We start from the raw sequence: 141141 nt of genomic DNA, 5'->3' as shown, positions 1-141141 counted from the left end.
ACATAGGAGCCATAACTCCTAGATGACAAAGGAAAACGCGAAAGTCTTTCAGTATATAACAGTGTACCGCCCTATGTATATGACAAACCCAGAACTCAAGGTCTGGGCCTTTTGAATCTCAGCTCAAGGAAGGAAGAAATCCCAAGTCAAAGAGAATTATCTGCTTTTCTTGATTGTTGACACCATGGATCAGCTCCCCTACTTGAAGGGAGAACCAAGTTCCAACTTCAGTGAACCACCATGGTCCTGTAATCAGAAGATCCTCTCAGAAATGTGGGCTCCCATCTATCCTGAAGATAGACATTGACAGGGGCCCATGTGGAGTTTGGGGAGTTCCTCCTAGGGGATAGATAATAACTTCAAGAGCAGGAGACAACTCGAGAGAAGTCATTCATGCCTCCAAAGCCATCCCCTCAAGAGGAGAAAGGAGCCATGAACTCAGTCCCCAAATGTTCTGAGTGTGGCCTCCCAGGGAAGGAACCTCACTTAGTGTGGGGAAACCTTCAAGCCTCTGCACTAAGTCCTGTGCAGATCAAGGCAAAGGGTAGACAACATGATCTTCCAAACCCCGAACCTCCTCCTGGGGTGATGCCAGTCCTACCAATACCCTCAACAGACACATTCCAGAATCTCCCCAAACAAAACTTGTTCTGCCTCTGGTCCCTGAGATCCCAGAGGTTGAAACCATAGGGCGAGTGGGATGAAGAAGAAAAGAGGGAGGAAAGGGATGGCTGGAAGTCAGTCAGGAAAGGACCTCCCAGCAAGGATGCCAGGCATCAGCCAGCCCCAGCTAGCCCTTGTTGACTTAGCAAGTGACAGTTTCGGGAAGAAGAGGAGGAGGACACGGAAGTCACACCCCTCCAAACTTGATTCCCATTGGCCCTTGGTATCCTTAAAAGGGCCCAGCAGTATCAGCACTGGTATTCCCGGACCCTCTGAGGATTCTGTGGTTATACTCACTTCTCATCCCACAGCATGAGATTCTCGGCTCTCCTCTTCCTGGCAGCTCTGGCTGGAGCCTTGGTCTATGCCAGTGAGTATGGCCCTCCCCCTGCACCCCACCCAAACCCTGACAGTCCCAGGCTTATCTCCACTCTTCATTCCTCTCTTTCTCTCCCAGTGCTGTCCTGGTTCCTCCTGCCTCTGCAAGTAACTCCTCCCCCCAGTTCTCCACATGTAGCCTCTTTACCCCATTGGTCGGGGAGCAGGAATCCCCTGGCCGTGCCTGGTCTCCCGGCTCATCCCCTCACACACCATCCTTTACCCACTATGCTCTAACCACATTGGCCTTCTTGCAGGGCTTCTGGGCCACCGAATATAGCTGGGCAAGTTGTCCCCAGCACAAGGGTGCCAGGCAGGGAGTAGTGGAGGCTAAAATTTAGCCCACACTCCACTTGCTAAGTGGAGTGGCCTGCCAGTGGCCTTGTCTCTCAGGATGCCTCTTCCTGAAAAGAGCCAAAAAGGCACTATTCAGGCCAGGACAGCCCTGCTGCTCCACGAACACTGGGACCTTCCTTCTTGCTCTTCCCTCTGCCTGGAACTCTTTCCCTCTCCCTGTCCCCTTCCCCCAGCCAACCCTGAATGTCACCTGTCCAACGCTTTCTCATCTGTCAAATCTCAGTTTAGATATCAATTCTTCAAAAAAGAACATGGAGGAAAAATTAGACCCCTTATCACACCACGCTGGACTTGCCCTTCCAGCACCATCACACCATGACTTGAGAATTATGTACTGGAATGGATGCTGGGTCAGGGCGGGGTCTTTCCACTTCCTCATCACTGAATCCCTTTCACTTAGCAGAGAGCTAAACATCGTGTTGAAAGAATAAAGAGAATGAGGGCTGGGATCCAATCCCAGAAATCATTCAGGCATGGCCCATGGCCCGGGCACTGTCCCCTTCTGCCACAAAAGAGCCTGAGCCCCTCCAACCACAGCTGGTTCCCCAGCAGGGATCTCAGGACACCCTCACAGGCCAGGGGTAATGTCGGGGAGGGCAGTTCTCAGAGAATGTTACACTCTCCCAGGAGAACCTGCTTCAAACAGCTGTAGGAGGGGTTAAACAGCAGACAGACGGCCCTGGTGGATCTACCAAGGAGGCAGAAGGGCACATTTAACCAATAGGGAAATGGGTCTCCCTGTGTCCACAAACGCCCCTGAGAGCTGAGGCTAAGGAGTGGGAGGTAGGAGGGCTCACAGGGGTCAGGTTCAGTCCTCACTGTCGCCTCTTTCTTCTGCTGCAGAAAGTGCGTCCTCTGATCCCACCCCGGGGGCTGCGGCCAGTGAGTCCTTCCCTCCCTCCTGTCCCTGCCTTCAAGGGGAGAGGCTGACAGCAGGGGATGGGGGTAGAGACTGGGAGAGGAATGAGGGGGCGGGATTGTGTCCTGCTCTTGGTGATAATGGGTGGAGCACGGATTGGGGTGGGACAAGCCTAAGGATGAAATGGAACAACCCAGGCAGGCAAAATCAATAGCAAGAATGGGAAAGTTGTGAATAAAAGGGAGAAAAAGATGAGGTTAAATGATAAGGGAAATTTCCCATGTGGTATTAATACCTTCACCCGCACACTCCCGACTCCTTAGCAAGGTGCCCACTATTCAGCCTCAGACATCATTTCTAACCCTGTTTTCCATGCTTCCCCTTCATGTACCGCCCACATCAGCTAAATTGAACTGGTTTGCATTCCCCACACCTGTCCCATACATTCCTTGCCCTGAGTTCTGGCTGACTGACTTCCTACCCCCAACGAAGCTCCTTTAGAATATCCCTCCTGCCAAAATCCTGCCCTTCAAGACCCAGCTTCTCTCTGACATGCTCTCTGATTCCCCCTAAATATCCTAGCCCAAATCCCTCCCCAACCCTACCCATTAGAAGTGCCCAACCCTGCCCACCTTCCAAGAGGCACTGTCTTAGTCCATCTGGGCTGTACAACAAATTACCATAGACTGGATAGCTTAAACAACAGAAATTTATTTCTCACAGTTCTGGAGGCTGGAGGTCCAAGATCAAGGTGCCAGCATCTTGAGTTCTAGTAAGGACCCTCTTCCTGGTGACAGACTGCTAACTTTTCATTATATCCTCACATGGCAGAAAGAGCCGTGGAGTCTCTTTTATAAGGGCACTAACCCCATTCATGAGCGCTCCACCTTCATGACCTCATCACCTCCTAGGCCCCACACCCTAGGACCATCATATCGAGGGGTTAGGATTTCAATATATGAATTTGGAGGGGGAGAACATTCCGTCCATAACAGGCACTCGTGTGTAGAAATCTTATCACTTCTGGGTCCTGGCACCCAGCACATATTAGGTAACCCAGGGCCCTGCCACTCGTTCCAAAAATAAAAAACACTTTGACTTTGCTAAAATCAACCAATTGGTGCATTTGTAGCTGAACCGGAAGGGACTACCTCTGCTGCAAAACCTGCTTCACACCAAGAGCCAGCCCAGGAGCCACATGGTGCCGCCCCAAGTACAGAAGAGCTAAACCCACTGAGTAAGTCTCTGTCTCTATGCCAGATAACAACCCAGACAAGGCAGGCAGGCCTCCATGACGCTTCCACCCACAGAGACGAGCCCGGGGAGAAACACATATTCATTCACCTGAGCACGAAGGCACAAACGGGGGTGCACACCGCACCCACACACGGAGCTTCTGCCACGGAGGATTTTGCTGCCTGCGTGGTTTCTTTCCTGACCCTCCTATAAGAGGGCCTTCCTATAAGAAAGAAGCTGGGCCCCTCAGCAAAACTTCTTCACTTGAGGAATTTGTATCGGGACAATGTCTGGTGAGGGGTGGGAGGGGGAGGTGGGAGTTTTCTTGAAAGTGATGTGACTTTTCTGCTACTGTGATTGTTCTGCTCCAAAATTAGAATCCCTGACAAACAAAAGTCTCTTGGTCACAGGACATGGCTTAGAAAGAGCAAAGAAAGCAATGCCTAAAAGACTTCAGTTTAGAAGACATCTTTATGAGGGTGAGTGCATCCCAAGGCAAAGCCTTGTGGGAACAGGAATACTCACCATCCATCATCCAGGGGCAGGAGGTGGGCAGGAACACCTGACTCCACCCCACACAGGACACCTGCAACCACCACAGCCCCTCCCCTCCCCTTGAACCTTTCCTCCTTCAAATGTCTCCATTTGTGCCTTTAAATGTCTCCAATTTCTCATCCACACTCAAACCACATGGTTGCCTGATACTAGATTGCCCCTGCGGTCTAAGCCCCAGCCTTCTCCCTGCAGAGCCTGCCCAGGTGGGGAAGGGGCATGTCCCTCAGCCTTTGGTGAATCTATGAATCTAACCTCCCTCCATCCCTCCAACTTCTGTGCAAGGCCCTCCAGGGGCTGGGTGAGGTTGGAAAGCAGAAGACGGAGTTGAGGGGGATGGACAGGGTGGGGCTGGTGCCTGGAGCCCATGAACCTCATTCTCACCTCTGCTTTCTTCTAGGTAGAGCCAAACGGGACGAAAATATAAAAAACTTGGATGCAAAACTCAATGTAGTTGCAGTCTGAGAAGCTGAAAAGAATGGGGTCCCTGGACTCAAAGCCTTAAACATGCTTGCAGCCCAGCATGATTAAACTGAAGCATCCAACTCGCTGTGTGTCTGTGTTCTGTGGGGTGGGTCCTGGAGGAGATGGAGAGTAAAGCCCTACCTAGAAAGCCAAGAGGCCCTGGGTGTCCTGACCCGGGCCCTCGGCCAGTCACAGCCTGCCCTGAGGATACAGCCTCTAACAAGCCCTTTTATTCACACTGAGCCACCACCCCACATGCTGGGCCTCCTTCTACTGCAAATGCCACTCCGGTTCTGGCCTAATCCTTCACATACAGTGCCTAGTGACATTTTAGCGTTTCCAAAAATTAAATCAACCTCCAAAGAACCAGGACTTGTCATCCCGAAAATAGTCAAAGCCTGAGTCATTCTATTAAAGCCATTTTCTGGTGCCCTTAATAAAAATTCATCCCTCCTGCCTTCCATTCACACTTTCTACACTGGACCAAAGGGAATGGCAGTGGTTAATTAGATCAGATCAGTAAAATAATGAGCCACTGCAATGATAGCTGGCACTTGACTAGAATCAGATCGAGGGAGGATGCTGACACAGTGTGTCCCATAGTGACAGCTCATGGGCAGAGCTGACAACGTACTTCTCTAAGGGACATGATATACTCAGAAGAGCAAAATCAAGAACACCTTGTTTGTAACCAGATCTGCCATATGTATACTTTCTGCTCCACAAAAGGAAAACATAATTGAAGACAGCGATCCTTAAAAAGAGAAGAAAACTGGAATCTGGCTGGGGGGAGGGGGAAACCAGGAGCTGTTTAGTGGGTATAGAGTTTCAGTTTTGCAAGATGAACAAGTTCTGGACATTGGTTGCACAACTACCAGTGAAAATACTTCAAACCAGTGAACTGTAGAGCGAAAGTGGTTTCTATGGTAAATTCTATGTTGTGGGTATTTTACCACAGTTAAAAATTAAAATTAAAAGTAGAAAACTTTAATCTATAGGTTGAAAGGAAAAAGTGATTCAAAAAGATCAATGCTGGGGCGCCTGGGTGGCTCAGTTGGTTAAGCGGCTGCCTTCAGCTCAGCTCATAATCTCGGGGTCCTGGGACTGAGCCCTAAATTGGGCTCCCTGCTCAGCTGGGAGCCTGCTTCTCCCTCTCCCTCTGCCCTCACCCCCTGCTCCTGCTCGTTCACTCTCTCTCTCTCTTCTCTCAAATAAATAAATAAAATTAAGTTAAATTAAAAAAGACCAATGCTGAGAACTGGCCTAATAAAATTCCTTATCTTCGAAGATAAAGAAAGGGTCATTGGGCATTCAGGCAAAACTATCAACACATTTACTGAGGGGAAAAAACTATTCAGGTTGCCTCCAGACTACACCACCAAAAGACAGTGAAGAAATCTCTAAAGTCCTCTGGGAGAAGAAAAGTGAGACCCAAATACTTTGTACTAAATCAAACTATTTTACCAGGCTAAAGGCAACAGACAAATATTTCCAGCATGCCAAATTCAGGGAATTTCATTCCTATGAACCCTTTTCAAAAACACTATTAGACATAAACTCTAGCCAGCCAAGAGATAAACAGAGAAAATGAGGTAAAAGGATTAGCTGTGCATTTCAGTGCAAGAAAAAAAGCTAAAGTTGTTGCAGGAATTATGATTACAGGGCAGAAGGTAAGTGTTAAGAACTATGAGTACGTAACCAAAGATCAGCATGGGGATGAGGGGATAGAAAAGCAAACAGGAGTTAATATAAATAAGCTGATGTGAGCAACTTTTGTAGTTGGAGTATCAAAAACTATTTTTAACCCGCTAAAGCAAGTAACAAAAGTATAAAGGAAATTACTAGAGGAAGTAACAAGTCCATAATCCATGAAAATCAGATGGTCAAGAGAAAGGGAGAAAGTAGAAATACACTATTTTAATTATTGCTAGTAGGGGGAATCAACTCTACATAATACAGAATTGAGTACATCATTTGAAGTTATGGTTATAAAGATAATCAATAGGACCATAACCAAACTATGAATCTTTTATGTTATCAGAAGTACTACACATAAAAGAGAAAAAAGAAACACAGATCACATAGCAAAATATGAATGATAAAATATTGTAAGATGGAAGGACAGCATGAAGAAGATAAAACTAGGACCAAACAGGGGCGCCTGGGTGGCTCAGTCGTTAAGCGTCTGCCTTCGGCTCAGGTCATGATCCCAGGATCCTGGGATCGAGCCCCACATCGGGCTCCCTGCTTGGCGGGAAGCCTGCTTCTCCCTCTCCCACTCCCCCTGCTTGTGTTCCCTCTCTCGCTGTGTCTCTCTCTGTCAAATAAATAAATAAAATCTTTAAAAAAAAAAAAAAAAACTAGGACCAAACACACCTATCATATGAATAAATTAAAAAAGCACAAATTCATGCATTAAAAGCGAAAGATTCTCAGATTGGACCACAAAGCAAAACTAAGCTGTAAACAATGAATTAAAAGATAAATCAATAACAAAGTAACTGCTTCATTTTGTCTTCCTCTCAGCCTGCCCCCATTGCTGACTTCCTCCCTGAATAATTCAGTAGGAGCACCAGTAGGCAGAGCCTGGCAGGGCAGGGCAGGGCAGGGGGATTTCTGGGAAGCCGGAGCACGGTGTTGGAAGTGTAGAGAGATGAGGAGGGTGTCCGACGCCCAGGGGCAGCAGGGGCAAGAGGGAAAATAGCGGCCTGGCGTGGGGTATCAGAGCCCAAGCAGCGTGGGGAGGGGGCTCTACCCATTGCAGGGTGAGTGGGCCTGAACTGTCTGGTGCCAGACTGAAATGGGACGTAACAATAAGAACTCATGGTTTTCAGGGGCTCCTGGGTGGCTCAGTCAGCCAAACATCGGACTCTTAGTTTTGGCCCAGGTTATGATCTCCTGGGTCATGAGATGGAGCCCCGCAGCGGGTTCTGTGCTGAGTGGGGAGTCAGCTTGGGATTCTCTCCCTCTACCCCACTCATGTGTGCACGTGTGCACTCTCTCCCTCTCTCTCAAATAAATCTTTTAATAAAAAAGAACTCACAGTTTTCAGTATATATAAATAGATGTAGAAATACATCTAGATGTAAACGTTGCATGTGTTACTTATTTGTACAAATGCACATACATACACACATACACGTGTACGTATGTACGTACATACGTACGTATATTCCCAACTGTGACCATGGAAGGGCCTGGAAGCAGCGACATCTCAAGAACCATGAGCACACCTAGAGCCCATATCCTTGTATCTAAATACCAGTAAGAGAGCAGAGGTCCTTGGAGAAATGGCTGATACCAGGCGGGGCTAGAGCAAAGAACATGATGAGTCTGGAATGCTTTGTTGTGCCAGAAGGAACAAAAAGCGCTCAAAGAATGACGGAGACATGACAAAAGAATACGGGAGCTGACCAGAAGGCCCACTTACCCCCACCACTGCCCGCTTGTCTCAGGCTAACCACGTTCCATGGAGAAGAAAAAGATTATAAAAGATTATAATAATAATTAATAATGATAGTAACACAATTATAATTCATTGACTAAAGAGGAAGTCATGAGTCCATATTGATAGAAATAAATTAATGAATAAATGGGGAAGTGAGAAAAATTTTTCCTAACAGCAGAACAACAGCTAATGAATGTAGAGGGAATGATTGAACTAGAAAAATCACTATTTGGCAGCCACAGGAATCAATAATTCAGCCAGGAAGCATGAATGAGGGCTAAAACTAATTGGTAGAAGTTTGATGAGGAACAGGATATTTACATAGCCTCAAAGTACCTTCCAACAAAATATATATTAATTACGAAGAGGGAAAAGAGTGGGTGGCTCACTTGGTTAAGCATCTGCCTTCTGCTCCCATCCTGATCCCGGGGTTCTGGGAACAAGCCCCACTTGGGGCTCCCTGCTCAGCGAGGAGTCTGCTTCTCCCTCTCCTTCTCCCTCTGCCTCTCCCTACTGCTCATGCTCTTTCTCTCTCTCTCCCTCTCTCTCAAATAAATACATAAAATCTTTAAAAAAAGCGGGGGGAGAGTAATCCACAGTGGATTACTGTGGATTACTGGCAGACATCACGTTAATCAGTGATGATCAAGCAAAGTTAACACCACAAAAATGGAACAAATCAAAATTATGAACCACCTGATAGAATATACTATGAAAAATACAGTATGACTTCCTGATTTTCTTGCCAAAAAAGCAGAACCTCGATCTAATCATGAGGAAGCATCAGATGAACCCAAACTGGGGAACATTCTACACAAGGGGGGCCTCTACTGTGCTGAGGAGGAAAAGCCACAAAAGTCAAGGAAAGACTAAGGAACTGTGACAATGACATTCCATACGTAATCTTGGACTGGATCCTGGTGTCATACGGGACACTGCTGGGACGTCTGGCAACATTTACACGGGGCCTGTGAATCCGACGGCGATAGGGCAGCAACAGTGGAGTGGATATCATGTGTGTGGTTGGAGGGAGGTGGGTAGGGGCCTGAAGAGGAGAGGAAGGAGCATGCCCAGAGCCCCGTGGGGGCGGTGGGGGAGGGGGGTGCTGCTCAGGAGGCATCCCGGTAACTGCCGCTCTCACAGACCCCCAGCCCAGCGCGCCAGGCCTTCTGGGGGGCGCTGCGCAGCCGGGGCTCGTGGGCAACATTCTTGAGGCCCCATCTCCCAGGTGGAAAGGTTTCCCACAGGCTGCCCAGGCAGAGCCAAGTCTGGCTCAGACCTTCCTGCAGAGAAACTGGACCCTGAAGAAGGGAACAACGGCCTCACTCAGGAAGAACGGCTGGAGCCTGACTGAGAAGCAGGACAGACGCTGCTCTCCCTCCCTGTACGCTCCAGGGTGCCCTGGAAGTAAGATCTTTCTGCACTTCGCTGCCCCTTGCTGATTCCCTCCTGAATCCCCTCCTTCTCCGCCTCCATTGTGGACCCCTCCCTCTGGCTCTGTTACCCTCTGAGCAACCCTGGCAATGGCCGTATTCTCCTCTCTGTTCTAGTAACAGACTCCTGCTGCCCCTGGGGATGAGATGCAGGCTGGGAGGTGTTTACAGGCAGAAACATTGATTTCCCAGGATAGTCAATGGATGTGGGAGAAACAGCACAGAATATGTAAAACGGAGCCCCACCGGGAAAGCAAGGGCTGATGGTTGCTGTCCTGTGATGCTTCGTGGGGATGGTGAGCCACGGTGGGAAGAGCACGGAAATCAGAGCCAAACAGATCCGGATTCAAATCCCAGTCATGCCAGGTGACATCTCTATCACCTTGCTAAATCTGCTTAACCTCCCTGAGCTCAGGATCCCAGTCTGCCATCCATACCACCCTGCAGATCAGTGGGAGAATTAATTTCATTGTGTGCCTGGCTCAAGGTCAGATCTCACAGAATGTGAGTCTCCTCCTCCTTCTCTCCAACCTACAACATTCCAGCCAGCAACCACCATAGTAATCACACACACACACACACACACACACACACACTCAAAACAAGACTCCCTGCCTCCCAAAATCCTTCTCAGAAAGAAAAATTTGAGCTTTGGTCTAGAAGCCATTCTGTCAGCCAAAGGGAGTGTGTTCCTCAACACCTCTGCATCAGAAATGCCCTGGACACTGGTTTCAAAACGCAGATTCCTGGGCTGCATCCCAGACCTGCTAAGTGGAGAGGGAGGGAGTTTCCCAGCTGATTCTGGGGTACCCTGAGGTTCAAGACTAACCAGCCTGGTGCTGTACCCCCTCTTTTTTTTTTTTAAAGATTTTATTTATTTGAGAGAGAGAATGAGATAGAGAGAGAGAGCATGAGAGGGGGGAGGGTCAGAGGGCGAAGCAGGCTCCCCGCTGAACAGAGAGCCCGATGCGGGACTCGATTCCGGGACTCCAGGATCATGACCCGAGCTGAAGGCAGTGGCTTAACCAACTGAGCCACCCAGGCGCCCTGTACCCCCTCTTTTAATGATCATCCTGGTGATCCTCAGACATCCCTGTGGACCTTTCTTCTCTTTGTTGAGGAGAATGAGGCCCAGAGAGCGGGGCAGCTGCCCACAGTCAGGTGATGACAGACTGGAATTTGAATGCAGGTGTCCTAACTAAAAGTTAATGGTTTTTTGAATGAAATAGGCTTTTTCAGGTTAATAAGACTCACTCGGGTTACAGCCAGTGACGTGAGGGGGAAGAAAGGAAGATCAGGAAAGCATCTCGGCAGGCCTCATGGGGTGCTCCAGCGGCAGCCATCTTGCCATAACTTCAGGCCCCCCAAGCATGAGTGCTGACCTCTCTCTGTCTCTTTGGCATCTCTGTCCTCCTCTCGTCCTCTGCATCTATTGTTTTTACATCTTGGTGAGTTTTCCTTCTCTCCGTCTCACATTCCAAATTCACTGAGAGGCAGCTCATTGACTTATTTGGAACCATCCAATAGGGAGGACCAGAGGACCAGGCCTCCACAGAAGCCACTGGGCTTCCTTACGCCCAGCCTGTTGGTGATTACCTCCAGATAAGACCCTGACTTCCTCACCAAACAGGAGTGGCCAGAGTAACAGGACCGTCTGCCCAAGGTCTGGAACTTGTGTGCAGAGAACCGTTGTGACCTCTCTTCTCAGAAGGGAGCTACATGCATGGCCCTTGGACACCTCTGTCATCCATCTTTCCCCTACGCCAGAATCCTTAACTGAGAACACAGGATGAGGCTGGGCTCTTGGAGGGACAGATGGTGGAGTCTGGAGGCTGGTCTGGAGCCCCGGGGTAAGATTGCCATATCTAGCAAATAAAATACAGAGCACCAGTTAAATGTGAATTTCAGATAAACAACAAGCAAATTTTTAGTATAAGTATGTACTATGCAATATTTGAGACATACTTACGCTAAAAAAATTATTCACTGCTTATCTGAAAATCACATGTAACCGAGTGGTTTGCATTTTTGTCTGGCAACCCTACCTGGGAGAGCAGGGACGAGGTCTGTTTTGCCCAGTGTTGAAGCTCCACGACCTAGTTCATGCCTGATATGTGGTAGACACTCAGTACATTCTTTTGAAATATTTAATTGCTGAAGAAGGCCTCTCAGAGGTCCCTCCCTCCCCACTAAAAGTAAATATATCCCCGAGGGGCCAGCTTTGAACACATAAATGGACTCATTCAATTTACTAGACTGGAGCACTTAGCTAGTGTGAAGATCTGCGCTAAATAAATTGGAATACAGAGATAAATAACCTATGAATCTTGTCCTCAAGATGGTAATTAACCAGTAGGAGCAATAGATCTGAACAGAGAATTACAATAGCGTATGATAAATGCTAGACAATGTCCCCGGAGGCCAACGCCAGGTAGATTGGGCTCACCGTCTTATCTTCAAAACTTGCAACCTGGCAGGCCCTTGATAAATAGCAGCAGAATGGAAAAATGAAAAGATGGAGATAGGAACAGTGTATTGCGGGGCCACAGAGGTGAGGTGACCGAGGGAGGCTCAAGGGTGAGCGGGTTGGGTTCACTCCAGGGAGGAGGTGACAGCGGATGTGGATCGTGGGAAGGCAGCAGAGAGGAAGGAGGCTTCCCGAGCCAGGAACAGCATGAACACACAGAGTACTTCAGGGAGTCATTCACAGGGTGAGAGATGAGGCCAGAAAGGTAAGCCTGGAACACATGGCCGAGGGGGTTGGGCTTTATCCTAGGGGTAATCCTAAAATCCAAAAAGTCCTTAAAGACTTTTTTGAGGCGAACCATGGCCTGCATGTCAGAAGATCCCCCCAGCATTAGCATGGAGGGTGGACAGCAGTGGAGACAGACTGGAGGCCAGAGTCCAGTGAGAAACTACCGAAGTAACCTAGTATGCAAACGACGGAGGCCCAAACTTGTGGGTTACTGGGGGTATTGGGAAATACGCCTGCAGGGCTAAACCACGTCCTCAAGGACTCGCTGTGAATGGCCCATCTGTCCCCGCCCTGTTCCTAAGTGCCCTGGGCGGTGGGAGGGGAGGCTGCCGCTGAGAGGGGGAATTGGGGAGGAAGGGGAGGTGGGAGGCGGCCCAAGAGAAACTTCCTTCACTTCACGGGCTTGCCTAAGGAGAGAGAGGGGTGAGAGCACTTGGAGGATGACCGCCAGCCCCTAGGCTCTTCCCTGCGGCGGCTGCCCGAGGGAGAAGGCCTCCCCTTGGTGACAGAGTGCTGTCTCACTGTGGGCTACAGGGTGGGGTCTTACCCTCACTGGGGCTCCGTGCCCAGCAAGCTGTGCTCCCTGTTGAGGACAGGAGGTTCAGTCTCGGGGTGCAGCAGCCCCCTCCTTCCTGGAGAGGATCCCAAAACATGTCCCGGAGAGATCACCAAAAATTCCAACCTGATATTTACCCAAAGAATACAAAAATACTAATTCAAAGGGACACATGCACCCCGATGTTTACAGCAACATTATCAACAATAGCCAAGTTATGGAAACAGCCCAAGCGTCCCTCCACTGAAGAATGGATAAAGAAGATGTGATGTTTATCTACAATGGAATATTAGCCACCGAAAAGAATGAAATCTTGCCATTTGCAACAACATGGATGGAGCTAGAGGGTATTATGCTACGCGAAATAAGTCAGTCAGAGAAAGACAAATACCATATGATTCTACTCATGTGTGGAATTTAAGAAACAAAACAAGCAAAGGGGGAAAAAAGAGAGAGAGAGGCAAACCAAGAAACAGACTCTTTTTTTTAAAGATGTATTTTATTTGAGAGAGCGAGCTTGCGTGTGAGCAGGGGGAGGGGCCGTGGGAGAGGGAGAAGCAGAGAAGCCAACTCCCTGCTGAGCGCAGAGCGTGACGGGGTGGGGGGCTGAGATCAGGACCTGAGCCGAAATCAAGATGCTTAACCAAATGAGCCACCCACACATTCCCCAAGAAACAAACTCTGTACTATACAGAACACCCTGCTGGTTACCAGAGGGGAGGGGAGTGGGGGGTTGGGGGAAATAGGTGATGGGGATTAAGGAGGGCACTTGTGATGAGCACCAGCTGATGTATGGAGGTGTTGAATCACACCTGACACTTATATTACACTGTATGGTAACTAACTGGAACTTAAATAAAAACTTAAAAGAAAAAAATTCCAACCTGATAGGGGCACAGGAGATCAACTAACTCAGCCCTAGGTCCAGGACCAGCCCCAAGTCCTAGGTGCAACGCCCACTGCCTCTCATGTGCCCCTTTGGGCAACTCACTCACTGCTCCATCTCACCCACTCCTGGAGCCACCAAACCCTGCTTGTGGCAGGCATAGAGTTTGGAGTTCGACTAACCTGGGTTCAAATCCACCCAGATTTGTGATCCTGTGCGAGTCACTTCACCTTTGTGAACATCACTTTCTCTGCTTGATAAATAACACATACCTCACAACCATGATGAATTAAATAAAATATCCCACATGAACAAACTGAGGACAGTGCCCGGCGTGTAGTCAGCCTTCCTGTAACTGCCTCGCTCTTTCATTCCCGAGCTGACAGGAAGTTTTATCTGTAGCCTAGCGGACGGCCTAACCTTTCCTTCGTTCATTCGCCCTACTACCTACTAGCGTATTCTATGCCCCAGCTCCTTTCTAGGTGCTGGGAAAATAATGGCAAGCAAAAACCTAATCCCACCATCATGGAAGTTCCATTCTCCTGGGGTAGGTAGGTATTAATTAAGTGATCACACAAATAAAAATAAAATTATACCAATAATGAGTACCATGAAGGAGAGAAACTCACACCCACTTAGTTATTGCAAGGACTTCCCGAGTTGGAGCCTGGGGCTGGCATACCTTTGGCATGGCCCAAGCCAGGGGAATGCTAGGGGCCTCACTTTCCTCTTAACTGGTTTCCCAGAAGACCCAGTTCCCAAAAACAAATGTATAGAATAGGGAACTTGGGAGGGGAAACCTGGAATGCCCCCAGATCCAATCCTGAACCAGGTTCCCCAGAGCCCTTCCCTACCCCCAAGATAAATAAAGGCCCTGCCAGGCTGCTCCCTCAGCAACGCTAAGCAGCCTCCCCAGGGCAGATAGATCCTGCTACAGCTCCACCATGAAATCCTTCGCCATCCTGCTGCTGGTCAGCTTAGCTTCCACCTCTCTCGCCATCCTTAATGGTGAGTCTGGCTTCTGTCACACTCTTTGTTGTCCTCAGAGGTCATCGAGCTGTCAGCTGGAGAGTCCTCAGCACTAGGATGAGCTCTCCTTAATCCTTGTAATGTGCTGTGTGGAGACGTTTGGAGATGCATAACCAAAAGTGCACGCCTGGGTGGCCCAGTCGGTGGGGCGTCTGCCTTCAGCTCAGGTCATGATCTTAGGGTCCTGGGATCAAGCCCCGATTTGGGCTCCCTTCTCAGTGGAGAATCTGCTTCTTCCTCTTCCTCTGCCCCTCCCCCCTGCATGCTCTCTCTCTTCTCTCTCTCTCAAATAAATAAATAAAATCTTTTAAAAAAAGCGCACACCTGGGAGGACTGAGGTAGGAGGCAGGGGACTAGGACGCATGACCCCAGGAATCCTGTACCCTAGAAAGCCTGGGGTTGGGGCCCAAGGAGCCCCCTGGACCCAAATCAAGGTGGACTATGGGTCAACAGAGATTCAGATTAGATTCCCACCTCTGAGGATGCTGGACGCCTGCCTTCTTTGGGCCTCCCTGCCTCCCTCTGTAACAAGGAGGGCAAGACATACACACGCATTCATTTAGCTGCTATTTATTGAGCACCTACCCTGTCGCAGACACACCGCTCTAGGCACTTGGGCTACACGAACAAAATACAGAGACCTCGGTCATCACTGAGATTTCCTTCCAGGAGAAGGAAACAGATAATTAGCATATTAAATAAACTGCATAGTGCGTTAGAAGTGCTAAGACCTAGAGCAGGACAAGGAAGGTGGACATGCTAGGGTGGGAGGGGTTACATAGAAGCATCTCCCAGGTTAAATGTCTTAAGACCCCTGGAGACTTTAACCTCTTATTTTTCAGAGCAGGAAGATGAAATCCACTTGGAGCCTCAGCCCATACATGCCTGTAAGTCTCATGTTGGCCACCTTCAGAGTAAGTTGGTGGTAGTAAAAGAGTGTCCAGCAAATGATGAATTCTCCAACTGAGGAAGAAGCAGAGCAAAGGCCATCCCTCCTGGTGCTGGACCTTAATCCTTTCCGCTGCACTAGTTGGCCAACACCTGGGGGCCAGGAACAATCTGAACAGCACTTCATGCTGGGTAGTCATTGAAGATGGGCATAGGAACTATATCTCAAACCCAAATGCTAGCAGGTGGGGAGTGTCAGCTCACCCTGAAATGAGAAGGCTGGTGAACTTGCTAGAAGTAGAATTCCTATTCCATGGCATTCAATATCAAGGATGTGCCTTTCAGGTGCTCATAGATTTGGATGCTGGCATGGGACCTCAATTCAGGTCTACACCGACTGGGCAGTGACTCAGCGGTGACCTGCTCTGCATATTAAGGGATATGGCAGAGCGCCAGCTGGCTATTTCTTACCGTGAGCTCTTTCCCTACCCCTCATTCCCTCTATGTCCTCAGTCCTAGCTACTCAGCTGATTCCTGAAAAGGACCATGTCTCCATTGAAAACTCTTCTGAGGAAACTCCCATCTCCAGCGAAGAGCTGGGTTTTGAAGAGGAAGATGTGAGCAAATCTACCAGGAGACCGAAGAGTCAAAAGCTCGAGCTGCTTCACCCCATCCCCCAGGAGGCCAGTTTCAGAAACGCTACCCCTCAGTCAGAAGAAACTACGGAATTCACTCCGAGGACTGGTAGGAGCCAGGGCCGAGGGGAAGAAGCTGGGAGGGAGGGCAATTAACAGAAAAAGGCAAGGGCCCGACACCCCCATGGGGGGAAATGTTGGGGTTAGAAGGAATAAGGAAGCTGCAGGGGTACAAGAATTAAAGGTAAATGAGCCTCAAAGGACCCACTGACCGCCTGCACAGCACTGTGGAAGGCCGCGGCTGGAGTGTGGGGGAGGCCTGGGGGGCACTGGCCTCACTTTGACATTTCTTTCCCAATATTTCCCAGCAACCACCCCAGAGGGAACACTGGCCAAGCTCGGCCATAAAATCGGGAAGAGTCTGGACAAAACCGTGAAAGAGACCATGAACTATCTGAAAAGCCTACTCCCTCATGCCTATGAAGTCACGAGGCCCTAGTGACAAGGAGGCCCAATCCCAGGCTGGGCCAAAGTCGGTGTCCACAGCACCCACATTCTGCTCGCCCCGACCGCCAGCTCTCAGCCCCTCACATTCCTTATTAAAGCGTTGCATCCCCAGCTTGGCTCTCTGGTGGCTTTGTTGGGCCAGGAAGCAAGGCTGGAGACCCCGACTCTACTAGGATGCTTCCTGAGTTACCCTGTCGCTCTAATTTTAAACCTCGCCTCAGCTTACAAACCCGTTCAAGTCTCCACATCCCAAAATATCCTCTGCGAGGTCTTGACTCCCCTCAAGCTGTCCCTCGTCCTCCTCATGCCCACTGCCTCCATGCTCCCTCACCCCCCTGCACTCCTCGTCCCCCTGCCATCTGCCTTTTCACACCCGCCAGCCCCAAATCACCGACAGCAACAAGCCCAGTGGCTATTTCTGGTCCCTACTCTCCTGGCTATCTCTGCAGAACTGGACACAGTTACCCCTTCTAGAAACTTTCTCCTCACTGACCTTCCGATGTGCTATACTCGATTGGTTCTCCGAGCCCCCCATTCCTTTCCTGGCACATTTCCTGATTGTGCACTCTTCGTTCCCAGGGTCCCATCCTGTGCTCTCTTGTCTTCTCTCCGCCTTTCTTCCTCTACATCCCCATCTACCAAGACTGCTGCTTCACCTCAGGGTGGGTGGCTTCCATTGACCCACTCACCAAACATCCACCAAGGGCCTACACACACCATACTCATCTACTTCATGTGTGCCAAACTCCCCCCAACCCTGGCCAGTGTTCACTGTAAAGGCATATGGGACTCAGTGGAGAAAGAAGAGAATGGGAAAATAAGAATCTCTTTCTGTCTTTCAAATGGAAGGAAGACTGCCCATTCAAGAGGAGATAGGATAGCAGAAAGGAAACTGTGAGATAATAGGATATAGATATAATGGTCTCTGCTCCCCCCTTCCTGGCACAAAGCTTCAAAACCCTGTAATTTCCTAAGTGATAAGCACACTAGGAACATCCCTTGTTCTGACATTTGGTCTTTGACGCATCCCTGACACGAGGCTCCTAAGATGCCTTGTAGATTCCTAACTGATGAGAGCAAAAGGAGCATCTTTTGTTCTAATGAGGTGACTCCAGTGGGCTCTTGGATGGCTCCTGGATGGGGGCTGGTCACCAGAAAGACCAAGCCATGATTAGAAGCTTGGAATTTTCAGCCACACCCCTCAATTCACCAGAGAGGGGAGAGGGGCTGGAAACAGTTAATAATTGATCATGCCTACATAATAAAGGCTCCATAAAATCCCAATACTATGAGGTTTGGGGTTTTTTTTTTTACTTTAATTCTATGAGGTTCTAAGAGCTTCCAGGTTGGTGAACACAACCAAACACCGAGAAGGTGACTTCCCCCAACTGCACTGGGACAGAAGCACCTGCCCTCAGGATCCTCCCAAACTTTGCCCTAAGTATCTCTTCATCTGGCTGTTCATCTATATCCTTTATCATATCCTTTAATACACTGCGAAACGTAAGCGTTGCCCTGAGTTCTGTAAGCCACTCTGGCAAATTAATTAAACCCAAAGGAAGGGTCTCAGGAAGCTCTGATTTAGAGCCAATCAGTCAGAAGCACAGGTGACAACCTAGACTTGCAATTGGCAACTGAAGGGGGACAGTCTTGTGGGACTGAGCCCTTCCCTGTGGGACCTGACAGGGTCAGAGGGAAGTTGAATCAGGACACCTAGCTGGTGTCACGGAATTGCCTGGTGGGAGAAAACTCACACACGCTGGTAACCAGAAGTGTCAGAAGTGAAGTGTTCTGAGTGTGAATAAAGAAAGACAGGTGGGTGACTGAGTTTTCCCAGTTCCGGAACCACCTCCAATATCTATTGTCCTACCCCCAGAACATATAAAAAGATGTACTCAGAAGACCAACAGAGTGACTGAGCTACTGCAATGCAGGCCTGGCGCTGCCCCAACCCAGGAAAATCTGGAAGTGTGTTCAGAGCTGGAGGCAAATAAAATAATCTCCTTCCTTCCTTTGCTTTCTCCTGGTATAGAAAGTTTCCACCTGCTCATTTTCCCTAGTTGACCCACGCTCCCCTCCAATATACAAAGACACACAGCTCCACCAAAAACATCTTCCAACCTAGATGGAAAGTTCTATGATGGGTCTTTCACAAGCTGTAGCTTGAGACATGTCATAAATTCTTGCAAAAATGACAGAGGAGGGTGTTGAGAGATTATGGAGTTTAGGAAAGAATTGGAGGAGAAGTTCCTTGAGAAGATTAGATTAGGAAAATGAAAGTGTCTTGGAGATTAAAAGCCCCAGACTCATCCTTCTGACCTTCAGACAAATGCAAAAAATGACATGAAGGTCATTACATAATGGGGATCAAAGTAAGTATCCACCTTATAATGGCTGGACAGATGTTCTATAAACCCAAAATGCAGGGCTCTCTGTTAAAACTGGATAGGAGGCCCCAGGCCAAAGGGGCCTTCTACTCTGACCCCATCCTCCCACTCCCACCCCACCCCACCTCACCCCACTCCTGATTCACAAACTGAACAAGAGACAGGGCTGGAGAAGCTACTCTGGGGTTCTCACTCATAAGATCATCTACTCTTCCACCAAAGGAGAGTAAGAAACAAATGGGAAAATAGGCGGGGAAGTATGCCCTCCAACTTGCTCCTCTTGTGGGGAAGGGACATCTAAGAGGGAAAGCCCTCAACACGGAGTAGCCTTCTCCTCTCTCAATCCTTCGGGCTTAACAGGTGGGCCTATGATCTGCAACCAACCACATGTATGTCTGGAGAGGTGGGGGACAGGGGGTGGGGGATGGGGTCAGACCAGCTGTGCATCAGAGCAGTCTCCCAATCACAGATATTTGGCCATTTGGGACCTATAAAGTGGCCACATCATATGGCCCACTGATTCTTACAGCCCCTACTGTATGGCAGGAGGAAATAAGAAATAGATTTCCAAACAGGAAATAGAGAAATAAGTTTCTAAGAGCTTTATGCATATTTACTCAATCCTTGCAAAAAACAAAACAAAAAAATGTTATCCCCATTTTCAGATGAAGAAATAAAGTAACAAGTTCTCACCACTATTCTTTGTATATCCTCCTGGAATCGGTGGGGTGGCCAGATTACTTTTGCCCCCCCAAGGCCTCTCAGTGGGGTCCAGATAGGACAGAAATGGACTCCACGACCATTCTGTGCCCTAAAACTCGTTTCCTCTCCCCAGTTGCCTGAGTCCCACTGCTTAGGACAGCTCGTCTGCAGGTGACTAAACAAGCATGAGCTGGTACCATAAAATACCAAATAATTCAATTCCAGCAACCAAAAACTGCTCTAAGTTTGAACCTACTCCCCTTCCTAATATCAAAAGTAACAAAGAGCAAAATTTAAATAGACTTTCTTTTACATTAAAATGCAAGAAAATGAAAAATCCAAAATTCTTCCCTTTCCAATGTCCTATTCTACTCATTCTTAGCTAGGAGGTCTCACTCCAAAGGAACCTAGCTTTGTCCATTTCCCTGGACATCCCTGTTCCTAAGGAATATCCACTGGCCACAAGGTCAGTTCTCCATTCCCCCCAACCGGCTCCCAGGGCTCTGGCTGGGCCTCCCCACCTGAAAAAAACTCTGTGACCTCTTGGGATGGGCTGGAGAGAGTGTCCTCTGTCTTGCTTTGGTGGAATAAGGTCAGGGTGTGAAGGGAAGGGTCGGGACACACACTCTCCCTGTAACTTCAGCTTCCCAAAGTGTGGGCAGGGGTGAGGAACCTGCCCCTGCCCCCTCTCCCTGGCCTGGGGGAGCCGCCTCTCCAGACCTCGAAGGGGTGACAGTAGGAGGGACTGTGGGGAGACCTCAGGCCTGGGGAGGATGAGGAGGGTGGAGAGCCCAAGCTTGGGGAGTGTTCCCCCAGAGCCAGGGCCAAGGCTGTTATGCCCGGAGGCAGGGGACTAGCGTGGTCCCCCCTGACACGTAAGCAGTTCCTTCGGCACCTGCAAAGTTGACTTAATCCATCCCCAGGTAGTTCACTGGTCCCTCTTTCTCACCGTCAGAGTAACTAGGACACAGAATAATACTATGGCCCCAGCTCCACACCAACAAAACTTAGAAGCTCAAGCATATTCTCAGGCCCGGGGGCAATTATGTGCCCAGAACCTAGTGCACAAAAACCTTGGGGTTTTTCTGGGGGTGAGGGACCTTTAGTGAGGATTCAAGGTTCTAGAGAAAGACACTCTGGAAGGCGGGCCCTCGGCCCAGCAGCCTCTTGAGTCCCATGGAGAGGTTAATTCAGACAGTTTACCACTAGAGGGTGGGGAGCATGACTACTGCCTCTTCTCTCAAAGGGGGGTGTTTAAGACATTTCTGTCATCTTGTGGTATTTAAAAATTTTAAATAATGCTCCCAATCGTCCTAATTTAACTAGGATGTGACGAGATCTATTCCTTTCCTGCATGAACTCGCCTTAGTGTGTGTTTCATCTTTTCAGTCACTTCTTGTGGGGGAGGAGGGTCCTGACCACAGATTCCTGGGCATGTCCCCTCAGGGCATGGGCAATATCGCCCCCAGCCCTCACCCCTGAATAACTGTGTCCCTTTGAAACTAACCTAACAATAGTCGCGGGGATCCCCACTCAACTCCCTCCCGCTCAGCCAGCCGCCGCCCACGCTGGTTTCCCGGCTCCGCGCTCCCTCTAGCGGCCTCACTCCGCTTTGCATCCTTATTAAATCCCGCCCGCGCCCAGTCGTCCTCCCTGATCCAGAAATGAATAAATATTCTGCTCTGTTCTAGTTCCGTCCTTAAAAAGCATTTAGATGGGGAGACTTTTCCTTTTTCTTTTAATATACTTCAGGTATGGCCTCTATGAACTCAACCTCTCTCCCAAGAAAATCTTGTCTTTTTCTCCAGCTCAGTCAAAAGAACATCCTTCTCTTTTCTTTCCCTTTCCTGCTGATTTTTCTATCAGACCAAAACTTGTATCTCATATGCATCCCATGTCTCCTTGATTCCCTAAGTCTGATGTCTAGAGACACAGTGTTCCAGGTACAAGATTTGCTAATTTTTCTCCTATCCTTCCAGTTTGTAATAATTCCATTGATTTTTCCATCCACATTAGTGTTTTCTCCACATAAGGGGTTCTGGTCCTTTTTATCTGAATGTAGTCCACCATACCCATGTGCTTAATCCCACAGTGGGCCTCTGAGGTCAGAGGTCAGGGTCAATGTAACAAATGTACAACCCAGAGCCAACTTGAGACTGTGTAGTAGGAAATAATTCTAGGATCCTGTGGGCAGGCCATAAATAAAATCCCTCCGTGCTTCCCTCCATGGCCCTAAATGTAGTTTAAAACAAAGTAGACAATCAGGATGTGGGATAGCCAACCGAGCACCACTCACCAAAGATGAGCACAAATAATCTGAAGCCACAATTTAACTGTCTTGTGCTCTGTGCCCACATGAAATTGGGGCAATTTCATTCCCGCTTCAGCTGCACCTATAAAGCTGCAGGTCAAAGTTACCCTCAAAGCCTTTGCCTGTTAAAAATCCGCTGTGCTGGAGTTCCCCCAGGCCAGTCCTTGATTTTACTGCCAAGACTCCGGGGATACCCATCAGCATGTCAACCCTTTGCCCCTATGAATGAGGCCAATGGATAAGGGGCGCCAAGAACAGGGGGCAAAAAGGAGAGCAGAGTATCAGTGTTATTAATGGCCAGACAAGGGCCAGACAACCCACAGCACCCTGACCTCTCTGGCAAGCCAAAGTAAAGAATGCAATCGGGACAATGCAAAAGGGGCCCCCTCTATTTCCTCCCTGCCTGAGCCACTAAACAGACAGGGAAAGAAGACATGCCCCAGGGGACAGGATCGAAGGGAAGTCTTGTCCAAACATGTGTGTTTGCATCATGGGAGGGCAGCAGAGACAGGCGACACTATTCAGGAACATTCCCGTTGACGTGTGAACTGCACTCCCTGGTGAAACATGTCCAATAAATGTTCTGTCTCCCCGGCTGCCATAGCACCCCACCCTGCAGGAGGGACCAGCTGCCTGGAACAGGAGATCCTTTCAACTTGTCGTAATTTTCAAATTTTAATTTCTAAATACAAATTACCACAAATGTACTGGCTAAAAACAACACAGATTTATCATCTTGTAGTTCTAGAGGTCAGAAATCCAAGATGGGTCTCCTGAGGCAAAATCAAGGTGTCCGGAGGGCCATATTCTTTTCTGGAGGCTCAGGGGAGAACCCATTTCTGTGCTCCTTCCAGCTTCTAGAGGCCGCCCACATTCCTTGGCTCTCTGTCCCATTCTCCCATTTTCAGAGCCAGCCACATCCAGCCAAGCTCTTCTCACTTTGCCATCCATCTGGTTTTCTCTCCTGAATCCCTCCTCCGCATTTAAGATTCCTTGTGATTACACTAGACCCACCCAGAGAATCCAGGATAAGCTCCCTATTTTAAAGCCAGCTGATTAGCAACCTTAATTCCATCCCAAACCTTATTTCCTCTTTGCCATGAAAGCTAACACATTTACAGATCTTGGGGACTAGGACATGGACATCTTTGGGGCCATTATTTTGCTAACATACATATCCTACTCCCATGGGATCAGCCACCACCCACACCCCCTTCAGCCTTGGTACCACGGGAATCGGTTGCCAGAGGCCCCAAACCATCCAGTTAGGTACTAAGGTCTATCCCCTGTCCCCACTGCTCTCAGGGGAAGGCGGGCAACCGAGTCCCTCCTGCCACACCTGGTCTATTTTCCTCAATCATCACCAGGGCCAAGCCAAAGCCTCCGGAACCCCGTTATCCAGCCTCCCATCTCCCTAACCCAAACCAATTCTCTGCTCAGCCTCTCTCCCAGTACATTTTAGTGTGCCTTCTAGAATTCCTGGTATGTGATCAGCAAACTCCTTGATATTGCCAATGTCTTGATTTGAGTGTTCTCTCTACTGACTAGTCTTAAATGTTAAGATTTCCTGAGACTCCCACAACCTCTACAAGGCTCTCAAGTAGAAGCTGCTTTCCCTCTCACTGCCAGTTACCTCAGAGCCAGAGCGTGGGAGGGGAGGCTGCTTCTACACACCACTGCTCCTCCTTCCAACTTCAAAACCTCCCCCCCTTGGAAGCTCGGAACACAGGCTGCCCCTCCTCCCAACTCCCCCCCCCCCCCCCCCCGCCCCGCCGCAATTCACTGATAACCTCAGCTCCTGCTCTTCCTCCCCGCTGACAACATTCCTGATGATGTTCCCCATTCACACAGATGACCTCTCCAACACTCTGGCTTCTCAGTACTGGACCTTTGTACCTCTGCCTACACTCTACTACCGTAACCTCCAAAATCTCCAATTCAAGAATCCCATCTTGTCTACAACCTCCTAACCTTCCATCTCCTTTACTCTAGAAGTCCAGTGGTAACAACTCTTTGACCTTACCCAGACCTCTAATCTGTGCCACCATTTTTCCCATGTAGTTGATGACTACATTTCCCAGGCTTCTTTGCAGCTAGATGTGGCCGTGTGACTAGACTGTGGCCAGTAGGATATGAGCCAATACGATAAGGGCAAATTATGGGTGGTGTCCTTGCCAGAAAAGGAGTACGTCCTCCCCTGCTCTTCTCCCCCTCTTCCCACCAACTAGAATGAGACAAAGAGGTGGGAGCTGGAGCAGCCTTCATAGGCCACTAAACGGAAGCCACATCTTGAAAAGAAAGAGTTACAAGATAGAAAGATCCTGAGTCTTGAATATTGTGAAGCCACCATATCACTGCTGTTTAACTTCCATTTAAGTCATTTAACTTCCATTTAAGACCTTATTACTGGCACCTGAACCACTATCTTAATATACTTGTCCATCTCATCTTCCTATTTCATTAAATATAACCTCATATACTCAATTATTCAGTTCAAAAACCTAAAAGTCAATCTTGATTTCTGCCTTTCCCTCAATCCCCACATCAACAAAGCCTTAGACTCTCTCTCCAAAATATATCATGACTTCATCCCCCTCTCTCCATCTCCACACCACCACCCTAGTTTCACCAGAATGATCTATCGCTTAGACTTCTGCAATGGCCTCCTGCCTAACCTCTCCACCTCCACCCTCACCCCTCCCAACCCATCCTCCATTCAGCATTTAGACAAGTGATCTTTGTAAAGTATATCAAATCATGGCGGTCCATTTGCTGCTGAAAAGGTCACAGGGGATTTTCAGTTGCACTTCAAATAAAATCTAAACTCTTTACCAAGGCCTACAGGCCCGGCTTGGTCTAGTTCCCCACTGTTCCTCCGAGCTCATCTCATTCCACTCCCCTGCTCAATACTTCATGGCCATGCTGGCATCCTCCACAGTCCTGGGACACACCAGCATTTCCCAGCTCAGGGCTTTCATCCTTGCTGTTCCCTCTGCTTAGAACCTGGTTCCTCTTGCTCTTTGCTTAGCTGACTCCCTTCCACCCTTCAGGACTCTACGGAAAAGGCACCTTCTCAGAGAGTGCTTCCCTGGCCACCCGACTCAGCGCCCACCCCCATCTACCCTCCCATCAGTCACTCCTGCCACCTCACCCTGTTTATTCCCTCACTGCACTTACCACGTCCTGAAAGTATCTTATTTATACATTTGTTTACCTGTTTATATACTTTCTGCATCACAAAAATGTGAAGTCTATGAAACCTGGGAACGTGTCAATTAGTAGTATTCATCATTTCTCTCTAGTCTCCTGAACAGTAATTACTGGGCAAGCAGAGTTCAATGAATAAATCCAAATTGAAATTGTGAGTGAATTGAAGGAAGGAAGGAGGGAGGGAGGAGGGAGGGAGGAGGGAAGGAAGGAGGGAAGGAAGGAAGGAGGGAAAGAAGGAAGGAAGGAAGGAAGGAAGGAAGGAAGGAAGGAAGGAAGGGAGGAAGGGAGGGAGGAAGGAAATTAGCTACTCGTTTCCTAGAAGGAACAAGTTAGGAACAGAGAGATACTCGAAGCATTCACTGTGACATTCATCTCCTTGTGAAGAAGGGAGCAAAGTCCTCTCCTCCAATGGAAAGGGGCACAGGGAAATGATGGCAGTTAAGGGGCTCCAGCCCTCAGCGTGGTTGGGAAGAAAAAATCCTGGGCAGCTCTTGCTCAAAGGCCCAGGGCTCCCTTCCCCAGCATCTGCAGGATTAATGCAGAGGCAAAGAGAAGACTACCTTCACAGAGAACACGGTACATATCAGAGGTCTAGACACTGCCGTGAGGAAGCATGAGATTATGTCTCAGGAATGCACAGGAGGGGGACCCCAGAATGGGGACTTTTTTATTGGATGTCAGGGAAGGGTCTTAAAAAAAAATATTCCTCCCACTCCCAAACTTCCAACACAGAAAATGGAGTTCCATCACACGGAGGCAGGATGAGGAACGGGACAACCTCCACAGAGCCTCCCACATGCGCTCCCCTCACCTGAGGAGACAGGATAGCTAAGGCCTTGGGTAATCTGGCCTTCGCCCAGGAGAAGCACTGATTCTCTCCACCGCCAGCCCCATCACCCCTGTCCCAGGGGCCCTTCTCCTTCAGAGTGAATCACAGAATCTTCCATTCGTAGACTCCAATGCACAGTTTCAGAACAACCCAGGATCCCAAAGAATCAAATCAGAAAGAGCCCATAAAGGTCATGCATTGGCCCCAAGGAAGGATACCCCAGACAGCCTCTTGGGTACCTCCAGCAACACACATCTCTTTACACACAGCCTCTCCCAGGCTTGGGTGGCTCATGGTGAGAGCATCCTGCCTCCCAGCCAGCCCAAGTCTGTCTCCCTCTCGCTTGCATGGCTAGTTCAGCCTGCTGGAGCGGCACAAATAAGTTGCTTGTTTCCATGTGACAACTGAAGGTAATTACCACTCCAGTAATAAACGCTACCAATTTAGCCAATGCTTACCGGGCACTGTGCTAAGCATTTCATGTATATTATATCAATCAATACTTGCAGTACCCAGAGCATGCTGGAGTCATTATTCCCATTCCACAGATTAGGATATAAGCTTGAGAAGTAAAGCAATCAGCCCAGGGTCCCTGGGGTATTGGAAGAACCAGGATTCATTCCAACACCCATCTGACTCCCTCCAAAGCCCATGCCCTCACCTCCCCTGTTATGCCAAAATCACCCCACCCCTGAGTCTTCTTTAATCCCAGCTAAACCACATGAATTCCTTCAAGCATTTTTTTTTCCTCTGAGAAGCTCAAGGAGCCCGTCCTCCCCATTTTCTCCAATCCTCCGTGTTCAATAAAATCCTGCCACTATCCAGCCTCAGGCCCGCTTGCTGGACACTGGGGAGTGGGGAAGGAAGGTCTGCTTCTGCCAAGAGCAGAAATGGAGTTTTCCCGAAGGTCCCCATTAGGCCCCAGACAACCCCACCACCTTCTGCTATCCTCCACCTCCCTTGTCACCTGTCAACTCCCTCGTCCCCCAGGATTTGTCAGGCTATCTCCCCCTATTCTCACCTCTTCTTCCCCAAAGTCCTATTCATCCTTAAAAACAACAACAACAACCCAACCCCAATTCCCCTCCTCCGAGAAGCCTTCTCCAGGTCCTGCTCCTTCCTCAGTGCTCCCAAAGCCCTTATTTCTTTTCCTCCTGGCTTTATTGAGATAGAATCGGCATATAGCCTTGTGTACGTTCAAGGTGTGTGGTGTGATGATTTGATATAGGTACGTACTGGGAAGTGGTCACCACAGTTAGTGTAGTTAGGACATCCATCACCTCACAGAGTTATAAGAACTTTTGAGATCTACCGTCTTAGCTACTTCCAAATATACAATACAGTATTGTTAACTGGCATCACCATGCTGTACACTACATACCCAGAACTTACTCACCCTTCATAATGGAAAGCTTGTACCTTTGACCACCTTTCCCCACTCCCCCCGCCCTGTCCCTGGCAACCCCCGTGCTGCTCTCCGCGTCTGTGAGTTCAGTACAAAGCCCTCATTTCTGCCTCCACAACAGTTGTTATTTTGCAGCTCTCATGTCTGTTCACAGTTCTCCCTCCCGGCTGGGCTTCTCCCAGGCAGAGCATGGCTCAATCTTCAGGCCCATTACAGTGCAGGTGCCTAGTGAATGGCCGTTCCTGCTCAGCCAGACTGACATTTTTGATACTTCAAGCGCAAGAAGAGTGGTTAGACGGCAGAAGGTCAGAAAGCAGGGCCACCTGTGGGGAACCGCTGAGATACCAGGAGAGCTGAGCCCCTCCCTGAACGTCGCTGACCACTGGGTGCTACCTGGCCTCGGGGAACTGAAGGAGAAACTAATTCCAACCAGCGCAATGAAGAGAATGAGTTTGAAGTAGGATCTGCTGCCCTCTGGTGGCCATTCAGCCTCTAGGCCATCTGGTCTGTGCCTTCCCCTTCCTTGACATAGAGAAGCTGCCCCTGTGGATTTAGAACTTGGTACCCCCCCTCTTGCAACAAGATGTTAGAATTTCAAGTAAGCACCAAGATACAATAGATGAAATTTATTTATTTATTTATTTATTTATTTATTTATTTATTTATTTATTTAAGAGAGAGAGCACACGAGCGAGTGGGGGAAGGGGCAGAGGGAGAGAATCTTCAAGCAGACTCAAGCGTGGAGCCTGACCTGGAAAGGGGGTAGGGGGAGGCCTCCATCCTACGACCCATGAGATCACAACCCATGAGATCATGACCTGAGCCGAAACCAAGAACCAGGCGCTTAACCAACTGAAATGCCAAATCATCATATGATGAATTTCAAAGGAAATTTTTTAAGAATTAGTTTCTGACCGCCTCAGCCAGATCAAGGATATTAAAAAAAAAAATCATAGTATGGAGAGAAGGGAGGATTTTTGGAGGAGGCAATGTATGGATAAAGCTGTGCTGTGAGCCCCTTCTCCCCTCTCCCAAGGAAGGGGAAAGGGGCTTACCCACCTTAGAGCAAACCTAATGGATGCTAAATGGGTTACCACAAGAGCTGAGTATGTGGCCCCTAGAGTTAAGGGCAGAGTGTCCTGGAGACTGGGTGCCACGCAGAAGTTTAGAAGGAGAGTGAAGGCCCGAGGAACTGCCATGTGGGCAGGCTGACAGGGCTCTGGGATGCCCTGGTTCGTTTGCCTGGCAAAGAAAGAATCGGCTCTGGATCCTGGGAGAGAAACAAGCATATCCCCATGCATCTCTCTTGGGTGCTGTCCAATTGGGCTACCTCAAGGGACAAAAGGACCCCAACAGCTGAGGAAGGAGGCTCAAGTTCCTGGAATAAGGGAACACAGGTAAATGGGGCTGACAGCAAAGCTCTGAGGGGCCAGGAAAGGGCCCAGGAGAGAACAGTCACCAGAGAAGATCAGAGAGAAAGGGGCCAGGACAGCACCAGCTGATGGAGGAGCAGGCTGAGCATCACCAATGGGAAACTCACCTACCCCTTCTGGTCCGCTCCACACCCCTCACGTCCTCCCCAGGACACCTCACTCTCACTCCGAAATGGCATCTGGTGAGAGCAGGTGAAGGGCAGACCTGGGGGGCAGAGAAGGAGGGAGAACATGACAGAGAGACAGGCCGAAGCCAGCCCCTCGCCCCTTTCCCCGGCTCCAGCTAAAGCAGGGCCCAACAGGCTGCGCAGCACTGACAGTAAATAGTTTCGAGTTTTGATTCGTATACTGGCCCGGCTGTTCTAGTTTCTGATCAATGCTCAATGCCTGTCTCTTACTTGAAAGCAAGCAAAACCGTTAAGAGTCTTTCCTGGGTTTTTACCCAAGAACAAGGGAAAAAATTACCCCTGCCCAGCGGCCCGATAAAATATAAAGGATTGTGTCATGAATCAAACTCACCATGAAATCAAACTGCAACTTTATTTTTTTATCACATGACACGTGGTTGTCAAATAATATAGAATATAACATAGAATATACAATATATATAATATGTATAATAGATAACATGTAATATGTGCCATATATAATATAATGTGGGTTACACTCTCCCCTCTAATAGTACTAAATTATAGAGAACCAGGATTTTCCCTTCAAAGTCCCCCCAGTCTTCTTTTCTCCAATCTAGAACACCCCTGCTTCCATCCCTTCACCTCTTTCCACTAATAGCCCTGTTTCTAGGCCTCTTGAGACAGCTCCCAGAGTTCCTGAGCACTTGCTCTACTTGGGGAGAGGGAGAGGCGGGTGCCGGCTCCAGCACAGGGCATGGGGGAAGCACTCTTACTATCTGCCGTGGGGCGAATCGCATCTCCTAAAAATTCACGTCCACCCACAACCTCAGATGTGACCTTATTTGGAAACAACATCTTTGCAGATGTAATTAATTAACGAGCTTGAGATGAAATTATCCTGGATTTAGGGTGGAGCCTCAATCCAAGGACTGAAGTCTTTGTAAGAAGAGGAAGGGACACAGAGAGGTGCTGCGGGAAGAAGGCCACGTGAAGACAGTGGCAGACATTGGGGTGACGCTGCCACAAACCAAGGAACACCAGGGCCATCAGAAGCTGAGAAAGGCAAGGAAGGATTCTTCCTTAGAGCCCTTTTTCTAGAAGCCCAAGAGCCTTCTTCCTTAGAGGGAGCCTGGCCCTGCCGACACCTTGATCTCACAGTCCTAGCCTCCAGAACTGTGACAGAATAAGTTCCTGCTGCTTGAAGCCACCGGGTTAGTGGCACTTTGTCACGGCAGCCCTGGGACACTAATCCACCATCTCGCGTCCGTCCTTGCTCTAGCTGCAATCTACCAACCCCTGGCAAGAGGAATGCCAAGGCTTGGGCTGGGTCCCAGTGCGCTCTGCCAAGCCTGGGAGGAACGGGGGAGGAGGGCTGGCTATAACTTTCAAACGACCCCCTCCATGCATACTCCCCTGCTGGGCAGCCCCGAGAAAAAATCCAGGCATCTGGCCCCACCCCCACCCCACCCCCAGCCACCAACCCTCAACAACACATCCAGAGCTCAGGGGGCCCTTCCCTCCTACTCCTGGTAACCTACCCTCATCCTGTCCTGTGGCTGGGGAATTTTCCATCACATCCCCAAGTCAAAGTCATTAGATTTAATCATTAACAGGGTTGGTGTTAATTAGCAGGGCAGGGTGATCACCCATGCTGATGAGGATACAGCTGGACATCAAGAACAGCTGATCAGACAAAGGCAGGGAGGAGCAGGATCTGGCTGAAAAGGGGCAAGGGATGTCCCACAGATACCCACCCCCTAATTCTGAAAGCTTTGAAATCCCCATTTCTTCTTCCCTGCTTTGTCCAGAGTCAATGGAGAAAACATTCGCGAAGATGAACTCCTAGCTACTCTTGTCCATTTCTCAAGTGCCTGGTGGGCGCCAGGCCCCGCGCTAGGCTCTCCATGGACATTACCTCATCCCAGCCCTCTCCGTAACGATAGGAATCCCTGTGATGTACAGGCGGGAAAACTGAGCCTCAGAGAGGTTATACAACTTGCCCAAAGTCACAGAGCTCTCAAGTGGCAGAACTTGAACCCAGGCAGGTTGCTCCAGAAGCTGGGAGTTTAACCACCATGCTGGAGGGAGCTCATATGCGCCTGTGAGGGTTCTGAGCAGTCAGAGGTTATGCTGACCTTGTTCTTTTCTTGATGCAGCTCATTCTTGTACTTCCCCCTTTGTCATAGTCATCACTTCTAATTCCTGGGTCAGCCCACCACCGCCCTGACCCCTGCTAGGCTCTAAGATGCCCATGGACAGAGACTATCCATTTTGTTCTCCACTGTATCCCCGGCACTTAGCATAATACCTGGCACCCAATAAATATTGGTTGGAAGAATGAATCCAACTCAACTGTTAGAGTTGGGGTAGAAGGGGCTAGCTAAGGATTGGCTCTTCTGGACGGATGATGATCATAGGGTTAAAATGCATCTCAAGAGGTCATCTGGTCCATGCCCCTGTTTCAGGCTCAGCCACTGCCCTGCCAAAGCCACCAAATCTGGCTTCTCGGGAAAAGTGTTGGCATGGGTTCTAGTCCTCGGAAGAGCTGCTTCCTCTCTCTTGGCCTCAGTTTCTCCTCTCTAATTTGAGGGGGATGGATTGATCTTCAAGTTTCTTCCACCTCTACCAGTGTGTGCTTCCAGAAGACACAAAGCACTTTGGAAGTGAGCAGCCCCTGTGTTTGAATCACCAGCATTGGCTCCATTCCCGAGAGTGCCAGCTGCCGGGGGGGTGTGTCCCCAAGCCTGGCAGAGTTGCAACGATGGGCTTTTTCACGGGCAAACCAGGACATACACAGTGAAGGGAGGCGGGGTCTTTCAAGTCATCGCCTGAGAGGCCACATATCTGCTCCAATGGTGCTGCTCGGGCCCACAAGAAGCTCTGGAAACTTCTCTTGCGGAGAGGTCTTCTGGATGGGCGTCGGAGCCGCAGGGGGCACACGACCTCACTACAGGGTACCCGCACCTCAGTTCCAGGTCAAGTTCTGCTCCCCAGCTGGCTTCCCTCCTTCTTCACAAGGTGTGACCCCCTAAAGACTCCCAGTCGTTTCCAGAAGAGCAAAGCCAGTCCGAAGGGCAAAGATTTACTCCACAGTGAGGATTTTCAGAGCATATGCCACAAGCTCTGAGATGTTCCAAAAGAGTTTCCAGAAATGTTTGAGAAACCGCAGCAAATTGGTGTGAACATATGGCTTCCCAGGGGGACCACTTGGATGGGGTCGTTGCTCCTTTGGGTGTGTAAATCAGCCTCAAGCCTCACCTCGTCAGAGCGAAGTGTGTGAAAAAGTATGCATGCGTCATGTATCCAACAAGCAGGAGCTGACCCCTGCCACAATGGCCAGGTGGGGAGAAATGCAAAGATAGAGGTACGGTCCCTGCCTCTGGGTCTGAGACTTCCCAGTATATGGCTGGAGCACCCTTAACTCAGGATGACGACATTTCAGAATGGGAAGAAACCCACGCCGTCACCCGGTCCCCCTCATTTTACAGATGAGAAAACAGAGACCAGTGTGCTTTCGGGGGCAGGGAGGTAGTGACGGCCCCACCACACTGGCCCAGAGAGTCGGCCGCAGAGGGAGGAACTGACCTCTAGCCTCCCAAATGCCAACCCAAGCGGCCCATCCCAGCATCAGCTCGCTCCATGACCCCACCGGTGAGAAGTAAAATAAAGATCCTAATACGTGCCTCCCTCCTGGTGGGTTGCGAGGATTAGTGAATTAATGCATGAGAAGGTTAGTGGGGGTAAGGAGGACAGCTAAATAAAAGCAGAACGTGCTGAGAACGAAAAGAGCAGCCCCATTAACCCAGAGTCCAGCGGGGGGGGGGGCGCACTAAGGCTAAGTGACTGCGTCACCGAGTCACATCCCTGTAGCCTTAAATATTTCATGGAGCCAGAAGTGCACTGCGCGGACCAGCTACTTCTCCAGCCCCGGCTGCGGCTGCGGCAGGGACGGCAACGCCTGCCTGCACACGCGAGCACACCTCCCGCAGACACCTGCAAGCGCTCCACCTCCAACCAGGGGCCCCCAAGAGCAGGTGGCGGGCCCTCCACGCCTCCCCAGCCCAGTGTGTGAGCAACCCCGGCCTTCTTCCCCCCACAAGCTCAACACACACTCACAGCCACTCAGCCAGCTCTGGGCATGAATAAAGGTCAAAACGCGACACCCAGACAGCCCCGTTCTAGCCCACGCTGAGACCCCAGCCCCAGAGGCTGCAGCCGGCCACACTCCACCTCCGCGCTACCCGCAAACGCTTCGCCCACCTGCACCCAGCCTCCTGCTCTTGAAGCAAGCCCGAACCCGTACCCAGAGCTCTCTCCTCCCTCTCCCTGCTCTCTCTTCCTCTGCCTCCACCCCAGCACTGGCTGCTCCGGGACCCTTCTTCCCACACAGCCCCCCATCAGCCATCTCTCCAAAGCCTGAGCAACCTGGGCCCCTCTCCTTACCTGTAGCTTTCAGGGCAAGGGGTTCGGAGAATCTGGAGCTTGAGGAAGCAACATGAAGGGTGGGTGTAGGACTTGGGAGGAATCTCCATGGCCAGACCAAAGTCTGAGGGGAAAGGGGGAATATGAAAGAGGCCCAGGCAAACTGGATGACCGGGGTGGGGTGAAGGTTCTCCTGATGAGAGCCTGGAGAGACGACTCCCCTCACTGCTGCCCTGCTAGGAGATGACAAGACAGTAACATCGGCAGCCACGGATTAATCGAGGGTGTTCTATGTGCCAGGCACTTACCTCATATGATACTCAACCCTATCAGGCAGGGACTCTTCTCCCATTTTACAAATGAGGAAACTGAGCCTCAGTAGGAGATTTTGAAGCCCCAGAGATCCAGGGGTATGATAATCCTGGCTTCAAGTTCCAGGGTCCTCGTGGAATGGGGTAAGGGATGTGCAAGTCACCTATTTAGAGGATACTTTGGACCCTGTTTTGTGTATGTGTGGTTAGGAGGTGGGCGAGTGGGAAGGAAACGTGGATGGACCTTGAAAGCATTATGCTAAGTGAAATAAATCAGACAAAGACAAATACTGTATGATCTCACTTCTATGTGGAATCTAAAACAAAAGTCAAACTCCTAGAAAAGGAGATCAGATTTGCAGTTATCAGAGGCAGAGGGGAGGGGGACCGGGAAATGGAGGAAGGTGGTCAAAAGGTACAAACTCCAGATTTAAGATGAATAAGTGCTGGGGGTGTAATGTACCACATGATGACCAGAGCTAACACCGCTCTATGAGACACCAGGAAAGTTGTTAACAGAGTAACTCCTGAGTTCTCATCACAAAGAGAATTTTTTCCTTTTTCTCTTCTTTCTTTCTTTTTCTTTTTTATTGTATCTTATGAGAAGATGAATGTTAGCTGAACCTATTGTGGTCATCATGTCACAATATATGTAAGTCAAACCATGGTGCTGTATGTATGCCTTAAATTTATACACTGATGTATGTCGCTTATTTTTCAATAAAACTGGAGGAAAAAAGTTTTTAAAAAGAATGCCAAGGGACCCTATGAGTGCAGACTGAGTGTAGGGGGTCATTCCTAGAGTCCAGGTGACAGCAAAATGGGGTCAGTTAACATGCAAATGGAGGTCTGGCTGGCCCACTGGGTCCCTATAACCCCAGGCTTGCCCTGGGAAAACCGAGCTGGGCCTGGCACATGTAAAGAGATATGGCAAGGGGGGAGGACAGGGGAGGTTATTTTGGGAGGTAAAAGGGGAAGGGGCCGTGAAATCCAGGTCAGGGAAGGGCTGCCCAAGAGAGGAGGCAACTAAGAGTTGAGGCTGAGCCCTTAGAGGAGAGGGTGATCATAGGGACCCCAGAGAACCAGGCATTAATCTGTATGGAACTTGCCAGGTGCCGGTCTTCAAGCTAAAGAAACAGATCTCTTGCCCTGGCCCTGGCCCAGCCCCTCCCCCAGAACTCCCTGTCCCTTCTCCTCCCTACCTCCAGTCCTTCTCCTCCCCCAGTGATGCATCCAGCCCTGCCCCACCCCAGGGCCACAGCACCTCTTCTCCCTCCATCCAATGACCCCCAGGCCCTGGCAGGGTGCCACCAGCTCCTAAGAATATCCTATCTGCCTCACTCACTGTATGGATTGACATCTGGTCCTACACCAACACGGTAAGTTCTTCACTGAGTCTAACCTCCATCCCTTCAGTTACAGCAGATCATTTTCATGATCCTGCCAGTAGTGGAACTGGAAACCAACCCCACCTGTAAACAAGCCACCCCACCAGGAGTTTCCCTCTTCATCCCCCAGCATTCTCCCCTCGAAGGCCTTTCACCTGCTTTCCCAGACCCATAGTTTAGCAAGCAGAAAGAGAAATCTATTTCACAAGCATTATCGGCTCCCCACCCCCAACACTCCGTCTGCTGATACCCAGATGGTCCTCTCTCCCGGAGCCCTCCACCCACTCCCATCCGCACTTCAAGAGAGAGGCTCTGGCCTCTGGAGACCCTTTAAGATCTTCAATTCGCCCTCCCTGTCGGCCAAGGGAACTGTCGGCGCCGGGACCGCACCCCTCTCCTCCAAGTTTTCACCTTTGCCCTAGTGTTTTCCTCTCCAGGACAAGTCCCTCTCCGTGTCTAGCCTTCACCCCTCCTGCTGCATGCCTAAATCCCCTTTCCTTCTTTGCTCTATGAGACAACCCGTTTTCAGATCATAAATGAAATCTTCCTCTCACGTTTGCCGCCTCCTCTTGGCAGCGCCCCTCCACCTTCCCACTCCTAAAACCCGTCCCAGCCTAGAGAAGTTCTCCGTCCCGCTCCCCAACCCCCCCCTCCCTGCCCGGAACTCTGAGGACGCCTGGATGCGGGCCGGGGCCGCCGACCACCGCCCGGACCCGGCCACACCCGGCTCGCCCGCCGGCGGGGTCTCCCGCAGCCCGCGGCGCAGCCACGACGGGGTTAAAGTTCCGGGCTGGGGGAGGGGGAGGGGGCCGGGAGGGGCGGGTGCGGAGCCAATCGGCGGCCGCAGAGTCCCCGGGGCCGGGAGCCGGGAGCGCGGGGCCGGGAGCCGGGAGCGGAGCGCGCCGGGCTGGGGCCGGGGCCCGAGCGGAGCGGAGAGGGAGCGCGCCCGCCCCAGCCCCGAGTCCCGCCGCCCGCCCTCCCGCCGCAGCGCCGGCCCAGCGGCCGCCGCCCCAGCCATGGAGCAAGACAACAGCCCGCGGAAGATCCAGTTCACGGTCCCGCTGCTGGAGCCGCACCTTGACCCCGAGGCGGCGGAGCAGGTGCGGAGCAGGGCGGGGTGGCAGGGGACTCGCCCAGCAACGGACGACGGACCCCTGGGCTGTGGGATCTGAGAAACCCGCTTCGTCCGCCCTTCGCAGGGCGCCCCTGTGAGGGCGACCGCGCTCGGTTTGGGGGTCTTCTCTCCCCTCCCCCACCTCTGGAGCCACATCCCCGTCTGTGCGAGGGCGAGCGCCTCCACTCGAAGCCTGTCCCCCGCGGAGGGTCGCTCTCTGCCTCCCAGGCCTGGGGGAGGGGGCCTGCCTGAGGACACGACCCCTACCCCCCTTCGCCAGGTTTGCATCCCCCACCCACTCAACACCCCCCCCCCGCAGAGTTTCTGAGCTCGATGGGGGCGCCGAAGGGTACGGCAGCCTTGCGGGAGGGGCTCGGGGCGGGGGTGGGGTTGGGGGCGAGAAGGTAGGTAATGGAGGGAGCCTGGTGCTGTCGAAAGGAGTTGAAAGAAGAGAAATCGCCTCCCTGGTCCTCCCCTAACTGAAGGCTACCTTGTCTGACCCCAGAGAGTGAGAAGAAGAAGAAGGAGCTGGGGAAAACTGAAAGGGCTGGGGCTTTGGGGAGAGGGGTGGTCGGGTCCAGAGGCCGAGGTTCCCCTCTTCTGCAAGTCTGGACACGTGGGTCCCTAGTCCCAACTCCTGCCCTTTGGAGCAGGGAGTGGGGTGGCATGGAGAGAATGGTACCGGGAAGCCAGAGGCAGGGGCTTTCTGGGGGCTGGGGGCAAGGGACCCCCTATGCAAGGGAGCAGCACTGTGCTGGCCTTGGCTCAGTGGGTGGGAGTCCAAGGCCCTGGCCCAGCCCAGGGCCTGATCTATTTTTAGCTCGGAGCCGCCTGGCAGAGGTGGCAGTGGATGACAGTGTGTGAGCAAGTGTGTGTCTCAGGGAGAGTGAGCATGTGTGTGGAGAGGGTGACCGCCCGTGGTCACTACTACCACCCATTTACCAAATATTTGCTCATTTGCTCATTGCTCCATCTCTTTCTGTGTTCTCTGTCCATTTCCCTGGACATCCCTATTCCTAAGGAATATCCACTGGCCACAAGGTCAGTTCTCCATTCCCCCCAACCGGCTCCCAGGGCTCTGGCTGGGCCTCCCCACCTGAAAAAAACTCTGTGACCTCTTGGGATGGGCTGGAGAGAGTGTCCTCTGTCTTGCTTTGCTGGAATAAGGTCAGGGTGTGAAGGGAAGGGTCGGGACACACACTCTCCCTGTAACTTCAGCTTCCCAAAGTGTGGGCAGGGGTGAGGAACCTGCCCCCGCCCCCTCTCCCTGGCCTGAGGGGAGCCGCCTCTCCAGACCTCGAAGGGGTGACAGTAGGAGGGACTGTGGGGAGACCTCAGGCCTGGTGAGGATGAGGAGGGTAGAGAGCCCGAGCTTGGGGAGTGTTCCCCCAGAGTCAGGGGCAAGGCTGTTATGCCCGGAGGCAGGGACTGGCTAAGATAACCTCAGACTCAGAAAAAAGGCCCCATGAGTAGGGGCTGGGGGGGTTAGGGGTGAAGTGACAAGAAGGACTGCCTCCCACCGGCATACACAGGTCTCACTGCCTGACACCTGCATCTGTTTGGTGTTCGAGAAGGCAGGTGTCGGTGTGTGTGTCCGGAGGAGGAGGGGGTAGGCCAGCTGGTTCAGGGGTCAGGAAACAGAGGAGGAGGAGAAGACAGTGGTAAGGAGCCAGAGTGAAAAAAGAGCTAGGACTTCTGCCTGCTTTTCTCTAATATTCCGAAATTGGTGTCCACTAGACCTGAAATTCTACCTGCAGTCTAACCTCGGCCCCTCTTGCTGTGTTGCCCAAGTGTGTTACCCAATCAAAAAGCTCCAGGCGTGGCAGGAGCTCCTAATATAGACGGACATGGAAGAGCAAAGGGGGTTAGAAATCATGAGTTATGGAGCACAGAATGGCAGGGGAGGGAGGGGTGCCCACAACTACCAGGTCTTTGGCATGACTGGTTTGGCAGCAAATCAGAGGCAAAGGCACCAGGTGCCCTTGAGCAGTAGAATTTGAGATAGGTGCAAGAGAAAGAAGAGAGGTGATCTATTCATTTCCCAGTAGTTCAGGTGCCTGGGAGGTGCTTTAGGAAGGCTGACCTGACTCCCTGCTGCTATAGGATATCAAAATTCTCAAAGACTCTGAGTGCCTAGAAATCTTGTCCAAGGCAAGGAAATGGGCTAAGGGACCTGTCCAACATCACAGAGCCCTGCTGCGCTCTCAAAGGCCCTTTCTGACGTGCTTGTGGTCCCTTCTCAGGATCCCAACTTCCACTAACACCCCCACCCTCTCCCTGTCTCTCTGACTCCTCCACAGCCAGCATGCCCCCTCCACCCACAGCAGGAAAGAAAGAAAAGGGAGTCCTCCCCTAGGGAAGGGATGGCCCTCACCCTGCAGATGGGAAGCCGACGTGCCCGCCTGCTGGTGCCCAGCACCTCCGCATCAGGAACGGCCAGACCGACTCACAACTAATGTCTGTGTAGTGCCGATGTGTATGTGCGCGTGTGCACACACCCACACAGGACTGCTACTGCCAGGGACCTTGAAATGTCACCCCAAACAGATGTCGCTGGAATCTCCAGAGAAAACAATGACCTACCCCAACCTACCCCCCCCCCCATTGTACGCATCCCATTTCTTTAGGGAGAGTCCCCCTCTCAGACTAACACTGTGCCTCTTGCTAGGGCTGATACCCACTTTCTGGGCATAGAGAAGGGCAGGAGTCTTACCCCACCCCCAAGAGTAGTGATACTAAATAATGGGACACAGAAAAGAGAGGAATTTGATCCTTCAGGGTCCTCACCCTACTACTCTCAGCCCTGGATAATTTTAGCCCCTTTCCCAGCCCGTTTAGCCTTCCCTCCTCTCTTCTGCCCTGGAGGGAGCTGCAGGGACTCCAGCCCCACGGGTCCCCTCACTTCCAAGCCTCTAAACCCTCCAGAGAAAGGGGAAAAAAACCACATGTCCCAGGAGTCCTTGGACTGACTTCAACAGCAATCAACTTTATTGGCAGCGTGGACAAAAGAATAGCAACCGCCCCGCGGACGGTCTGCTTTTATATGTTAATTTCTTAGACTGGGACCCTGGAGCCCAGGGTAAGATTTTTCAGTGACTTTAGGCCCTGACTAGACTCCTGCTAGTATTTTATTTACCATGATGAGGATTTCCCCAGACCGCATTTCCTGACAAATTAGAAAGGCAGTGTGTCCCAGGATAGGGAGGACTTTGGGGAATGAGCCAGCTCGCGGGCCAGAGAAATGCACCTTCAGCACTACCTTCCCTGAGCCGTCCACCCAGGCTGGGTGAGGACTGAGGGGTGCTCTCCACCGATGCCGGCACACCAAAGGTTAATGTCTGTTTTGGGGGGGGGGCTGGACCACTGAGGGAAAAGCCTTGGCCCTCTCGGGTTATTTCTGACGATTGGTCAGGATGGACAGAAGGACAGCAAGCCAGAGATCCATGCATGAGAGCAGATAGAGCTGCTGAGACGGAGCGCTAGGGAGATGTAGAAACAGAAAGGGGGGTGGGGGGTCTTTTGGGTCCCCAAGGGGGAGGGGTGGGCCCGGGAATGTCCATCTTGGGATGGTAGGTTCCGTGTAATGGGGCATTTTTTGAGGGATAGTAAGCGGGGAGCCTGGATTATGTTGCTGAGTGGGATTGGGTGGGGCTTCGATGCTTCCACGTGCACTTGACCTCTTCCCTCAGATCCGGAGGCGCCGCCCCACGCCTGCCACCCTCGTGCTGACCAGCGACCAGTCCTCCCCAGGTAACCCCAGGGATGGGTCGCTGAAGGGCGTGGGGGCTGCTGAGGACAGCCGGGTCCAGTGAGAGAAGGCAGGCGCCGGCTGGAAGGGCCGATCAGAAGAGTCAGAGAGAGCTAGCTCCTCAGCCCCCGGGGTCGGGAAAGCGGTGGCTGCAGTCGCAGGAGGATTTCCTTTGCTTTGGCAAGATGGAGCAGTGCTGGGGCAGGGGAGGGAGAGCACCTGGCTCCTAAGCCCCCCAGGAATTGGGGTGGTCAACTGAGTGCCGTTGCTATGGCAACAGCCTTCCAGGTTTCTCCAGCAACTGAGATGCTGCGGCCCCCACCCCCAGAGGCAGTGACAGCTGTGAGGGGGAGGGACCGCCTCCATCAGCCCTCTTCCCAGCCCCCAGAGGGGAAGGCGAAGGTCAGATGCTGCTCAGGGAGCAGCTGGTATTCCGATCACCCGCGTGCCCAACGAGGCCTGGGGAGAGAACCAGGTCTCCAAGAGTGTGGGGGAGCTTGCCAGGACAGGGGCAGAGAGGTGGTCATGCTCATAAGCCAGCCTGGAGTTCAGGATGCCCGAGCCTCCAGCCTGCACCCAACTACCAAAAAGGATTGTACGTCCCTGCACGGGATAAACTTGCTGTTCTTTATCCGGGATTCCCTCCCATGCAGGGTTCAGTTCTGGACCTGGGGCGGGGGCAATGGTTGGGAGGAGAGGGAGGAAAAGAGCCAAAGGACCACAGATCCTTCTTCAGGAACCTCCAGGTCTGAGGCAAAGATATAGACAGAGATTGACCACAGAGTCAAGGACAGGACTCCGTGCGGGGAAGAAAGCAGGGCAGGAGGGAGCCTGAAGGGAGCGGGCCTGGGGCAGCCATTAGGGCCATCTTCCTAGGGGCAGATCAGAAAAGAGGTGATCGCCGAGGCTCCTCCCCTTGGGAAGTCAGCTCTGTAGGGACCCCTGAGTTTTCAGTCCTCTTCACTTTCTCCTTTCCCTGTTCCCCTCAGAGATAGATGAAGACCGGATCCCCAACCCGCTTCTCAAGGTGAGCTGGTCCCTCTCACTCAGCAAAGCCCAGAGAACCCAGTGACTCCTCAGGGGATTCTTCCTCAGCCCCCCACCCAATCTGAAGGGCCTTTTGACTCCCGCTCCTCTGCATCCCCTCAAAGGAGCACGAGCGGACACATACACACACACACACACACACACACACACACCGTATCCCCCAAGCCCAGTCTCCTTGCTCACCATTGTGTGGGGGAGGGGAGCGGCTGGGAAGCAGTAAATTTCGCCCCCCACTTTCTGAAGCCCACAACTGACCCCAGTCTCCAATCCAAAAGCATGGCAAGGCTCAGAAGGCGGGGGAGAAGGGCTGGCCCCCCACCTGTGCTCTGTGTCCTTCACAGTCCACGTTGGCCATGTCTCCACGGCAACGGAAGAAGGTGACGAGGACCACACCCACGATGAAAGGTTAGGAAGACCCCCCCTTCCCGTCCCTTCCTTCCCCTCTGTGCCTGAGGCGGAGCAGTGGAGCTAATGACCCCTTTGGAGGGAATCCTTGGGAAGTCCTTAAAGCTGCCTTTATTATAGTCGGATTGTTGCTAGACAGTCTGGGCTGCCTCTGACTAGCTGGGAGGCCTGGGGGAACCTGCCTCACCTACTGAGCCCTGAGTACCCCCTCACTATGGCAGCTAACTAGAATATGGAGTGCTCACCACACAGAAGGTACTCGAGCATTTCTTGAATCTAAATGGAGTCTTTCCTCTTGCCCCCATGGGAGATGGAGTATCCCAGCGAGTCAGGAAGATCTTTGGTTCCTGAAGGCCCTGCCCGTCCCCTCCCTTACTTTTGAAGGAAATAGGTTTTATTGTGTAGCTTTAGGACCTCCCTGTTGCCCAGCAGATACACACACACACACACACACACACACACACACACACACACACCCCGCCCAGTTCAGATCTCAGAGGATGGAAAAGTCAGGCCAGCAACGTCCGACGGCCCTTCAGTGGGGCTGTGGAATTGGAGAGTCCACAGAGGAGACTCTGAACAGTCATGTCCCTCTCTTTCTCTGTGCCCCCAGAGCTCCAGATGATGGTTGAACATCACCTGGGGCAACAGCAGCAGGGAGAGGAACCTGAGGGAGCCGCTGAGAGCACAGGGGCCCAGGAGCCCTGCCCACCTGGGATCACAGACACAGAAGCGGAGTTAAGGCTGGGCACATCTGGGAAAGCACAAAGTACGTTCAGGCTGGGGAGGGACTGGCCCAGGAGGAGGCAGACCTTACCCATCATGGGGAGGGGTCTAATCGTAGCCAGAAACTGTCTTAAGAATATGGATGTATTTATATGTACTGCACGTATTTGCCTGTGTGCCCCTTTCCTTGCTGAATGACCACAGCCCCTCCCAGCTCGAGCCGCAGAGCTCCCTGCTGGAAGGTGCGAGCCCACTGTAATGGGAACAGCACTCACAGGCTAGAATCCTGGCTCTGTCACTTTAGCAGCCCACAGGCCTCCAGCAACTTCCTTAACCTCAGTCTGTAAAATGATAACAATGATGCCTCTGGCCTCGGGTTGTTTGTGAAAATAAAATGAGACCAGTTCTTAGCCCAGCAGCTGACACATACAAAGCAGGCAATAAATGGGAAGTGCTGTTAACACCTGCCCGCAGTCCCTGATCCCACGTGGATTCCAGAATCCAGAGTTCTTCCAACTATATGAAGGTGACATGGTACACGCACTGCATTTTACATAACACCCCAGCAGAGCGCCCTGTAATCAAACACGTTAATATTTCTGCAGTGAACTGAATGGTCCCACTAAATGGGATAAATAAAGACTACAGATAGTCCCATATGAGGTCAGGTTTAGCCAAATTGTACCCAAACTTTTTTCACTCTCCTTTGAAGGTTTTTTTTTTCTAATTTCTGATTGCCAATTAAAAAAATAATAATAATAATGACCCTGTAGTCATAGTTGTGATTAGAGAAGACACCACTGGGCTTGTCCGATTGCCCCCAGCCTGGTCTTGGGCTGTCTCTGGGGTCACTGGAGCATCAGATGGGGTAAGAAGAGCAGCAACCTCTGCCAGCCTTCATGAATACTGCCTTTCCCTCCCACCGCCCACTTTCCCTACTTAGAGCCTGCAGAACCTGTCCCTAAGGCTCAGGAGAGAGTCAGTGAGAAACCCAGCACAGAGGAGCCCACAACCCATATACCACCACTGGATTCCCAGGGAGCCAACTCGGTAAGAGCCCAGGGCTGGGTGGCCCGGTCTCCAGGAGAGCAGGCCGTGTGGATACGGGCAAGGACTAAGATCTGGAATCAGGGAAAGGGGGAACAAAGGACCAGCTTCAGTCACTGAAAAGCTGTCGTCTCAGGCAAGAAGATTTGGGGGGTATTACGTATCCACGGACAAAGAGAAATGGGATGAAGCCGCAGGACGAAGGACTGGGGTTGGGCTCAGTACTAGGGTTTCTGGCTCCTGGAATGGGTGATGGCAGTCCGCCATCAGCTTTCTGAGAAAAGGTGTTTGGAACCCAAAGGGAGATCCTCATGTCCTGCCTGGAGCGGAGGCATTGATGAGATAGCCTCGCGGGCTTTGGTCTTACAGTTCCCCCTCCCTGCGTGGGTGGGACACATGGGGGGACTGGTGTGGGACATCAGAGGTTAGACATTTGACGACGGGCAGAGCAGCAAGGGTGGGGACAGGGGGCCCTCTGGTCTCTCACTCCCCCTCTCTTTCTGTCCCTCCCCCACAACAGGTCTGAGAGTGAAGGAGGTATCCTGGAATGGAGACTGCAGTTGGGAATGCATGGACACTGGATCTGTTTCTTATTCTTCACTTTTAGGGAAAATCTCTTGTTTTTAAAAAGTGATAAATTTGGTGTTAGGTCCTTGGTATTTTCCTTCTTTCCCGGCTTGGAGAATCCTTTCTCCCTCCCTTCTTGTCCTGCCCTCTCAGCAGCCCCCTGTCCTTCTGCCCAGCTGGTCTGGAAAGGAGGAAATTGGGAAGCTGGGCTGGAGCTTTAAGAAGGGGGTTGGGGGTGGGGAGAGTTCTCTCCCCCAACCCTGCCCCTACCTGCTGTGGCAAGAAAGATAGGGGTCAGACAGGTGTAAGGACTAACTTCCAGGGCACCAAGAAGGAAGGAAAGGCCTGGGTTCTCTTCTCTTAATTGAGGAAAAGATACCAGCACACGGCAGGCCTGCCCTGCAGCCTGGTGAGACTTGGGAGTTCAAAGGCCGGTCCAGCTGTGCCTGTCCTGTGGCCGCCGCCTGCTGGACAAGGTGGGGGGGAACTGCACCCTGGCCCTTGGCCCAAGGGGAAGAGGGGGTGCTGTGTGGATGCCTCCTTGTCCTCCGAGCCTCAGTGAGTCCCAGGCTTCAGGATATGGTCCCTCCTCCAGCTATGAGACCACCGCCCCTATTCCAACCCAGTAGCAAAGATAGGTTGAGAACACGGTGGCTATTAACAAAGAGGCCCTGGCTGGGAGCCAGAAAGATCAGTTCTCTCCCTGGTCCGAGACTTGGAGGGGCCAGGGCAAAAGACAAAAACCCAGCACAGGTGAAGAAGCTTCCATGGCCAGCCAGGCCTCTCCTGCCCGCTGCTTTTGATTTTTCCAGGTGGTGGAGTGGGGAGGGGAGGAGGGAAGGCAAGACTCGCCCTTCCTTACTGAAGAAGCACTTTGGTAGAGAGAAAGAGCCTTAGGAGTCCCACTCCTGCCATCCCTACTGTGTGCCCTCAGTCAAGACCTCCCCTCTCTGGGCCCAGCCTCCCCACCCACATACATAGTAGGGAGAACACCACATCAGGATTTTTTCGAGCTTGAAAGAACGGTGTATATGAAGATGCTCGGTGGACTTCCATCCAGCGAACACGAAACACAGCCAGGCCTGGTCTCCCTTCTTTATTGATCTCTGGCTATAGCAGGGTTCTGGGAGACCAAGGGCAGGGGTGAGTCACATGCGTCTCCGCCCCACTTGGGGTGGGGTAGGAGGGACAAGTGTCAAGGTGGCAGGTCTAAGAGACCATGGATATGGACTTCACACGAACGGGGCCCACTGTATAAATGCATGGTTGGTATTTACAGGATAGGAGGAGGGCAGTCGCCTGGACTTGGGCCTTTGCTGGGACAAGGCTGCTCAAGGAGCCTGAGGAGAAGGGGCACAGGGCCTGGCGGGCTCTCTTCAGGAACACAACTGCTGCAGCCCTGAGTCCCTGCCATCTGCCTCCACCCGCCACTCCCCACTTGTCCCAGGGGAGGGGCCTCTTGGTGCCTGCAGGTGCGCAGGCGCTGGAAGGGGGAGGAGGGGAGGAACCCTCTGATAGCAATGCAGGATTACTGGATTATACCTCACCCTCACGTGCACCCTTGGCCCCAACCCCGCTGGTCTCTCCTGCCTGTGCTCATAAGATGCATCCTGAAGGTGCTTTGCTGGGGAGACCTCAAAGCACTTTACAGACATTGGTCGGATGGGAGCCTCCCAGCCCCAGGGGAGAGGAAGGAGGCAAAGGGCTCAGGACAGCCAGGGTAGGTGACAAACCCCAGGGGCCTAGACCAATCCCAAGTTCTTGCGGACCCCAGGAAAGGCCCCCTCTCTTCCCCTAGTCGACATTTCAGAATAGGAGGGAAGGAAGATTGGGGTGGGGCGGGGAGGCTGGGGATGGCGCTGAAGCAGTGTAGGTCTGGGGTAAAGAGAACACCCCCGCATTCCCAGGCCCTAGAAAGGTCCCATGCCCTGAAGAAGCCCACTGGCCTCTCCACACACAGGGCTCTGAAAACCCCCAGCTTTCTATCCTATTCCAGCCCCTCCCAGGGGAAGAAAAGGGGGACCCAGACCTGCCAGCTAAGATCTGGGGGGGGCTGAGGGAACCCCCCAAAATGTATTGCTTAGAAACTTGGAGGCAAAAAGGATGGGGGAGGGCCCAGGGGCTGGCATCTCTGACCCTCCCCCCTGGGCCCTGGGAGGCCTCCAAGAAGCTCCCCACTCCCAGCCAGCCATCTGGCCTCAGGATGGGGGCGGGGGGGGGCAGTCCAGAGGCAGGGGGATGGGCACAGTGACCACTGGGAGCCTGAAGTTCCCCAGACTTTCTGCTGGGAGATTAAAGTGCGCCCCAATGGGTGTCGGGTGGGGAGGGGCCCTTCCCCCAACCCCACAATCTCTGGCATTTGGCCTTCGGGTGGGTTGTCTGTTCCTCAACCTCCATGCTCCCTTGGAGCAGATGGGGGAGCCGGTCCCGATGGATGGTGCTGATGACATCAAACACTTTGGACTCATTGAGGACCTGGGAAAGAGGGAGAGGTCTCAGTGCTCCGATCTTTGCCTTATCTCCAGCCTGACTTACCTTCTCCAAGTCCCGCCAGACCCCCCACTTGGTCCCACATACAGTTGTGCAAAAAATGCCTGCAGAGGGTGCGCAGCCAAGGGGGGCAGGGGGGCTGCTATCGAAGTCATGCGCAACTAACCTCACAGAGTCCTGCGTCCTGGCCGGGACTGTTCCCCAGGCCTCACAAAGGTGCCTCAGAGGCTGGCTACAGCCTTGCTCAGGCCCTCCCTGTTCTGAGGAGCTACCTCCTTCCTTCCTGCTGGGACTGGATGGAAGGGGTGGAAAAATTTCCCTGCTTCCCACTCACGCCCTGGCTCAATTATATGTTCATTTCCTCCATTTTCCTCCCTTGGAAGAGGGAGGGAGAACCTCATATCCACTGAACCCCAGCGATGACCCTTCAAAGTTGCCACGTCGGACACCCAGCTCTTTCTACTCCCTACAGAATCTCAAGACCCTTCCCCCTCCACCACACAGGCTCACCTGGGCCAGCCCCAGGCTAGTCCAGATTCCCATTCTGGTTGTGTTCATCTTCGGCAGGGGAGGGCAGGGCCTCTTCCTCACAAGGGGACAGTTCGTCAATGGACATCTGGTTGGTGACGCCTGCAAAGGGGCATTTAGGAAGTTGGGACCAGACCAAGAAATATTTTTCCCCAGAACACCAGGAACATGCAGAGAAAGGTAAAGCATTCTCATGCATCCTCCTGCCTTCAAGATGAGCTACATTCAACCCATGCCAACTTAGGGAGAGCCTCTCCAGCCTTCCTCCCCAGCCTTGCTAAAATTCACAACCTTCAACTCACTCATAATGGAAGAGACTTCCCAGCCAAGGCCACCAAGTTACCCAAATCTACTGGGGCACCATTTACAGACCACAATATGCACAATACAGACCCTTGGGCTGTGGAATATGGCTGTTCCTATCTCCTCTCCTGTCCCTGTTCTAGAACAGTCCGGGCCAGCTAGACAGTCTTTCCTCTGATCTTACTTTAGTCTGATCAGTTCCATTCTCAACTCTTGATCAAGAGTCAAACAAAGGGTTGCTCCAGGGGTTTAAGGAAAATGGACCTGCTACTGCTCCATCAGCCACCCTCCCCACAAGGCCTCATCCCCCACCCCTACCCTCCTGGGTCCAACGGCACCCACCACTTGCTGCCCGTTCCTTCCATTTCTGCTTGTTCTCCTGAATGTATTTGGTCCAGGTAGAGCGGAAGCTGACCACATCAGGGTTGGGGTCTCCCACTTCCACATCCAGAGAAGGCTGGCGCCACTGGAAACTAAAGCAGGCCCCCCCAACTCCAGAGGTGAGACCCAGCCCACTCCAGAACTGCCTTCACAGCCCTCAGAGTGGCGTGGGGATGGAAGACCAGGAGGAGGCTTAGGGAGACTTATCCTTCCCCTTTCCCTCTGCTGGGTACCCCCAAGTCCATGCCCCTTTTCCCTCAATTTCACCCCTTCCTTTCCACACCTTCCCTCCTACTAGAAGGAAAATAAAAACGAGATTAGCAGAAAGGCAATAAAGATAGAGCTAACGAAAAATGGGTGGAGGGGACCACAGGGGCAGGTCACACCCTTCTGGTCCCATCCTTCCACCCCTGTGTGTGACATGCAGCAGAGACTCCCGAGTTTTGGGTAGCCTGCTTCTCCACCACCCCGAGAGAGTGATCAGTGCTCTCTGTGAGTCCCTCTTCCCTCCCCCAGAACCAGGGGACCTGGCTATCCCAGCCACCCTCACCTGGGCTGGTTCTTAGACTTGGAGTCCTCATCCACCAGGGGCTGGACACTCTTCTCGGCCACATCAGTCAGCACAGAGAAGGTGGGCTCCACGATGAAGTCAATGAACCCTGCGGTGAAGGGGGAACACGATGGAGAGGTCCCACCCAGAGGGCTGGGCAGAGGGCCCTGCATGGCTGGAACCCCCAGCTGCAGGTAAGACAGGGTGACCCAGGCTGAAAAGTTCCCGGTGGGGACAGCCTTTGCAACAATGTCTTTGTGACCCCACCTTTGCACCCCCCGGCCTTCCACCCAGGACCCCATGCCCCAGCACAGGCTCACTCCACAGACAGACTGGTTTTGAGGGATGGAGACTCAGAGAGCCCTGGCCCCAGCCCAGAAAGCATCCTGGCCCCTTCCCAGGACTCTCCGCCCAACAGGAAAGGCCACTGACCGATCTGCGACTGTGCCACCAGAGTGGAAGTCCGATCACACAGGGGAGAAAAGGGCAGGCCCAGCTCTGCCTCCTTGTCGCCCTGGAGGGGAAGAGAGGGCGGGAAAGCTGGAGGGGGTGTCTCAGACTACCGGGGGCCGGAGTGCAGCTGGGGGCGGTCCGGGGTTGTTGTGGGAGAAGAGGAATTTCGGTGCCCTTGACCTGGAAATGGTCATGGTATGCAAATGGAATGCAACCACAGTTAAGCTTTTAGGAAAATGACCTCTGATCCCAGGGCTTCAGGATCAGGGCAGAAGCCGCAGGGAGCTGAATGAAGATCTGGAAGCGGAGTGGGCACCTGGAGAACAAAGGGGAAGGAGGGCAGGGGTGGGTTACCTGGCGGAAGAACTCCTCCATGAGGGCCTTGGTCCAGCGGCTGTGAACCGACCAGTGCTTGGTTGGGTGGCTGATGTCGGCAGCATGGAGCAGTAGAGACAGGGCCTTGGACTTGTCAATCCTGGTCAGAGCGGGTGGAAAGGGAAGGGAGACTGATCCTTCAGGAGAAGGAAACCTGGACCATTCCTAACTTCCCATCACAAGCCCTCAGCGCCTTGCAGGGAACTTCCGCCAGCCCCTGAGGCAACGCGCACGCGCACACGCACATGGGGGCGCACACACGCGCCTGTAAGTGTGGAAGCAGCCCAAGCTCTTAGAATCAGAGGCCACGGGTTCAAATCCCCTCTGGACCTATCACACACTAGCTGTGTGACACACAGCAAGTTACTTAAAATTTCCATATCCCACTTTCCTCAACCCTAACAGGAAATACTAACAGAATCTGCCACATGGGGTTGTTCTGAAAATTAAATGACACACAACATTCAAGTATTTAGTCGAGTGCCTGGCACACAGTAAGTGTGAGGAGATGTTATCTATAATCATCATCATCATCATCATTATTATAAGTATTATCGTTATTCCCCAACAAGGCCACATTGCACGCTGTCCCCCACAGAGACACTGTACATGAACACACACCTTCAGGACCCCCGCACACAGTCTCTTCTCTCTCACACACATTCATATCCTCCCACCTACTTTTAAGCAACAGTCAATGTAATCGTGGCATTTGTTCTGTGTTTTTTTTCTTTAACCTCACATGACTCTCTCACTAGCCCTATTCACGTAGGACCCGGTGGCAAGCTGTGGCAGGGAGGCCTGTCATTCTCACATGGCACAGACAAGGAAACGAGTCCAGAAAGGCTGCATGATTTTCCCAACATTCCAGGGTCGGGCTGTCCGGCGGCAGCAGTGAGAACACCTGTTTCAGACTCCCGGCCCGGTGTGCCCTCCAGCAGACCCGCAGCCCGGGCCGGATGCAAACCCAGGCCCGTGTGCACACGTCACACACACACACACACACACACACACACACACACACACACACACACACACCCCTCCGTGGAGATGGACTCAGACACCTGGAGCCAGGAGAGTTTCTACATCCGGGCACACTAGCTACCCATGCATGTGCCCCCGATTCACACAGCCCTCACTCTGGCCTCGCCCTGGCCACACCCCACCAGGTGCCACCTCTCCAGCTGCTGCAAGGCTGTCTTCATGCACTTCACTTGCTGGAAATGGCAGGACATGTCCGTGGCCAACACCATCTCGATGACCAGGGCCCGTAGCTCTCTGGATGGACAGAACCAGAAAAGCGATCAGCCCTCACAGCACCCATGGGCCGCAGGTCCAGGGAGTGGGAAGAGAGGGTCAGGGTGAAGGGGGGTCTCTTCGGGATGCCCACTCCTGCCTTCAGCTCACACAAACTCATCCTTGGTGAGGTTGATGAAAATGTTCATCTCGTCATCCTGCATTATTCGGAAGACAGAGCTGATGTGGTGATTCTCCAGCACTGAGCGATCATTGTACAAGATGGCACATTCGGACCTGCAAAGCCGAGGGTCATTGCGTCCAGCCCCCTGTAAGTGGGGACTCTGGCAACCTCCCCTACTCCCGCTGGGCCCCTCCTGCCCCGGCCACATTGGCACCCCTCACTTGGTCTGGATGTGGAAGCTGTTCGTAGTGCCTGTGTGCTCATAGTCGTGGATGGCTGCAGCGAAGATGATGGCTAAGACCTCGATCTCCGACAGGCAATGCTGGGAGAGAGAGACAGGATGACAGGGGGCTCACCCTGCCCATCACTGCCCAAAGACCTCCACCCCAGGCTACACCCCTCAGCCCAGCCCTTCCGTTCTTCAAGGCCAGCTCCTGGGCTAAGATGGCCAGGTTTCTCAGCTCCCAGAATGGTGAAATACACCCCGTATCCCAACCTGAAACATTGCTGCTGTATCGCAGCACACATTCCCAGTGCTGCCCATGACGTTATGGTCCACCCAGGAATTCTCTGGAGTGAGTAAAATTTGACTCTGTAAAGACTTTGGGATACCAATGGAGAGGAACCAAAAGAGACAAACGGAAATGGGAGTATAATCTAGACTTCCCAGTTCTGCAGCCATAAGACCCTAAATCACAGAAGAATGATCTCCCAACACCTACCACCATCCCTGTGCGGAGCAAGAAGCAATGGACTGTCTGGGTAACATCAGCTGCGTGGATCTGGTTGTGGTAAGGGTTCTTGTACTTCCCATAGCCTGTCTCCAGTGCATCCAGGAAAGTCATCAAAAACACAGTGGGAATCTGCAGTGGGAGGGAGAAAATCGAGCTACAGGGAGGATCTGCATGAATGGCAGGCAGCCGAGGACAGATCAGCAACGCCATCTTTCTTTAGAAGGCAGCATGGCGCAGGGAGAAAAGCACCGGCTCTGCAGTCAGGTGGACCTGGACTCACATCCTGGCTCTGCCACCTGCTGGCTGTGTGACCCTGGGTAAGTCACGTGCCTCTGATACTTAATGGCAGAATGAAGATAATACCACCTCCTTGAATGTAATGAGATAAGTACAAGCCACTTAGTCAGTGCTCTCTACAGAGTGGCTATAATTATTATTATTTCCCTGGAGCTTTTTAAGAAAAGAAATCTTCCCTCCTATCTTCCAACCACCCCATCCCATCCCCAGTCCAATCTCAAGGGGTTCAGAAGCAGAGGAAAGAGTAAGATGACCTAGAGAGGACCCTTGCAGGCAGACATGGGTCACCCCCTCTAAGAAGGCTTTCTCTGTACCCACCACAACACACACACACACACACACACACACACACACGTACACACACACAAGCACCACTACTGTCCGTTGTCTCTGTATATGCCCTTGCAGTCTGTCTGCCTCCTTCAAAGGCTCAGGCTCCCAGAGGGCAGGGCTGGTGTCTGTGAGGAGAGCGAGGTTCAGGACCTGGGGAAGCTTCTGTAGAGATGAGCAATAGTGATGAGACACAGAAGATGTGCCACTAGTCAGTCAGACCCTAACATCTCCCACCCCCACCCCGGAGGGCTGTGCCCCAAATTCAGGGAATTTTAGAGGACCGTTTCCATGACAACTGCCCTTGCTTCTGCGTTGCCATGGTGTCCCTGGAGGGAAGGGAAGGGACGCAGGGGAGGAGCTGGGTGCTCAAGAAGGGAATGTGGAGCTTGAGAAGGGCGGCTCCAACTGGAATCTCTGCCGTAAGTAAAGACTAAAGCAATAAGTGCCCCCCTCTCTCTAACTGCCTTGGAGCAAGGCGAACTGGGGCTGGGCCAAGCCCAACCTGATGCAGTTATTCTTGGGGTCCTCCAAAACCAGTCCTTCCAGGTAAGGAAGCAGAGTTTAGGAGAAGCTGGTGTCTGGAGAATGTCTGAGAACCAGTTTGGAGAAACATGAGCTGGGAAAAGTCTTAGGAAAAGGAGGACCCTGCTGTTCTCTGTCCTGGAGAGGGCAGGACTGGAAGGAAGAAAATGAAGCTGCAGAAGGAGAGGCCTCAGGAAGGCACTGAGGAAAAATCTCAACTGAGCATCTCAGGAAAGTTCTGGAAACCTTCTCGGGAGTTGGTGTAAAATGAGGAGTTTTGTTGAGGAAAGGCTCACATGTACCAATAGCCTATTATGGTAAAGTAGGGGCTGAGGATGGCTGGGTGATCTTCCAAAGCCCTCTGAGAAAGGGCCAAGTGGACCCCTTTGACCTCTCCCATGGCCCACTCAGAACATACATGTTTTCCTCTGCTCTAACATCTATGTCCACCCCCACCTAAGTGCTGACCGAACAGTCCTATTGCGACTCTTCAACCCCTTCACCCTCCACTTCCAAGTGTGGTTTTTCCACATGGAAGTGGTTTTTTCCAGCCCCTATTCCCAAAAGACACTCCCTCCTGGCCCAGAATCTGGAGAGACTTTAATTCCATATTCTTCATGGCCAGCCAAGCTGAAGAGCAAACGGAGTTCACACACCCTCCCTCCCCTCATACAGCCCTACCCAGCCTTGCCAAAGAGTTGATCCTTTCCATAAAACTCCTCCGACAGAGACTCTGAGCTGAGAGGGAAGGGAAGGAGTGACCAATTTTATCCCTTCCTCCCTGCTCCTACACTCCCCCTCCAGGAAACAAATCGAGAGATTCTAGTCCCAAGGGCACAGGCTGACAGCATCTGGACTCTAGGCCTCGCGTGTCCACAGGCAAGAGGCAGGACAGCTGAAACAGGGAGGTGAACTTCGAGCCAGCCTGGAAAGGACAAGTTACGGGAAAGAAGCAAAGCAGGACAGAATAGAATCCTAGGCTGGATGGTTGCAGACCTAGAATCTTCTGGAAAGCAATAAATGAAGTCAGAAGCTCGGGATGGAGCAAGTGACAGAAAGGCTGGGCAGGTGGGCACAGGGAAACTTCCCTGACAGTGAGACTGAGTGAGGGAGTCTGTGCTTGTTGGCAATTGCTTGTTGGCAATCTTTTAGAACAGGAGTGATGGGAGTGGAGAGCCCTGCCCAGGAACAGGGGAAGGATAATGCCCAACCTTAAAGCGGCTGATGAGGTTATGCCGAGTCAGTAACTCAAAAACAATGGTCCTCAGGGCGTGGTCATCTGCTGCCCGGTTCAAGGAAAAGACATCAAAGCACCAGAGGTCCAGGTTCTGTGGAGAAACAACAGACTAGACAGGGAGACTCCCAAGGGGAGCTTCCCAGCGCAGCAAGTGTTGTAGTTAGACTTCAAGGAGGACTTCCCAATGTTTACAGAGACCTGGGAAGCAGGAAAACAAAGACATGGTGACGTGGGCCTTTTTCTTCCCAGGTATTTCTCAGTGCAGGGGAGACAAAAAGACAGGAGTTTGCCTCTGGAGTGGGCAAAATGTTGTTTTGAGGAACATGGGGATGACAGTTAAAAGGGAAGGCAAAAATCACCCCACACAGAGTCTGAAAGTCCCAAAGACCATTCCTTCCCCCAACCTTCTCCTCTCTGCCGAAAACCCAGGGCTCACCTTGAGACAGTTGAGGACCACAGTGGAATAGGTGGGGCCCACAGAGGTATACGTTCTCCGGAACATCCTAAGGGCAAACAATGAAAAGAAGCCCACCTATGAAGGTCTGGGAAGTGGGGTCTGATCAGGTGGGGCTGTGGGGATGAGCTCTGGGCGGGGGGGTGGGGGGGCACACCACTGGGGGTCTGGTGGGGTCCCGGAAACCCAGGGTGTCCGGGAAACAGGGACAAAACTAGAGGCAGAGGGAGGCTGAGCAGGGGCAAGCCTCACCGTTCCACAAAGATCCCAGCCTGCACCGCGTGCACGATGCTCCGGAACTTGGGCTTCTCCTCTGCGCGGCGGCCTTTGGCCCGGGCCTGCTGGGTGAAGGTGGAGGCCAGCCAGTCTCGTACCTCCGAAGGCACGGCATCTGACCGCAGCTCCTGCAGCTCGTCCTCCGTGTCCAAGATTTGCCTGAGGCCCCAGAAGGGGAGTCACAGAAGAAAGACAGCAGGTGCTTCCACAACCTAGGGACGCTGAGCCCAGCCACACCCCACAGCTCAGGAACACTCATGCCAGGTGTCTCCCTTCTCTGACCCTCCCCTTCCTTTCTCTCACTACGTTTTTGGTGGTGGTGGTTTTTTTTTTTTCCTGTCTCTCTGAGGCCTCCACTAATGAAACAGGCCACTATGTGAGGTAGTGAGCGTCCCAACTCTGGAAACGCTCAAGCAGAAAATGGAATAGATACCACATGTCAGGGAAGCTGAGACCAGCAGCACTGTCCAATGGAAATAAAATGCTAGCCACGTAGAAGTAATTTTAAATTGGTTAGTAGCCACATTAAAAAAGTAAAAAGAAACGGGTGAAATTCATTTTAATGAGAAGTTTTCTTTAACCAGATACACCTAAAATAGTATCATTTCAATGTGAAGTCAATACAAAATATAGAGAGATATTTTACATTCCTTTTTCTGTCTTTGAAACCAGCATGCATGTCGCATGTACATCCATGTCTCAGTTCATACTCGGGCTCAATGGCCACACGTGACCAGCGGCTCCCATGCTGAGCCGGACAGGTCTCAGGGGATTCCCCACTGGTGAGAGGGTTAGGACGACATGAGGTTTCTGGTCCCTTCCAGCTCTGAAACAGTTTTCTCTCCTTGATGCCTGTGTTTGTCTCTATCTCTGCAAACCCCTATCTGTTCCTCCGCCCCTTTATCTCTGTGATATTTCCACCTACAGCTCTTCCTCCCTGCTCTGGCCCTGTCGCAGGTCTCTATCTCCAGCCTTCCGTCTCACTCCCGCCCCTGATCACTGTGGCTGCCCGGTGTCTTCCTGCATGCACGGGTCTCTCACCGTGTCTCGTCTATGTAGACAGCCTCCAGCAGAGAAGCTGTGTACTCCAGGTTTTTCTTCAGCTCCTCAATGTTTACCTCCCCGTCCTCCAGCTGCTTCACCATGTAGCGCAACCTGTGGGGGGTGGGCACAGATGGCTTGCTTAGGGGCTGCCACCTCGTCAGGAGAGCAGGACCCCCTCTGATAAGGTGCCTCAGTCTTCCACAAATCGGTACTCTCTCCGACAGGGAGAAGAATCGCAGCTAGTGTGTTTCATCCCAGACTCTTGCCACCGCCTGTATTAAGTTTATCTACCCCCAAAGTTTAATCCCAGGCTTTTTTCTGACCCCGCCATCCTCACCTACCTCTGACCTCCCCACACCTCTCTTCAGTCAGTGTTTCCTGAAAACTCTTGTTCAGACTGCCCAGGCCCAGCAGAATGAGGCAGGTACAAGCCCCCGGGTTGATGTTCTGGGAATGATCTGTTTCATAGCCTGAATAACCAAGAGCTGAGACTGCCAATTTCCCCCAGCAGAGAGAGCTGTGGCATCAAGAGCGATCAAAAGATGCTTCCATTACATCCGTTGGTCATGGCAGGGAAGGGGGGGGAACATGTCCACAGCCTCTCTGTCCCTGGCAGGGATGGCGAAAACACAGAACAAAGAGCAATGTGAATGCTCTCGCCTGGCCTCACTCCATTCAGGCAGAGCTAATGGATTATGATTCCAGAATCCATCAACCAGGACAGAGCAGGATTAACCCCTGCCTCCCCGACGCTGTGCCCGAGAGAACCTCTGGCAATGTGTGTCTGTACCCACCCCCTACCTCTGCCCCGCAGCAGCTTCCCCCAGAGACAAAGCGGTGGGGGGGTGGGGCCAGGGGTCTCACTTACTCGATGCCCTGCCTGAGGGGACAGTCCCTCATCTTTTGCACTCATGAACGCTGGGGGTCAGTGATGAAGTGGGAGACTTCTTAGAAGTCTGGCGAGTCCAGCCCAGGCAGCCACAAAGCACACAAAACTCTCTTGACTTTGGTGATTCTAAAGAAAGCAATTAAACATTCCCCTCTCACTCTTTCCCCCAGCCCTGCCCTGCCCCACCTAACCCCCAGGTCGGGGTGAAGTGCTGGACCGGACAATTCCCCACTGAGAGGGGCTTCAGTTAACCCAAGGTCACCCTATGAGTCAGGGAGGAAAAAAGAATGAGTCAGGGACCAGAGGCTGAAATTAGCATCAATTCCCAGGGATGCCGGGGAGGGAGAACAATGGTACTCCTGAACAGAAGCAGCTCCAGAATCCTGGGGTCTCAGCAGCTTTGGAATGGGGTGCCGGAAAGAGTCAGCCCCCGGAAGCATCGCGGGCCAACTCTCCCCTCAGGGGCCAGCAGTCCTGCCGGAACAGTCTGAATGCAACGGGGCAGAAGGGCAAGGGGGGAAAGGGGAGGAAAGCAGTTGCGGGGGGCACTGCAGCCTCCTCAATGGGTGATCTTCAAACCTCACTTCTGGCCTTCCTGCTGCACCGGCTGCATGTGCAAACGGTGGTTGTTCAACAAGAAAGAAGCCGGCTTCAGTAAAGCTCTGCCCCAGCTAGGGCTTCATTAGGGATGTGGGCTAGAGGCTAAACAACATAATAGGCTTTCCAGCCAATGAGCTGGGAAAGGGGACTGCACCAGCATCTCCCAGAGTGCTGACCCAGAGGTCTTAGAATAAAGAGGTTTGCTCCACCTTTGGGGCCCAGGCACAAACCAGGGCTTCCCTCTCCGGGTCAGTCCCCGTGGCCAGGGAGCCTCGGATCTAGGGGTCACACAACCCAAGAAGAAAGAAAAGCCTCTGGTCCCATCTCTCTCCCAGATTCCTACCCCAGCCCTCCTCATCTTCCACATTGGTCAGCCCTTAAGAAAACCCAAACCTAAACTCACCAAAGTTCTTCTGCACTCTCTCCCGACCCACATCTTGAAGCACACATCCCAGCACAGGCTCCCAAAGTGAACAGCCAAACCCAGGGATGCTCATTTGCATGTATTCGCATAATCATTAACAATGCTGCCAGCTCTACATTTTAAAAAGCGATTTATCTCAGATCATCCTCACAATGGGCCTAGAGGGAGGGAGGGAGTTGGGAAGAAATGGCCACCCCTATTTCCAATGCAGAAACCAAGGCTCCAGGCCACAGTTCTGGGAGGCAGGAATCCTGGATTCAAAGATACCACTTCCTGGCCCTGAGCCCTTGGGCAAGTCACTAATCCTCAATCAGTATCTCTCAAAAGGTGACCTGTAGACCACTGGCATCAGAATTACCTGGGATACTTGTGAAAAATTGAAGTTCTAGGCCTGGGTGCACACCTACTGAACCAGAATTTCTGAGGGTATGATCCAAGGATCTGCAAACACGTTTAACAAACACCCAGGATATTCTCATGCTCATGGAACTTTGAGAACCTTTCTTTTAGAGCCTCTGTTCCTTCCTCTGTAAAACAGTGAAGATGATGATAAACCACCTGTGAAGGGCTGTTAATAAGAATTATTATTTATTTTATAATTTCTTTTATAAATGAAATAATGTATGCAAAAGGCCTGACGTACAGAGTGGGGCTCTATAAACGTGATGTGAATTGGAATGAACTGACCAGCATCATGCTGGCCCCACCCAACTCACACCTCGTGGCCTTCAAACCAACAAGCGCCTGCCTTCTCCATCCCAAGTCCAGGTGGAGAAGAGTGAGTCTAGTTTGCATGGAGGCTCATGACCGGGAAGCCCCCTAACAGAGAAAATGAGATAATGAAAATGGCCATGATCTCTCCTTCATAATGACAAACCTCATTTGGGCCACACAACCACCTGAGGGGGGAGGTTAAGTGACTGGCCCAGGGTCACACAACTTGTCCATCTCAGTCAGGTGGGCAAGCCTACAACTCACACTGCTGGGGCCTAACTGTGCCCCGCACACCAAAGGTATTGGGCAGATGGGGCTCAATCATGTAACTTGCTTGGAGGGAGGCTGGAGCTCATTGCATCACAGCTCCTCAGTCTGTTGTCTCCCCCAGGAAGTGCTGGTGTCTGTCAGCTCATAGTAGACTGTGAGCATCTTGATGGGACTGACAATGACTTGTTTATCCTGCTGCTGTACTCAGAGCACACAGTATGTGCTCAGCAAATGTCCATGAAATAAAAGGGAGGGGCACCTGGGTGGCTCAGTTGGTTAAGCATCTGACTTCAGCTCAGGTCATGATCCCAGGGTTCTGGGATCGAGTTGGGCTCCCTGGCTCAGCGGGGAACCTGCTTATCCCTCTGCCCCTCCCCCTGCTTGTGCTCTCTCTCTCTTTCTCTCTCTCTCACATGCTCTCTCAAATAAACAAAATCTAAATAAATAAATGGGAGTAGGGGCAGATTAATCAGGTGGGGGGCTATCTGCCAGAGCTCACAATGGAGATCTCTGAGGCAGGGTTTCTGAAACTCTAACGGAGAGCCTGCGGAGAAGAAGGAGGCTGTGGCTTGCCTTTCACACAACCTTCCCTCCAAATTCCTCCTGCCTCCACTTCTAGCCCCTGCTCTTTTATAGCTGCTTTTGAAATCTGAAGCGAACATGATCCAGACACCAGAAGGAGTGGGGAGGGAGGGAAAGATTAAAGAATAAATTTGACAAATGGGGAGTCCAAGAAGGGGACCTGGACTCAGGCAGCTGGAAGGTTCCAGGTGCTGAACGTCACCCTCCTGAAGTCCTCTAACTCCCCCACAGCCCCTCCGGCCTGGCGGTGGCCTCTCTGGTTCTAAAGTCCTTCAGAGTTAGGATCTCCCCAGACCCACTCACAGTCCTCCCCTCAGCATTCTTCTGCAAGAAGTCCTACTTCCCCTGCCCATGGACAGGTCCCCATCCAGGCCTAAGGAAAACTGGAAGCTTCTGCAACAATCCTTCCACCTCCACCCCTAGCCCTGTTTCACGACACCCACTTCTTTCTCCTTTACCCTTGGCCACTGCACCCTGGGAAAATCCTCAGACCTGACCCCTGGAAAGCACCAGTCTCTCCCAGCTCTAGGCAGCCCGCTGAAAGAGAAGGCTCAGGGTAGTAATAATCCCAACACCCCAGAAGAGTTCAGTTTCCCACCAGTTCATTTCTTTGGGCCATCATGGCTGATGATCTGGCAGTTTCCAAAGCCCCCTGTACTACTTCCAGCACCCACACTCCTAAAAATCACTGTAAGTAAGGGGCTTAGGACAGAGCAGCCTCAAACCAAAGGGCTCGGAGTTGGGAGAAGAATCCAATTTCCCTTTGGGGTTTTAAGATCAGATGAGGAGATTTCAGAGGAATGTGAGGTCCTAAGGATGCTGGGGTGAGGAAGGAGAGAAAGGGGGCTAATCAGGGCTAAGTCATCTGCCACAGGCAAAAGGGAGCAATACAAAGGAAAGGGAGATGGGAATGGGAGGAGAATAAGGGGAAGGGCAAGACAGACGCGGGGGGGGGGGGGGGGCCGGGGGGGGGCGGGGGAGGAGGTGGAGAAGTGGACACAACATACAGGGACTGTCCAGTCTTGATCCCTCCGCTCCACCAAACTACTAATGTGGACCCACAGCCACCTGTCCTCCTCCTCCCCCCTCCCCTCCTCGCCCTGGTGCCTACCTGAGGATGGGGCCCTGAAGGTGGCTCCTCTGCACAGGAACAGGGTTTGCCATGGGAATCAAAGTGTCCTACTTCAGAGAATCAAAATGCCGCCCCAGGGGTCCCCAGGGCCCCCTGGGGGAATGACTCCCTCTTGGGCCCAACTTCCTCCTCCAGGTCCCAGCAGAACTGAGCTACTGACCAAAGAGAACTCTGGGGAGGGGCACAGGAGGGGCCTGGCTGGAGGAAGAAGGGAGTGATGAGACAGAGAGGCAGCACACAGCAACTGGGTGAGAGGCCACGGGAAAAGTTTCACATCTGAATCAGACCGAAAACAAGAATCTGTTCTCAGAAGAATCCCAGAAAGGACAGAAATAGCACAGTCCAGCCCCTTGCTCTGAGGAGGTGGGGCTCCTCTTTGGGGAGAAGGGGTTAGCAGAAGACTTAAGGGTGGAGGGACAGGGGTGCACCCTGAATCTGATGTGGAGAGGCTGTCGGCCCTGGGAGGGGAAGGGGCCCTGCAAGAGGGGCTGGGCAGATTCAGCTTCCTCCCACAGTCATCTTCCGGGCCCATTTTTCAAAATGAGCTTTAGCCCACCTGAAAGGACAGAAGCCAGACAGAAAAAGAACCAGAAACCACAGGGGAGGGGCTCACTGAAGCTGGGGTTCAGGGGATCCTCACTCAGAGACTGGCTCAACGGAGAGGGAAAGCCCTGCCCAAGCAGTGAATGAAAGTCGGGAGGACTCGCTCAGAGAAACCAAGAGGTTGGACAAGTTACTTTCCCACTCCCAGCCCCCGTTTCTCATCTGGAAAACGAGCACTGGGGGATAACTGGGTATTAACTGGGGAGAGGCCAATCAAGCCCAGAGGAAGAGGAGAATTGATGGAACGGCCTAGGGCGGGCCTGGGGACTAGGACCCCCTCTTCCGCCTCCAGGCTTTGCCCTCGCTCAGGTTGGGGGACAGATGCTGGCCTCTGCGGCGCGGGGTGGACGTGCGCGTACAGCCCCAGCCCGCCTCCGGATTGGCTGTGAAATGACGTCACCAATACAAGCGCATTGGGGCCGCGATTGGTCATCTGAGGGGCTGGGCGGGGCTGAGGAGGAGAGCCCCGGGTGAAGGCGAACGCATCCAGTGGAGGGTTCCGCGCCACTGCATTCTCCTTAATCTAGGGTCTAGGGCTGGGGATAATGTGGAAATGAGGAAAGGGGACTCGTGGGGATGAGTTTGACAGGAGAGAGGGAAAAGAGAAGAAACAGACCAAGCACCAGAATTTTATGACGGGAAGTCTTCCTCCCCACCTCTATCCCCCAAAAGCAGAGAGAAATTAAAAAAAGCTTGTCACTGTGCCAAAGCCTTCAAGGATTATAAACAAATGAAGTTTGGGAGCCTGCTGTTTCTCAACTTCACTGAGTGCTGGGACAAGTGGAAGTGGGCTTAACAGCAAGGAGAGGAATGAAGTTAAACATCTACAAGTTGTTTTCTAGTCCTCGTAGCCATGAAGCCGGGCTGCTGCAGATTTTGGAAGAAAGGAAACCCTCCCTCTCTGTGTCCATCTCATTCTCTCTGCGCTCCCAACACACACACACACACACACACACACACACACACACACACACACACACGCTGGTTGGTGTTTTTAGAGAAAAGGCATTACAGCCCGAATCTGAGACCCAGAACTGACACCCAGGGGATGAGGGACAAGTCATTGCCTGTTTTGTGGCCATGCCTGCTTGGAGGGACAAGGATAGGGTAGGAGTGGAGGAAGGTGGTAGCCGGCTGCATACAGTCTGAAACACCAACAAACACCAAGCCAGGGCAGCTCCCCTCCCTCCCCTGACTCCAGGCCCTCACTCCAGGGCCTGCCACCTCAAGCAGGCACTTACCTCAACCCTCCTACCAAAAGGTGGAGATTTCTTAGACTAGAAAAGCTTTGGAGAGGATATTTTGTCTATCCCTCTGCCCTCTTGCCCAATAGAACCAAAAGCTGGTTGGACAAATGACGGCTTACCACCTCACCACACATACATACCTGCTGCATTGTCCCGGCATGCATTCCATACATGCTCATCCCAGCCTATTATTATTATTAACTGTTCCTAATAAGAAAGGATATTGGCCAACCACCAGCCCTTCCTGGGGAAAACAATTTCACACATATCCCCTCACCCATGCATATACACACACACCACATCTCTATCCAAGCTAGGGAGACTTCCCTGGGTGGGAGGCAGGACATAGCTATGATGACCCCAGCAGAGTCCAGCATGGATTTTCCTTTAGTCTTTAAATTTAGTTTAAAAATAGCAACGAGCACAACCATAATCCTCCCTCCCAGGCCCATTCCCAGCATTCCCCACCTGCCCTGAAGAATAGGAGTTGGGATAGGGGATGAACAAAGGATAGAAAACCCTGCCTCTGGTCAGAGAAGAGAGGGGGTGGGGACGGTGGAGTAGGTGGGAGTGGGGGTTGGAAGTGTGGGGTGTTGGGGAAGGGATTAGCCAGCTGATCTCAAGGCTCCAAAATCTCAGAAATTGAAAGAACCAAAGAAGTCACCTAAATCCAATGGAAAGAGGACATGAATTAAAATCAGGAGACTTTTGCCTAGACTTTATCACTATATGTGACCTTGGGCAGGACACTCTGAGGTCATTTCCTTGTCTATAAAATGGGTAAGCAATATGTGCTTCACAGAATTCACACAAGGATCAAATGAGATCACATGGGAGCACCTTGGGGACTATAAAGTGATGCATGAATGCAACAGATTATTCCTTCGCCCAACCCTTTATTTAGTTTGTTCAGCAAATGTTTGTTAAGAGTCCTCCATGAACAAAGTCTCCTATGCCCACCCTTGGACCCAGGCCCTCTGGTGCGGAAAAGCCCTAGCCACCCTGCCGCCACCACTCCAGATGTCCAGGGCTTCACCCTGGCTCCTTATTCCACAGGGGCCATGAGGCCATGGAAGAAGAAACTGGGGAATGTGCACAGCATGGAGCTCCAGAAACCAAGAACAACCGGCTCTCCACCTTACCCAAGCCCTGCACTCCCCTCACTCCCCTGGCTTCCCATTGCTACACAAGCAGCCTCGGTTCTGGCAGCTGGCTGGGCTCGGTGGCGGGGGTGGCTCTGGAGATAAAAATAGCCCCCCTGGTGGCAGAGCTGGGGTGCCATCCTGGGAGGCGGCAGGCCTCGGGTTGACATGGCAGCAGTTGTAAGAGATCTCTAGGCACTGGACCGAGGAGCTGGGTGGAGGGAGGGTGGTGGAGGATGGGGGTAGTGTGGGAAGAACAGAAACCAAGAGAGCAGCGGGAGGGGAGGGGGCAGGAGGTACTCGGGGGTAGGGAGGGAGAGAAGAGAGATTTGAACGATGCTGAAGGCTGAAGAAGGTCTGGGAAGCACAGCAGCAGGGGTGGAGGACTTGGCTCCCACCCATGCTGTGTCTGAAAGCAGCTCCCCCTCTGCCTCCTGTCCAGAAGCTGTTTCTAACAGGTGTTCCTAGCAACCGCCCAGCACAGCTCACATCGGATGAGGCAGAGGGTAACCTAAACAGCTTGAGCCTTAGCCCAGACTAAAAAGACCCCAGATATCCCGGTTCCTAGCCCAGCATGCAACTGAGTCACCTCTCCCTCAGCCTCGGACTTCAGCCCTGAAGAGAAGGAGGAACTGGGAGGGGTGGGCAAGAAAGTCCAAGGAAGGCTAAGGAGAGAGGAGGCTCCCAGGACCCAAGCCAGAAGAATTCTCTCTCTGGTTCGCTTGCCCACCCCTCTTCTCCCCCCACCCCGCACTGTTTAATTCTGCTCATTAACCACCTCCACATGGACCACCCCACCAGCCCTGCAAACCACATCCCAGCAGATGTTCCAGCAGATGCCCTGTGTCCAGGGGGCCTAGCAGATGTCGAAGGCGGCCTGGGATGAGAAAGGGAGTTGGAAGCTTGGCAAGGGACTGACTGCAGGTGTGATGAGTGTGGACCAGCGCGACTGGGGTCTGGTCCCAGCCCTGCCCCCAAACCTTACCAACTACCTCTGGGCATCACTCTCCTCCTCTGTTACATTTTATGGTTCTCAGATTCAGTGCCTGGGTTGGAGGCACTAGGGAAATAGGATGCCTGGGTCTCAATTCCCTGGTTCAAGTTCATCCTTTCTGACTAGCTCACTGCTTCCCCAACTCATCCCTAACCTGATGCTAAAAGGAGGAGGGTGGCTTTCTTCTTTATCACAGGAAGGTCACATTCTAACCTCCAGGAACTTTCCAGGAAGTTCTCCCACATACCTATCTTTATTCCACCTGCTGCAAACAAGACAACAGCAAATTTTCTTGGCATTTCAAAAAGAACAGAAAGGAGGAGAACAAGCAGGACAAAGAAGTCTTTCGGGTGAATCTGGTGCGATCTGATTTATGGTCTTTCGTTAAGACTGGAATTTCTAAAGCCACTGCCTAGTAGAGATACAGTCGGGGGTTTAGGGAGCTTGGCAACACTGTTGGCATGTGTGCTCATTCAGCCCAGGCCCCAAGAAGTTTCCAAACATGGTGGGCATCAAGAACGGTGCCACGTTAGATATGCAAGAGCTGACAAACAGGGGAGCGGGGAAGCCAAGGAATAGCAAGGGAAGGAGAAGCTTCTCTAGCCCCCAGGTCTTGCCTGCCAAAAAAATCACAAAGCCCCCTGGAAGCCACGCTCCCTTCCCAAAACTAAATGGTGCCAACACCAGCTGGCAGCCTAATCATGCCACTGCAGCCACAGTAATTATTTGCAAATCTGACTTCTCTTTGCAGCTGCGGAATCCACTGACCCAGGAACCTGGTGGTATCCCACAGCACCGCCTGAAGCACCCCGCTTCTAGCTCTTCTCCCAGCCCCACACCCCCAGGCCTCTCCCTGGGTCTCCCCTGCCCTTTCCCCACCAAGCCTGCTTCTCTACCACAACCCCATCACAGCTCCCTCAGTGGACTCCTGCCAGGTCTGGGAGGCTGAAGTAGAATCCTAACCTGATGTTTGCTTCCCCCGACCCACATGGATGCAGCAGGAGCTGAGGGGAGAGGAGCAGCTGCAGGATGGGGGGGAGGAAGGGGCAAGGGCATTAGGGACCTCCCCGCACTGAATGGGCAACTCGCTTTCCTCCTTTTCCCTTCTCAGGAGCCCTCCTTCCCCCTCAGTTCCCAACTTTGCCCCACTCAATAGCCCCAGGATGCTCTCCCAATTCCCGAGGACCATTAAGTCTTCCTCCCTTAGGGCACAATCTCATTATCTAACAACTTCCAGACTCTAGGGGCGGGGGGCCTCACCTGCACCCCACTTGCTGCCCTGGTTTTGTCCCTTTTTCTCTGCTGTTGTCCTGAAGAGAGTTGGAAAATAGCCACTCAATTTCCGTACCTGAGAAAATCAGCCCCCTGAGAGCCAAAGGCAATTACCTGGCTTCCTCCCCAGGGGAGCTGGGAGGATGAGGTCACAGAGAAGGCAAAAGAAAGGCCTTGCAGAATACAGCAGTTGAGGCTGGACTCCTCAGGCTGTCCGGAAGGGTGCCTGCAGCCGACTCACCCTGCACCACCAACCCCCCCCAACACCAGGGGACGGAGGAGGGAGGCCCCAGGGATTTCCTGGCTCCCAGCCAAGGTGAGAAAGGGGTAGGGGCATTGAAGGCCAGAGAAGCCCAGCGGAAAGGAATAGGGAGAGGAAGTGGGACAAGAGAGAAGAGCAAAATGCAGCCCAGCAGAGAGAGATGGGAACAAAGGAGGAAAGGGACAGAAGGAAAGGATGTGAGAGGAATCAAAGAAGAGGAAAGCAGAGGGAGCAGAGAAGTTGGAAACAAACCCTCGATGACTTCTTTAAAAGACTCCAAAGAGAGGGAAAGATGTGTTTCAAGGTTCCCTGCTCCTCCACCCCAGTCAGATGAGGGTGGCCAAAAAAAGAGGGGAAGATAGGGAACAACCACTCATTTCTTTGCCTTCAAGAGCTCCCTAGACAGCGGGCAGGTGGAAAGGGGTCCGGACAAGTCCAGGCCCCTCCCCTCCTGGGTCTCTCACCTGGCCTTCCAGGACCAGTGCGTCCCCAACCTACCTCACCCTCTTCCTGGCAAAAGTAACAAACACAACCTTCCACTGCAGAATTTCCTCTCTCGGTCTTTCTAACTGGCCTCCTGGGGCTTCTGGGCAAGCAAAGTGATATTTGGGTTCTAAGGGACGTTAGAGATTCTCTAAAATAAGATGTGGCATACCTGATCACATCATCCCCAAGGCCCAGAAATGTAGGATAAACGCCAGAGGAGAGTTTCTCCAATGCTCACAGAACTCACCAACGGCAGTCCCTGGGGCTCGCCACACCCACAGCGTCTTAGAACTACAATTGCTCTATCCACTGGGAAAAGAGATGATAGGAGTAAGTCCTTCTCTTTTCTTTTGACCTCAGTGGCCCACATCCTTTGTAAGACAGCCCCACTCAGCCTGCTAGTCTCTAAGCTCAGACACCTGTCTCACCCCCTCCAGGCAACCATTCATCAACAAGACTATTCTGAATCACGTCCCAGACGCCAGGACTTAAACCTATTAAGTAATTCACATTCCTGCCTCTTAAATCTTTATTGTTCTCCCCATCCAAGCCAATGGTCCCCCATTCATTCCCATTCCCCCCACCTCTTCACACAGCAAGCTCTCCAATGCTGAAAGAACTCCAGACTGTGTCATTTCAAAACCACTTTCAGGGGCGCCTGGGTGGCTCAGTTGGTTAAGCGACTGCCTTCGGCTCAGGTCATGATCCTGGAGTCCCAGGATCGAGTCCCGCATCGGGCTCCTTGCTCTGCGAGGAGTCTGCTTCTCCCTCTGACCCTCCCCCCCTCATGCTCTCTCTCTCTCTCAAATAAATAAATAAAATCTTTAAAAAAAAAAAAAAACCACTTTCAGATGCATGATATCCAATGAGGAACTGAGATTCAGGGAGACTACATGACTGTCAAGATCAGGCAGCTGGTAATTGGCAGCATGGGAACGTGACCTCAAACTCGAGTCTCCCACCATCCCCTCTGCTCTTCCCCTCTCACCACCCTGCCACTCTCATCCCCTCCAGCCACCTCTTCTGACCAGAGGCCTGTGAAATTCTTCCTTTGGTCTAAATTGATGTCCCCTCTCTCTGCAGCTCCTTTTTTTACCCTCTATCATCCAGAGATGCCCCATTCAAGGCACAGCTGATGAAAGAAATGTAAAGACAGAAGGGAATGATGGGAGAGGGGGGATATAAAACCCAGGGAGGAGACATTCCCTTTGCCACGGTTGGAAATGAAAAAGGAAGGGCTGCTCCGTGGAGGGAGGCACAAAAAGTCATCCTTGCCAAGCAAGGCCTGGGAGAAATGGTGCTCCTTTTTCTCCAGAGATCCAGGGAACCACAGTTTATCTTGCCATCTTCACAGCAGCTCCACAAACATATGCAGGAAAAGGGGGAACCGCTGCACAGCTTTCAAAACCAGTGAGAGCCACAGAAGATCACTCCGTGGGGCATATACAAAATGAGGACAAAAGGTGGGATAAATCAGCCAGTGAGGCACCCAGTCCAGTCCCTCAGCTTCTTCCTCCTGCCCATTTGATCTCCCCAGGATTATAAAAAAACGTTGGTGTGTCACAAACACATAGACAAGATCACATATTATCCCATTACCTAGACACACACACACACACTCACTCACATACATCATCTCATTCATTCACAGAGCAATCTCAGGTATTCGGGTAAGTGCAAACTTTCCCAACATATTTATTATCATACATGCCATTTATAAACCTGAAAACAAAGAGACATCATCACGGAGCTCTGACTCCATGAGCGGTCCCCCACCCGCACGCCAACCTTTACCCAGACACATATGTATACATGTCAGGCATTCACGATTTCATCCGGATACGTCTCATTCACACGTCCAAATAACATTTCCATATCCTCTCTGTAACTCCTTCAGTTCTGGGCTCTGTCCTGAGGTCTTCAAATCCCGCACCTTTTAAACATCTCCCTCTCAAAAAACAACACCACCTCCTTTTCTTCCACCTCCATTTCCTGCTACCCACCCCCCCCCGTCCCCGCCCACGTACAGGAGCACACACACCACAGAATCAGAGACAGAACTGGGCTCCGTGACATATACGCGGATACTCATTAATTCATTTGTTCATTCCTTTATTTAACAGCATTTCTTGAGTGCCTATTAACTTTCAGGTACCACACTAGACTCCGATGAAACAAAGATGAGCAAAAAGAACGCCCAGCAGGGTCCTTGCTCCAGCTCAGCTGTAATGACCTTGAACCGCAGCTTAGGACATAGAGCCTAGACCTTGGGAGTCCTGAGTCCCATGTGAAGAAAGGAGAAGAGAAAGGGATTGTGTTTATACCATCCCAAAGGAAAAGGGAGGTCCTGTCTGTAAAGTTCCAGGAGAAACTGGGGCAGAGGGAAGAAAGTGATGTTTGTACTATCCTGGGAGAAAGAGAAAGAATTCGTATCTATGCTTTTCTTGGGTGTGTAGGCCCCCCCACGAAAGGAAAAGATTAGGCAGAAACCAAAGTGGTACAGTTTTACCACTTGGATGGGTGTAGCGAAATGAGGAACAGGATGCCTCACCCACTCTCTACTCCACTTGATGGATTTGAACCAGATTATCAAATCCAGAGGAGCAGGGACTGTGTCTACTTTGTCCACCACCATACCCCAGCCTCCAGCACATCACCTGACCCTCAGGAGGCACTCAGTTAATAGTTGTTGAATGAACGAATGAGCTAAGGATGGCAAACCAATCTCCGTTCACAGATTTTCTTGACTCACAAAAGACACAGAACACCCCTTGCTCCTGAGCCTCCCCTACACTCCTCAAGGCCCTCTGGTCTCAGAGAAGGGTAGACAATCCAGTCAAATCTTTCATCTTAGGGTCAGAAATGCTCATCCTGCTCAACCCATCATCTCCAGATTCCCTATTCCAGCCTCTCTCATGCCTCCACTTCTGAGTCTGCTTAGTTAGGAAAATTTTCCTGCTAGGTAGAGGTGAAATCCCATAGCCAGAGACTCTTCAGCTTATATGCTCCAGATTCTGAATTAATCTTTGGCAGAGTCCTACTGTGGGAAACAGGATTCCTGGATGCCCTTCCCAAGAAGAAATTGCCCTGCAAAATTATATTAGTATGGGCTTTTTAACCGGAAGCAAAAACACCAGACCCCAGCTCCCTGAAGACAATCTAGATGTCCTAGATTAGTAATTAAAAGGATAGTTGGGGGGTGGGGGGGATAGAATATGTTGTGTGGGGGAATCAAGGCCTTTATATATATGTCTTCATTTTTATTCAGTACACAGCCATGAGATAATCGTGCCCATCCCCCTATTCCCATACTAGAGCCTCCCCAATATTCAAACAGGGCCAAATCCAGTAAGTCATCCACTGGGGATCTACCTTTATATCAACATCTTTCTCTGCTTTGAGAAAGTGAGGTTGAGAATCTATTCCTGGTGATTAATAATATGGAAATGGGCCTTTTCTGGTTAAGTTATTACATGCAGCTAGCACTCTTAAGGACCAGACTGCTGAAGTAAGTGAAGACTGGAATAATTTAATCAATAAGATTAGTGATCCTTGTCCACCCTGATCTCCTGTAAGGACATCTCAGCTAATGCACTATGTAGGGTCAGCTGCCTCTACTCCCTTCTTTCCCTGGGTTTCAGTGCCTCCTCTGGGGGTCCTCTTCTCTCACCACTGAGCACTTCTCATACTAAAGGAAGAAATAGCAATTTGCTTCCAGGAAAGACTTTTGGTTAGAAAGGTATGGGAGACAGTGAAACAGGTACCCGGAATGGAGGCAAGGAAGGTATATGATGGGGAGAAGCCATCCTGGGACACCTTGAATTCTCTCATTTATAAGCCCTGAGCCCCCTTCTTTGCCTTTCCACCACTTCCTTACCTGCCACCCGCCCTCAGCTTAGTTACCATTAACAGAGCATCGTTTTCTATCAAGAATCACTCAGTGCTCCTCCCAACAAAAATCAATTCAATCCGGTTTTCCATTTCTTCATCCCAGAACTCATTCCAAGGCTGCGCTTCAGAGAGCCCGGCAAATTGCAATGGCTAGAGGCAGCAAAGGACAGGAACTGAGAAGCACATTTGGATGCCAAGCCTGGTTGCCCACTGGGCCTCAGTTCTCCCTAAGGCCTCGCTAAGCAGCTAGAGTATAAATCAGACCCACCCACCCAATATCAAGGCATCATCTTACTACCACAGGTGAAGTATTTTAAAAACAAAACAATCATTAGCATCTATCCATCTCCTACCACCATCTCTCCCTCCACCAGAACCCAGAAATGGAAAGCTTCAGCGCTCACTATTGAAGATAATGGGGAGGAACTGGGTTTTGGGTTTATGGTTCCTGCATTGCCTCACTGAACATCTACAGTCTCTTTTCCTGGGACCACTGGGAGTCATAGCAGGGAGAGGGGCACCTTCCCTCATTCTCTGATTAAGAGTCAACAGACTGCAGAGGTTACCGGATGGCAGCGGACTGGGAGAAAAACGTGCTGCATGGTTTGTCTTTGACCCACTCCTCTCCTTCTCTGAGGAACAGAAAGAAAAGTTGCTTCCCTCCCCTGGGACTGGAGTATGGGACACCTGAGTCCCTCGTTTCCCTATTTATCCAGCACCGCCGCCCCCCCCCCATGCCCTCCTCCTACAACAAGAAAAGATGCCTCAATGTACTTGGAGATCCTTGGGAGACCCTAGAGCAACAAAAAGGTTTTGACAGTTGCCTTGCCCCTGTCAATCAATCTTTCTTCACCACCACCACCACCACCCCAGCTCCCAGGGAGGGGCTCCACCCCAACTCTTCCAGATCCCAGCCAGGACCCCCAACATTACTGTGCACAGTGGGTTTCCTGGCCCCAAGAGTGATGAGCAGCTCAGGTATGGGGCGCCCCCCATCCCTACCCCCTGAAAGATGCAGGAGGCAGAAACCACCAATCCCAACAGAGATACATATGACCCACAGGTTGGCACAAGTATCCGCATGCACTAGATCTGCAGCTGTGTGCAATCACTCTACATACATCTGTGTGTCCCACGGACACTCATGCACACACATGTGATGTGTGTCTCACATCTGCACAACCCTGCACACGGATACGTGTGAGTCAGCCTGGCACCTCCTGAATGCTGCCCGTCTGCAGCCCTGCCACACCGCACATAATGTGCCGCCTCTCCGCGCTGCGTGTGTCACCCGGGGGGTCCACAGGCACAGGCACATCGTTAGCTTTGCAACTCCTAAACCCGCTCCAAGCAGCCGGCTTGCTCCGCACATGCCTTGCACATGTGGCCTGGCCCTGCGTGTCAGGGCAGCTTATTTCCTCGCACCTGCCAACAGGAGTGCGGGAGAGAATCCACGAGCCCGGCTCCGACTACCCGCGCCCCCCCCCCCCGAGACTCCCTGAGATCCCTTCCCCCCACTCCCGGCCGGGGACTCACAGAGACCGAAGCTTAATCCACATCTTCTTGCTGGGGGCTGACTTCAGCTCCAGCGGTGACGGGCAATCCGACTCCAGCATCTCGGGAGGGCTGCGGGGGGACAGCTCCATGCTCAGCCTCTGTCTGTGGAACGGAGGGAGGAGACGGCACCGCGGCTCAGCCTCAGCCCGGAGCCGGGAGCCCCTCCCCGCCCACCCCAGCCCCTTCCCACCTGCGGCTGGCGCGGACCAGCCAGGCCGGGGTCTCCGGGCTCGGCCCAAGCTGGCAGAGCTGCAGTTCCTGCGGCTCCTGCTCTCGCGCTGTCCAGCCGAGCTCTGGCTCCCAGTCCGAGCTCTCCGCGCCGCCGCCGCCGCCGCCGCCGCCGCCGCCGCGCTGCCGGGGCCGCCTCCTCTGCTCTCTCCTCCTCCCCCGGCCGGCCCCCCTCCCTGCGCTCCCTCCTTTCTCGGCCTGCCGGCGCGTCTCTCACTCCTCGCGGCCCCTCCTGCCCCTCCCAGCCGAGCGCCGGGGAGCCGGGCGCACACGCAGACAGCGGCGCCGAGGGCGAGCGCACGCACCCGGGCGCCCGGGCCGAGCTGCGGCGTGTGCCCCGCGCGGGGGCTGCGAGTGCGCGTTTCCAGACTGCCTGCCGCGCAGGCGGCCGGGTGCGTCCCCTGCTCTGTGTTTCGAGTTTCTGTGTATGTGCGTGTGGCTTCGTGTATCCCCGAGTGCCTGGCCGCCTGTGCGGGAGGGGTAGGGGATGAGTCCCCCTCTCCGCCTGGGGGACCTGGGCACCGGCTGAGGGAAGCCATCGGCCGTCGGAACCCCGCCCCAGACCGGACCCTCCCACCTTGCGCCCCTGCCTTTGGGGGGAAAAGTTCAAGGTCTGCTCTGAGTTGCCGTGGGATCCCATTCCTCTCCTCAGTTCCCTTAACTTGATGGTCCTGATATGTCTCCATCGCTGTGGCCTTCCCCCGGTGCCTCTATCCATCCCCCTGGCCAGTGGGAGTTTCTTCCAAGCTTAAAGCTTTCCAGACGGAATCCACTAGAGCCGGCGGGACCGCATCATCTCCGTACAGAACTCCGTAAGAACCAGGAAACCAGCCCCTCCTGTAGCGGGTCCTTTTTATTTCCTCTTATTCTGTCTTCAGTAAAAGAAATCTAATGGCTAAGGGCCCAGCACAATAAAGCCTAGCTGCTTAAAACATTTGTAGAATGAGGGACGCCTGGGTGGCTCAGTCGGTTGGGCACCTGTCTTCGGCTCAGGTCATGGTCCCACGGTCCTGGGATGGAGCCCGCAGTCCTGGGATCCAGCCCAGCCTTGGCAGGCTCCCTGCTGGGCAGGGAGTCTGCTTCTCCCTCTCCCCCTCCCCTTGCTTGTGTTTTCTCTCTCTCAAATAAATAAAATCTTTTTTAAAAAAAAATTTTTTTGTAGAATTAATGAACTGAAATTTGAATTCAAGACTTTGTAACAGGGCAAGTCTCTCCCATCCGGCTGAATCCTACCTAGGATTCTGGCAGGAACCACCTTAGGATCCCTTAGAATTGTTCTCCTCCTTAATAACCACCTACCTTAGAGTTGTGGGGAAATCCCATGTAAACAGAAAGTGGAGAGGTATTCACTAACTGCTGGATCCCAAAGAGGCCACTAATCCAGAATCCCAAAATGTGAGTTTTCATTTCAAGAACTCTGGAGGTTGGAAGGAGGGATGGTCAGGAGAAGGTATTTTACTCCATTCTAAATATCGGGGTGAGGCTACTCCCCTTCCCAGGCAATGGAGGAGAAAAGAGCAGAAGTGAAGTGGCAGGGCAAAGACTTCCAGCATAAAAGAATTGCCCTTTATGTAATTAGGTTAGGTCAGGCCTTCAGACCTGGCAGGGCAGAGAGGTATCAGCAGAACCAGCTCCCAGCAAGTACCCGGGCAGAAGGAGATGGCAGAATCAGAGATGGAGAAAAAGCGGAAAGAGTGTGGGACTTCCCTGTCCCTGTCCATCTAGCTTCTGCGTCCATCCCCCTTTCCCCTCCGTGCCTGAGGAAGAGCCCCAGCCAAGACAAAGCTGCAGCTGAGACCCCAGTCAGACTCCTACACAATCCACTTCTCAAACTTGAGAGCAATCACCTTCCCTAACAACTGAAAAAGAATGGGCTGGAAACGACAAAAGAATTGCAAATCAGGATCAGAGCTAAGGAGCTGCCCAAATTAGGCAGGTATTTAAACAAAAAGAGGTGGAAAAGAGGCGGGAGATGTACTTCCAGAGGGATCTCGACAGGTCTCACCAACACAGTGGCATACCCCACCCTGATCTCCCAGGCCCCCAACTCCTAACCCATTTTAAGAAAGGAAAATTCACCGAAACCAAACAAAACAAAAAGTTATTCACCAAAGATACTTTCGAGTCCATCTAGTCTGACCCCCTCCATTTAACGAGTGGGAAAACTAAGCCCAGAAAAATGACGTGGTCCCCACAGAGAGTAAGCAACAAAGCCAGAGCCGAGCCTCCTAACCTTTTTCTTGTGCTTTTCCATCCTGTGGCTCTCTTTCTCCTTCTTTAGTCACCAGTCCTGGTGTTTAACCTCAACCTCATCCTTCTTGCGGCAATTTAATCCCATGTCTGCCTTACCCTACCTCTACACGGATAAAAACCAGATATGTCTGCTCCATCCATAGGCTCAAAAGACCACGATTTTTCTCTCCCTGTCCCCTTGCCCTAACCCCCCTCTTTTCCAGGCTGCTTCTGCCAGCCTCATTCCTCTCCTTTTTGCCTTCCAAACTGCCCCTGCCCCTTGGAGACCCTGCCTCCTCACTCCCCTAACCCCGCAATTCCTCCCAACAAGCTTTGAGTTTGATAGAGACCACAAATGATGCTTTGGCAGCAGTGACGGGTGGATGTGATGTGCCTCCTACGGGAATGCTATTTAAAGGGGCGGCCTCACAATCCTCGCCTTCCAAAGTGACAAGAGAAAAAGCCTGCTCCTCAATCTCTCCAGAGCTGCAAACCCAGCTCAAGTTAACTTCTGACTTCCTCAACCTGCAACCTGGCCTGCGCTCCTATTCAGGTGGGAGGGAGAGCACTTGACAACTCACTGAGGTGTGGGGGCTGAGGGGGGATTCATCTTTGTCTCTTTTGATGACAGGTACTTAGGAGGAGCAGGAGGTCCTGTGGGGGGGAGAGCTGGAAGAACACTCTTCCCCCAACCTCGTGAGTGCATTTCAGCCACGTGCCAGCTTCTTCTCAGAGTCAAACTTTGTTGGAGAAGAACTGAGAGAGGCATAAGGACCTACGGTAGGGAAGTCTTAGCCCTAGCTGGTATCTCCTTCCCTCCTGGGCCTCGCGCTCAGATCGAAGCCGTTCTAGGCCTCCCAGGCAAAAGGGCCGCCAGGTAAGATCCCCTTGGCCAGGCCCCAGCCCCGCCTGCCCACCGAACTGAACACCACTGTAGGGAAGCAGTGTTCAGACAGCCGGAAGGAAAGGGAGCTCCTCTGCAAGCATCTCACCCCAGGCCTGGTGGGAGGGATAATTCCATGTCATTGCGCAAACAAGTTAACGGAGATTTTAATGAAAACACTGCACTAATGAAAAAGCTGAGGCTGGAACCTACTCTCTGCCTGCGAGACAAAACAGTTGGAGTCAGAATTTCTCCCTGATAGTCATTCCTCACTTCCTTTTAAGGCCTGAATAAAACAAGCTGGGGATCAGCGGTTGTGTCCCCAGCTGTCAGGGGTCAGAGATCCTCCTGGTCAAGGAAGCATACTGCTGAAAATGTTGATGGGTCCCGTCACCGCATCTGTCCTTTCTCCTCTAGACATTCTCCTTTTGTTTCAGGTGGTAATGAAGTGGGAGAACGAGGTTCTTGTCACACAGAGTTGAAGAATGAATCTTGCCCTGACCAAGGACAGTGAGTAAAGTGATAGAGTTTTATTGAGTGAGGATACAGAGAGAGCTCTCAGGAGTGAGAGGGGTCCCGACAGGGTTGCCACTGAGGGCTTTTAGGGTTGGTCTTTCATTGAAGGCTAACCAGGGGACTTAAATCCTTTGAACATTTCTACTGATAGCGCCATTGAGTAAGGACTAGTGATAACACCTTCAATGGCTTGCTTCCTTCTTAGGGTCTGGTAATTCTTTGTTGGTCATAAGTAGCTGTTATAACAAGACCCCCACCTCTAACACCTAGGACGGGATGGTCTGGTTTTGTTCCTTTATCTCTGGTTTCCTTACACCTCCACATTTTTGGGATTTTTGTAAGCCTGATCCCATAGCCCCCTACCTATCTCTCCCTACCTAGCCCCACCTGTCCCTCACTCAGTAAGGCCACCATGTCCTCACCTTCTCCTATTTACTCATTCTAGAGTCTCTGGATTCTAACGAACAAGTCTTCCCAGATGAAGAGGCAGTCTGGTCAGGTAGAAAATGTCTAGGATTGATATCAGACTTGGGTCCCAGTTCTAGATGTACTGCTAAACATGTGACCTTCATTAAATCATTGAGCATCTCTGAATCTGTTTACTGGCCTAAAATACGGAAGTCTTCCCTGGCTACCTTGCAGAATTGTCATAAGGAATGCGAGAGCACTTTGAAAAAGTATACATAATAGAGAAATGTGTGATTACATGTTTGTAAAAAGATATTATGTCCAATGACAACATTTTAGAAAAGGAGAACAGATTTCTATTGCCAAGGGCGAGGGAAGGGGAAGGGGATGTGGTTGTAAAAAAGCAACATGAGGGATCCTTGTGGATCTTGACCATGGTGGTGGCGGATGTACAAACCTACACGTGAAAAAGCTGTAGAGGGGCGCCGGTGTGGCTCAGTTGGTTAAGCGTCTGCCTTCGGCTCAGTTTATGATCTCAGGGTCCTGGGATGGAGTCCCATGATCAAGCCCCGCACTCAGCAGGGAGTCTCTTCTCCCTCTTCCTCTCCCCCTCTGCCCACTCGTGCTCTCTCTCTCACTCATTTTCTCTCAAATAAATAAAATCTTAAAAAAAAAGAAAAAAGAAAAAAGAAAAAGCTGTATAGAACTAAATACATACACACAGAGGAATGAGTGTAAGTAAAACTGAGAAAATCTGGATTAGATCATGAATTGTATCAAAGTCAGTATCCTGGTTATGATAGTATACTATAGTTATGCAAGATGTTACCTATGGGAGAAACTGGTAAAAGTACTTAAGATCTCTCTGTGTGTTTGTTTGTTTGTTTTTAGTTGAAGTATGGTTGACACACAATGTCTCTGTGTTATTTCTTACAAGTGCATGTGGGTTAACCATCTCAATAAAAAAAAAAAAAAATTTTAAGTAAGCTTTCTACCCAATGTGGGGCTTGAACTCACAACCTTGAGATCAAGAGTCACATGCTCTACTGACTGAGCAAGGCAGGCGCCCCTCTCTTGATAAAAATTTTAATTAAAAAAAAAAAAAGTATCATGTCTACCCCCTATTCCCCTGCAGCAACTTATCTTACCATCCTCTGGGGGGCTCCTCTCAAGTAGGTCTACATGTGCATGGAACAGAGGTCTCCATCTCCTCAAGAACAAGGTCCCAGCAGAGAGATGAGGGTCTAGGAGTAGTTGTTCAGATGCCTCTGAGCCTTCCCTTCCTCATCAACTTTGCCCTCAGTCTCAAAAGGCCTGACCCTGAATCACTCCTTTAGAACATAATCTTTTCCATAGCAAGGAAGGACAACCAGCTGATGCATGAAGCTTGATGCTCTGTTGCTTCTATCCTAAAGAGCAGACAATTGTTGCTAAGAAAAACTTGTGTAACGATTATGAGTACCAAGTTTAAAAAGTATTGACTGAGCCTGGGTCTTGAGAAATAAAGATCAAACATGCATACAAAGTCCCAAAACAGCTATCAAATAGCTTTAATGAACCCCGGATGGTTTTGTTGAAAACCAACAATTGCTTCCTTTTTATCATGGAAATATGGACATGACCCTAATTAATCAACTAGTTAATTATATTTGCCCACTTCCACCCTTCTCGACCTGTGACACAGGATCTGGTGCTCCAGTCCTCCCTGGCCATGGGTGTGGTGCACAGAAATGATGGATGGGGCCACTGTTTCCTGCCATGGAGTTATCTAAATCTAGTTCAGTGCTATCTTGAACGCCTCAGGCATTGTGACACTTGAAATTCTAATTAGTGCAGAAAAGGGCTAAGTTGAAACAGCTTGTACTCCCTCAAGTGTACCCACTCTCAGGGCCCTATAATCTAATGAGGTCTATGAAATTTAAGATCTAGGAGAGAAATCCCTGCCTGGAGCAACAGCTGTACCCAGGATGACAAGGGGATTTGGGTTAAATTAGTGGCTCCAGGTAGGAGGGAGAGTACCCCCAAATGATCTGGGAGGGAGACCCACATGACTCTGATCCAATTAGTTGTCACATGACCTAGAATTAGCTAGACTGACCCTCTGCTCTGGGTTGTAGTGATGTCAAAGAAAAAGCAGGAGGGGTTACAGCTAAACAGATGGAAGAACTTATTGGTTCCCCACAAGGTGTGGTAGAGCAGGTGAGGGGGGCTGGGGCCAGTGAAAATCTCTCAAGAGCACTCCCTCATTGCCCATGCAGGCAGGAGAGCTGGGGGTAGAGGAAGAGACCCATGACTCTTGAGAGAGCCCCCACAAAGGAAAAAGGGAGTTCTTTTGCTACTACTTTGCAGTAGGAGCAAGCCGAATGTTTGCTGAACACATTTGGAAAAGGAAGAGAGGAGATAATCGTCCTAATGAATGTGCAGGAGACAATAGCAGCTCCAGTGGGAGGATTATAAGCTCATTATGGTTTAATATGATGATTGATCATCTCTGCCCGCCAGCATTATCCTAGAATAGTGATGAAGGTCGAGAGACCCATGCCAGTCAGAGCTCAAGCGCTAGTCACAAGAGAGAAAACGTACTTGTATGTCACTCGTGTTTTTCATTGTAAAAATTCACACGCGTGGCCCCAATTCCCTCACTTTTCCCAAAAACTGTCCCCCACCCCCACCCCCAGCCAGCCTGCCCCATTTCTGTATGATTTCTCAGCCCCGGACTGTTCCTCCGTATGTCTGTTCATCAGCTCTGGCTCCTGAGCACATCCCTTGAGAAAACGGCTATAGCTTCATGGGCTTAGGTAGGTCCAAAGGGCCCTTCAGTGGGTACTGGCTGCCACTCGGTTCAGGTGGAAGGCCCGGGATACCTCCCGGTAGGCATTTCGAAGCAGGACATAAGGGAAACAGGACTCCAACATGTCCAGGGTCAGGAAGGAGGACTCCTCCACCACCTGGAAGAGAATAGGTCAAGAGATGAGAACCTCAGGCAGGGTGTAACTCTGTGATACCCTGCTCCTTCATTCAGTTCCCTGGGCCCTCTGAGGCCCTTAGGGTTATGAGTGAACAACGTTCCAGATCATAACCCCCCTCCTTCCCACACTTGGTCTAGCTTTAGGAAAGCAAAGTGACCCCTTCGGCTTCATTATAATGGCCCCTGGGCCCCTTATCAGGGTTATATGAAGGACTCAGAAGCAGAAGGCAGGAAAGAATCACTTCTCTGGTGGCAGAAAGACTCCCATTCTCCCCCATTCTGGATGCCAAACCAAATGTGGGTGGGCAGCACAGAAGGAGGTAAGGTTGGATAAAAGTGCTAATGACAAAGCTTTATGGAGAAGGAAACAATCACCACAGCAGGCCAAGAAAGAAAGGCCTGGAATCCACATGGGTCCTCTTGTGCTGGGTCTCAGTATCCTCCCTCCCTCAGTACAGTGCTTGGGGAGCAGTAAGGATGTTGCATAAAGGAGCAGGCATGATTAATTAGTTTAATTAGAAGCCTGTGTGCTGTGGTAATCCCAGCAGCCCCCACAAGCCAAGCAGAAAGATAGCTCAAGATGCCTGGATAAGACTGAGGGTAGCGGTGGAGGGCAAGAGACGGAGCGGGGGGCATATTAGCGAAGAGCCCCATAACCTAGTGTTGGGCTGGAGGGTCCCCATCCCTAAGGAAGGAACAGGGTGTGTTTCCTTCAGTGCCCTCCTCATCCATGCAGTTGTGGGACTAAAAAACATACCCTGGAGAGAAGTGTCCCATATCCTCTGGCAATTCACACAGATGGGCCCTCCCCAATATGTCTGGTGTTTCAAATCCTGAAAATTCACTCAGGAAAGAGAATTCACCATATCAACTCTAACATGGTTCTCTCTCTGAAGTCCTTTCAAGTTTTAAAATGTAGAAGATCCTACTATTCTCAAATACGGGCACACACAACACACACACCAGCCTCAGAGGAACAGACACTGCAGGCTGAAGGAAAAGAAGTCTCCCAGTTACGGTAGCTCGGATCTTAGGCTGGATAACAGAAGGAATTTCTTGCCAGGCAAGACTTTCAAACCTTAAGCCAGGAGAGAGATAAGGTCCCTTTTCTAGGATATGACCCTCAGGTACAGGGAAATGAGTGATGGCTTCAAGAAGGATCCACTGGCCCAAGACTTCCTGTTGTTTGCTCCACGAAGCACGGAAGACCACAAGGCTCCTAACTGGAGGAAATTCATGGCCGCGGAAACAGCCCTACAGCGAAGGCCGAGAAACTTGGGTTCTCATCCCAAATCCGCCCATATATTTTGGGGGAGACCTTGAATGTCATCTTTCCTTCCCTCTTCTTAGTTCCTTCACCTATCAATTGTAAGGACCGGACTAACGGCCAGGATCTGGTCTGATCCTGACATCTAGGATTCCATGATTCTCTGAGAGTCATCTCCCCCCCCGCCCCCCCCCCGCCCGAAACCCATGCCAGGATGCAGCTGGCAGTCCTGGGCGTGGGCACTGCCCAGGCTTGACAGCCAAGACAGAAAGATCCCAGGGAGAGAAGTGCCTGGCCACGAGCTGGGGCTACATATAGAATACAGTTCCTTCCCCTGTATTTCTGTGTGGAAACATTTGCATTTAAATTGCTTTGCAGCCGCTAGTCCCTGGGTCTCTCCCTCTAACAAAAAGCACCTGCCTGGTCCTAGCTGTGTCCCAGCTACTCTGCAGCCTCACTGTGATGCCACCAGGGGCAGACACCCTCCCACACTTGAGCGGGGAGGAGAGCGGCAAAGCAGAAGGAGGCAGGCCTGAGGGGCAACACAGAATCTCCTCTACCAACCTTACAGGGGCGAAAACCGCCCAAGGAAATGAAGGAGCACGACTAAATCATCCAGAAACTAAAATGAGCAGCAGAGAGAAGGACTAACATTTGTTGAGCATCTATTAGGTACTAGGAACTTTCACATATATTTTCTTATGAATCCTAACCACTCTGTCACAAGGATTACGGCCCACTTTTATGGATAAAGAATCAAGAGTCTCAGAAGGTTAATTAACTTGCCCAAGGTCACGCTGCTCCAAAGACTGTGCCGCATCTAGCATACTCCTGGCGTTTGCCCTCATCTGCCTCCTCTGCCCTCTCACCCCACACCACATACCCCCACCCACGCACACCCTCACGTCCATTCTCCTCTTGTCGCCGTCATAATCCTTAATCAGCCCAATCGAGGCCTTTCTCTCGCTGTGTCTGGCTGAGACACAGATCCCACTCCGCGTCTGTGTATCTACGGGAGACCCAGAGGGAGTCCCAGGCATGCCTGCACCTAGCATCTGTGGGCCTGGCTGAGAGTGCAAATGGAAGCCTACATAGCATGTGACTAAATAAATCAAACAAACTGGCTGGTTCTGTCTTCTTGACCTTCACAATCTCCCTTTATAATCTCATGAAAGGCCAGGTTTGAATTCAGAATTCTTAGACTCCTCAGACTTCTGCATCAGAACAGGCTGGAGCGGACCAGCCCAGTTTGCGGGATTTTGCAGACACCCATGGAATTCCCATCTTCACATCTAAACTCCAGCCAGCGATCCCTTGGCACTAGAGCTATACGCACTAGCAGCACAGTCTGCCTCAGTAGGACGGACCTGGGGAAGCAGCTCAGCACAAGCTCTGCGTAAGCGCTACAGCGGAGAATTCTGAGGTCCCAGAAGTCCTTAGTGTGGACTCCCGGGTGGAGCACCGGCTCCAGATGGGCGTATCCTCTCCCCGCAGGCCAGAGGAAGGCCTCTATGCGACCACATCTCAGTGCGGCATTAACCCGGATAATCAGATTTTTAGAGCGAAAGAGTGAGTAAGCGTGTTGAAGAAGAAAACAGGGTCATGAGGAAAAGATTTTTTTAAGTTAACTGAGTCAGAGTTCCCAGAACTTTCTGCCAAAATAGCGAAAAGCCCACAGCTTGGGAAGAAAGAGATAGCAGGAGCTGCCTGATTCATGGCCCACCTGGCTCTCTGTCTTACAGCTCTTCATTGAAAATTCCTTCCCTCCTCTGAGCCCCCATCTCCCCTCCCCCAGTTCAGCTCTGTGTTATTCAGCACCCTCTCCACAGTACTTCTTAAGGACAAGACATGCAGCAGTAGGAAGTGGTCGAGTAAAATCAAACATGAACTGGACAGGCAGTCATGGATGAGGGACACAGCTGCCCCACCAGGTCAGACCTGAGAATATTACAGGTAAAAGGGCCCAGTCAGCCAGGGGCCAGAAAGGCCCTGTACTGCAGAGAAGGCATTGAAGACTCTACCTTGGGATTACAGGACAAGTCTGGAATGTTAACTAGAATGTGAGGCCTAGACCCAGAGGGTCAGGCAGAATTCAGTTTTGAGTTCATGCTTTTGAGTGATGAAAATGGCAGGGACCGGGGCGCCTGGGTGGCTCAGTCGTTAAGCGTCTGCCTTCGGCTCAGGTCATGATCCCAGGGTCCTGGGATCGAGCCCCACATTGGGCTCCCTGCTCGGCCAGGAGCCTGCTTCTCCCTCTCCCACTCCCCCTGCTTGTGTTCCCTCTCCAGCTGTCTCTCTGTCTCTGTCAAATAAATAAAATAAAATCTTTTAAAAAAAAAAAAAGAGGGGCGCCTGGGTGGCTCAGTTGGTTAAGCGACTGCCTTCAGCTCAGGTCGTGATCTCAGGGTCCTGGGATCGAGCCCCGCATCGGGTTCCCTGCTCGGCGGGAAGCCTGCTTCTCTCTTTCCCACTCCCCCTGCTTGTGTTCCCTCTCTCACCGTCTCTCTCTGTCAAATAAATAAATAAAATCTTAAAAAAAAAAATAAAAAATAAAAAATAAAAAATAAAAAAAAAATAAAAAAAAAAAAAGAAAGAAAGAAAATGGCAGGGACCCAGAAGCCTTCAAGAAGGGTCCCTCTGGCCTTTGCTCTCTCTGTTCCCAGACCAACTTAAACCAGATACATACCAAGCGCATGAGCAGAGAAATGGATTCCCGATTTCTGGTTTTAAGCTTGTCAGTCTCCTGGCCCAGCTGCAAGAGGCTGACAGAGGCCACCTGTAGGGGAAGAGTTTGTAAGAAAGCAGATTTTTATGGAGGTCAGAGTAGGACAGCCTCAGGCTACAGGAAGTTAAGAAAAGATCAAGGAGGAGAGTTAAGAAGTGCTGGGGGGGCGCCTGGGTGGCTCAGTTGGTTAAGCGACTGCCTTCGGCTCGGGTCATGATCCTGGAGTCCCGGGATCGAGTCCCGCATCGGGCTCCCTGCTCGGCGGGGAGTCTGCTTCTCCCTCTGACCCTCCTTCCTCTCATGCTCCCTGTCTCTCATTCTCTCTCTCTCAAATAAATAAATAAAATTAAAAAAAAAAAAAAAAAGTGCTGGGATGTTCCTGGGGACTCTGGTGGAAAAGTAGCAAATCCCCTAGGCTTCAGAGCCGCACCCTGCCTGTAAAGCAGGCAGTGCAGGTAACGGTAGGTTGCCAGGGGTGCTGGGGGAGAGATTCCAGGGGCTGAGGACAGAACCTAGAACAAAGGCAGGAGATTAATCTCTTTTCCTAGGCAGCCTTCGGACAGCACTGTCACCAGGCTGTTTACAGCTGACTCCCTACCAGAATAGAGACAGGGCTGAGCCTCTGATTCAGATGCAGTGCTCTTCGTATTCTCCTCCTGTCAACTCCCAAGTGGCTGTCCTCTCTATTCACCTCCAGGCCCCCAACAGATCAAAGAGGGAGGAAGAGACATGATTAACTGTATCGCAGGCCCAGGTTACTCTCATTTTGCAAACAAACAGGGCAAATGGGAAAAGGGGGAGGGGGCCCCTTTTCACTCCATCTTAGAGATCTGCTGTGAATATTCTTTATATCTAAGATGCTCAGAACCCATTCAGATTGGCTGGCTGGGCCCGTTTAAACGGAGACCCTCTAACTAAGCTTCCAGGACAATGGTGTGATTCCCGAGAGAATATGATCGACTGTGTTTGCTCCTAAAAGGAGACAAATGAGGCCCTAGTTCTTAAGTCAGGCCCATGCGTTGCAAAGGAATAAGCTCCCCATTGCTGAGAATGCTCAAGCCGGCAGTGGGTAATGGACCATGTATCAAAAGCGTATGGACGGAATTCCTCCACGGAGGACTAGAATGGAAAACTCCAGGGCGGGCGCCTGGGTGGCTCAGTCGTTAAGCATCTGCCTTCGGCTCAGGTCATGATCTCAGGGTCCTGGGATCGAGCCCCACATCGGGCTCCCTGCTCCGCGGGAAGCCTGCTTCTCCCTCTCCCCTCCCCCTGCTTGTGTCTCTCTCTGTCAAATAAATAAATAAAATCTTTAAAAAAAAAAAAAAGAAAGAAAACTCCAGGGCCTCTTTCAACAATGGAAAGAGATTACTTATTCTGCGTTTTTCCAGAAGCAAAACTAAGATCAATGGCGATAGCTACAGGGAGTCAAACTTTGGCTAAAAATGTTTTTTTTTAAATAATTTTTTCTCAAATACATTGGATGTAACCTACTGTATTATCGGCTGCCTGGTTAAAAGCTCCAGTCCTAGAGGGGCTCCGGGGTGGCTCAGTTGGTTGGGCGGCTGCCTTCAGCTCAGGTCATGATCCTGGAGTCCCAGGATCGAGTTCCGCATCGGGCTCCCTGCTCAGCAGGGAGTCTGCTTCTCCTTCTGACCCTCACCCCTCTCATTCTCTCTGTCATTCTCTCTTTCTCAAAAATAAATAAAATTTAAAAAAAAAAAAAAAAAGCTCCAGTCCTAGAAATGGAGACAGTGGTTCTCAAAGTGAGATCCCAGGATGAACAGCATCAACATCATCTGGGAACTTGGAAATGCACATTTTCCAGCCCCACCTCAAATCTACTGAATCAGAAATTCTCCAGGTGATTCTGATTTATGCTAAAGTTTGAGAATGTGAAAAAAGTTTGATTTTTTTTTGGTCAAGATGAGAGTTGGAAAGGGCCTTATAGGTTCTAAAACTTGGCGTCTCCAACTTGACTGAGCAGCAGATATCCTGGAGACCTTGTTAAAAACAGAGGCCTGGGGCACCTGGGCGGCTCAGTCGGTTAAGCGTCTGACTCTTGATCAGCTGCTCAGGTCTCGATGTCGGGGTCATGAGTTCGGGTCATGAGTTTATTAATAAAAATAAACACTAATTTATTTAAAAATTAATTAATTAATTTTTTAAAAAACAGAGGCCTGGACTCACCCTGGGCTATTCTAATTCAGTATGTCTGGCATAAGGATCAGGAATCTGTATTTCAACAAGCTCCCTCGGATATTCTAAGGCATCCCAATCAAGGTAGTGAATCATAGATTCAGTTTAACCTCCCTACTTAACAAATGGGCAAAATGAGGCCCCAAAAGTTTGGCTCTTCAGAGGTCACACAACTTCTTAGTGGCAGATCCAGAACTAGAACTCAGATTCTCTGACTCAGTCCAGTGCTCTTTGCAAGTAGTCCGGCAGAGGCTGAAACACCAGCTCTTATGGAATTTAGAAGAAACTCCCGCCTTTCACAGAGTGCCACTCACTCACTGAAGAATTAGGTGGGAGGTTAGACTCCAAGACCCGCTAAATAACAGCTGTCTATGGATTTAAGCCACACCAATTCCCACCAGACTTTGCAATCTTCCATTCCATCCCAAAAGACTTTGGAATCTTCCATTCCTTATGGCCTAGGGCCACTCACCACCAGAAATTCCTTAAGGTGAGTTTCAATGTTCTTGTTGTAGAGTGTGAAGAGGGCAGCAGACACCTGGATGATGGCTTTGGTCAAGCAATGAATATTGTTGTTGTAACCTAGGTTACGATTGACAGAAGGGGAGAGAAACAAAAGGGAATACAGTGAGCCACTCCAGGCTGACCCCAGCTGGTGGTCTCTCAGTTTTTCAGGCGAGGCCACCCCTGTTTGACACCAAAAGGACTAGGAGGCATGTGGGGAATGATATTCCTAAAAAATATGAGGAGATATTTAGGATATTAAGAGAAGGCTATTCTTAAAAATTCCCACTGGAATTGCATTTTACGGATAGTTCATTCACAAGTGTTTTTTGAAACTGAACTTTACACCTGAGTCAGAAGTCTGGATTCTCCAGGTAAATGTCTCCGTCTCATCTCCCTACCCCAGGGGACTGACCCCTCAAACTACTCAAAGTAGTCCTTACTTACCATCCTTCTCAATACTATAGCAGGAAGAGGGGTCAGTGGCAAGGAGTGGGAGGGAAACCGCAAGAAAGATCAAGAGCAGGCAGGCCACCTTATATTCTTCCTCAGGGGATGAAGTATCTGGTAAGACAGAAAAAAGAAAAGAGGAGAAGTAAGTTCAGCAAACAGGAGTTATCTTCTACAGAGGCCCTACTTCACAGAATTACTGTCAGGATCACATAAGAAAACATCTATGAAAACACTTTTCTAAAGCACTATAGGCAAGTCATTACTGCTGAAGGGGACAGGACTAGCCCCCACTTATCATGAGGGGCCCGATCCTGGAGGCCTCCTCTGGTGACTGAAGCAAAGCTCTCAGCGAAGGGTTCTGCCGACATGTGGTCCGAGGACACTGTCAGCTGTCTGATGGGGCGGACAGGCAGGAAGGAGAGCAAAGAGTCTCACCAAACCAAGAGAGAAGAAGGGCCGGTCTGGCAGTTTTGAAAGGGCTTAATACCAGCTCCTTGTTTCATCCCATTCTGAGCGTGTGTAAGAAATGGGAAATGTCAGAGACAATGGGAGGCCAGGGGAAGAAGTGAATAGTGTCAAGGTGATTCTGTGGGAGGGGAGAGCACCAGATCACTCTGGGGAACTTAGATGCCATACCACATAACTCAGCATGAAATCTTATGTGACGGCGGATGGCTCTCTCATTGTTTCATTTGCATTAACCTGATTTCCCCTACTAGATTGTCAGTTCCTTTCAGTCCTTGTTGAGCATCAAAGAGACCCTCATTTAATATTTTTTAGCAGACTGACAGGTCAACTGGTTGAACCTGGCTAGGAGTCTAAATTGCCTCTCTAAGTATTTTCTGGGGGCTAGGGACTACACTTTAAGTCTTTCTTTTTTTTTTTTTTTTAAAGACTTTATTTATTTATTTATTTGACAGAGAGAGACACAGTGAGAGAGGGAACACAAGCAGGGAGAGTGGGAGAGGGAGAAGCAGGTTTCCCGCCGAACAGGGAGCCTGATGTGGGGCTCGATCCCAGCACCCTGGGACCATGACCTGAGCCGAAGGCAGATGCTTAATGACTGAGCCACCCAGGCGCCCCAACACTTTAAGTCTTTCTTTAGCTCCCAGCTTATGTCCTCAGAATTCACAATTCCAAATAAAGGCTTCTTTGACATTGACATTTGCCCACCTAAAAATAGGGCCCGAGCCCTCCCTTGCCCACTTTCCCCAATTTTACCAGCTTTCAGATTGGCAATGGCAGCCACCAGGGCTGGGTCAATGTCACAGCCCACTCCTGCAGCAGAGGCCAGCTCAAAGACACTCAGGGTCACCTAGTAAAGAAGAAAACAACATCCTGGACAGGATTCCCAGGAGAGAAGTGTTGGACAGAAGCTACAGAGAGTTGGGATTCCTGGATCACAGATCTTAGATTTTCAGTATACTATCATCTTGTCTAGGCATTCCTTTCACGGCTCTCCCTAACCTACAGGGGAAAAGCACAAATGCTTTTGTTCGGCATGCAGATACTCCATTGTATGCGTTGACTTTCTTAATCTTCTTCCCAAGGTGCTTCCTACAGTCGACGCGGCCAGGGTCATTGATGCACTATCTCCAAACTACACCTCGCTTCCTGACTTCCATACTTTGGTTCATGTGCTTCCCTCTCCTACAGTGTCCTTTCCTGCTCTCTACTTATAGCTAAGTGACACCCACCCCTTGAGGCTTAGCTCAAATCTCATAGTGTCTGTGAAGCCCTCCTTGAATACTTCAACCCAAACCCATCTCTCCCTCCTTAAAGTGGCACCACTGACTTAGCATGGATCACACACCTGCCTGGTATGAGCAGTTATCTTTTAAGACAGGAGGTGAGACCTATGGCTTGTCTCACCATCTAGAAAGCAATCCTTTAAAACCTCATGGCCTCTGAGGAGAGAAAAAGGCCTTAGAGTGAGAAGATCTGGGTTCAAATCCCAGGACCACCACTTTCTAAATGTGTGACCTCAGCTAAAAGTTACTACACCTCTTTGAGCCTCAGTTTTCTCATCTGTAAAACTGGGATAATAATACCTCACAGAGTTGTTGTGGAGATTAAATTAGACCACACGTATAAAACATCTACCCTACATACTCAGAGTCACTAATAGACCAATAAACCTTATTCCTTTCCTCCTCTTCCTTTATCTCAAAGCCAGGAAATTTACACTTCTTTTTCTCCTCTTTAGTTTTGGTTTTGGTTTTTTTTTTTTAAGATTTTATTTATGTATTTGAGAGAGAGATAACAGGAGAGAGCATGAGCCAGAGGGGCAGAGGGAGAGGGAGAAGTAGACTCCCTGCTGAGCCCAGGACCCTGGGATCATGACCTGAGCTGAAGGCAGACACTTAACCAACTGAGCCACCCAGGCACCCCACTCCTCTTTAGTTTAACACAATGCAAAGCAGATAGAAGGTATTCAATTAATATTTTATTGATTGATACTTGAATCCCTTGTTGTACTTAAAATTGGGTTCCCAGGAAATAGCTCCACACCCCCACTCCCATGCCAAGTATTTAGACCTTGTTTGAGATTTTTAAAATTACTCTAAAATGTTCTGAGAGACGGGGCACCTGGGTGGTGCAGTCAGTTGAGTGTCTGACTCTTTGTTTTGGCTCAGGTTGTGATCTCAGGGTCATGAGATTGAGCCCTGCGTGGGGCTAAGAGCTCAGCGCAGAGTCTGCTTGGCCCCAAGTTTTCAGAACTAGTTTTCTCTCCCTCTGTCCCTCCCCCCCTCTAAAATAAATAAATAAATCTTTTTTTAAAAAGTGTTCTTAGAGAACAAGAATAATTGTTTCAACGACGTGGATGGAACTGGAGGGTATTATGCTGAGCGAAATAAGTCAAACAGAGAAAGACATGTATCATATGACCTCATTGATATGAGGAATTCTTAATCTCAGGAAACCAACTGAGGGTTGCTGGAGTGGGGGGTGGGGTGGGAGGGATGGGGTGACTGGGTGATGGACACTGGGGAGGGTATGTGCTCTGGTAAGCGCTGTGAATTGTGCAAGACTGTTGAATCTCAGATCTGTACCTCTGAAACAAATAATGCAATATATATTAAGAAAGAAAAAAAGAAGAAGAAGAATGTAGCAGGAGGGGAAGAATGAAGGGGGGGAAATCGGAGGGGGAGAAGAACCATGAGAGACGATGGACTCTGAAAAACAAACTGAGGGTTCTGGAGGGGAGGGGGGTGGGAGGATGGGTTAGCCTGGTGATGGGTATTGAGGAGGGCACGTTCTGCATGGAGCACTGGGTGTTATGCACAAACAATGAATCATGGAACACTATATCTAAAACTAATGATGTAATGTATGGGGATTAACATAACAATAAAAAAATTTAAAAAAAAGAATAATTGTTTCAAGAGTAGACAACGGAGTGGGGTATCTTATGCAAAGAACCCTATAGACATACCAATCTACTTAGAGAAGGCAAACTTTTCCCACGTTCTGCTCTGCTCTTTATTTAAATTCCCTATAGCTAAATGACTATGCTCATGGCAACCATGGCTGTGGAGATCAGGGACCTGGTCCACAACCTGTAGTGTTCTGGAGAAAGAAAGGGATGACTGAGGCATAACATAATCTCTGATGGACAGGCCACCATCCCCCCTTCTCTGCTCCAGCCTGCTTATTTTCACAAGCAGGCAGAGCCTAAAGCTCAGTGCTGCCCGGGCGATACAGGTAGACAAGCTCTTGACAATCTAGAGCATTCATCCCCAACATCAGCAACTGCCAGAAACCCAGGGTCACCACAAAAGAATGGTCAGAAGCCGGCAGCCATCCCCATGCAACACCAAACCCACACAGCTCCCATGACTGCTTCACCCTTAAGTTCGGGCAGAGAGAGCAGGAGATTTCACCACTCTTTTGATCTCAAGGTAAGGAAGTTTTTCTCAATATCTAATTTTAATTCTTCCTGCTAACCAGTTCCCTCTTAATCACAGACCTCTCTCCGTGAAAGGAATCGGTTGTAAGAGAAGCGGCCTGCTCTGTGCATTTGAACGCCCTTGTTTCCAGCCTTTGGCTATATATCCTATGTAACAGACTTGTTTGTTTCAGCTTATTCAAAAGACAAAAGATGCTGCAGAGGTGTGGGAGGCACAGAGAAATGGTTGTTTTACTCGGGGTACCTGCAGTACCTTACATCTCTGTAGTAAATGGGGACCTGAGCCAGGTGACACAGACACAGAGGAACCAAAAGTTTTCAGAACTAGGAGAAAGGAAAGGCCAGAAAAAGGCAACTCTGAGGGCAGGCAGGGTGGGTGGGGATGGAAGCCATAAATCTTTTTACAAAGAAGTACCTAAGCTCCTGACTGAAGAGGGGACTTGTTTGCACGTGGGTCAGTATCTAATTTGCACACTTTAGGTGGATACTTTCCTAGATCTTAGCTTTTTTTTTTTTTTTTTTAGATTTTATTTATTTATTTGACAGAGAGAGAGACAGCGAGAGAGGGAACACAAGCAGGGAGAGTGTGAGAGGCAGAAGCAGGCTTCCCGCCGAGCAGGGGCTCAATCCCAGGGCCCTGGGATCATGACCCGAGCGGAAGGCAGAGACGCCCAACGGCTGAGCCACCCGGGCGCCCCGACCTTAGCTTTTTCCAGTAACGTTTCCCCAACTTTCATAGGTCGGCCAGGCTTCCATGTCTCTCCATCCCCTCGTGTCTCCCCAGCTCTGCCCTCTCTCTCCAAGAATACTGTCTGACCAGTGCTCCTCTCTCCACAAAATCTCCCCCAGTGCTTTCCTATTCAAATGCTGGCTCGTCTCCCTATAGTATTCCTCAGAGCACCCCCTCCCTTATAAGATCCTGGCTACATCCTTTTCAACAAGAAAAATCTCCCAAGTGGATCCTACTTCGCACTGTTCTATACCTTGATGTCTGTGTCTGGAGTGACAAACTCCTTCAGGCACTCAATGGGACCCATAAGAAATGGGCAGTGAGAGGAGAACACCTGGAAGAGAGAGAAGAGAAGTGAGTCCCCAGGACAGTGCCAGTACCTTCAGAGATAGATGGAAACAAACAAAAAAAGGCCTCAACTTCGATAAGGACCCAGCCAGCCTCCCACACTATCCCTCTCATCGTGCCCCTCGGTGTCCTCCACTCGTCTATCCCCAGAGATTTTCCAGGACCTCTCCCAAATTAAGTTCCTCCTTTCTCCTCAATGCTCACCACACGTTTCCACGACTTCTCATACAAACCCCACCTTCAGAGGAGTCTGTGATTCTGGGGCAGCCCCTTCCCCCCAACTCACCTCCCGAAGTCCCTCTTGGGCCATGGCCCTAAAAGTGAGGATAACTCCAATGATGGTCATGCGCTTCAGCACATTATCAGCCCCTGAGGAGAACGAAGACCGTTACGGAAGTAGAACTTAGGAGAATACTGATGGTTTTGCTTCCGCAGACCCAGCCTATCCCCCAGATCTCCCCCCAAACCCCTGTCATCCGCAAGGCCGTTCCCACAGTTCCTTCTCCCATTAGGGAGGTGCTCACCTATCAGCTGGGGCAGCAGAGAAGCCATCAAATCTGCCTTGCTAAAGTTGGATCTGATCTGAACAAGTACATCCATATTCTCCACCACCAGCTTCTGCAGCCAGGACACAGAGACATTAAGCAGGAAAAGACAAAACTGTGGTAGCTCTTCCCCCCCGGGGGGTCTCCTACTTCTACCCCTTCCCCAGGCCTGGCTTCCACCCCAGGCCTGGCTTCCACAGTACCTTCAGCTCCACAATCTGAGAGGTCACGTGCCACATCAGGTTCTCACTCAGGAACTTCATGCCATAAGGGCCCAAGAGTTCAGCCAAGGCCCGCATCTCTGCAAGAGAGTTACAGAGGTCCCAGGGGGCTTAGGGGCCACTGGGGCATTTCCACCACAGGTAGAGAGTACTTTGAACATTTACAATGTCTTTCATCCAGGAAAGGAAGTGGGAAGTTGGGGAGCAAAAGGGGCCTGAAGTCCTACATTCAGGTGACAGGTCTGGCCTGCCTATGAGACAAATCACCGTCTCCCCTCTGGTACGCACGCAAAGATTTCCCACAAATGATATTTACTTTACGTTCTTCTAGGAATCTATACTTTTCCAAGTCCCTTCATGTGGTACCTGGGTTGCTCTTGCTGGGCTAGCTGTACTAACTTTATCAGATGTAAGACCTTAAACAAGTCACTGATTCTTTCTGAGCCTCGATTTACTTCTCTGTAAAATGAAGAAATTAGTATCTGCACTGAATACTTCACAGAGTTGATATGAGAGTAAATAAGATACCATTATAAAAACCTTAGAAACTTATAAAGATATTTATGATTAAAGGATTACTGTTATGATAATTATTGACAGCCCTCTGAAGTATATGGCACATCATTCTGGTTTAACAGACATGGGAGAATTAAGTGCTTGTCCAAGGTCATTTAACCAAGTCAAGGGCTGGTACCTGAAACCTAGCACGATGTCCTACTGCCCCTTACTGTAGGTACCACAACTGGTTCCTTGTCTAAGGTTTGGGGTTTTCTATGCTCCCCCTTCCACTTCCCTCACTGTCCAAATTTTCCTCTCCTTGAGCTACGTTTTCTTTTTCATAATCAACACACAACCCCAGAATCCCAGCTGTTTTTTCCTCTGAATCCTTCTTCCTCTGGCCTGCCCAGATGCCTTATGGGTCCCTACCCATCCTGCTTCTGGCCCTTTGTGAAGTAAATGAAACCTGCCTGGGGAAATCCCCTGTTAGAAACACTAGAGACAAATCCAAAAAGGAAGGAGCTCCAGCGATGATCTTTGACCATGGGCCATCCCAGCAGAGAAAACCATAAATGACCAAAAGTAACCACAAGAGACCAGTAGCAGAAAAGTGAGTTTAACATAGTCAATAAGAGGTCAGAGGGGAAAGAAATCGAGAAGCACCCTCTAGTCCTTGAAGGCAGGACCAGTTGATCTAGGGCTCCACCAAGGACAGAGGAAGTGGAACAGGTCAGAGCCCTGTTTGGATGAAATACGACACATTTTTGGTCTCTCCTATTTACAGTAGGAAGAACTGAGCTGAGAATTAGAAAAAAGACTTCCCACCTGGTCGACTCGCTAATGCTAAAATCGCTGACAGGAAGAAGAGCGGAACTGCCTGCTCTAGAGAGAAGACACACTGATCCACCAGTTTGGATCCGCCAATCCTCCTTACTCTAGTCTTCTCAACTCCAGGCTAGTAACCCTGGGGCATCCTCCTCTTTCCATCTATCTATTTTTACAGTAGCATTGCCCCATCACCATGGTAACTCAGGGAAATTGGGGTGGGGGTGGTAGAAGGGGGAACCAGCCTTACCTCCTGCTGCTCATCAGTTGTCAGCAAGACCTAAAGCTGATTTTAGATGCTGCCTACAGTTTGTGGGTGGAGTTGATGAGAGGCTGAAGCCTCCAACAGGCAAAGAGTAGGGTCAGCTTACTGATGGAGTCCGAATGAGGGTAAGAAGGAGATGGAGCTGGACAACAGAACTGTGTATTCTTTCATAACACCTCCCCCCACACCAAGGAAAGGGAAGAATGGAGAAGGCAGGGTCATGGAAACATCCCCCACCTGCCCCAGACACCATGCAGGATCCATGATTTATATGGAGGTGAGAGGAAGGAGGAAGCAGTACGATAGTTCATCAATCAGTCAGTAACACAAATCCATTAAAAAGGATCTGTATGGCTGCCAGCCCTCTTTAAAAAAGAGAATGACTCCCAGCTCATTTACTCCACAATTCTTACCTGCTGGCCTTGAGACACCAAAGCACTTCTACAAAATGGGAAGCAGCACTACATATGATTAAGCACCCAGGTTCTAGAATTTGACTGCCTTGAGTTAAAATCCCAGTTCTAGCATTTATGAATGGGTAACCTTAGGCAAGCTCCTTAACCTCTCTGTGTCTCTGCGTCCTCATCTGTAAAATGGGGGTAATGAGAGTACCTATCTCAAAGCCATTGTGAGGATTAAAGGAATTAATACACGTGAACCATTCAGAACTTAGCCCACAATGAATGTCATCTATTATTTTATCATCATTGTTATATATTAGCAATCCAAGCTCTGGCTAAGTAAGGCCCTAAAATTTATCCCTAAGAAAGAAGATGCTATGACATCAGACCACTATTTAATAATTCCAAATATCAGAATGTCCTCCTTACATTTATCTTTTACCCTTCATTATATGTCCCACTCTTTATTCTGCATGGAAATGGAAAATATTCACCACCCTTCCAAGAATAAACCCTTTCAGTGACTTGAGTGCCCTTGCCTAGCTCCTACCTCCCTTCATTTTCCCTCTCCACCTGCCACCCCCAGGCCACTCCTCAATTCTGGGCCTCGCTTAGGATCCTTTTATTGTTCCTAACATGTAATCTCACAGAGATGCTGAGGAGCATACAGAATGAGCCTCTGGGAAGGTAGGAGAATTTAGATGAGTTCTATAGTACTGAGGGGAAAGGCTCAGCTCCTTGACAAGGAGACCAGGCCCTGGACTCACCAGAGATGTCAGAGAACTCCTCTGCACTGAAGTTCTGCTCCCCCTCTCTGGGAAGGCTGATGAAGGCCTGCATGGCTGGGGAGAGGATGATGGTCCCACTGCTCGCCTGTCTAAGCAGACTTTCTAGGTACCTACAGGATTGGCCAAGAAAACACACAAGATTAGCATTCAATACTTTCTCCATAGCTCCCTACCACTACCACTGGGCTCGGGAAGAGAAACTCTGCCAAAGGCTGGGGTGGGGAGAAGAGACTCAAAGAAGACAGTAAAACACTCTAATTAACACCCCAAGCTATTGGCTCAAAAACAACTGGCAGTAATGTAATTCCACTTCTCCTCCAATCTGCAGGTTATTTCACTGGGCTGTCAAATGTAACAGTGTGCACTCCCCTCCCTCAGCCCCTGCTCTTTTTCCAACTATTCTCTCCCCCCCTCACCCTTGGCCTTTCTCTGTCAGGTAAGACAAGCCCAAACTGATGAGAAAAAAAATTCCTACTAATTGGGGTCCTTTGAAACATACTTAGCCTCAACCTCCCCAGTGAGAATGTTGGACTGAGAACCTAGGATTCTGGAAGCGGATCCTAAGTCAAACCTCCTGGACAGACAGAAGCCTTGTGAACACTGGTCATCTGGTCTCCAGATATTACCCCCTGACGTCCGGGGAAGCTTTGGTCTCTAACCACTGTCAGCAAAGGAGGGCTTGGCCAACCCGTGCCACTCACCCAGCCACTAGCTCTGGGCCTAGGTCCTACAGAAGTCACGAGCTAACCACAGGTGGGCCAAACCCAGCCATCAAAGGTAAGTTTATTTTTTTCTTTTAATTTGAATTTGTTGTCAAAATTTTGAAACTGGGAGATTTTACATTAAAAATAAGGTTTTAGTGGGGCAGTGATCAGGTGGAGGTCAGAGGTGGCTGCCCCCATCAGAGGAGCATGCCCTCTTTAACGGCTCAGTCTTCACCTAACCCACAACATCCATTTACCTTTTCTGACAGGCCCTGTTGGCATTTTTACTTGCAAACTTTGTCTCGGTCTTTCCCCAACTCGGGGTTCTTTGCAGCCTGGCGCCTGCTGAGCTGATATTGGAATAAGAGCGCCACCCAGTGGCTTGGGGAGGTAGGAATCCAGCTCCTTTCCATCCTCAAAATCTCTAAGGAAACATTGCTAATTCCTACTTCCTCTGGTTTTGGAGAGGAGGCCTCCTTCCTATTAAAAACAATCTGCTAGACTTGACATGGTCATGTCAGAGGTGAGGTGATAGTATTCTGGAGATATGGTGTTAGACAGAATAGTCTTCAGGGAGAGAAGCTGGACAAAAAGAGACATAAAAGAACTTCAGAAAGAGGAAGAGAGAGCATTTGAAATTAAAACAGTGAGAATCCAGAAAAGGAAGATTAGGAACTGGAGATTAAGAGGAAAAAGGTCAGGGGCACCTGGGTGGCTCAGTTGGTTAAGCGTCCAACTCTTGATTTCGGCTCAGGTCATGATCTCAGGGTCATGATCTCAGGTCGCGGGATTAAACACTGTATTGGGCTCCGCGCTCAGTGGGGAGTCTGTTTGGGACTCCCCCTCTCCCTCTGCCCCTCCCCCCACTTGCACGAAAGCACACCCGCAGGCTCTCTCTCTCTTTCTCTCTCTCTGAAATAAATAAATAAATCTTAAAAAAAAAAAGGAGGAAAAAGGTTGCTAAAGAGTAGATGAATGGATGTTACATGGAAGGTCCCCCGTGGACAGAAGGGGATCTGGGTTTGCCCCCACTTACTGCTCTAGTCCTCAAGCAGAAACAAGCCTCTGGGGGCCTATGACCCTGGGAGCTAAAATGCCTGGACCCGAGTTCTGACCAGGTAAAGGAAAAAGGGCTAACAAAGAGGTAAGGCAGTGGAAGAGGATAAGCAGCACTGACCAATTTGTGTAGAGAGTGGTGATCGTCTGTTCTCCACACGAATCCAGTGGCTGTGTCTGCTGGAGGAGGGCATTGCGGATGACTCTAGAAACATCTGCACCCACAAACTGGGCCAGTGACTGTATGAAACTGATATACGCTTTGACTCCTGCCAACAGCTCAGAAGGCCTTGCAATCTCCTGGGTCGTGGCGTTGTAGCCAGCCAGCCACACAATGGCTCTGGGGGACAAAAATCATAATCACAGTCATAATATTAAACACGGTAACAGCACACTTATACTGTGTTCCAGGCGCTGTGCTATGATTTAACTACATGCAATATCTCCTTTAAATCTCATAGCAACCCAATAAGGTAGGTACATTTATCGTTCCTGCCCTGCTCAAACCCTGCCAAGGCCCCCCATCTCACTCAGAATAAAAGTCAAAGTGCTTACGATGACACAGAAACACCTACACGGTCTGCCACTCCCCCAAGCTCTCTAATCTCACATACGACCCATCTGCCCCTGGCTCCTGCTCCAGCCCTACTGGCCTCCCCTTTATCCCCTAAACATTCCAGGCAGGCTCCCACCTCAGAGCCTTTGCACTGGCTAGTTCCTCTACCTAGAATGCTTTCCCCAGATAGTCACACACTTGGCTTCCTCAATTCCTTCAGGAGTTTACTCAAATGTCACTTTCTCAAGCAGGCCTTCCCTGGCAACTTGAGTGAATATACTACATATTCCAAAACAAAACACAGAAGACTAGGGGATTATTCAAAATAATTCTTCCCCTCATTTCCCCTAATTGCTGACTGTAGTGGTCAATTCCAATATCAGGAATGTTCCTCCTACTTCAGGGGGCAATGGAAAGAGAGGCACAGTAGAAGGAAGGGAATCTATTTTATCGAAACCTATTTATGGCAGGAACTTAGAACTCACTGTTTATTACCTTTCCTTCTGTACCAATTCTCAATTACGAGTAATTCTCATTATAAGGTAAATATCATTATCCTTATTTACAGGGTCAGAAACTAAGGCTCAAACAAGTCAGAACCCCGGCTCCAGGGTCTTAGCCGAGGGCCAGGATGTCAACACAGGTCTGCTGACTGCAAAAGTCCCGCTCACTCTACTAAGCCAGTGGTGATCAATTCTGGTTGTTTCCCAAAACCACCTAGGGAAGTGTCAGACCCTTCTTGTTAGTGGATTTTAATAAAGATACTTGAGACCCATGCCAGATCGACTGTATCAGAATGACCACCAAGATGAATCAGGTGAATCTAACAGAACCCAACTTTCAGAACGATCATACTAGCCCAACGCAGAAGACAATGAAAGAGTGGTACCTGTTGAGTCGGGCCTCCAGATGGCTGCTGAGATACTCAGAAGGGAAGATGGTGTGTTCAAACACAGAGAAGCTGTGTACGTGATTCATTGTCAGTGCCAATTCTGTCAAGTTTAAGTGTAGCTTGTCCATGCTGGGAAGTTGAGAAAGTAAAATGAGCCTTGATTACGGGTCTGGCACTACGTGCTAGTATCTGGGAAGGATTTGTCAGGCCCGTGACCCTTAGACCCTTTCATCTTCTAGGACTCCTAGACCGGTACCTACGGATGCTGCCTTCAAAGGCAAAGGAGGAAATTCACACGTAAGTGCTTCTCCCTCTCTGTCATTCCCCACCACCACCTCCACGTCCTCTTGCAGTATCACCTTCCCTCTTCCCTGTTCTCCCTTCTTTGAGGAGTGCCCACCTGGCCCTCAAGGGCCCAGGTCCTCACTTGGTGACAATGCTGCGGTTCTTCCGGTGACTCTCAGCTCCTGGCTTGTCCCTCTCGGGCTCTCCCTTTCTGGGGGTCTGCTTCTGCTTCATGGTTTTCTTATTCTTGGCCTTGCTGATGGTAGTGGCACAGTGCTTAGGTAGAAGCTGTAGGAACAAACACAAGCAAGTAGAGAAATGAGATTCCTTCCTAGATAGAACTGACAAGAATCCCATCTAACAGGCCCTCCATTAATGTCTCTTCTTTCATTTGTCTACCTTTCTCTCTCTTTCCTTCCAGCATCTCTTTCTCTAATGGGGGCCCATTTGAACTGCACCCACTTCTTTCAGTTTTCACTAAATATCCCTCAAGGTTAGGGCTCAAAGTCTCAAAATGGCCGTGTCTTTTATGGATCAGATCATCAAGTCCCCACCCACATCCTGAGAGAGAGTCTGTCCTGATGGAAAAATTCAAGTAAAAGGATAGGATCTAAGAGCTCCACTCAACTGCACTTTCTTGGATCTTCCAACCTGAGGAGACAGTTGGTTTTTGCTTGTATGGAAAAACCATCTACAATTCATCATGTTCTGTCCCATGGAATCAGCTACCCATACTAGCACAGCCCGCCAGAGACTCAGAGCTCACAACATGACCAGCACTGTCTTTCCACCTTTTTTTTTTTTACAAGATAGTATATTTCTTGCTAGTTAGTTTAAACACCAATTCTACATCCCTTCTCTTCACCAAGATACCCAGTCATCTGCACAGAAAATGTAAGATAGAATTATATATTCTGGTATCTCCTTCAAGGTAATCATCTTAGAATTCTCTCCATTTAACCCAATGCTGCTGAGCATGTGCAAAGCATGTGTGGAAACTCTCCATTCAGAATTACTCTCAGAACAGCGTAAGAGCCGTGAGAAAACTGGTTTTGTTACTTCACAGTCACACTAAAAGATGTGACACTAAAGATATGTCAGCCCTGAAATGGTGCCAAAATGTCTGTGGTTGATTCTGAAAGTAGTAAAAGACGTAACTCCATTAGTAATGGCAACATCACCAATTATTTTTTGGAAATGATAACTTTGGAGGGGGCGATACTCACTTGGTTGCAAAAGTTCTGGTGTGTGTGAAAACAATTACTCATATCATGTTTTCGTCATCCTTGATAGAGCACTGAGCAAATCTCTTTAACTGTGTCCCTTGCATGTAGTAGGAATTCAAATTGAGTGATGAGTATACTCATAATCGTACTTGTTTGCCTATATTCTTTGCATTCATTTTTTAAATTTCTTTCTAACATGTATTTGTATTCCCTTTTCCCTTAAATCAGGACATTCCCCAAGGGCAGGGATTGTGTAAATTCCTTCTGGGGCCCATCCCAAAACCCAGCACAGAGCTTCGTGCCCAGTAAGTACCAAATAATATAGCAACTAACATCTGTTGAGAGTCGTGTACTAAATATTTAACATACTCAACTTCATTTCATCTCTATGATACCTCTACAAAGGAACAATTTTTATCCACATTTTACATATGAGAAGATGGAAGGTTATGTAAGTAATAATATTAACTGTCCATATGTATACACAACACACACACACGCATCCTGGCTCATCCTTCTCCCAAAGTTGCTACAAAGCCTGACTCAAACCCAGGAAGGGTGGGTAGTCTAGGAAACCTAAAAGACTCCAGGGCAACAGCAGAAGCAGCTCCTAATTTTCAAATTTTCTGAGATTTAGATTGAGCTCATCGTGACCAGGTGCTGTGAGTCAGTCAAGGGAAGGGAGAGAGGGGAAAACAAGCAAATAAGGACAAGAAAGCAGCCCTGAGGATAAACACAGAGGAGAGGTCTGGAAATGGTTACAGAGCCCCAGATCAGGGTGCAGATGGACAGAAAGGTGAGACAAGACAGGTGATGTTGGGGGGCCACCGTCCTAACTATATGTACACAGGGCAGAGAGAGGAGGGGAAAGAAATCAGAAAGTTAACTCATCTCTCAGAACTCTTCAAATGACAGCACTGATTTTGCTGGTGTACAGCTGTTCAAATAAGAGTATTTTTAGATACATCTATCTAGTCCTGAGGGAGCAAAGACTGAAGGGTTACACCAAGAAAAGAAACCTGCCATAAACTCAAGTACACAAAAGCCCTAGCCCTACTTGGGAGAAAAGGTTAGAGAACTTGGCGTTTGAGAGAAAGACAAGGGAAACAGAGGGAAACTGAATCAGAGACAGAAGTCTGAGCCTACCTGCTCGCTCAGGTTTCGTTGTTCAGCACAGATCTCCAGGACACAATTGCTGGTCTGCTTGGCCAACTCTTCCAGGAAGGAGTTGCAGTGATGAAGGCTGTGGTTCTTCAGGTGGGGGTACTTTGGGAAAGAGGAAGCAAGGAAGAAATTGTCATCACCAAGACAGCCACTTCTTCCTCATAATCTGCTCTGATCCCCTGGCCTGAGCCACCACTCCTTCTACAGAAGAAGAAACTCAGACCCAGAGAGAGGACACATTCTACATCAAGCTGAGACATTTCGGGACACGTGTCACATACCTATGTACCCTTTTTACGACCAAAACCAGCGCTTGGAATTGTGTTTTGGGGAATAAGGATGAGATGTGATTAGAGGGATGGCAGGGCTTGGCATCCAGGGTACGCACCTCCTCTGGGCACATCTCATGAGTGCAGTGGACAAAATGAGCACAAATCAGGGGGAAAGCGATGGCATAGCGCAACATGGAAGGTTCCTCCAGGGTCATAGCAAACATCTTCTCGAAGGTGCGGAGATGGAAGCTGCAGAAAAAGGGGAAGGAGACTTAGAACCAAGGTTCTAAGATTGAGGTGCTGCTCCCTTTGAGGTGGAAAGAATATCCATTCTTTCAACAAATATTCATTGATTTTCACCCCTCCCTCCTTCATTTCCATACACTTGTTTGTTTGTTTGTTTTTTGAGTAAGCTCTACGCCCCACATGGGACTTGAACTCATAAACCCAAGATCAAGAGTCATATGCTCTATCAACTGAGCCAGCCAAGTGCACCACATTTCCCTACTCTTAAGGTAGACAGGAAACCAAGAAACTTAACCCTTTTAGACTTTTATACTGGACCCCATGGCAGTTTAGTGCTAATCTTCTTCCCTTCCCTTGTACAAAATCTGCTATTCTTCCCTCAGAACCTCTATGTGATTTGGGCCATTCTTCCTAATTTAGAAGTCCTTGAGTAATACTAATCCACATGCCTCCCAAATTTTGCCCACTCAGGCTCCAGAAAACTTTCTCAGGTTAATTCCATGTTGCTAATCTTTCCTCAACCCTATAGCCTCTCAACATCATGCACTCTTTATACACTTTCTTATGTTTGCAATTAATATGTTGATGTCCTTTTCACATGTGAGTGTTGTATCTCCCCACCAGTACTGAATGCAGAGAGCAGAGTCAACATCTTGTGTTGTTTGTTTGATCTACCAAAGGACAGAGTTATGTACAACAGTGGTCACTTGATAAATGCTGAATGATACCTAAGGAAGACAAACTAAGTTTCATTCTCCAAAGGCCCTAGTCTCCAGCTCTCTCAATTATTTTCAGCTCTCTCTACTAAAATTCCACATTTCTCATGTCTCTTTTAAATCACAATGTCCCAAGAATAAAAAGAAGCTAAAGAAGGTTCCAAAGATAACAGTGTGGGAAAAGCCATAGTGGTGAATTATCCCAGATAATTATCCTAAAGAAAGCCAAAACAAAAGGAAACCATCCTCAAATTCCTATCAGTTGGTAGAAGCTGGAATGAGTGGGTTCGAGCACCTGCGTCTAAGGAGGTCTCAAAGAAAAAAGGTTTTCCCATCTGTAGGAAGGAATTGCTGTTCTCCACAGAGGCCAGGAAAGAGATCAGGTCAAATGATAAAGTGCTCTGAATGAGGACATACCAGAAAGTAGACAAGTCAGAAGTTTCCACCAGTATATTCTCTACTGAGTCCAGCATTCGGGAGTGAAAGACAATGAGATTCATCACCTTGGCTAAGTCAGGGTTCTCATGCAGGTGCAAGGGAGCCTTAGCCACACTGGTATATGCCTGTGGTTGGAGTCAGAAAAATGGTGGAGAAGAACAAGATAAATGAGAAGTACTGCCTGCTTTGGAGCTACAGTTCGGCTAGGGTTTGTCCTGCTAATCAGCCATTTTCTTTTCTTTTTTTTTAAGATTTTATTTATTTATTTGAGATAGAGAGAGGGAGAGAGAGGGAGTGAGAGCATAAGCAAGGGGAGCGGCAGGCAGAGGGAGAGGGAGAAGCAGGCTCCCCACTGAGCAGAGAGCCCGACCTGAGCCAAAGGCAGATGCTTAACCCACTGAGCCACCCAGGTGCCCCTCAATCAGCAGCTTTCAATGTTGAATCACTCTATACAGGAGAGATTAGGAAATAAAAGGAGAAGGAATTGTTGCAGAGGAAGAACCCTCAGAATGGGAAACCATTAACAGGAACAGACCTACCTGTAGACGGAACCAGTCCAGCCTCAAACCAGAGAATTCAAATTTCTCTCCACTCTCAACTGTAAGAAAAACAGAAGTTTAAAAGAAAAATAAGAAAACAGCACCCTATATCCAACTCCACAGAAGGGTAGATCCTTTTCAAAGTCATCTTGTCCTATTCCCTGGCTCGAGATCAGTATTTCTAGAACAAAAGATGTTCACCCTTATATAGACCTTTCCTCCTCCATGTCCCTCCAATTACCTTGTTTGAGATTCAGGGAGGAGAGAGTACTGACGAATGAGGACATTATAATGGACTCCTCCTCAGGACACACAGACAGGTTCTAAAAGAGAAGTTGGAGTTGCCATCAAGTGGGTAGAGGTTCCACCAGGATAGAAACAAGGACCACAAGGCTCACTCAGTACATGAAGGTACAAGAACTGCTAAGCGCCAAAAACAGGAGGAGCTAAGCAAGAGATGGAGGGAACTCCCTGGCTTCCCTGCCATGCTAACACCCAATTTCTCTTTATTTTTCTCTTCTATTTTTATGTAGCTTCATGTAGGAGGAAAAGAAAAAGACTACGGAGATTATTAGTCTTTTTTTTCCCCCTTTTAACAAATGTAGAGAGGAAAATCGGGCTTTTTGACATACAATCTACGGAGCATGAAATTCAGCCACGGTGGTCCCCAAGGGGAAATGACTGGGGATTGCCCTGACATTTCCAAAGTAGAGGCAATTGAACTTACTTGAATGATGTCACTGAGTACAAGAGCATCAAATCTAGCCAGGTATTGAAGGTGGTATTGCTGTATCACTTTGATGTGTCTTCGGACCAGAGCCCTAATCTCCTCCAACAAGAAAAGCAGTTCTGCAATGCTCCTGCAAAGTCGAGCATGAGAACAGGGAGATTGTGAGACTCGAAATATCAACTGAGACAAAGGCAGTGCAGACACTGAGACCTCCTGAGGTCATTGGATGTCTCCCTGTCCCTTCCCCCAGTCCATCAAAGGTCAAGATTCTTAACCATGTCGAGTACTAACGAGTCAGCATAGTCCTCAGGGGTCTTTGTCTTGGTGACGTTTTCTGTGTGGCGAACCAGCCAGGTGACCTCATCACGAATGAAGGACAGGGCCATGAAAACATAAAGGGCCTAAGGAGAGGACAGGGACTATGAGAATTTTCAACCGGAAAAACAGATTTCAAAGCACAGAGAACTATCATGATAATACGCATATGGATACAATTGTGTAGCCCCATCAGCAATAGTGTCCAAAAATAAACCCAGAGACCCACAAAAAACCATATGAAACAGAATCAGACATGTACATATGTTGACATTAGCTCATAGCCGATACTTTTTCAGCCCTATTGAATCTTAGAAATATTTACTAGGCATTTCTGTGGTTTGGGGGAAAAAAAAAAAGCAAGCTCTGTCTTCAATTAGTTCACACTCAAATAGAGGATAAGACAAGTACACAAATAGCTATGATATACTACCCCCTGATGGTGCTCAAAAAAGAGAACCAAAAAGTTTCAGGGTACTCCGAGAAGATTCAAGGGAATCAGCATATACATATACAAACAGATCACGGAAGACTCAGAAATGCAAAAACCCATGAATGCCAAGTCACTCCCCCCCCCCAATAGAGCCTTTTATCATTGGTCATCATGCCCCTGCCAACATTTCTTCTTTCCTCTTGCCTTGGGACCCAGTAGTCCTGGCTCGTCAGTTAACACGCTCTCCAGCTCCTTCACTGCCATCCGCAGAAATTGGCGCCGCTGACAGTGAAACTGGCCACTAAGGAAAGAAAGTGGAAACTAGAGAATAATGCCTCTCCCATCCTTAAAAATCCTCCTAAGGCATTTAGGAAGGGGTGTCAGGTAGGAAGAACGTTCAATGCTACAGTTAGACTCGGTAAGAAAACATACGACACTGTGGGGCAGCTGCAAGCTCTTGGGTTGAAGCAATAAAGCTGTACAGAGACCCGGGGTGGCTTAGGTGAGAACAAAGGAGGGATTCCTATTCCAACCCCCCTTTGGAGAGCCCATTCCCCACCTTTACCTGTTCGCAATTACATATTCCTTGCTTTCCTTTATGTCTGCCACTCTCTTGCCATACCTGGGGATTGACACGAGCACAGCAGCGTTGGCCACCCCGCCGATTAGAGGCCTTGTCCCACCTTCCCAGTCCTGAGAGATTCCAAACTACAGCCTATGTACGGGAAGCATGGGCAGCCCTCACTAGCAGGATCTTTGCAAACCCGACTTTCCCCCCTGGCCTATTAATCAGAGGCTCACAGAACTTAGAGATTATCCAGTTCTCTTCACTGTTTTGCAGATGAAGAAAATAATCTCTAGGGAAGAGAAATGACTAGCCAGGGGTTACATAGGGTTTTAGTGGCAAAGCTGGGACTGGACTTCTCGTCCTGTCCCAAGGCTGTTGCCTTGACACCATGAGGCCGAAGTACTCTTCCAGGTTGGAGGGAAATAAAAAAGGCAGAGCATCACTCCAGCTCTACCTTGGATCCCACCTATCTCCTCTTAGAATTTGCCTTTATCAGTTATCTCTTTGTCACTTTAATCTCTCCCTCTCGGCTGGTCTTCCAACACGTGAGTTCAAAGCCTCCCTTATCCCCGAAAGACCTTCACTTGGCCCTGACGTTCTACTAAACTTTCCCATTCTCCCACACTACCAAACTCCTCCAAAGAGACACCTAAACGCTTTTTACTTCCTCACCTTTCACTGACCCCTGAATCCCACAAGGTCTTTGACACTAAAATACTACTCTTTCTAAAGTCAATGTGAACGGCTGAATCACCAGATGGCCTTTTCATTGCTCTGTTTGTCTATAATATTTGACTCTCCTGACCATATCTCTTTTTTTTCTACTAGTGATCCATGCTCAAAACTCCCACATTACCTTAGGCTCTGTGTGCTCCCTGTGTTCCTTATATCTGTCTCCTCTTGTCCAGCATCACTCTTGCCACTGCATTAGTCAAACTTCATAACCTGTCTTTTGCCTCCTCCAAACCACTCCCTTATTGAACTTGGCACAGAATCAAAGAAATTTAGGGTTGGAAAGTATCCTAATTAAATCAGGATTCAACTTCACGGCATTCCTGGGAGATAATTATTTCAACCTCTACATCATATGATGGAAAGTGACAGGATTAAGAGTCAAAAAATCTGGAATTATTTCCTAATTCCATATTAACTGAGTGACATTGAGATTGAGCTCCATCTTCTCATCTGTAACAAAATATATTAATACTTATACCTGAGTATAAGTAACATAAAGATCAAATTAGATCATTTATGCCAAACAACTCCCTACACTATAAATTTTACACATTAGTTGTTGTTCTTAGTGATAGGGAACTGAACCTCTTCAAACATGCCTTCCATTCCTTAAAAGCAATAATCATTAGAAAGTTTTATAGGTATGTAGAAATGGATATAGATATAGACCCAAATCCACCCCTGTAACTTGTAATTATTAATCTTAGATTTACTCTCTCTTAACTCTGACAATGATTTTTTTTTATGATAATACCCAGTTGTTGAGAGTATGAGGAATAAGTATTCTCATAGACTGTAGATAGTAATACATCTGTTTGGAAGGCAATTTGGTAGGAGCTATTAGAATTTGAAATATGCGGGGGCGCCTGGGTGGCTAAGTCGGTTAAGCGTCTGCCTTCAGCTCAGGTCATGATCTCAGGGTCCTGGGATGGAGCCCTGTGTTGGGCTCCCTGCTCAGCGGGAAGTCTGCTTGTCCCTTTGTCCCTCCCCCCACTTGTGCCCTTGTTCTCTCTCTCTCAAATAAATAAATGGAATCTTTTAAAAAAATTAAAATGAAATAAAATAAAATTTGAAATATGCATACCCTTTACCCCAGCAATTCTAATTCTGAGAATCTACCTTATAGAAATGTTCACAAAGATATATGTCTAAGAATATTCATTATAGCATTGTTTGTAATGATTTTTTTTTAATTTTTTTATTGTTATGTTAATCCCCATACATTACATCATTAGTTTTAGATATAGTGTTCCATGATTCATTGTTTGTGCATAACACCCAGTGCTCCATGCAGAACGTGCCCTCCTCAATACCCATCACCAGGCTAACCCATCCTCCCACCCCCCTGTAATGATATTTTTTAAAAAGGAAACAGTCTCAACTATGCCTCAAATAAAAAACAAAGAAAGAAAAGTGGAAACAGTTCAAATGTCCATCATAGGGGATTAGGTAAATAAATTACGTTTCAACCACATAACAGAATACTATTCAACTGTTAAAAAGAATAAGTCTCTATAGACTGATATGCACAGATATCCAAAATAGAGTAAGTGAAAAAAAGCAAACTGCAGAACATAATGTAGAGTGTGGATCCACTGCTCTTTAAAAATTGCTTATATAAGGTTGAAAATACATGCACATCTTTACATGTTTATATATACACATAGGCATCTGGAGGATATACACCAAACTATTCTGGGAGATGAGACTGTAGTCAACTTCCACTTTGTATTTTGTACATGTTTGGATTTTAGTTTACAACTATAAAAAATAATGAAGGTATTTGACCCCTTCCTCAATCCAACACCTCCTTCTCTTTATAGTTCTCTATCCTTCCCGTCAAAAACGTCTTAAAAGAGTTACTTATTAAATTTGTTATCTCCCATTTGCTTCTAAACCCACCACAACCCAGCTTTCAACCTCAGCACTCAAATGAAGTTGTCCACAGGAAGGACCCTGAGACCATCTTTTTGCCAAATCCAATGAACATTTTTCAGTCCTCACTTTCTTTGACCTGTCAATGTCATCTAACGTAGATAACTGATCCTTTCTCCTAAGAATACTTTCTTCCCTGGATTTCTGTCTTCCCTCTCCTCAAGACCCCTAAGAAACTCTCACGATAAGATCAGCTGGCTCTTATGTCTCACCCTTTCCAGCTGCTAAGTAAGTCCTCGGTGACCTTGTGCACCTGGAGCACGTCCTCCCGGATGAGGGTGATGTACAGGGAGCCCTGCAGACACAGCTTCCACAGCTTCTGGCACTGGCTGTTGGAGTTGAGGCAGCCGTTACAAAGAAGAAACCCAACTGCAGGTGGGTGAAACAGTGCAGAGGAAGACTTTTAGAATTTTCTATCCATGTAAACTGCTGCTTCATCGATTCCCACCTCATCCCACAAAACTTACTGATAATCCAGCGCTCCATCACTTCCACAGACAGGTACTCACAGGCCATCTGTGAGAAGGGAGGCAGAGATGGTCAAGCCGTTATTGAACTTGGTCTCCCCCTAAAGACTAAGGCCATCAAGACAAGGGCAGTCAAGCTAGAATTTAAGTGCCAAAACCAACTTTTATTTTGCCAGACTGGATCAGGGCACTGTGATAAGCCAGTAGCTGGGGAACCTGCCAATAATAGAGGTGAGGCAACCAGAAGTGGGCTGAGGAAAAACAAATGCAGTTGAGAAAAGGAAGAGGAAGTTGGGCTGGAAGTCAGGACAAATAAAAGGTTTAATATAACTTCTCTTCAACAGTTCAGAAAAGCTCAAAATACTCAAAACATTCTCATGATTTCTCCCTCCTTTGGATTCTTTTACCACTTAAAGTGGAAATCACTCATTTGGCATTTCTCATTCATCTTGTACCATCCCTTATATTTTTATGACTATATGGCATATATTCCCTTACAAGACTCTAAGTTCTTTAAGCATGGATGTTGGGCCCATAGTAATTGAACAAAAATATGTGTTAATTGACACCTATGTTCAAGTTCCTGCTAGGCTGAATAGTGTCTAATGACTCACTTTCATCTACCCATTCATTCTATGATTAGTTATTACATTCTTTCTATGGGCAAGCACACACTAATCCTGGTCCAAACAAAAGCTCCAACCCAACCATGATTTTTAGCTACAAGAGATGATCAACTTAGATGCACATCCTAGAAGAGGCTTAAAGCACTCTTAGAGATGCTATTTCCTGAAAGCACCCTCTACAGAGATGGCCTTGGCAAAGAGAATGCCATCACTGACAAGAGGAGAAGGGAACGTACTGTGTCTGAATTAGCAGGGTTGATCATGGCTGGGGGGCTGCTGATGAGACTCAGCAGCTGGGCACTGCGCCACTGCTCAGCCCCCTGGTTCCTCCTGACGAAAAGGAAATGCAAAGAGAGGAGGGCTTCACTCACAGCCTGTGGGGAGAAACAAATGAATCCTTAGTGTCAATGATGAAGACGATATACTTCCGCTGGAGGAATTCCCCACTCGCTCAAGGAACTTGCCTTTGTGTGAGGCCCAAACTCCTCTGTCAGCTTCTTCAGAGGGTGGTCATACTCTAAGACCATCTGCCCCAGACGGGCAAAACTGGGGTCACTGGAAGAAAGCATAGGCAAGAATAGTTACAGGTCTCCCTTAACCATGATGTAAACTCTTGTGTTTGCATGTAGGATAAAGACATGTGCATAGGCTGGCATTCCCCTCCACCTCCAAAGATATCTATACTGAACTGTGAATTACATACATGGATAACCCATTCCAGGCCCAAGTGCATTAAGCTATTAGATAGAACTACATAATTTGGGGCAGGTCCATGAAAGTTTCTTCCTTGTAAGCACCCAAAATGGTGTTGAACACATGATAGGTACTCTATGAATTCATGTTGATTAGTCATAATTCGAGTGATATGCCTAGACCCAAATTTGTATACAACCCAAAAAGATATATATACATTTAAAGCTAATGGGTAAGGCATGTGCCTAGGTATTCATGTAGACACATGGGAATACACATCATACATAGAACAATGTGTCACAGCCTCCTCTGATCCCTCTGGTCTTCATTTTTTCAGCCCTTAAATACTTTTATTATTTGCACTAATGGAGGGGCACAGAATTTCAGATAATCCAAAATCCATTTATATTTGGCTTCAAATGTATTATCGTACATTACTTACCTCTAATGGCTTTACCTTGCTAATATTATTCTTATCAATACTTAAAAAAAAAAAAAACTTTCATTTCCTTTTACAATAACCTGAAAAGCACCGTGGAAGCCAGCCCAGGATTAAAAACTGATCAGACACAATGCAAATTGGATAATCCACTAGCAGATATTCAAGAGTTAACTATATGTATTGTATTTTTTTTTAAGATTTTATTTATTTATTTGACAGAGAGAGACACAGCGAGAGAGGGAACACAAGCAGGGGGAGTGGGAGAGGGAGAAGCAGGCTTCCCGCCGAGCAGGGAGCCCGATGCGGGGCTCGATCCCAGGACCCTGGGACCATGACCTGAGCTGAAGGCAGACGCTCAACGACTGAGCCACCCAGGCGCCCCGAGTTAACTATATGTAAAAGTGCAGTATACTTGTTGATGTGTATGCCATTATAAGTATTTAAAGTGTTTTTATTTTGCCTGGGTCATCATGTAGATTACAGGTTCTCAAGTGAGAAAACATGGCTTCTATTTCCTTTGCATCCACCTTGTACCTCATACCACCATGTATGAGATTCTTCATTTCCTATATCCCCTTCACTCACCCATGCCCATGCAGCATCTCATGGGCACAGTTGTACATGCCGATGAGGATTCGGCGGTCCTCAATCCGTGACAGAAGTAAAATAACTGAGGTGTAAGTCACAATCAAGTCCAGGTAACTCCGAGTGAAGTCAAAGTTGAGATTCTACAAGGAAAATACATAGGAACCCAAGAATAGTAAGGTCATTTAATCCCCATTTCACCAACCATTACAGATAGTGCCAAATAGACTTTGAAAGGGTCTCTTTAGAAGGAAGACTGGCAGGATGGAAAATTCAGAAGGAGAACATTGGAACAACAGTCAGGGGTTAAAAGTGAGCTCAAGATACAAAAAGCCCAGGAGATATGGTAGCATCTGGAGGTTAGAAGAGGTGCAATAAGAACATTTTTGTGTAATTTTTATATTAAATCATACTTCTGATTTACTTAACACATATATACTTTAACTTTAGCACTTGATATAAAAGAATTACAGTCCTAGAATGAATAATACAGTATATTATATTATATTGTATTATATTATATTATAATCCTGAAGGAATAGCCATTCTTCCAGTCCCTTCCCAACCCACACTGTCCCAACCAAGACCTTTTCTATGGCTCTGAGGATAGAAGAGAATTACAAAGAATCTTACAATATCAAAATGGCACTGGCAGGCATCAATGGTGTTGAGAAGTTCATATACATGATCCTGGGGGTAGAATTGGAAATGAGAATGAATAAAGGATAAAGAGAAGATGACATGTACTACCAGAATTTTAAGGGAAAGGTTCTCTCCCTTATAGGTCCTAGACAGCCACCAAATAACATAAGGGAAACATTGCTGAATAGAGGGAGTTCCTTCTCAGAAAGCCAGCAGTGGACCCCTATCAAGCTTACCCTACCATATGCTCATGTTTCCAAAGGCACAAGTCACTACTATATTATGCACACTCTCTGATTTTATCATCCCAGTTCCCCTTCCTCCACAAAAAAAGATTATAAAATGAAGATCATCTGATAGGCTCTTTCTTTTTTTTATTTTATTTAAATTCAATAATTAACATATAATGCATTATTAGTTTCAGAAGTAGAGTTCAGTGATTCATCAGTTGTATATAACATCCCATGCTCATTACATCACATGCCTTCCTTGAAGCTCATCACCCAGTTACCCCATCCCCCTACCCCCCTCCCCTCCAGCAACCCTCAGTTTGTTTCCTATGGTTAAGAGTCTCTTATGGTTTGTCTCCCTCTCTGATTTCATCTTGTTTTATTTTTCCCTCCCTTCCTCTATGCTCCTCTGTTTTGTTTCTTAAATTCCACATATGAGTGAAATCCTATGATAATTGTCTTTCTCTGATTGACTTATTTCGCTTAGCATAATACCTTCTAGTTCCATCTACATCATTGCAAATGGCAAGATTTCTTTTTTTTTTTTTTTTTTTTTTTTGATTGCTGAGTAATAGTCCACTGTGTTTTATCCCACATCTTCTTTCTCCATTCATCTGTTGATGGACATCTGGGCTCTTTCCATAGTTTGGCTATTGTGGACATTGTTGCTATAAACATTGGGGTGTAGGTGCCCCTTCGGATCACTACATTTGTATCTTTGGGGTAAATACCCAATAGTACAATTGCTGGGTCACAGGGTAGCTCTATTTTTAACTTTTTGTGGAACCTCCATACTGTTTTCCAGAGTGGCTGTACCAGCTTGCATTCCCACCAGCAGTGTAAGAGGGTTCCCCTTTCTCCACATCCTCTTATAGGCTCTTTCTAAGATACCAGAAATCAGGCCCATTTTTATTGATGAATCCCAAAGTTTGTTCTTGGATTCCATCTCCTGCTCTCAGAAATTAATCATTAACAAGTGGGAATACTACCCAATTTTCTATGTGTTTCTATTTACTGACCACCTACTATGTGCTAAATACTTACAGGTCATTTGTATATACTTCCTTTAACCCTCATTCCAGTGTGATAGGGATTTTTTTCTTTTCATACATAATTTTACCTAAATAAATATGCGGTTTTATTGTGGATACCTCCCTCCCCCTGACATTAGCACCCACCCTCCATCCTGTGCCAACCCCCAGGTAAACCAGTTTAACAACCCAGTATGGCCTTTCTTAATTTTCTCCCTATTTATACAATCCTATTCAGATAGAGAGGGGAAAAAAGAAAGAGCTAGAGAGACAGGTTTTTGATCATCACTTGTGTTAGAAAATTGAGATAATATTGTACTCTTCTTGCCATATTGCTTCTCTCATTCAACCTTACCTGCTGAAAGTCCTCCAAGTCATCTGGTAGAACACTAAAGCACTTCTTTTTAATGGCCACATAATAGCCCATGATATGGCCAATTCATTCAGCCTTTTTCTCACTAATGGACATTTGCTTTGTTCCCAATTCCTGGCCTATCCTTTGTTCCCTATTCCTGCCATATTGGTACTTTCATTTTTACAAAAGCAGAACTGCTAGATCAAAAAGTATATATATTTTTATTTTAAAAATACGTTGCCAAAGACTTGAGCAGATCTTTACAATAACAAATATACAAATGGCCAATAAGCAAATGAAAAGATGTTCAACAAGATTAGTCGTCAGGGAAATGCAAATTAAAACAACAAGATACCATCATATACCCATGAGAATGGCTAAAAGTTAAGTCTGATAATAGTAAGTGCTGATAAAAATGGGGAACAACTGGAATACTAATATATTGCTGACAAGAAGAGAAAATGGAATAATGACTTTGGGAAAAAGTTTGGCAGTTTCCTATAAAATTAAACACACACATACCATTTGATTTAGCAATTCAACTTCTAAATTATTTACCCAAGTGAAATGAAAAATACGTTCCCACAATGATTTGTACTCAAATATATATAGCATCTTGTGCGTAATGGCCAAAAATATGCATAATGGACACAACCCAAATGTCCATCAACAGGTAAATGGATAAATTGTATCCATACAATGGAATAGTACTCAACAAAAATAGCAAATGAGGGTGCCTGGGTGGCTCAGTTGGTTAAGCGACTGCCTTTGGCTCGGGTCACGATCCCTGAGTCCCAGGATCGAGTCCCCCATCAGGCTCCCTGCTCAGCAGGGAGTCTGCTTCTCCCTCTGACCCTACCCCTCTTGTGGTCTCTCTCTCTCTCTCTCTCTCAAAGAAATAAATAAAATCTTCTTAAAAACATAGGAATTGAATTGTAGTTACATGAAACAGCATAGATAAATCTCAAAAACATTATACTGAGTGAAAGAAGCCAGACATAAAGGAATGCATACTGTATAAATTCTAATTATATGAACCTCTAGAGAAGAGAAGAAAATTCTAATCTAGAAAGCACATTAATGGTTGCCTACGGGAAGCGGGAAGCCTGCTTCTCCCTCTCCCACTCCCCCTGCTTGTGTTCCCTCTCTCACTGTGTCTCTCTCTGTCAAATAAATAAATAAAATCTTTAAAAAAAAAAAAAATGGTTGCCTAGGACCAGAGGTTGGGGAGGCAGGGATTGACTGAGGAAAAAAAGGCTCAGAGAACATTTGGAGGTGATGGAAATTTTCTTTCTTTTTTTTTTTTTAAGATTTTATTTATTTATTCATGAGAGACAGAGAGAGAGAGGCAGAGGGAGAAGCAGGCTCCCTGCTCAGCAGGGAGCCCGATGTGGGGCTCCATACCAGGACCCCAGGATCATGACCTGAGCTGAAGGCAGACGCTTAACTGCCTGAGCCACCCAGGCACCCAAAGGTAATTTTCTATACTGTCACTGTGGTGGTTGTTACATAGGTGTATATATTTGTCAAATTTTTTAAAATAGGGAAAAAGTGTTTCCATATTATCTTCCCCAAAAGGCCTTATCTAAATTAACTCATGGAGAAACCAAAGCTAGGAGCAATTAAGATACTTGCACATGATCAAAAACTAGTAAGGGATAGTACCAGAATGAGAACATGGAGCCCATGATTTTCCCCTCTGTACTACATGACTTCTGAACCTGTCTAGCTCTATGTGACTTCAGTTACTGGGAGGGCCTTTCTACAACTCCTTCTTGCAACCCAGTTCCCACAGGTTTTAGCTCAGGTTTGCTTTCAGCCACTCACACAATGTCACTACATAAGTCTTATCCTCTTAAAGGTAAGAATCAGAAGAGAATGGAATTAACATTTGTTGGCCTCTAAGCTTACTATATGCTCAACATTAAGCTAGATGTTTTCCATGCATTATCTCATTTAATTCTCACAAATACCTCACATAGGAAATCTTATTTCCCCATTTTACGGATAAAGAAACTGGGATTCTTGTCTAAAGTCATACATCTGGTAAGTGTTAAAGCTGAGATTTGAAACCAGGTCTGTCTGATTCAGAGCCTATCTACCTTACAATGCACAACACCTCAGTGTCTCTATTATCCCTCTTGCCCTAAATGAGCCAAACCATACACCCTGGGCTCCGAACTTTACCAATGCAGCAACCAGCAGTGTCTTAAAATCCCCTTTGGACTCCAACCTTTCCTAGTGAGAGGCTTCTTTATATACATCCAGCATTCTTTTAACCACCCCCACCAGTGCCTACCTTCTTCCTAACCACTACTCTCAATTCCAAGATTAATAACTTCTGACCTGACCCTCTTTCAGATTTTACAGTTTTCCATGGCCCCACTTCTCTCTTCATTGTGTGTTGAGTGGCTTGGATTAGCCCCCTTGGGTAGACACAGGGTGCCCAAAGCAGGGTTTCATATTCTTGCATCACTGAAGAAATACTGATACCATCACAAACTTGGATTGCTCAAATGGCTAACATTTGTGTTATTTCTTAAATTCATAAATAATACATGCTAATTGCAGAAAAATTAGAAAATACAAACAGGCATAATTTTAATTAATTTTTAAAACCTCTCAAAATCCCACCCATCAGAAGTTCAAATTTTATTTATATGCATGTTTATCCAAGTAAATATATGCTATATTAGGGACATCTTATTGTCTTACTGTATTATAATTTGCTTTTACATTAAAGAACATATGAAGACCATTTTTCCTTTTTTTTTTTTTTTTTTAAGATTTTATTTATTCATTTGACAGAGAGAGAGACAGCTAGAGAGGGAACACGAGCAGGGGGAGCGGGAGAGGGAGAAGCAGGTTCCAGGCCAAGGAGGGAGCCCGATGCGGGGCTCAATCCCAGGACCCTGGGATCATGACCTGAGCCAAAGGCAGAGGCTTAATGACTGAGCCACCCAGGCGCCCCTGAAGAACATTTTTCTATGCCAATTAACATAAATATATATTAACATCTTTCACAGCTATATATCCATTTATAGGCATATACTCTGAACTTTTAACCAAATCTTTATATATTGGATACATCAATTATCAACTTGTCGCTATTTTTTTTAAGATTTATTTATTTATTCAAGAGAGAGAGAGAATGTGTGTGGGCGCGCGTGCCTCTCTCTGCACGAGTGGGGGGAGGGGCAGAGGGAGCGAATCCCCAAGCCAACTCCCTGCTGAGGATGGAACCAAAACCGGGCTCAATCCCAGGACCCATGAAATCATGACCTGAGCCAAAATCAAGAGTCCGACGCCCAACCGACGACGCCACTCAGGTACCCCTCAACTTGTCATTATCTTAATGCAACAGAATACATTCTTTTCTTTTAAGAGTACATTCTCTGGGGCGCCTGGGTGGCTCAGTCGTTAAGCGTCTGCCTTCGGCTCAGGTCATGATCACAGGGTCCTGGGATCGAGCCCCGCATCGGGCTCCCTGCTCCGCGGGAAGCCTGCTTCTCCCTCTCCCACTCCCCCTGCTTGTGTTCCCTCTCTCGCTGTGTCTCTCTCTGTCAAATAAATAAATAAAATCTTAAAAAAAAAAAAAAAAAAGAGTACATTCTCTTTTTTTTTTTTTTTAAGATTTTATTCATTTATTTGACAGAGAGCTAGAGAGAGCACAAGTACGCAGAGAGGCAGGCAGAGGGAGAAGGAGAAGCAGGCTCCCCACTAAGCAGGGAGCCCGACAAGGGGCTCGATCCCAGGACCCCAGGATCATGAACTGAGCTGAAGGCAGACGCTTAACCCACTGAGTCACCCAGGCACCCCAAGGGTACATTCTTTTACATATCTTTGCACTTCTGATTATTTCCTTAAGAATAATTTCTACGGGGGTGCCTGGGTGGCTCAGTCGTTAAGCGTCTGCCTTCGGCTCAGGTCATGATCCCGGGGTCCTGGGATCGAGCCCCGCATCGGGCTCCCTGCTCCGTGGGAAGCCTGCTACTCCCTCTCCCACTCCCTCTGCTTGTGTTCCCTCTCTCGCTGTGTCTCTCTCTGTCAAATAAATAAATAAAATCTTTAAAAAAAAAAAAAGAATAATTTCTAGGGAAAAAAGAATAATTTCTAGAAGTAAAATTGATACATTAAAAAGCATGTGTTTTTAAGACTTTTGAAACACATTATCAATTTGCCCTTCAAAAACATTAGACCAAATAATTCTTACAGTTGGTTTACATTTACAAAAATAGTTCCTGCTCATTATTTAAAACTCAAATAAAGGGGCGCCTGAGTGTCTCAGTCGTTAAGCGTCTGCCATCGGTTCAGTTCATGATCCTAGGGTCCTGGGATCGAGCCCCACATCGGGCTCCCTGCTCTGCGGGAAGCCTGCTTCTCCCTCTCCCACTCCCTCTGCTTGTGTTCCCTCTTTCACTGTGTCTCTCTCTGTCAAATAGATAAATAAAATCTTTTAAAAAAAAAAAAAACTCAAATAAAAATACCATCTATATAGTATTGCTACCAAATATTACAACCAGACAACAAATCAGACAAAACCAAATTGAAGAATATTCTGAAAAATAACTAGTTTGGACTCTTCAAAAAGGTCAGTGTCATGGAAGACCAAAAAAAAAAAAAAAAGGCTGGGAACTATTCTAAAGACTACAGAGACATGACAATGTATTCAATGTATTATCCATGAGAATGTGAACATGGGCTATACATTAAAACTAATAATATTGTAACAATGTTACATTTTCTGAGTGAGATAATTGCTTTAGGGTTATGTAAGAAAATATTCTTGTTCTTAGATATATGCTAAAGTATTTAGGAAGGGAAATGTCATAATATCTGCAACTAACTCAAATGGTTCAGAAAAAAAATAAAGATAAGCAAACATGGCAAAATACTAATGATTAGGAACTCCAGGAGAAGAGTAGAAGAATATTCATTGTAATACTCCTGAAATTTTTCAGTAGATTTGTAATAAAATATTGGGGAATCATACTTAAAATACGTGAATACTTAATAATATTTAAAATGTATAGTTTAGGGGCGCCTGGCTGGCTCAGTCGTTGAGCGTCTGCCTTTGGCTCAGGTCGTGATCCCAGGGTCCTGGGATAGAGCCCCACATCAGGCTCCCTGCTCCGTGGGAAGCCTGCTTCTTCCTCTCCCACTCCCCCTGCTTGTGTTCCCTCTCTTGTTGTCTCTCTCTCTCTCTGTCAAATAAATAAATAAAAATCTTTTTTAAAAAAATTATAGTTTAATAAATTAAAGCTGATCATAATTCACCCCAAAGGTAGTTATTTCTAACAGTTTCATGTATAATGTTCCAAATCTTTCCTATGTACATACTATGTGTATAAGCCTACGTATCCTTTTAAATGAAATATAATTATATCAGACACTATTGTGTAACTTGCAACATAAATGAACATCTACTAGGAGCATCTGGGTGGCTCAGTTGGTTAAGCATCCGACTCTTGATTTCAGCTCAAGTCATAATCTCAGGGTCGTGAGATGGGAGTCCCACATTGGGCTCCTGCTTGAGATTCTCTCTCTCCCTCTTCCTCTGCCCCTCCCCCCACTCGTGTGCTAAATACATAAATAGAATCTTTTTTTTAAAATGAACATCTACTGGGCGCCTGGGTGGCTCAGTTGGTTAAGCGACTGCTTTCAGCTCAGGTCATGATCCTGGAGTCCCGGGATCGAGTCCCGCATCGGGCTCCCTGCTTGGCAGGGAGTCTGCTTCTCCCTCTGATCCTCCCCCCTCTCATGCTCTCTGTCTCTCATTCTCTCTCTCTCTCAAATAAATAAATAAAATCTTTAAAAAAAAAAAAAAAAATGAACATCTACTAAAGAAGGAATAACCTCTGAAGGATAATGCCTACGTTGGGGACCTGGGCTGGGAGAGCTCACCCGAAATTCCATGACATCCACAAATGACTGGTAGTAGTTGGTGAGAAATCTAATTATCTCAGATTTTTCCCGATGTACTGGTCCTAAATGTTGCTGAGAGAAACACAAAACAAAAATTTTAAAATACAAAATAAGAAGACAATTAATCAAAGTAACCCAAGAAGAATAGGAGTTATACCTAAAACATTCTCTTTTTTTTCTTTAAGATTTTATTTATTTATTCGACAGAGAGAGAGCACAAGCAGGGGAAATGACAGAGGGAGAGGGAGAAGCAGGCTCCCCGCTGAGCAGGGAGCCTGATGCGGGGCTCAATCCCAGGACCTGGGATCAAGACCTGAGCGAAAAGCAGACACTCAACCGACTGAGCCACCCAAACACCCCTATCTAAGATGTCTTGAAGAGGCTTGAAATACACTGGCAAAGTTGGAAAATATCCAATACTTTGAAGGTCTTAAACAGAGGAGATTCTCTAGAAAGAATGATGCATGTGATCCTGACTAGATACAGAATGCTAAATGAGAGGAAATTTCAAGGTCCCTTTCAATCAAGGAAGCTTACCATTTATATTAAAGTCAAAAGAGGCATAGTGAGAAGATGCTACAGGTACAATGGTAAGAAATCTAGGGCTAACATTTAATAGGGGAGAAGTAAAGGATAGTTCATGAGATGCATAACTAAGATAACACTTATGCAAGATAACAATATGCAAGGAAACACTAAGTTGGAAACAGGAACAGCAGAAAATATATTCACCCTGCTGGGTTGATCAAACTTGTCTTCCTCTACAAGGACAAGGTGTTCTCATGAATCTTGCAATGGAGAAAGGGGCAATGCTTTATTCTAACCTACCCTGAGAGAATCCCATCTTATCTCAGAATTCTCAAGACTACAAGAACCTGAAGCTCTGTGATTGAGCCCAGGAAAACTAAAAGAAGGCTACTCCATCCCTTGCCAACTTCAAAGAAAGGCAGTCAAAAGAGGAGAGTTTAAGCCACCCAAGTGTAAAGTTATTTCAGAGAAAGGGGCAGAGGGGACCATGTTCTCACCGTGCTGTTTCGGACATCTATGTTGGGAAATTTCTTGTTGATGTACTTGAGAGAAGATTCCATGGACTTTTCCAGTAAGAAAGGTGGTTTGGATTTGGGGTCTGAACAAGTCTGCACCAATAAAACACACTATATTTTAACCCTTTCTCCCATCCCTCCAAACATACTTTTTCCTGCTACATTCATTTACACACGGTCTCTCTTATGGAAAGGGAATCTGGGAATTAATTACAAAAGCATAACAGTAGATGAGAAACAAGCTTCAGGGCATGAAGCCAACTATCAGTAGAGCTGAACAACCTGGGTATCTTGTCTTATCAAGAGGAGTTCAGTGTCTGCTCAGCCCCAGTACAAAGAGGAAGCTCTCTCCCCACCCCTCAGCTGAAGCCGGAAGGAGTGAGAAAAGCAGCTGCTTGGGGGTTAGACTTCATGGGTGAGTGTGTCACAATGTCCATATGTAAGTATCTCATCCCAAACGGTGTTTGTGGGGGACATGGGGTCAGAGAAACCATGTTTTAAATACATTTTGTTTTATTACAAAATGCGCAAAAGTTCCCTCTCCCTATTTTCTCTTTCAGAAACTCCCCACACTTGCTCATCTTTATCTCTTCACTTCCCTAGGCCCAGCCCCTCACCCCAGCCTGATCTTGTCCCCAGCATCTCTCAATTCCATAGTTCCTATCCTAAGCACACACACACAACTGCAGCATGAACTCTCAGACACTGAGTACCTCAGAAGGCATCTACCCATATTTTATTGAAATGTCATATCTACTTTTTCCTTGGAGGGAAGTACTTCCATGGAAAAGTTTTTGCCATAGACCCCACTTTGGATATATTCAGAGTATGGGGGAGCAGCAATAAACAATGAGACCCAGAATTCTAGACCCCAGACCTTTATTCAAGTGACTCAGAACAAAATTATTTCCTACCCTCATATACCCAGCAGAAAGCAGACACTGTCACTGGAGCAAGATTCATACCTAGAAAAAGCCTCCCCTTCTGCTTCCCGGCACTGGCTGGCCTATGTAATCCGAGTGACTGAAGGCCAGTTAAAACCAGTGGGGAAAGAAGAGGGAGTCTAACCCCTGGAACTGCCGGCCTCAGGGTCCCCTGTCCTACTCTTGCTGGAATAAGTGGTACAAGTCCAGTTGGTCATGCTTACCTTCTTGATGTTATACATGCGGATGAGAACCCCCTGACCTCGATCATTCAGGATAGTGAGCTTCTCGGCTAATTTATGCTGGTAGGCAGAGGTCAAAGACATGATGGCCACCGAGAGAGAGGAGTATCCGGACAGCAATGTCTAATCTCCCCAAACACTTTCAGCTTGGGTGGTGACACCCCCTGGGCGGAGGGACCCAGCCTGGTTGGTGCGCTGGTCTTCCTGTTGCCTCTACAATTGGCTCATGGGTGAAAGCAGTCATTACGGCTCACAGACCTTCAGAATTTTCTTGTGCTTCCTCTTGCACACTCAGCAGGAGACATTTCCTCTTTTTAGCGGTGCAGCACTTTTGGTAAGACTGCAAAGCGGGTGGAGGCAGGGGAGAGGGACAGGCTCTCAAGGCTCTTCCACAGTCTAAGATAACACTTCCATAACTAAGAAGTGTTAAGTGGGAATACAAGAAGGGGGAGTGGGAGAGGGAGAAGCAGGCTTCCCGCTGAGCAGGGAGCCCAATGTGGGGCTCAACCCCAGGACCCCGGGACCACGACTTGAGCCTAAGGCAGACACTTAACTGTATCCACAGTCTGGTACCAACCTTTTTGGCCTTAACCCTTCACTAGTGTCCTATAAAAAGCTCAACACTAGACAAAAAAGGATCGACCCTCCCCACTCCCATACACCTTTATACTACTTCTGCTTTTATATAACCCCATCAAGAATGCCTGTTATTCTCAGCTGAACCTTAGGTCTATCCATCTTTTAGGGCCCAGATTAAATCCCAACTCTTCCTCATTACCCCATCTAGTGTCAAATATTATACAGAACACCATATTCTTCACTATATTTTTAGGTATATATCTTATTTCCCCCTACTACATCATAAGCCCCTAATGACAGGAATTGTATCTAATATTTTTTTATATCTTTCATAATACTCTAGTACAGTGATTCTTAAAGTATAGTCATATCAGCATCACCTTGAAACTTGTTAGACATGCAAATTCTCAGGACCCACCCCAGACCGACTGACTCCAAAACTCTGAGGTAGGGTCCAGCACTCTGTTTCAAAAAGCCTTCCAGGTAATTCCAGTGCATTCTCAAGTTTGAGAACCACAGCTCTAGTACAATAGTTCTTTTTTTTTTAAGATTTTTTTTTTTAATTTGAGAGAGAGAGCATGAACAGGAGGGAGGGGGGCAGAGGGAGAGGGAGAAGCAGACTCCCCGCTGAGCAGGGAGCCGGATGTGGGGCTCAATCCCAGGACCCTGAGATCATGACCTGAGTCTGAGCTGAAGGCAGACACTTAACTGACTGAACCACCCAGGCACCCCTCTAGTCCACCTTCTTAAAGGTGCTTAAGAAATTGAGATCAATCCCATCCCCTGAGATTCAGGATTAGGAAGTCTGCAGTGGGGCCTAGAAATATGCATTTGTAAGTACCCTGGAAGGTTTTGAGACAAATGTTCCGTCAGATACATGTTGAGAAACACTAATCTCTTGGACCCAGTAACCACTCAGTAAATATGCTGATTTATTTGTTGAATTATTAAGACTAACTTGGGAAGGGGCACCTGGGTGGCTCAGCCATTAAGCGTCTGCCTTAGGCTCAGGTCATGATCCCAGGGTCCTGGGATCGAGCTCCGCATCAGCCTCCCTGCTCGGCAGGGGGCTGCTTCTCCCTCTCCCACTCCCCCTGCTTGTGTTCCCTCTCCGCTATATCTCTCTCTGTCAAATAAATAAATAAAATCTTTAAAAAAAAAAAAAGACTAACTTGGGAAATAGGCCCCATGAAGAACCAAATTAACTGAGATTAACAAGAGGAAATTAATAGTAGACTTTATTTTTTTTAAAGATTTTATTTATTTGACAGAGAGAGAGACAGCGAAAGAGGGAATACAAGAAGGGGGAGTGGGAGAGGGAGAAGCAGGCTTCCCGCTGAGCAGGGAGCCCAATGTGGGGCTCAACCCCAGGACCCCGGGACCACGACTTGAGCCTAAGGCAGACACTTAACGACTGAGCCACCCAGGCACCCTAATAGTAGACTTTAAATCTTAGAAGACTGAATGAATTTGAGCACTAAAATATTCTTGCCATTCTAACCGGGCCTTAGCTCCCTAACTCAAGAAAACAGACTCACTTTCAAGTTTCTTTCAAGGCAAGAAGCAGAAGGTCCTCAGAAAAATTCTACATTGATTTGCCTTCATATCTGCTTCCTATCCAATACCTTTTCTCCGCTTTTCAATCATTCTCATTTTCCATATCCAGGGCTCTTATATTATCCCAGTAAACCCTGGGGTGGAGGGATGAAGGGAGCTGATTAGCATTATTATATACAGAAACTTAATTAAGCTTAAATACATAAACTTAATATGTTTGTTCCCAAGAGAATATATTTTTTAAAGAAGCAAGAAGACGGCAGTGCTTAACACCTGAAATTTCAAACATCTCTAATGGAAACTTTACACTTTCGGAAAATAGAATCTGCCTTTCAGTTTATTTACTGGATAGAGTCCCTAGAAGGTTAGAGGTCTGGCATAAGGTACTATTGGCCCCAAAGATTTGAATCATCTGCTGTTATCAAAGAAACCCAGGTTCTACTACAGGCATTTGCGGGATTTCTACTGGTCTTTCACGTTGATGGGGGAGATTAAGAGCAGGCAGTGAGGCACCAGCTCGTAGGAAGCTAAGCCCTAGTACAGCCACAGCCCTCTTAACAGGTTAGTATAGTTCTACTGGATATTTTTCACTCGCATTTCTTATCCTCCTGAAAATTTTGTTGAAGACTCTCCCTACAAAGCTGATCTAGTTTGTTCCTGTTCCCTAATATATACTCCCCAACCTAGCAGGGACAAACCTAGTAGTCTACTGCGCATGTGCCATGTTCATTTCTGCCTTTCTCACTTAAGTATGTATGCTTTCCCTCTTGCTGACCCAAATCCTAGTCAATCTTCTGGATCTGGCTCAAAGAGTCCTAAGTCGAGCTCTTGCTGAACTCCAACAGTATTTGGTCTCTACCACGTATTTCACATCTAAATTAGGTCCCACCTTGATATGCCTATTTCACATTATCCTGCCACCTCAGCTGAACTGTGAGATTGCTGGAGCCTGGAAACACTCGTTTCCTTGTACTTGGTATATGAGAAAAGCCTACATTTTGGCATCAGACAGAATTTGGGGCTTGAATATTGTTGAGTCCAGTGGACTAAGCCTTATGACTTAGAGGCAAAGAGCCCAGGTCTGGAGCCAGAAAGCTTGAGTCCACATCCCAACTCTATCATTTAGCAGCTCTGATCCAGTTTCCCTGCCTGCAAAGTGGAGAGGATGTTGAGAATCTTTCCTATCGCATGCAGATATTGCGTGTATTAAGTAAGTTACGACATGTGACGTGATGACCTAGTTACTTACTATGTACCACGTACTTTAAGGGCTTTACATATATTACCTCAAATAATATTAATCATGTCACCCAAACATGTACTAGCTTTGTAACTTTAGGGTATCTATCACCACTGAGTTGGTTTCCTAATCTATAAAACAGTGGTAATCTCTCATATACATGTAGAAGTGGTTAGATGATACGGTGTTTGTAAACATTTGGCTCAAGGCCCGGTATGCTGGATTAAGAATGCCAAAAAGAAAGTAAAATTTTGGGTTTTTTAGTATGTAGTGAGCTTATGTCACTTTTGTGAAATTCTACTTGGCACCCCATAAAGAAAAAGGCCAGGTTTAAAGATGGGACTAATCATTCCAACTAGTAGTCTTTAGAGAAACTCCACTGGAAAGATCATGCAGCAGTTCCTCCTGGAAAGGGAAAGAACCCTCCTGAGGATGGCTTAATTACCTCAGAGCAGGGTCTCGTAACCCTGGCTACAAATCAGAATCCCCTGGGGAACTCCTTTAAAGCCACAGTTAGCCAGACCCCATTTGTGAAGATTCTGATCCAATAGTTCTGGAAGATCTGTCACTTTAAAACTACTCAGTGATTCTCCTGCACAACCAAGATTGAAATCCACCTCTTTGAGACTTAACTATGACATCAAAAACTTCCAAACCTCTGAGAAACCATAGACCATATGGTGGGAGAAGAGGAATTGAGTAGCTTGAACAGAAAGTTGATTCACATCACTTGACAAAGGTACTTCGCTTTCCCTCTCCCCAAACTTCAGCTATTTGCCTTGTTTTGACCTACAGAAGGATTGTTTGCCTCTTCAGATTCAGACATTTCCCTTCAGATTCTTGAGAGACACTGCTTCAAGAATAAGGTAGGTTTCAAGAGCCTTTAGACTCGGTTTAACTGTCAAGGTAGCATCGAGGCTGGAATCCTCTTGCCAAGTCTAACATGTATTAAACCAAATGGCCTCCATTATAATCTTGGCCTCCCAACATGGGATATTCAGCTAGCAATAATTAGGCATCAGTATTAAAGCTCTTCTTCTATTATCTTTAAGAATCTAAAGATAACCACACAATATTGGATTATACTGCAACCTTTATTTTCCAGAAAGCCAATTCACTTTATAATAAGTGTTTGTGGCTCTAATATTATCATTAATATGCAGTGTAAGCTTTAAAGAGCCACCCTGTCTTGTGTTCCTGAAAGGTACCTGAGTCTAAATCCCTGGACTTAATCATCTAAATGCCCTCAGGAAAATCTGACATTTAACAGTCTAGCTCTGTGCCCTTTGTCTATGCCCTAGGCATGATGCAAAGCAGAATTGAAATGGGCTATTCTAGGCACTTTTCTATCCTTACCACTTTGCCAGTCTGCCTTGATCTTTTTCCCCCCTATCAGACTATGCTATCCCTGCTTTGCAGAAATCTCAATTGTAGCTGTTGCCTGGAAACTTGGGAATCCTTGAAGTGAATATCTGCTAGGATAGCTAAAGACAGCTAGCCATAAGGGAAAGTAGGCCTCCTATTGGCAGTAAAATATGGCAGATTTGAGATGGTATATTCTTAGTTCACTTCTAGGAGTCTTCATATGTTAATACCTACAACTTTAGAGATTTCAGACTGGCATTCTCACATAATTATAAAGTAGCCTGAACTTGAACATGGTACTGTTCATTCTTCTGATCCCCTCTCCCCAAAAGTGGCTGTGCTGATCTGACAAGTAGCATCCTTCTCTAACAAAGAGCTTAATTTAGATAGATTTGGCAAAGAGATGGGAGGGAGCAATGCTGAACAGTAAAGGAACCAGCTGCCCTAGCCTTGCTTTCTCAACACTCAAGCTGATGGTGTTAAACTTCATCATACCCCAGTACTGTGAGCTTTCCAAGGAGCCCTGCCTGTTTAATACTCTATTTGAGGGCAAAGAATTCTATTCAAAACAACCTATACGACTAAAATATATGTACAAATGTTAATTTTTGGTTTTCCAAGGCATATAAGCAGTGAAGTTCTATTACCTAACTGACTAGGCTATTGCTTTAGTCATCACAAACTTTCATAGGAAGATACCCATATCTCTCACTATTCTTTTGAGAACAGAAAGTAGGCCTATGTCAAAACTACCTGATCTTAAATGTCAATATTTTCTTTGCCAACCCATGGTTCCTACTATTTAGGCCTCATGGAGCCAGAAGCCTTAGAAATATGTCCTTATGACCCAAACCACAGGATGCCAGCCAGCAGGTTACAGTACCATCTGGCATCATGTAGAAAGGTAAGTTTTCCTGATTAAAAAAAAAAGTTAAGTCACTGGAGGGAGAAAAATAAACTCAGAATATAAAAAGTTAAAGGTTTTTGTTGTTGTTGTTGTTTTGTTTTGTTTTGTTTTTTTAAGAACAAGCTTCTGACCATACATAGCACTTAGCAGTTCTTAATGTTGGAAATGGTTTGTCTTAAGCATTTCCAGAAAGGAATGGAGGGTGGAATACAGGCATTGTATAATGGCCATTTAACGAGAGCTTTTTCTCTTTTAGAAAAATCCAAAGATAGCTAAAAAGATGGCTAACTGCAAATATAATGCTTGCCATGTGGTCCCAGTCAAAAGGCTCAAGGAACACGAGGCTAACTGTGTCAATAGAACTGCTACCGATGATGGTAAGTTTTGTTTAATTTGGGGGGGCAGGTAAGTGACATCAAGGGCTATTGCCCCCTACCCTCCATATTTCATAACTATGGAAGTCTTAGCCAAATGAGAGGAATGAAAAACAAAAGGAAGTTTCTACTCTGCTTCTATAACTTCTGGTCTGCTTTATTTCAGAGCCATTTAACCTTCCAAAGTTTCTCTCTCCAAGTTTGGAACCAAATGAAAAACTTTCTAATACTGCCAATCAGATCCTTGACCCTGATGTCTGGAACACAGGTGAGCAAGGGTGAATCAGTGAACAGTCATAAATGAAGGCTTGGACCCCAAGTCCTTCGTAGCTAATTAAGTACTGTAGTCCTGGGTAAATTAAGTCTTAATACTCCTCCCACAAAATCCTTCAAAACAATCAAACAAATCTGAGAATTTCATCTGTCTCTGAAGAGGCAACCCAGCAAAAAGGAGTCTAATTAAAACCTAAAATCACTTATAACAGTTTAAAGAATCTTATCTTACCAATATCTGGTCACTTTCCACGGAACAAAAGTATTTGGTATAAACTGAAACTTGTATTCTGAAAGGTTTGGGTTTATCCTATCTTAAGTGATATCCTTTCTCTAAAATGTAGCACGTTAGGGCACCTGGGTGGCTCAGTTGGTTAAGTGACTGCCTTTGGCTCAGGTCATGACCCCGGGGTCCTGGGATCGAGCCCCACATCAGACTCCCTGCTCAGTAGGGAGCCTGCTTCTCCCTCTCCCTCTGCCCCTCCCCCTGCTTGTGTTCTCTCTCTCTCTCTCTCTCTCTATCTCTGTCAAATACATAAAAATCTTAAAAAAAATAATGTTTGTTTTAAAAAATAAAATGTAGCACATTATAAAAGAGAATATAATAGAGTAATGCAAGTTCCTTTAACAGATAAAGTTCAAATTGTATTGATATCATGGTTTAATACAACAGATGTTTCCTTGTATAAAAGCCCAGTGCAAGTATTCAGTGGGGATCGTGCCTTTAGAACACAGGCTCTTTTCATCTTGTGACTGTCACCTTCCACACTTGGCTTCCCAAACTGCCACAAAAAGAGAATGGAGGTACAGGTGCCCCTTAAGCATCTTGGCCCCGAAGAAAATACTTCCAGTCACATTCCATTGGCAAAAACTAGTCATATGACCATACCTAACATCAAGTTGGTAAGAATGCAGTCCCTGGCAAAGCAGCCAATTCCCAGCAACAACTATGGAAGGGAGATTCAAATCTCTGCCACCAATGGCTTTCTCTGCAACAATATAAAAATGCTCAGGCCTTGTATCACGTCTCCATCCTCTCTTTCTTTCTAGATAACACCCATCATTCTCCTTCATTTGTTCTTAAGACATTTGCTCCAAAAATGCTGGTCTGTGAAAGGTAAGATAAATCATCTTATAGAAGTTATTGGAATAGAGAGCAAAATACCTTTAAGTTTGACTTTTTTTTTTTTTTTTTTTTAGATTGTATTTATTTATTTGACAGAGAGAGAGACAGCGAGAGAGGGAACACAAGCAGGGGGAGTGGGAGAGGGAGAAGCAGGCTTCCCGCCGAGCAGGGAGCCCAATGTGGGGCTCGATCCCAGGACCCTGGGATCATGACCTGAGCTGAAGGCAGACGCTTAACGAACTGAGCCACCCAGGTGCCCCTTAAGTTTGACTTTTAAAGTGAGCTGGCCACTAGGTCATAGGCATGGCAAATGCCTAAACTTCAATTATGAATTTTGAAAGATCTGTACTCATGGGCTCTGAGTACTTCCATTCCCTCCCTAAGTCTCACTTAGGACTTCAATCCATTAAGGACTTGATTACACAAGGTTCTCAATTCTATGTAAGATTTTCAAGGAATAAAAAACCAATTCCTAAAATTTGGAAGGGAAAATAATTAGTACACTACACATGAAATACACTAACAAGGATCCTCAACCTAACAAACTTGAAGGGCACATCTAAGGGTTAGAGAAGCCATCAATGGAGTTACCACCATATACACAGGGGGACAGGAAGTACAAAGGAACTATATAATACAGAAGCTTGCACAAAATCAATAATTCCTACTCTGACCTTTAATAATATCAACCTTTTTTGATAAAGTAATTTAAATCTCCTAGAGCTGGTTATCTAGACCAAATCTCTAGTTCTGTTCTTCAACTAACTTTCCTTTTTTGATCGTCATCTACAGTGACTCAAGAGACATAAAAAAAGAGACTATGGATGACAAACATCCTAACAACTATAAGTCCTGGAGAAAAGGTAGAGTAACTTTTTTAAACATAGTTTTTTAACATAGTTTTAATAATACCACCAATGTATTCTAAATCTTCAAAGATTCTTAGACAAACTTTTATTCTTTAAAAAAATAAACCTATTGGGGCGCCTGCATGGCTCAGTCGGTTAAGCGTCTGCCTTCGGCTCAGGTCATGATCCCAGGATCCTGGGATCGAGCCCCGCATCGGGCTCCCTGCTCAGCGGAGAACCTGCTTCTCCCTCTCCCACTCTCTCTACTTGTGTTCCTTCTCTCGCTGTGTCTCTCTCTGTCAAATAAATAAATAATCTTTAAAAAAATATAAGTAAATAAAAAATTAAACCTATTTTCTATTCTAAGTCCTTCTTCCCCCACAATAGAAAGCAGGGAAAGTCCCAGTGGCTTTAAGTCAGACTGTGGAGAAAAAGCTATCTAGAACTCTATTTGAAATGCAACTAATGCACATCAAGCTTAGGTCTTCCATAAAAACACTTTCAAAATGACATTACCTTAATGTTCTTTTTCTACCCATAGAGGTCAGAAAAACTGATGGAGAAGCTGTGGATTAAAGAGCCAGCAGAAAGAAAATTTATTGTCTCTTTTTAAACTTCGGGGAAATCTTAACTGTTTTAGGTAACAACTCCAGTCATTGTTGGCATCTTAACATGTTTTTATTTATTTAAATAAAGAATATTTTTCCTATGACAAGCTTCACTGGATATTTTTATTCTTCCTTGTTTTCATATCCTCATTTGTCAACCGAAAGGCCAGAGGGCTTATGTGCCTATTTCCCTTATTAGTAGAGGAAATACAGCTACCATGTGTGCTACGCTAATTCCTTAATCAGGTTCTTTATCCTCCAATTATTTTTCTCCTCCTCCAAGTCATGTACTATATGACAATCAGATCAACCTTCTTCAATCAGTTTTGTACACATCTTCCATGCTTAAAAGATACAGTTTTGGGGGCACCTGGCTGGCACAGTCAGTAGAGCATGTGACTCTTGATCTCAGGGTCGTGAGTTCAAGCCCCACGCTGGGTGTGGAGCTTACTTTAAAAAACGGAACAGAACAAAAGCTACAGTTTTTATGACAAGCTGAGTTTGGAGCATGTCTCCAAATCTCCCCTCTTAACTCTTAGAAGTCCGTTTACTCCCATCTTAAATACACCTTATTCTTTTTACTCTGTTCATTTTAAAATGTCATCCCTTGCCCTTAAACCATTGAAAGCCCTTTCTAGTTTTGTTTTGGTTTTTTTTTTTTAAGTCTAATTCTTAATCCTCACCACATTTAAACCTTCCAGGCGTCCAGCCTCAATCATACCACAAACCTTCCCAAGAGAAGTCAGAATCGCATGCTACTTTATATTTGCTATACCATATACCACTAGCCTGGTGCTATGCACGTAGTAGATATTCACATACTTGGTACTTAAGCTGAACCGAGACCCAATTTATAACAGGCCAAAATTTGTTCCTCTTAAGCTGTAATTTTTTTTTCAGCTAGTTAATTTTAAAATAATGACCTTGGTTTGTTGCTAGTTTACCAACTGGTTCAGGTATATTTAGACTTAAAATTAAAGGTAGAAGTTATAATCAAATGGATATCTTTTGCCCTTAGAAGTCTTATCCCGGGGCGCCTGGGTGGCTCAGTCGTTAAGTGTCTGCCTTGGGCTCAGGTCATGATCCCAGGGTACTGGGATCAAGCCCCGCATCGGGCTCCCTTCTCAGCAGGAGGCCTGCTTCTCCCTCTCCCACTCCCCCTGCTTGTGTTCCTGCTCTCGTGATCTCTCTGTCAAATAAATAAATAAAATCTTAAAAAAAAAAAAAAGAAGTCTTATCCCTACCTAAGTATTTTCTAGATCCTTTTCAAATGATCTTTTTTTTCCCCCTTCAATTAAAGCAGAAAACAGAAGGGAGAAAAACCAGATACTTTTAGTATCTAACACATTCTAGTATACTTTGTACAAAGGAGGGCTACTGACTTGCTCCCTTAGATTTACATAATATAAACAAGATTTTTATCTCTTGACTAAGGCCTTACACATATTTTGAATTTTTTAAATTACACTTCGGTATATTAATACCAAAGTATATGAAAATTAAAAGGTTAGGAAAAACGGCCCAAAGATAAAAATGTCTTCCTCTCTCATATTTTCAGTATATGGAATCTTCCCCTAAAAAGCCATGTAGTCTTAATTGGGGTGACTACAGGGGCACCTGGGTGGCTCAGTTGGTTAGGCGACTGCCTTCAGCTCAGGTCATGATCCTAGGGTCCTGGGATCGAGTCCCGCACCGGGCTCCCTGCTCCGCGGGAAGCCTGCTTCTCCCTCTCCCACTCCCCCTGCTTGTGTTCCCTCTCTCGCTGTCTCTCTCTCTCTCTCTCTATTAAATAAATAAAATCTTTAAAGAAAAAAAAAATTGGGGTGACTACATAATTTTTCCTTCAAACCAGGATACTCTTTTTTTTTTTTTTTAAAGATTTTATTTATTTATTTGAGAGAGAGAGAGAGCACAAGAGGGGGGAGCGGGAGAGGGAGAGGGAGAAGCAGACTCCCCGCTGAGCAGGGAGCCCGATGCGGGACTCGATCCCAGGACTCCAGGATCATGACCTAAGCCGAAGGCAGTTGCTTAACCAACTGAGCCACCCAGGCGCCCAAACCAGGATACTCTTGAGCATGAAAGGGGGAATGTTAATTATCCTGAGATAAACAAAAAACCAGGTTGGCCATTCTAGTCTTAGGGATAAAACATCAATAATTAGGCAGTAGTCATTCAAAATATGGATGCCAGATCTACTCATAGTTCACTTTAAGAAGTTTTGAGGGGTACCTGGGTGGTGCAGCCACTTAAACGTCCAACTCTTGATTTCGACTCAGGTCGTGGTCTCAGGGTGGTGAGATCAAGCCCAGAGTTGGGCTCCACACTCAGTGCTTAAGACTCTCCCTCCCCTCCTCTCTCTTGCTCTCAAATAATATTTAAAAAAAAAAAAAGTTCTGAGCCCCTAAAAGAAGGCACAACAGTTAACTAAAATACCACTTTTTTTTGGCCTTTGACATAACATTTGGTCAAAGCTTCAAAAAAAAAAACTTACAGAAAATACTTAGTTTTTTTAAAAAACAAAGTTTCAAAGTTATTGCCTCAAAGCCTGCCTAGATTCCCAAAGTCTTAACTATTCCTTCCATACTCCCATAACAGGTGGTTTATGTCTCCATTTAACATCCCTTCATTCTGATTTACTATTAATAAACTATAAGATGCTTTAGGAGAGGCATGATCTTGACTATTACTCCGTAATAGTCCTGTGCCCACCCACACACACAAAAAAAATCAAAGTTGCTGAATGTGAAGAATCTATATAGACATGGGGTAAAAAGAGAATCAGTACCCTGGCCTAAATATTTATACTGAATAAATCAACCTTTCAAAAACCTTGGTAACCAAATGCACTCATCTTCACCAAAAAGTCCTACCAAGGCAATTTAAATTATATTTTTCTGAAATAGTAATAACACATTCTAGCTACAAAGTTTCTTCACTATGATCAAGTTTAAGATTTCCACTTTTACATTCACAGAATGAACTATGGGAGAAAAATTGCTAGGGCCCATTACTCATATCATAGATAACGTACCAAAATATAACTCATTGGTTCCCCAGCTTTATCCTATTGTTGGTCCATATCACATGGCCTTTTTGTACGGGCTTCCCAAGCAGCTGTGGTATAAAATGAGGAAAGAAAAAAACCTCCAATATTTTAGTCTCTTTAAGAATTATAGTGGCCAAAAAAAAAAAGAATTATAGTGGCCATGGTCCATTATAAAGGAGCAATGTTGACAACTATAGTATAAGGCAACGGCTCTCAAACTTTAGTGGGTATTAAAATCACTTGAAGGCTGGGACGCCTAGGTGGTTTAGTCCGTTAAGTGTCTGCCTTCGGCTCAGGTCATGATCCCAGGATCCTGGGATCAAGTCACATCGGGCTCCTTGCTCAGCGGGGAGCCTGCTGCTTCTCCCTCTGCCTGCCGCTCCCTCTGCTCGTGCTCTCTCTCTGCCAAATGGCAAATAAATAAATAAAATCTTTAAAAAAATTAAAATAAAATCACTTGAAGGCCTTGTTAAAACAGATGATGGGACATTTCACCCCTGAGTTTCTGATTCAGTAGGACTGTAGTAAAGTCTAAGAATTGGCATTTTCTCAAGTTCCCAAGTGATATTCATGCTGTGGTCTGGGACCACACTTTGAGAACCACTGGCCTGAACAGTTTTAAGTGCTAGGAGGGAAGGAGGGTGGAAGGAGGTTCAAGAAAACATAAGAACTTAATCTCAGAGGTTAGAAAACTTTACAGAAAAAAACGACCCTTGGGTTTAAACATTTGACATTTTTTTCTTTGTTTTTGTTTTGTTGTTGTTTTTGTTGTTGTTTTCTCTTTTTTAAGTAGGCTCCATGCCCAGTGTGGAGCCCAAAGCGGGCTTGAATTCATGACCCTGAGATCAAGACCTGAGCTGAGATCAAGAATCAGAGGCCTGGGGCGCCTGGGTGGCTCAGTTGGTTAAGCGACTGGCTTGGACTCAGGTCATGACCCCAGGGTCCTGGGATTGGGCCCTGCATCGGGCTCCGTGCTCAGCCGGGGGCCTGTTTCTCCCTCTCCCTCTGCCGCTCTCCTGCTCTCTCTCTGCCAAATAAATATTTATTTGGCAGAGAGACATACGGCAAGAGAGGGAACACAAGCAGGGGGAGTGGGAGAGGGAGAGGCAGGCTTCCTGCCGAGCAGCACCCGATGCAAGGCTCGATCCCAGGACCCTGGGATCATGACCTGAGCCGAACGACTGAGCCACCCAGGTGCCCTAATAAATAAAATCTTAAAAAAAAAAAAAAAAAGTCAGAGGCCTAACCAACTGAGCCACATAGGCACCCCTTGACATTTTTTAAGAATGGCAGTTTTATAATTTTAGAAGTGTTCTCTGCAAGACTAGTCCTTTGCATAATTTTTAGTAGCTATAATTTCTTTAGTATAATTCTGCCATTGTACCATCTTCTCAACAACCTTCTTTCAAGAAGTTCCATTTCCTCACCTATTTGTTCAAAAAGCCTTGCCAACCTGATACTAACAATGATTTGAAAACTTTGACTTAACAATTTACATTTTAGATACCAGCACCAGAAAGAGAGTGAGGGGCTATTTGTTGCTGACTCCTGGAAAAAGGAACTAGCTAGAAGTTAAGGAAAAACACAGAGAACAGATTTCTCAAGCCCACTGGTAACTGTAACAGGTGACTTGGATTACACAGGTACATAACATGTACATATTAAGAGAAAAATAATTTTAAGTATAAATTTTTAATCTTTTTTAAAGTATAAATTTTTAAAAATCACTATTAGTTTTTTCATTCATCCTGTATTATCTTGTGTTTCTAGAGCTAAATGTTGGCTATTCATTCCAAACTCCCAATAGGGACTCTTTTTTAAACATAAATTTATTTTCTTTGGCTCCCTGATGGCAGCACCTCTCCCTGCTGCTTTGCCTGAAAAATTGTAACCAGTATCAACTTTTCACCCTCCTCTAAAGCAATACTTCCCAATCTATCTTCATCAGTAACGCTACCCATTATGATCCCCTAGATCTTTCATTTTGAAATATTTTACAACTGTTTATTGAATAATTTTCCTTTTTTTCTTTAGATTTTATTTATTTGACAGAGAGAGACACAGCAAGAGAGGGAACACAAGCAGGGGGAGTGGGAGAGGGAGAAGCAGGCTTCCCGCTGAGCAGGGAGCCCGATGTGGGGCTCAAACCCAGGACCCTGGGATCATCACCTGAACCGACGGCAGACGCTTAACGACTGAGCCACCCAGGTGCCCCCAATTTTCCTATTTTTAATTATGCACTTAACTACCGATCAGAATTTATAATTAGATGAGAGAATCAGAACTTTGTTGATAACATTCAAGCCAGAAATAAAGAAATTTAATATTTTAGTCTTCTGGTGAGCTAAGCTTAAGTTTTATTGGCTATCTAAAACACTGAAAATCCCGGGGCGCCTGGGTGGCTCAGTTGGTTGAGCGACTGCCTTCAGCTCAGGTCATGATCCTAGAGTCCAGGGATCGAGTCCCATATCGGGCTACCTGCTCGGCGGGGAGTCTGCTTCTCCCTCTCCCGCTCCTCCCTCTTGTGCTCTCACTCTCTCTCTCAAATAAATAAATAAAATCTTAAAAAAAAATAAAAAATAAAAAAATAAAAAACACTGAAAATCCCTAAGGAATCTCAAGGACTACTGGAATTCCTTCTATCCTAAAAGCTGGGAAAACTCATTTTCTAACAAAGATCTGGGGCCGGGGGGGGGGGGCAGGGGACACCTGGGGGCTCAGTTGGTTAAGTACCAGACTCTTGGTTTTGGCTCAGGTCATGATTTCATGGGTCAGCAGGGACTCTGCTTGAAGATTCTCTCCCTCTGCCCCTCCCCACACTCTCTCTCTCTCTCAAAGAAATCTTTTTTTTTTTAATCCCTTGGGCACTGGTCTTTTTACTCATTAGTCCAGAGTCTCTGTTTTTAACTTACAATTATTAATTCAAAAATATAATCTATAATTTAGGGATAAATGCTAGCATATCTTCAGATAGAACCAGCAAGGATCAGATTCACTTTAGGGTATTAATCCTGGCTAGCTCCTAGACTGACTCTTTATAAATGCCTTGGTCTCTCATTGTTTTTTCCCTTTTCAAATATATTCAACCTGGCTGAAAAGCCAGGCTGAAAGAAAGCTCAGCAGGGATCTTAGATAAACCAGGAACTTTCTGGATTGGAGATGAATGAACAAAGCATTTAAGAATAGAAAGAAAAGATGTGTCGCGCATTTTTATTTTAAAACCTCCACTGAAAGACAGTTTGGGGTTTTTGTTTATTTATTTAAAAGTTGGTGGGCATGGGGCGCCTGGGTGGCTCAGTCAGTTAAGCATCTGCCTTTGGCTCATGTCATGATCCCAGGACCCTGGGATGGGGCCCTGTGTCAGACTCCCTGCCCAGCAGGGAGTTTGCTGGTCCCTCTCCCTCTGCCCATCCCTCAGCTCGTCCCTCTGCTCATGCTCTCTCTCAAATAAATAAATAAACTCTTTAAAAAATAAAATAAAAGTTGGTGGGCTTGTTCACTCGTGCTAAATGGAACAGCCTTCTCAGCTGAGGATCCTGTCACCCTGACAAGGCATTACTGAATGCAGTGAAGCCTCACTTGGGTTCTGGTTTTGTACCCACCCCCTCCATCCTCTCAAGCCCTAGCTCTTCCTCAGAAATCTGTCTGCAGGTATCTGAAAAGTACTTATGGGTCACAGTAACAGTGTCAACAATTTCACCAGCTTACTGCAATTTAAAGCCTGAAAAATCACATTTCACTTCAAATCACATTGGCCGCACCAATCTGCATGAATGTGATAAATTCAGAGGTTTAGAATTTCAGAAAGGTTACTTTAAGATATTCCTAACGATCTGAAACTGATTTACCAAAACAGCAGCCTTCTCTAAAATGCTTTGTGCTAAGCTTGCAATGAAGCTTTCATTCTTGGCTATTATCTTTCAAGAAGCACTTTAACAGCTTGCTCCTCCTTCATAGGAATTATCCAGGCCACTCAGGTGAAAGAATAGATTTCCTAAATTCAAAACAGTGCCTAGGTCAGTGGTTCCCAGCCCCGACTGCATATTAGAATCATCTGGGTAGCTTTTTAAAAATAACTATGCCCAGCCCTTTGATTAATTGGTCTGGAAAGAGAACTTGGCATAGTATGTCTTAAAAGCTCCCCAGATGATTCTAATGTACAGACAAGATTAAAAACCACTAGCCTACAAGAAAGGCTTGGGTGGGGCATCTAACAAATTTCTTTTTAGGGTCTTAATATGAGCCAAAGACTATGAATCACACTCTCCTCAGCCCAAGGGCTGATAATCTTTAAAAAACAAAACAAAAACTGGGTAAGGGTGCCTCAGTCTGTTACGCGTCTGTCTTTGGCTCAGGTCATGATCCCACGTCAGATCTTGGAACCCAGCAGAGCCCCACAACAAGGCTGGCTCCCTGCTCAGTGGAGTCTGCTTCTCCTCTACCTCTGCCCCTTCCCCCCCATGCTCTTGCATATGCACTCTCTCAAATAAATAAAATCTTAAAAAAAAAAAAATCAGGGGCGCCTGGGTGGCTCAGTTGGTTAAGTGACTGCCTTCGGCTCAGGTCATGATCCTGGAGTCCCAGGATCGAGTCCCGCATCGGGCTCCCTGCTCAGCAGGGAGTCTGCTTCTCCCTCTCCCACTCCCCCCTCTTGTGCTCTCTCTCTCTCAAATAAATAAAATCTTTAAAAAATAAATAAATAAATAATCAGGTAACAATCTATGTTTACTAAGTAGTTTCATAAAAATAAAATGTCCCATCTCCATGATCCTTTTCACTAAAGTCACATTCAATTCTTGCTATCTGGATAAGTTCTCCTAAGCCATTTAGGATCTATAAACCACTGAAATGCTCCAAAAGTCCCAATAATTGAGCACTCAGACTAATCTCCCATACTGCCCCCTACACCTGGACAGTACAAAAATTTTTGTCATAGCATATTTTTATTTCTTGGTTTTGAAAGTAGTATCACCAGATCCACCTGTAGTAGCAACATCTTCCTTTTTTTGTCTAACCTGCAAAAGCCACAGTCCCTTTTTTCCATAAATCCTTCCCAGGTCACATTGGGCTCCAGTGATTTCTTCCTAATGTAAATTTCCAGTCATGACTATATTTTTGGCATGTTAGACTGCCATTTTACCTTTCATCCACTTTAGGCCTATTTTTCTAAGCACCCCAGGGACAAGAACTACTGCTTACACGTAGTGTGTGTGTGACAGTTTCCAGAACAAGGCTCACAATCTATATTTGGGTTTCCATTTATCAAGTTACAACTTTCTGGCCCTATTTACCTCTCCAACTCTTTTTATTGAGCATTGAGCTCTCACCTCAACTCTAAGACTCCGTTTAATCCAACTAGGGCATCCTTCCCACCAAGCATCCTTAGATACTATAATTGACGTTTGAATTTTAAGATTCTACAATGCTTGCTAAACAAAAACTAGATTCCCCTCGGTGTTTTGTTTTGGCCCTTCTACAGACTTATCTCCTTTACTATCTTCCTCTTCCGTTCCCTCAAAATCCAAACTACACTTCTAGCTAGACAACTTCCACAAAGGCTTCCTTGCAGCGGGCAGCCCAGCCGAGCCAGTCCCATTCCCCCGCCCAGTGCCCATATCTAAACACTCGTTCTCTTTCCTAAGATGGCCGCCACAAAGCGCAGGGAAGGCAGTGCGAGTTCCACCCACAGTTTCACCCCCCCACGGCCACTATCGTTCTGGAGACCCGACGAGAATGGGCTGAAAGACGAGAATGGCCCGAGGACGGGGAGCCTGAAGAGTGAGAAGTGGCCAACGCGCGCGACGGCCGGGGAGGCCTGGGATGCCTGGGAGGCCGGGCGCAAGGAAGACACGCTCCTGCGGAGCCGAGACCAGCGTCACAGGAAGTGGGGGCCCCACCCCCTAACGTCAGGGGCGGAAGTGAGCGTTGCTGGGACGCGGGTATCGGGAGAAAGCGACTGTGGGGAGAACGTGTCTCGACCGAGGTAGGAAAGGCGTCCTCGTCTGGCTTGGGGCCTCCTCAAAAAACTCACCTTTAGTGTCCTGGGATACTTTCACCATCTAATATCTTCCCTTTTCCGCCTGCCCGTAGCCTTGGGCCTTGTGGGTTCTCAGTGCTGCTCTTTTGGCTACGCGTAGTCCAGCCACCGTGTGTCCCCTCGAGGGCCTCCCTACCTCCTTTGTCTACATTGTTTTAAGTTAACCACCTTCCCCATCTTCTCTTGTTTAGTCCCATTGCTTAAATCTACTCTGATTGTTTTGTTTAAAGGAGGAAAAACGATTGTTTTACTGAGACCCCAGCTCTGTTAGGAGTTTAACCGGTTGCTTCAGACTACATCCAGCCCCCAAACTTGACTGTTTCGCGTAATTTGTCCGTTTCACCGCGGTCTAGTACTAGGGAAAAGGTAAAGAATCGCCTGTTAACAGTTTGGTAGGGAGGAGACTTCAGTGGACACGGCTGAATGAGGAAGCTATGGATTCCAGTGTTCTAAATTTACTGTAATTAGTTTTTTTGCCCCCAGAGTTTAGGGTGGCTTTCCATAAGTTGCTGAATCTGGCGCTGATTGTTTCTCTAAACACCCTAAAATCAAGGAACATAATACTTGGTTCTTCCTTCCAAACGTCTTATTTTTTATAAAAAAAAAAAAAAAGTGTGAAGTAACTATGTGTAAGTAAAACTTGTCAAAAGGAAGTTCAGAATTTCTTAATCCAGATATGAAAAATATTTTTTTACAACAGTTTCGTTAGTAAATGTCATTAACAAATGGGCTGTGGAGCAAATTACCAAACTAGAGTTCCAGCTGATCACTTGTATTTCCTACCATAGATTCCAAGGCTGCTTATGTCATAGAATGGGGGGAAGGGGTGTGGAACTGTATGAAGGGCCAAAGGAGAGCTTGCTCTAGAGGCAACAGCTGTAAATCTAGCTAATTTTCATAAGTTTCCTATGAGAATGGTTTTATATAAATTTAGTTTTTTCCCATAATGATTAGTTTATTTAATCACAGTGCTAAATAGGGGGAGATCTTTGGTAGAAGAGGATTCAAACTACAGAAGCATTTCTTGTCTTCATCTTCCACATGTCTGTTACAGACTTGTTCTTTTATTACTGTGTTATCCATAAAATGGATATTTCTTAAATCCTAACACTCAGAAGTTTTCCCTCGGTGCTTAGAGGGAGTGAGTACTAACTAGAGAAACTTAACCAAGTCTATCCATTTTAGTATAGGGGATTGGTGGAGGAGAGGGGAGGTGAAGCATCACTGCAGTAGGTGTGACACTTCCTGATCATGTTTAGAAAAGTCATAGAAATAGTAAGCTAGGGGCGCCTGGGTGGCTCAGTCAGGCGACTGCCTTTGACCCAGGTTATGATCTAAGAGTCCTGGGATGGGGCCCTGCATCACGCTCCCTGCTCAGCGGGGAGTCTGCTTCTCCCTCTCCCTCTGCCTCCTCCCCCCTGCTCATGCTCTCGCTATCTCTCAAATAAATAAATAAAATCTTTTTTTAAAAAAATAGTAAGCTAGAATGTCTCTGGGCTTATGGGATGGATTAAGTGCATACTGGTGGACCTAGACTTTCAGCATTCCCAGGTCCCAGGGGAGAGCAAGACTGGCAGCCTGCCCATCCTATATTTTTAAGAACTTGAGAGGAGAGCTTTAAAATAGTACCCTATTTGGGGCGCCTGGGTGGCTCAGTCGTTGGGCGTCTGCCTTCGGCTCAGGTCATGGTCCCAGGGTGCTGGGATCGAGCCCTGCATCGGGCTCCCTGCTCGGCAGGGGGCCTGCCTCTCCCTCTCCCACTCCCCCTGCTTGTGTTCCCTCTCTAGCTGTGTCTCTCTCTGTCAAATAAATAAATAAAATCTTTAAAAAAATAAATAAATAAAATAAAATAGTACCCTATTCACGTTTATCCTAAAGTTTAAATAGTAATACTCTTGTGGTCTTGACTTGCCCCCTTTAATATTAAATAGCATCGAACCCTAATGGATGGTAAACAGTGACAGGTTGTTGAAATGGCACTTAAAGTAGACTATCTTATCACCTGAATACACTTTAAATTAGTAGTCCTGTTTACTGAACCACTGCTTTTTTTTTTTTTCCCCTTCAGCGCTTGGATTCAGCTTCTTCATTTCCAGCATGGAAGAAACTTACAGTATGTATTTCTTATTGCTTTTAGAGAATAAGTTAAATTCTTTACATATAGTTTTATGTCTGACAAGACCTTTAGTGTTTTGGGAAAGATTCACATTTCTCCCTCAACTGCTGAGGATGTCTGTGTGGTAGTAGAGAAGTTCCCAAATTTGAAATAAGACACTTGAAATTATCAAGCTTTGGAAAGGCTACAGTTGGGACATCTGTGTTAAACTATATTTTTATTAAATGAAACATAATTTTGCAGGGCTTCAGTTTCTCCTATTAAGGACAAGGGGATAGTAACCTCTGTTTTCTATTTTGAGAGACAATATGATATTCATCATAATGCTGATATACATTGAGTTCTTGGGGTTAAAGAAATCCTAGGAAGAATTCTTATTTCTCAAGTGATCCAGGAAACTTAGATGGCCCAAGAAGTCAGAAGGGAGCTAGCATCTAGAATCATACAAATGTAGAAACAAAAGAGACCCCAAAAATCATTTCATTTAACGTTTGGATTTTACATGGGAGAAAATAGAACCTAGATTAACTGATTTGCCCAAGGTTACATAGTTAGAGACAGAGTCATATGTTGTTCATATGTAATGCCACACTTGATACCATAAGGCACTGTGGTTTCTAGGCCCTGACCAAGTTTAAGGAACATCTGCATCAGTGAGTGGATGAAACTTGTCAACAGGGCCTACTTTGTTTCTTACTTTGCTGTATTGTTCAGAGTCTCTTTGGAGTTAATAAGTTCCAACTAAAGGATATTTTTTAGTCCCATTCTACCTTCAAGGAAGGGTCCGATAGAATCTTAATCATCGATATATAGAAACTACATGGAAATAGTCTTCATTAAATATCTAT

The 141141-nt window shown here is 48.0% G+C and overlaps 5 protein-coding genes and 1 long non-coding RNA gene across 11 annotated transcripts in view; 4 read left to right on the top strand and 2 right to left on the bottom strand.

Moving 5' to 3' along the window:
* The first annotated feature begins 933 nt into the window (after positions 1–933).
* LOC118555843 (uncharacterized) lies at positions 934–4590 on the top strand. Its single transcript, XR_013448563.1, has 4 exons — positions 934–1033; positions 3390–3494; positions 3904–3972; positions 4446–4590. It is a non-coding gene; the product is annotated as an uncharacterized LOC118555843 (long non-coding RNA).
* Positions 4591–36022: 31432 nt separating this feature from the next.
* PPP1R1A (protein phosphatase 1 regulatory inhibitor subunit 1A) lies at positions 36023–43915 on the top strand. 3 transcript variants are annotated; one of them, XM_036124257.2, is made up of 7 exons: positions 36031–36276; positions 39980–40040; positions 41028–41065; positions 41361–41490; positions 42104–42259; positions 43160–43266; positions 43784–43915. In XM_036124257.2, exons 1-7 carry the CDS (start codon positions 36193–36195, stop codon positions 43787–43789), a joined length of 582 nt encoding a protein of 193 aa, XP_035980150.1. In that variant the 5' UTR covers positions 36031–36192; the 3' UTR covers positions 43790–43915. The 3 variants fall into 3 exon arrangements, with proteins under 3 accessions (XP_077932223.1, XP_035980150.1, XP_035980152.1); XM_036124259.2 differs by having other exon boundaries at positions 36034–36276; positions 41427–41490; XM_078076097.1 differs by lacking the exon at positions 42104–42259 and having other exon boundaries at positions 36023–36276.
* Positions 43916–44911: 996 nt separating this feature from the next.
* On the bottom strand, positions 44912–71639 carry PDE1B (phosphodiesterase 1B). 3 transcript variants are annotated; one of them, XM_036124251.2, is made up of 16 exons: positions 71483–71639; positions 71272–71394; positions 55225–55338; positions 54160–54342; positions 53890–53956; positions 53428–53544; positions 51053–51193; positions 50552–50652; positions 50318–50443; positions 50087–50188; positions 48890–49010; positions 48515–48596; positions 48083–48191; positions 47494–47624; positions 46831–46950; positions 44912–46305 (listed from the first exon to the last, which is right to left on the bottom strand). In XM_036124251.2, the coding sequence occupies exons 2-15, from the start codon at positions 71379–71381 to the stop codon at positions 46847–46849; spliced, it is 1608 nt and encodes a 535-aa protein (XP_035980144.1). In that variant the 5' UTR covers positions 71382–71394; positions 71483–71639; the 3' UTR covers positions 44912–46305; positions 46831–46846. The 3 variants fall into 3 exon arrangements, with proteins under 3 accessions (XP_035980144.1, XP_035980146.1, XP_035980145.1); XM_036124253.2 differs by lacking the exons at positions 71272–71394; positions 71483–71639 and adding exons at positions 56096–56242; positions 59818–59981; XM_036124252.2 differs by lacking the exons at positions 71272–71394; positions 71483–71639 and adding an exon at positions 59818–59992.
* A 5446-nt stretch (positions 71640–77085) lies between these two features.
* Positions 77086–120363, bottom strand: NCKAP1L (NCK associated protein 1 like). Of its 2 annotated transcripts, XM_036124250.2 has the most exons (31): positions 120200–120363; positions 119035–119145; positions 117989–118081; positions 110460–110516; positions 109827–109969; positions 108571–108661; positions 108343–108480; positions 107481–107529; positions 107226–107382; positions 104341–104397; positions 103980–104076; positions 103319–103428; positions 103025–103157; positions 102539–102620; positions 102298–102356; positions 101738–101883; positions 100475–100607; positions 100069–100188; positions 97839–97984; positions 97409–97540; positions 96085–96303; positions 94183–94313; positions 91409–91506; positions 91185–91278; positions 90947–91029; positions 90566–90646; positions 86894–86987; positions 85667–85783; positions 85188–85297; positions 82481–82570; positions 77086–78507 (listed from the first exon to the last, which is right to left on the bottom strand). In XM_036124250.2, the coding sequence occupies exons 1-31, from the start codon at positions 120299–120301 to the stop codon at positions 78376–78378; spliced, it is 3405 nt and encodes a 1134-aa protein (XP_035980143.1). In that variant the 5' UTR covers positions 120302–120363; the 3' UTR covers positions 77086–78375. The 2 variants fall into 2 exon arrangements, with proteins under 2 accessions (XP_035980143.1, XP_077932222.1); XM_078076096.1 differs by lacking the exons at positions 85188–85297; positions 85667–85783; positions 86894–86987.
* A 5403-nt stretch (positions 120364–125766) lies between these two features.
* Positions 125767–126521, top strand: LOC118555845 (gametocyte-specific factor 1-like). The gene is made up of 3 exons (XM_078074177.1): positions 125767–125862; positions 126122–126242; positions 126508–126521. The coding sequence occupies exons 1-3, from the start codon at positions 125770–125772 to the stop codon at positions 126519–126521; spliced, it is 228 nt and encodes a 75-aa protein (XP_077930303.1). The 5' UTR covers positions 125767–125769.
* Positions 126522–138049: 11528 nt separating this feature from the next.
* The window catches only part of GTSF1 (gametocyte specific factor 1), a 16809-nt gene continuing 13717 nt past the window's right edge, over positions 138050–141141 (top strand). Inside the window, exons 1-2 of the mRNA XM_036124249.2 lie at positions 138050–138123; positions 140246–140290. Of these exons, the coding sequence (XP_035980142.1) occupies positions 140275–140290 (16 nt within the window). The 5' untranslated portion in view covers positions 138050–138123; positions 140246–140274. The remainder of the gene's footprint in view (positions 138124–140245; positions 140291–141141) is intronic.

The sequence above is a fragment of the Halichoerus grypus genome, chromosome 6, assembly GCF_964656455.1.
Source record: "Halichoerus grypus chromosome 6, mHalGry1.hap1.1, whole genome shotgun sequence".
Taxonomy (NCBI): Eukaryota; Metazoa; Chordata; class Mammalia; order Carnivora; family Phocidae; genus Halichoerus; species Halichoerus grypus.
The sequence above is the reverse complement of the archived record's forward strand: the minus strand, read 5'-3'. Positions and strand labels throughout refer to the sequence as shown.

Excerpts from the sequence above, each read along its gene's own strand:
- PDE1B (XM_036124251.2), bottom strand. The coding sequence starts at position 71,381 with ATGGAGCTGTCCCCCCGCAGCCCTCCCGAGATGCTGGAGTCGGATTGC. Across the intron at positions 51,194-53,427 it reads ACCTCATCAGCCGCTTTAAG|ATTCCCACTGTGTTTTTGAT; the intron begins GTTGGGCATTAT and ends CTCCCACTGCAG. Across the intron at positions 46,951-47,493 it reads GAAGGAACGGGCAGCAAGTG|GCGTCACCAACCAGATGTCC; the intron begins GTGGGTGCCGTT and ends GCCCCTTTGCAG.
- NCKAP1L (XM_036124250.2), bottom strand. The coding sequence starts at position 120,301 with ATGTCTTTGACCTCTGCCTACCAGCATAAATTAGCCGAGAAGCTCACT. Across the intron at positions 108,481-108,570 it reads AGTTTGGGCCTCACACAAAG|GCTGTGAGTGAAGCCCTCCT; the intron begins GCAAGTTCCTTG and ends TTCTCCCCACAG. Across the intron at positions 91,030-91,184 it reads TCTGCTGCCCCAGCTGATAG|GGGCTGATAATGTGCTGAAG; the intron begins GTGAGCACCTCC and ends CGTTCTCCTCAG.
- LOC118555845 (XM_078074177.1), top strand. The coding sequence starts at position 125,770 with ATGGAGCCAGAAGCCTTAGAAATATGTCCTTATGACCCAAACCACAGG. Across the intron at positions 125,863-126,121 it reads ATCTGGCATCATGTAGAAAG|AAAAATCCAAAGATAGCTAA; the intron begins GTAAGTTTTCCT and ends TTTCTCTTTTAG.
- PPP1R1A (XM_036124257.2), top strand. The coding sequence starts at position 36,193 with ATGGAGCAAGACAACAGCCCGCGGAAGATCCAGTTCACGGTCCCGCTG. Across the intron at positions 36,277-39,979 it reads ACCCCGAGGCGGCGGAGCAG|ATCCGGAGGCGCCGCCCCAC; the intron begins GTGCGGAGCAGG and ends CTCTTCCCTCAG. Across the intron at positions 42,260-43,159 it reads CACATCTGGGAAAGCACAAA|AGCCTGCAGAACCTGTCCCT; the intron begins GTACGTTCAGGC and ends TTCCCTACTTAG.